Source organism: Ovis aries, chromosome 16 (assembly GCF_016772045.2).
Source record: "Ovis aries strain OAR_USU_Benz2616 breed Rambouillet chromosome 16, ARS-UI_Ramb_v3.0, whole genome shotgun sequence".
NCBI lineage: Eukaryota > Metazoa > Chordata > Mammalia > Artiodactyla > Bovidae > Ovis > Ovis aries.
In genome coordinates, this window is record NC_056069.1 from 22162176 (window position 1) to 22306354 (window position 144179).

General features: G+C 39.2%; 1 protein-coding gene across 13 annotated transcripts; it reads right to left on the reverse strand.

Annotated features, from left to right (window-relative positions):
• Positions 1-50749: 50749 nt before the first annotated feature.
• GPBP1 (GC-rich promoter binding protein 1) lies at positions 50750-121009 on the reverse strand. 13 transcript variants are annotated; one of them, XM_060400249.1, is made up of 15 exons: positions 120883-121009; positions 120244-120276; positions 118757-119705; positions 96419-96494; positions 86733-86852; positions 69494-69617; positions 69140-69363; positions 68526-68592; positions 67421-67480; positions 59888-60072; positions 59145-59285; positions 57198-57365; positions 56555-56742; positions 53398-53500; positions 50750-51719 (listed from the first exon to the last, which is right to left on the reverse strand). In XM_060400249.1, exons 5-15 carry the CDS (start codon positions 86793-86795, stop codon positions 51561-51563), a joined length of 1482 nt encoding a protein of 493 aa, XP_060256232.1. In that variant the 5' UTR covers positions 86796-86852; positions 96419-96494; positions 118757-119705; positions 120244-120276; positions 120883-121009; the 3' UTR covers positions 50750-51560. The 13 variants fall into 13 exon arrangements, with proteins under 13 accessions (XP_060256232.1, XP_060256231.1, XP_060256229.1 ...); XM_060400248.1 differs by lacking the exon at positions 120244-120276; XM_060400246.1 differs by lacking the exon at positions 96419-96494.
• Between the last annotated feature and the right edge of the window lie 23170 nt (positions 121010-144179).

Below are 144179 nucleotides of genomic sequence, written 5' to 3' on the forward strand. Positions count from 1 at the left end.
CTGGACTGCAAGTCATTTGGGGGCCCACAGGGTCTCAGATCCTAAAATTAAATCCACAGGACCCTGGTATGCACCACAGGCATCCAGCAGAGGCAAAAGAAAATCCCCTCTGGAGACAGATAACATTCTAGGCCTCAAACTATGTTTACAAATAATGTTTTCAAATACAATGTCCAGCGCACAATCAAATATAACCAGGTCTCAAGAATGCAAGACACTATGAACAACAGCCAGCACAAACGACAGTAGAAATGAACACAGTGTGTCCAGACGATGAAATTACCAGACACGGATGCTAAAACTACTGTGATTCATGTGCTCAAAGAGAGAAAAACAAAACCAAACCGTTTCAGCAAGGAAGTGGAAAAAGAATAACACTGACACTGCACATTTAAAAAGGACACAGGGTGAAATTCAGGAGCATAAAAATGCAATGACAAAAATTAAAAACAATATACTGGTTTACCAGCAGATTAGAGAAACCTGAATAAAGAATGCATGGACTGGGAGATATGTCAGAAAAAGCAGAATAGTATAATGATGATAACACTATAAACAAATAGAAACAGTAAAATGAATGAAATACAGAAGGCATGGAGAAGAGACAAAAAAAAAATCACAGTGAGACGATCAAGAGTGTGTTTAACTAGAGACCAGAAGGGGCCAGAAGAAGGCATGCTGCTGTGACATCCTAATCAGGTGACACGAATCTCTCTCACGGGCTCTTGGAACTGACCCTACAGTCAACCACTAAGTGACAGATGCTGGATCTGGGAAGGGGGTGGGGTGGGGTATAGAGGAACCACTCACATTTATCCATTTCCAATAAAAACTTTTTCAACCAATATAATTTAAATGTTTAAATTATTTAAATACTGGCTTTAAATAACAAATTTAACACCAGTGGTTGATTATCACATTATCCAAAAAGAAAACACTCCAGTTTGGAAGAAAGATTCTGAAGCGGTTGGTTGGAAGCGGGTTAGCCACCGAATGAGTGCATCGAAGGCGGTGTCTGAGGGAAAAGATAGAGGAGGAGCCATCAGCACAGTCTGATACCGAGACTTAAGCCGGTGTCAGACTGGCTGAGTCCGAGAGGGCCTTTGCGCGGATGCTGAAGGAACTGCTTTCAGGAAGGACACAGCAGACTGCTCTGTATATACGGGTGACAGGGAGCTCGGAGTTGGAGGTGGGCAGTCCCCAGTTCATCAAGGAACAGGGCTTGGCATTGCCTCAGGCAGGACTTCAAGGAATGGGGCCTTCAGTTGGCAACTTGGGAACAGCAAACAGAGAGCTGTTTGCACAGCCTTCCAGGGGCAGCCTGCAGCAGGGGCAGTGGCCATGGGGAAACACGTGCCCTCCTGCATTTGCAGGGAACACACAACCCTGGGAAGTGTGAATAAGTACCCTTATAACTTGAGAGCAGGTGAGGCGAGCAATGCCCCAGTGAGGTGCTGAGGGATCACCATGGAAAAAGGAGATCCCCTAGAATTCACTGTTGTGATCTATTTACTCTGGTGCATTTACTCTGTTTGGTGTACAGAGAGCCAGAGATCAACTGTTCATCTGACCAACTTTCCTCCCAAGGACTGAATGGGCCATTTTAATACAGAAATACTGCACAGCCTTTATTTTGTGCTCACGTCAAAACACTTCCCGAGAAAAGGCAACTGGGAAGCAAAACAGAAGCCAGTAGAGAAAGCGGATCCACAATGTAAACAGAAATTTCTCGCCCATTTTTTGTTGTTGTTGTTATATTTTAGGGAAAATCCAATGCAAACACGAGGCCAAGTTCTGATGGAGTATGGTAAACTGGGTGTGTTTAGAGGGCTTGTGCTATAGATTTCAGCTTTAGGCTGATGACTTGATAAGAATGACTCCATTATTTAAAATATCTCATTAATATGTTCCTCCTTTAAAACATATCAAAACCTCAAATGTCACCGGAAGACCATCTATACTAAAAGAAACAGTGCTCTTAGTCTAAGAGAAAATTTGGGATCACTACAGAAAAGGTACACAGATTAAATGAGTTCTTGCTGTTTTTCAGTTTTGACGAAACAGTTTATTTTAGATCTAAACATCCCCCTGCTGTACTGTGAGCCTAAAAATTGTTGTATATTTTAACTGGAGAGAGAAACTAGCCAAAAATAAAGGAGATAAACACATTGGCTTAATAGATTCTCATTTTCAAGCAAAACTACAGGCAAACTGTAAATGACGCAGAAAAAGCAAAGGCCTTAAATGTTGCAGTTCCAACTTACCGAAATGAGTATGTGTGAGAAAAGGAAAGTCTTGCTGTCCAGAGAGGACATCACGAGGCAGGTGGGTCTGCCCTTACTCCCAGCTTGGCTCTTTCCCAGGGACTCTAATGGCCTCCAGCGTAAGGAGCTAGCTGCCAGTTGGGACTGATCATATTGGGCTCACGCTTCAGGAGTCATAGCAATGGTCCTGCCTAAGCCCCCTTCATCTTCACAGCAACTCCATGAGGTATCACCATCATTACCCCTGACTATCTACAGGTGAGGACACCAAGGCACAGGGTGGGCGCCCAGCCACAGTCACGTGGTCGGCCCGGGGCTGCAGGCTGCCAGCCAAGACCTTCAACAGTGCTTCCCGGAACATGGGCCACACACCTGTCCCAGGTGGAGGACTCTGTTTCTGATATCAACTGCAAGTAAGTCCTCTGAAACTACTATAGAAACGTGCTCCAGAGTAATCTTATCTTTCTTAAAATCAAATCATTTTTAAGTGGGGCTTGTACTGGATTTTTAATGTAATGTTTCACAAAGGTAAAATTTTCTTGTTAAACAAGTATCAATCTGTGATGGATTGGGAAAGACAAACATCATATGATATCACATATATGTGGAATCTAAAAGATTACAAACGAACTTATCTACAAAACAGAAACAGAGTTACAGGTGGAGAAAATAAACATAATTATCAGGGAGAAGAAGGAGAAGGGATAAATTGCAAGATTGGGATTGACATATACACACTATGCACATAAAATGGATAACTAATAAGAATCTACTATACAGCACAGGAAACTCTACTCAGTACTGTATGATGGCCTCCGCGGGAAAAGAATCTAAAAAAGAGTATTTATAACATGTTAAATGGCAATCCACTCCAGTATTCTTGCCTGGAAGATCCCATGGATGGGATAACATGTGTATTCACCATTTGAATCAGCTCTAATGAGGTGGATGAAACTGGAGCCTATTATACAGAGTGAAATAAGCCAGAAAGAAAAACACCAATACAGTATACTAACGCATATATATGGAATTTAGAAAGATGGTAACGATAACCCTGTATACGAGACAGCAAAAGACACAGATGTATAGAACAGTCTTTTGGACTCTGTGGGAGAGGGAGAGGGTAGGATGATTTGGGAGAATGGCATTGAAACATGTATAATATTATATGTGAAATGAATCTCCAGTCCAGTTTCGATGCATGATACTGGATGCTTGGGACTGGTGCACTGGGATGACCCAGAGGGATGGTATGGGGAGGGAGGAGGGAGGGGGTTCAGGATGGGGAACACGTGTACACCCATGGCGGATTCATGCTGATGTACGGCAAAACCAATACAGTATTGTAAAGTAATTAGCCTCCAATTAAAATAAATAAATTTATATTTTAAAAAATGTGTATTCACTTTTCTGTACACCTGACACTAAGGTGTTTGTTTTACAACATTGTAAACCAAATACACCCCAATAAAATTTTTTATAAATAAAGATAAATATCTATTTGCTTTAAAATATAAAAGCAGGTCCTTCATCACACAGACGGAGAAGGCAATGGCAATCCACTCCAGTACTCTTGCCTGGAAAATCCCATGGACGAGGAACCTGGTAGGCTGCAGTCCATGAGGCTGCACAGAGTCGGACACGACTGAATCAACTTAGCAGCAGCATCACACAGTGGGAGGAAGACTGGTCCCAGAGCTCAGAGAGCCCTCGGGTTCAGGGCTAATGAGCAGGACCCTGGCTTCCCTCTGTCTCCAGCAGGAACTGCTCTTAGTGGCAGAGCTCATGTCCTGTGAAAGAGCCACCTGCCCACTGAGAATGGCCACTGAGAAGACATGGGGGCTGGGGAGGTTGGGAGTACAGGGGTTCGAGGTTGGTCATCTCAAATTCTCTTTGATGATCCCCGAACTCTCCCACTACAGTAGGTATGTCATTTTAGGAAGAAATTGTGTTTCAGAGTCCTGCAGGGATCCATAAGAATGTCACACTACAAGTGACCCTGAATAAGGTCATCTAATGCCTCTCCTTTCCCCTGAGGAATGAGACTACAAGGGGACAGGGCACCGTGTCCCTCAGGAACAGCAGCAGTCGCTGTGGCACCTGCAAGCCCATTTTGTTGGTCTATCTGATCCCAAAGCGCCTCTCCCAATAAACATGGTGTTTGTGTTCCCTTCTCCTTGTAAAACAGGACACAAATGCATCAACCCCTCTCCTTAGTCTAGAAAGGAGCATAGAAAAGGACCCTGAATATCTGAAGCAAGTAAAGGATTAACTGGAAGCCCCGGATGGATAGTCCCTTGGACTGCAAGGAGAGCAAACCAGTCAATCCTAAAGGAAATCAATCCTGAATATTCACTGGAGGGACTGATCCTGAGGCTGAAGCTCCAATCCTTTGGCTACCCAAGGCGAACAGCAGACTCATTGGAAAAGACCCTGATACTAGGAAAGATCGAAGGCAGGAGGAGAAGGGAATGACAAAGGACGGGATGGTTGGATGGCATCACCGACTCAATGGACATGAGTTTGAGCAAGTTCTGGGAGATGGTGAAGACAGGGAAGCTTGGCGTGCTGCAGTCCATGGAGTCACAAAGAATCGGACACAGTTGAGCAACTGAACAACAACAACCAGATGGATAAATGAAAGCCTTCCTGGCCCACAGTGGGAGGGATAAAAAGGTCTGCACAGGACACACTAAGGTCAGTCTTCCTCAGACTCACAGGCTTTGTCTTCTTGGAAAGCCTATCCCAAATAAACCAAGATGGAGCTTTTGTATCTCCAAAGCCACAGTTCACCATAAAACCTAACATTTACAGAGAAAGTAAACAACTGTAATGGGGAAAGCTTCAGCTGAGGCACTCTGGACCACAAGGAACATTTTTTGGTAGATGAGATGCATGCGTGTGAAAGGAGCTTTGGAGAAGAGTCAGCCGAGGCCAAGCTTATGAAGACGTGGGCTGTTATGGTTCATGGAAAGTGAAAGAGAAAACCCAGAGAGGTCACTCACCATGGACAAACTAAAGCCCAACCTAGTCTGTTGCTACCTTTAAGACATTTGGCCTGAGAGGCAAAATTCCAACACTTCCACTCAATAGAATTCGTGATAGTAATAATGGCAATATTATTATTAAGGTTTTATGGCTTTTTATAATTTACAAAGTCACATTATCTCATTTGATCCTAATCTTCATCCTGAGCAATAACCAGTAGAGATTTATAATCCCCTTTGGAAAGTAATCATGAGTAAAGAAGAAGAAACTCAAGACATTTTGCCAAGATTGCAGGGAGAGTCGGTGGCAGGGAAGTTTCTGGCACTAGAACATCAGCTTCTCTCTCCAGAGCTCTTCATGCATCAGCTACTTGATTCTATGTCACTCATTTCTCGGTTCATGAGTCCTAAGAGGGGTTCATTTTGTCAGCTACTATCAGGTCAGGAGACTTGGAAAATAAATAAGTAATGATACTAATGTAACTTAACCAAGTGCCTGTTACTATACAAATTTTAACTCTGTGTGTGTGTGTGTGTGTGTGTGTGTGTGCGTGTTTGGAATAGTTAATATAGTCTTCCTTCATTTTTTTTTTACTGGATCTGAATTCCAAATGGACTCATGTAGACCTTTACATAAGCACATTTTTTTTCACTAAATTTCTGGTGAATTAACAAATGAGTGAATGAATGAAAGAAGGTTAGAATGCTTGCTATGATGCTCATATCCTGGTGACCTGACCAGAACCACCTGGAATCGGCTGAGTTCCCCTTTTCCTCACCCCCACCACCCAAATACACACTCCAGGGGCCCAGCCGTGATTCTGTGGGAGAGGATCTACCGGTTTCAAATCAGACTCAGGGGTGTGCTTCTAATTAAGAGTTACTACCTAGGCCAACAGTAGATAGTTTTTAAAAGGAGGAAATAAAGGTCATTTCATTTAAGAAATGAGGAAATGAAGGTCCCATGATCTGCCCAACCTCACACAGCCCGTGGGCGCACACCACCATAGCCCACCACTCCAGGTCATGCTGGAACCGCTAGAAGAACTAACCAGAAAACATCACATGGTACCAAATCCTCTATGAGTCTAGATGAAGACCTCCTCTCTCTTGCCAAAAACAACTATATTTGACCGCTTGAACGATCCAAATGCAGCGCATCTTTTTTTACTTCTGTTTGGATGAACTATGCAAAGTTCTCATTAAGAAGACATGTTGGGTAAATATGAATAATTCCTAGACTTGGCAGAGGAAGCAGACCTCTGTGATTCAGAGCAAAATTTATAGCCACAAGTATCAAGCCAAGTTAGCCTTTGACTATACAGAAGTTCCCTCAGGACAGTGCAGCGTCTCCTGGTCACCCCAGTGAACGCACAGTGGACTTGTCTCCTAGAGGCCTATCACCTGTGAGGAGGTTCTAGGAGATAATGTGCTACCTGAGAGACCCACAGCTGGAGACCAGCTCTTCATCTCTCAGGATGCAGGAAGTGCGCTTGTCAAGCTGACTGTTTCCAGAAGAGGTGGTGTGTCCTTGAGGATCAACTCTAGGAGTCTGTGAGAGACGAACTAGGAGGGCGCCCTGTAAGAAAACACTGAGCGAAGTCTATGAATGTGCCTCATGAGAAGGTAAGGAGTTACTGGGCTAGCGTTAGTTGCTCAGTTGTGTCTGACTCTTTGCAACCTCATGAACTGTAGCCAGCCAAGCTCCTCTGTCCATGGGATTCTCCAGGCAAGAATACTGGGCTGGGTAGCTTTTTCCTTCTCCAGAGGATCTTCCCAACCCAGGGATAGAACCTGGGTCTCTTACACTGCAGGTTGAGTCTTTACCGTCTGAGCCACCAGGGAAGCATAAAGCATAAAGAAACACTATGAGCATAGTATGTGACTGCGCTCCATGAGAAGATAAGTGGATACTGGGATAACATGGAGGGAAATATTGAAAAGGTTGAAACTGCCACTCAGGTTAGAGCAGCTCTGACCTTTGGGGCTGCCCTTTATAGAAGACAGTTATCACACACGTCATATTTTTCAAGGAAACCATCTTTTTTTTGCCCTACTGAATTTCGTGCAGCCTGTCCTGTGAACGGTGATTTGCTGCCCCCTAGTGTCCATTTTCTTTTACTAAAATTCACAAATCATTAGTCTATGTTCCTTTCCCTCCCAGTCTCTTCAAAAAAAAATCATCCAAAGCAAAATAAAGTAAAAATAAAAATTTTAAAAAAATATAAATAAATAAATAATCATCCCTTGACTGTCACTACAGTAGCCAAATTGAATGATGACGAAGTTGACTTACAGACAAGGGCCTTCATATCACATCACAGATGCTCTGCCTCTCCTCCCGTCACCACTCACAAGCCCGAGCCATCACTGGTGGGAAGGAACCCAAGGACCCGCACCGCAAAGCCAGAACTACAGACTCACCCTGTGTTACTCCAACTGCGTCTATTTAAGGAGAGTGTAATTCTCTCCCTGAGGAAAGCCACCAGCGACCTCAGTGGTTCTCATATCAGGCAGGGCATCTAGGGGTCAGTGTTTAAAAGACCTAGTCCTGGGACTTCCCTGCTGGTCCAGTGGTTAAGAATCTGCCTTCCTGTGCAGGGGACAGCTACTGAGCCCAAGCTCTAGAGCCGGTACGCAGCAACAAAAGATTCTGCATGCCACAAGGAAGATCCCACGTGCCACAGCTGAGAGCCAACACAGCCAAATAATTAACTATTTCAAAGAAAAGAAAATCCCGAGTGCTGCAAGGCAGGGGTCCCGACCCCCAGGCCACATACCAGTGCAGTCTGTGGCCTGTTATGAATGCAGCAGGAAGAGAACAGTGGTAAAAACCAAAACCATCTCCCCCTACCCCCGTCCATGGAAAAATTGTCTTCCACGAAACCAGTTCCTGGTGCCAAAACGGTTGGACACCACTGCTGTAAGGGATTAATCTCCAAAATATACAAACAGCTCACACAGCTCTATGTCAAAAAAGACAAACAACCCAATCAAAAAATGAGCAGGAGATCTAAGTAGACATTGCTCCAAAGAAGACGTACAGATGGCTAAAAAAAAATCACATGGAAAGAAGCTAAACATCACTAATTATTCAGTTCAGTTCAGTCGCTCAGTCCTGTCCAACTCCTTGCGACCCCATGAATCGCAGCACACCAGGCCTCCATCCATCACCATCTCCCAGAGTTCACTTAGACTCACGTCCATCGAGTCCGTGATGCCATCCAGCCATCTCATCCTCTGTCGTCCCCTTCTCCTCCTTCCCCCAATCCCTCCCAGCATCAGAGTATTTTCCAATGAGTCAACTCTTCGCATGAGGTGGCCAAAGTACTGGAGCTTCAGCTTTAGCATCATTCCTTCCAAAGAACTCCCAGGGTTGATCTCCTTAAGAATGGACTGGTTGGATCTCCTTGCAGTCCAAGGGACTCTCAAGAGTCTTCTCCAACCACACAGTTCAAAAGCATCAGTTCTTCAGGGCTCAGCCTTCTTCACAGTCCAACTCTCACATCCATACATGACCACGGGAAAAACCATAGCCTTGACTAGACAGACCTTCGTCGGCAAAGTAATGTCTCTGCTTTTGAATATGCTATCTAGGTTGGTCATAACTTTTCTTCCAAGGAGTAAGTGTCGTTTAATTTCATGGCTGCAGTCACCATCTGCAGTGATTTTGCAGCCCAAAAAAATAAAGTCTGACACTGTTTCTACTGTTTCCCCATCTATTTCCCATGAAGTGATGGGACCAGATGCCATGATCTTCGTTTTCTGAATGTTGAGCTTTAAGCCAACTTTTTCGCTTTCCTCTTTCACTTTCATCAAGAGGCTTTTAGCTCCTCTTCACTTTCTGCCATAAGGGTGGTGTCATGTGCATATCTGAGGTTATTGATATTTCTCCTGGCAATCTGGATTCCAGCTTGTGTTTCTTCCAGTCCAGCATTTCTCATGATGTACTCTGCATATAAGTTAAATAAGCAGGGTGACAATATACAGCCTTGACATACTCCTTTTCCTATTTGGAACCAGTCTGTTGTTCCCTGTCCAGTTCTAACTGTTGCTTCCTGACCTACATACAGATTTCTCAAGAGGCAGGTTAGGTGGTCTGGTACTCCCATCTCTTTCAGAATTTTCCACAGTTTATTGTGATCCACACAGTCAAAGGCTTTGGCATAGTCAATAAAGCAGATTTAGATGTTTTTCTGGAGCTCTCTTGCTTTTTCCATGATCCAGCGGATGTTGGCAATTTGATCTCTGGTTCCTCTAATTATTAGAGAAATGCAAGTAAAACTACCATTAGGAATCACCTCACTCTGGTCTAAATGGCCATCATCAAAATATCTAGAAATAATAAATGCTGGAGAGGGTGTGGAGAAAAGGGAACCCATCTACATTGTTGGTGGGAATGTATATTAGTACAGCTACTATGGAGAACTTACAGTGGAATACTGCTGCTGCTGCTGCTGCTAAGTCACTTCAGTCGTGTCCGACTCTGTGCAACCCCAGAGACAGCAGCCCACCAGGCTCCCCCGTCCCTGGGATTCTCCAGGCAAGAACACTGGAGTGGGTTGCCATTTCCTTCTCGATTGCATGAAAGTGAAAAGTGAAAGTGAAGTTGCTCCGTCGTGCAGCCCCATGGACTGCAGCCCACCAGGCTCCTATACTACTCAGCCATAAAAAAGAATGAAATAATGCCATTTTCAGTAACATGGATGCACCTAGATCATACTAAGTGAAGTAAGTCCGACAGAGAAAAACAATGATATCATATGATACCATTCATTGATCTCTCTGAAATGAGACCCTTCCATGTCTACAGTTGCCACTTTAATCCTGGTATCTAGGCAGGAACCAAGGTCAAAAGAGACAGGGCCTATTCTAAAATATTTTCTTTATAAAACCTTCTACTTGAAGATATTCTGCTGGTTCCATTTTGCATGTTTTAAAGGATAACTTCCACAGATTCACACTAGACTCCTCTTTTAATAAACCTTCAAAAAGTGATGGCATAAAGGCACCTCGTTTCTGTGGCCAACCAAACATGCATATTATCTCTTCATTTCTTTTGCAAATTGGCAAAAAAACAGGAAAGGCATATGAGAGGTATAAATCGGCAGGGACAATGTTCCAGGGGAGGACATGATAGCAGACGTCCTGTTGGAGAGAAGAAAAGAAAACACACACAAGAAAATTTCCAAGAACTGTAAAGAATTCCTCGTTGCCTAACAGAATAAACAAAAGAGACTCATTCAAAGTAATATTTTCACAAAATTTCACGGGCCTAGATAAACAACCCTTTTGGAAAGAATTAAAGTGAAAGTGTTAGTTGCTCAGTCTTGTCTGACTCTTTGAGACCCTGCCAGGCTTCTCTGTCCATAGAATTCTCCAGGCAAGAACACTGGAGTGGGTAGCCTTTCCCTTCTCCAGGGGACCTTCCTGACCCAGGGATTGAATTCCAGTCTCCTCATTGCAGACAGATTCTTTACCATCTGAGCCACCAGGGAAGCAAAAAGAATTAAAGCAAGGCACTGCTGAAGATCAGAAATCAGAATACCATAAACTTCTAGTAAGAGAGACTGAATGGCAATGGAGAAATTCTGCAGGAAAAAGATTACCAACCTGGAAATACATAGCCCACCAAAGTGCATATCAAGAATTAGGACATGTTCAGACTCACAAGGAACTCAAAATAGTAACTATGAGCCTCTCTTGAGAAGTTCCTAGAAGACGCGCTCTAGCAAAGAAGGAATAAACCAAGAAAAGGGAAACAAGTGGTAGAAGAGATACTGAGGCCTATTAACAATTTTAAGTGTTGATTGCAGCTACAACCTATTCAAATTGGGCAGAGCCAAACAGGACCCGAAGTGATTAGGTGCACTTTGCCTATAGGAGCCAGGAAAAAAAGACATACAGAGAAGGTACAGAAGCAAAGCAAGATTATTGATTGCTGAAGGAGGAAATGGCTACCCTCTCTCCAGTATTCTTGCCTGGGAAATCCCATGCACAGAGAGGCCTGGTGGGCCACAGTCCATGGGGTCGCAAAGAGTAGGACACAACTGCACGCATGTACATACGTACACACACACAAAAAGGGTGAAATAAAGCCGTTTGAGGCAACATGCGTAGACCTAGAGATTGTCATCCTGAGAAAAGAGAGTCGGACAGAGAAGGAAGAATATCATATGATATCACTTACATGTGGAATCTTATCATGCAAATGAGCTTATTCTCAGAAACAGACTCACAGACACGGAGAACAGACTTGTGCTTGGTTATCAAGGAGGAGGTGGGGCGGCAGAGGGATGGATTGGGAGTTTGGGGATTAACAGATGCAAGCAACTATATATAAAATGGATAAACAAGGCCCTACTGTATAGCACAGGGGATTGTACTCAATATCTTGTGATAAACCATAATGAAAAAGAATATGAAAAACAATGTATATATATGTATAACTGAGTCACTTTGCTGTACAGTAGAAATTACAATATTGTCAATCAACTATCCTTCAATAAAATAAATTTTTAAAAAGATTATTGATTGGCTATAGCTGAAAGCCTGGTCAGCTATTTGTGATGGGTTGTCCTTGGTTTTGATTTCTTAACCTTGAGGCATTTATAGCCTTAGATGTTGGTTTGCTCATCTTTGTAGGTACCAAAGCATTAGAGGCCCCTCCATCTGGTGGCCTCCTTGAAACTTAACACATGGGACCCAGATGTGAGACTATTTCACAGGGTAGGTGTCAAAGGTAAGTGGGAGGGTCAGAGCTCTGCAGGCTACAAGCACAAGCAGTTATGTTTAGAGCAAGAAGACAGAAAATGGATTAAGATATGCGATATATTTTGTAATTTGGGAAATATCATTGGTGTTTGACAAATCTGATGGTGTGCATGGAAAAATCAGTGATAAGCGCATGAAAAAAAGCTAATTCAATGAAGCAATGACTCCAAGAAGACCAAATGTTTAATTTTTTTTAAAAAAGGGTGGGGGAAAATTACTGCAGTATTTCGCTCAGCAGTGAAAAATATTGTCTACCAAAATAACATGATTATTGGGACTTCCCTGGCAGTCCAGTCAATTAAGACTCCACACTTCCAAGCAGGTGTCATGGGTTTGATCCCTGCTCAGGGAACCAAGATTCTACAGCCAAATAATAATAATAATGTGTTTATTATATTTATATCAGGTAGTAGGGCAGGGGATGGCATGGGGAGTACAAGACCAGACCTTCATCTAACATGTTATAAAGTCAGTAGCTAAATTCTCAGGTTAAGTGGAGAAATAGGACTTAATATGTAAACTCTGAGAGACATAGATGGGAAGGAGACTTTTCTCTGAATTCCTATCGGAAGCTTTTGAATCATGTGACAGTATTGCTTCTCTAGAATTATTACATTTTTTAAAAGACTCATCACATAGAATCTCTCTGGCAGGATATTCAATGAGCTAATTATAGTGGTTGCCACTAGTGAAGGGAGCTGTACTTTCTAAATCTGTACTTTGTTAGTGTATTACTAAAAAGATACAAATTTTTCCCCAAAGCAACAGAAACAAGAGTTGAAAATGATGGCCTCTTGGGAGTAGGGCTGGAGAGAGTGAAGGGGTGGAAACAGTAAGGACCTTTTATATCATTTTGTGCTTTTATATACCAAAAGCTTCCTGTATTAATTTCTGGTATTACACTTTAAACAGTGTAAACTTTTTTTTAATTTTTAAATGGAAGCTATGGAATTGCTTCCTGAACACAAAGATTAAACACTGTATATTCTGTACCTTTAGGCAGGCAAAGGTGATTCTGAGCTGCTTCCTGTAGTCAGGAAGTTTCTAAACAGTGGAAAGCTCGCTGGCTCCCTCTGCTGGTAAGAGATACTCTTGTAAAAGTGTATTAAAGTCTTCGTTAAGAACCTCGGGTAGGCTAACAAATTCATTAGTTGAACAGTTTCATTTCTGTTAAAAAACCCCATTAAGCTGTCTGAGTACGTTCCACATTCACTGGTGATGTCATAGAAGAAACAATTTCATACTTTTCTTTGAATTCCAAAACCTTTCTTACCCTCAATCAATATTTTCACATACTTAAATAAAACCTTGTCTTCTCGTACTGAGAGAGGCTTTCCTCTTGTGCTAGAACAGTACAGAGAACATCAACTTGTAAAGTTACGAAATATTCACCCTTGTCAGGTAAGTTCCAGGTGCCAAGTGGACAGAAACAAGCTCTCTGAAGGCTTGTTAGTCTTTACTATTTGACGAAACTTTGTGCATCTCCTGCCTCAGGTAGGAGGGCTCCATGGAGAGAGTCCAGACAGGCGGAAATCTACCTAGTCTCACCCACAGTATCTGGAGGACGTACAGAGTTGCAGAACACCTTTACAGATTTTCTTTATTTTTGAATGCCTAAGTAATATATGCTTGCCTTAAAAGTTAGACAATTTTTTTAATTTAAAAAAAAATTTCTAAATGGCACAACTAACTCTTTTAAAGAAAACTCCACAGGATCTATTTTAAAACTTTTTTTAAATTTCATACTCTATGATTGATCCATTTCACTATTTGGTGACTCTCCTATAGAAACAGGAACACATGTACAAGGCCACAAGAATGGCCAATGGGGCAGCGTGTAATAGCTAAAAAATGGGAACAATTTAGTTGTCCACTGGCAGGAGAATAGCTAAACAGATCATCTACTATCCATGCTATGGCATCCTACTTTGCAATTTAGAAGAATAAGGTAGTTTACATGTACTAACATGGATACATTTCTTTAAAATACTATGGAATTTAAAAGTGTATTGTAGAAACATCCACACAACATGGTATCATGTATTTTTAATACTATAAATTCTCTCCATGTAAGTATATAACCCTGTAAATACACAGAAAATATCAGGAAGGCAACATCAGTTCAGTTCAATGCCATGGCTCAGTCACATCCGACTCTTTGCAGCCCCATGACTGCAGCACACCAGGCTTCCCTGTCCATCACCAACTCCCGGAGCTTGCTCAGACTTATGTCCATCGAGTCGGTGATGCCATCCAACCACCTCATCCTCTGTCATCCGCTTCTCCTCCTGCCTTCAATTTTGCCCGGCATCAAGGTCTTCTCCAAGGAGTCAGTTCTTCCTATCAGGTGGCCAAGGTATTGGAGTTTCAGCTTCAGCATCAGTCCTTCTAATGAATATTCAGGACAGATTTCCTTCAGGATGGACTGGTTGGACCTCCTTGCAGTCCAAAGGACTCTCAGGAGTCTTTTCCAACATCACAGTTTAAAAGCATCAATTCTTCGGTGCTCAGCTTTCTTTATAGTCCAACTCTCACATCCATACATGACTACTGGAAAAACCACAGCTTTGACTAGAAGGACCTCTGTCGGCAAGTAACGTCTCTGCTTTTTAATGTGCTGTCTAGGTGTGTCATAGCTTTCCTTCCAAGGAGCAACTGTTTTTTAATTTCATGGCTATAGTCACCATCTGCAGTGATTTGGGAGCCCAAGAAAATATAGTCTCTCACTGTTTTCATTGTTCCCCCATCTATTTGCCATGAAGTGATGGGACTGTGTGCAGGTCAGTAAGCAACAGTTAGAACTGGACATGGAACAACAGACTGGTTCCAAACAGGAAAAGGAGTACATCAAGGCTGTATACTGATCAAGGCTGTATACTGTCACCCTGCTTATTTAACTTCTATGCAGGATACATCATGAGAAACGTTGGGTGGGAGGAAGTATAAGCTGGAATCAAGATTGCCGGGAAAAATATCAATAACCTCAGTAATGTAGATGACACCACCCTTACGGCAGAAAGTGAAGAACTAAAGACACTCTTGATGAAAGTGAAAGAGGAGAGTGAAACAGTTGGCTTAAAGCTCAACATTCAGAAAACTAAGATCATGGCATCTGGTCCCATCACTTCATGGGGAATAGATGGGGAAACAGGGGAAACAGTGGAAACAGTGGCTGACTTTATTTTGGGGGGCTCCAAAATCACTATAGATGTTGATTGCAGTTATGAAATTAAAAGACGCTTACTCCTTGGAAGGAAAGTTCTGACCAACCTAGACAGCATATTAAAAAGCAGAGACATTACTTTGTCGACAAAGGTCCATCTAGTCAAAATCATAGCTAGTCATCTAGCTATTTTTCCAGTAGTCATGTATGGATGCGAGAGTTGGACTATAAAGAAAGCTGAGCACCGAAGAATTGATGCTTTTGAACTGTGGTGTTAGAGAAGACTCTTGACAGTCCCTTGGACTGCAAGGAAATCCAACCAGTCTATTCTAAAGGAGACCAGTCCTGGGTGTTCATTGGAAGGACTGATATTGAAGCTGAAACTCCAATACTTTGGCCACCTGATGCGAAGAGCTGACACACTGGAAAAGACACTGATGCTCGGAAAGATTGAGGGCAGGAGGAGAAGGGGACGACCGAGGATGAGATGGTTGGATGGCATCATCGACTCAATGGACATAGGTTTGAGTAGACTCCGGCAGTTGGTGATGGACAGGGAGGCCTTGCATGCTGCAGTCCATGGGGTCGCAAAGAGTCGGACACGACTGAGCCACTGAACTGAACTGAACTGATGGGACTGGAGGCCATGATCTTAAGTTTTTTGAATATTGAGATTTAAGCCAACTTTTTCACTCTCCTCTTTCACTTTCATCAAGAGGCTCTTTAGTTCCTCTTCACTTTCTGCCATAAGGGTGGTGTCATCTGCATATCTGAGGTTAGTGATATTTCTCCCAGCAATCTTGATTCCAGCTTGTGTTTCACCCAGCCCAGCATTTCGCATGATGTACTCTGTATATAAGTGAAATAAGCAGGGTGACAATATACAGCCTTGACGTACTCCTTTCCTGATTTGGAATTAGTCTGTTGTTCCATGTCCAGTTCTAACTGTTGCTTCCCGACCTGTATACAGATTTCTCAGTAGGCAAGTAAGGTGGTCTGGTATTCCATCTCTTGAAGAATTTTCCATAGTTTGTTATGATCCACACAGTCAAAGGCTTTGGTGTAGTCAATAAAGCAGAAATAGATGTTTCTCTAGAACTCTCTTGCTGTTTTGATGATCCAGCCAATGTTGGAAATTTGATCTCTGGTTCCTCTGCCTTTTCTAAAACCAGCTTGAACATCAGGGAGTTTGTGGTTCACGTATTGTTGAAGCCTGGCTTGGAGAATTTTGAGCATTACTTTACTAGCGTGTGAGATGAGTGCAATTGTGCAGTAATTTGAACATTCTTTGGCATTGCCTTTCTTTGGGATTGGAATGAAAACTGACCTTTTCCAGTGCTGTGGCCACTGCTGAGTTTTTCACATTTCCTGGCATATTGAGTGCAGCACTTTCACAGCATCATCTTTCAGGATTTGAAATAGCTCAAGTGGAATTCCTTCACCTCCACTAGCTTTGTTTGTAGTGACACTTCCTAAGGCCCACTTGACTTTTCATTCCAGGATGTCTGGCTCTAGGTGAGTGATCATACCATTGTGGTTATCTGGATCATGAAGGTTTATCTTTTTGTATAGTTCTGTGTATTCTTGCCACCTCTTCTTAATATCTTCTGCTTCTGTTAGTTCCATACCATTTCTGTCTTTTATTGTGCCCGTCTTTGCATGAAATGTTCCCTTGGTATCTCTAATTTTCTTGAAGAGATCTCTAGTCTTTCCCATTCTATTGTTTTCCTCTATTTCTTTGCATTGATCACTGAGGAAGGCTTTCTTATCTCTCCTTGCTATTTTTTGGAACTTTGCATTCAAATGGGTATATTTTTCCTTTTCTTCTTTGCCTTTAGCTTCTCTTATTTTCTCAGCTATTTGTAAGTCCTCCTCAGACAACCATTTTGCCTTTTTGCATTTCTTTTTCTTGGGGATAGTCTTGATCACTTTCTCCTGTACAATGTGACGAACATCCATCCATTGTTCTTCAGGCACTCTATCAGATCTAATCCCTTGAATCTGTTTGTCACAATTATACACTATTTCCACTGTATAATTGTAAGGGGTTTGATTTAGGTCATACCTGAATGGTCTAGTGGTTTTCTCTTCTTTCTTCAATTTAAGTCTGAATTTGGCAATAAGGAGTTCATGATCTAGGCACAATCAGCACCTGGTCTTGTTTTTGCTGACTGTATAGAGCTTCACCATCTTTGGCTGCAAAAAATATGTAATCAATCTGATTTTTATATTGACCATCTAGTGATATCCATGGGTAGAGTCTTCTCTTGTGTTGTTGGAAGAGGATGTTTGCTATGACCAGTGTATTGTCTTGGCTAAACTCTGTTAGCCTTTGCCCTGTTTTATTTTGTACTCCAGGACCAAATTTGCCTGTTACTCCAGGTATTTCTTGACTTCCTATTTTTGCATTCCAGTCCCCTATTATGAAAAGGACATCTTTTTGGAGTGTTAACTTTAGAAGGTCTTGTAAGTCTTCATAGAACCATTCAACTTCAGCTTCTTGCATTAATGGCTGGGGCATGGACTTGGACTACTGTGACATTGAATGGTTTGCCTTGGAAACAAACAGAGATCATTCTGTCGTGTTTGAGACTGCACCCAAGTACAGAATTCCGGACTCTTTTGTTGACTGTGAGGGCTACTCCATTACTTCTAAGGGATTCTTGCCCACAGTAGTAGATATGATGGTCATCTGAGTTCAATTCTCCCATTCCCGTCCATTTTAGTTCACTGATTCCTAAAATGTCGATATTCACTCTTGCCATCTCCTGTTTGACCACTTCCAATTTACCTTGATTCATGGACCTAATGGAGAAGGCAATGGCACCCCACTCCAGTACTCTTGCCTAGAAAATCCCATGGACAAAGGAGCCTGGTAGGCTGCAGTCCATGCGGTCGCCAAGAGTCGGACAACTGAGCAACTTCACTTTCACTTTTCACTTTCATACATTGGAGAAGGAAATGGCAGCCCACTCCAGTGTCCTTGCTTGGAGAATCCCAGGGACGGGGGAGCCTGGTGGGCTGCCGTCTATGGGGTCACACAGAGTCAGACACGACTGAAGTGACTTAGCAGCATGAACCTAACATTCCAGGTTCCTATGCAATACTAAATACATAAGAAGGGAGGAGAGCCAGGAGTGGTATTCAAAAGGGCCAACTTACAAAATATGGGTTTATTAATTACTTGAGTAATCAAAAATTAATGTAAAGATAATCATCTCTCCATTCTCATCCAATCCCACATCCCTCAAAGTAATCAATCTTAAAAGTCCTCCCATAACTTGCTCTACTTCCATATAAAGACATACAAATATACATGCACACACATTGTTTTCTAATTTTCTAAAATAGGATCAGACTATACATAACACTCTGCAGTTTTCTTTTTTCACTTGGTAATATTTCAAAGATACTTTTCCAGGTAATATATAGATATATCTCATGCTTAATAGTTTCACTGTAATCCATAGTGTGAATATATCATTGTTTATTCAAACTTCCCTTTACTTTGAACATTTCAGTTGTTTGGTGACATTTTTGCTACCATATCACATAAGTATATGATATATATACATGTATCAATTAAAAGGTTTCCCAGGTGGTTCAGTGGTAAAGAATCTACCTGCCAATGCAGAAGACGCAAGAGAAAATGACTTGATCCCTGGGTTGGGAAGATCCCCTGGAGTAGGAAATGGCAACCCACTCCAGTATTCTTGCCTGGAGAATTTCATGAACAGGGAAATGGGACGGGCTATAGTCCATGCGAGTCACAAAGAGCTGAACATGACTGAGCAACTGAGCATGTAAGAACTAAGCAAGTTCATCTACTACAACCTCTTGCTTTACAAGTACAGAAGCTAAGACCCAAAGACATGAACTTATTTGCCCAAATCTCACAACACCTAAATAAATGGACTGGAAACTAGAACCCAAGTCACTTGCCTAGTGTCCATTCCCCCCTTTACCTAGTAACAGCTCCCTGACTGAGGGCAAGGTAGTGGGAAAAATATTGGGCCCCCCCCCAAAAATATCTGTGACCTAATCCCCAGAACTGTGAACATGTTACCTAACATGGCAAAAGGGCTTTTATGGTGTGATTAAGTTAAGGATTTTGAGATGGGGAGATTAACTTGGATTTATCTGGGCCAGAGTGAGAAGATTTCCTGCTTTGAAGGTAGAAGAGGGCCATGAGCCAAGGAACGCAGGCAGCCTCTAGAGGCTGCAAAAGGCAAGAAACAGATTCTCCCCTAGAGCTTCCTGAAGGAATGTAGCCCCGCTGACACCTTGACTTTAGCTCAGTGAGATTCATTTCAGAATCCTGACTCCCAGAACTGTAAGATAATGAACTGGTGTTGTTTTAAATCACACTGTGCTAATTTGCTACAGCAGCAAAAGAAACAAATATGGGGAAAGGACCAGCGTCCTCCTACTCTGTAGTTATTTTAATTTCACTAATAAACTCAGCATTCAGAAAGCTAAGATTATGGCATCCAGTCCCATCACTCCATGGAAAATAGATGGGGAAACAATGAAAACAGTGAGAGACTTTATTTTGTTGGGCTCCAAAATCACTGCAGATGGTTACTGCCGCCATGAAATTAAAAGACTCTAGCTCCTTGGAAGCAAAGCTATGACCAAACTAGACAGCCTATTAAAAAGGAGAGACATTACTTTGCCAACAAACGTCCATCTAGTCAAAGCCATGGTTTTTCCAGTAGTCATGTATGGATGTGAGAGTTGGACTACAAAGAAAGCTGAGCATAGAATTGATGCTTTTGAAGCGTGGTGTTGGAGAAGACTCTTGAGAGTCCCTTGGCGTGCAAGGAGATCAAACCAGTCAGTCCTCAAGGAAATCAGTCCTGAATATTCATTGGAAGGACTGATGCTGAAGCTGAAACTCCAGTAATACTTTGGCCACCTGATATGAAGAACTGACTCCTTGGAAGAGACCCTGATACTGGGCAAGATTGAAGGCAGGAGGAGAAGGGGACAACAGAGGATGAGATGGCTGGATGGCATCACCGACTTGACGGACATGAGTTTGTGCAAGCTCCAGGAGTTGTTGATGGACAGAGAAGGCTGGCGTGCTGCAGTCCATGGGGTCGCAAAGAGTCGGACTTGACTGACTGAACTGAACTGAACTGAATATACATAAGTCCACAACAAAAAAGAGACACAGAAAATCGCAGTATATACAGAATTTGACTACTTACAATACATTACAATAAATAGGGCATTTTATAAATAATTCAGTACTGGATTAGAATCTTTCCAGGGATGGCTAATTCTAGTTAGCAGAAATATTACAAATCCATTGCTATTAGGATGACAAAAGGCTTTCATTGTTGCTATTGAGTACTTTTAGCTTAATGTTATTAAATCTGAGTTTTCTGTGATTTTACATTGTAATCAATGTTTTTTAAGGAAAGCAATTTAAATCTAACAGTGTTTACTCTGATCTTAGTTGAATTTTTATAACAAAGGTGAAACTTTTCTCCATACCTCATTTTTCTTTTTGCAAAAGTAAGAATCATTTAGAAGCTTGGTGCTATATTCCTCTTCACCAACTCTTCAGTTTATTTGGGGAATATGGAAAAGTCAGCTAAGGGCATATTATCGAGGCTTGGGTAACCAGCATATGCCATGCCTCAGGCCAAGGTGACTTGGATCAGCAGGTCAACAATACTGGCCTATGAGAGCCGGACCCAAAGTTTGTACTGAAACTGTTCGTTAAACAGAATTTCTATTTTCCACTGGATTTTACCTGAAAGCATATAAGCTTGGAACTTCCCAGGGCTCCTATGAGGGGGAAGCCTGCCTGAGAACAGAACAGCACAGAGATGGACAATGGACAGAACCAAGAGATGGACGTAACAGCTCCCTCCCCAGTGTTGTCTACACACTTGATCAATCTGAGTATGAAGACAATTTCAGTCTGCTTTTCATTGTTTGTAGCCTAAAACAGTTCTGCCTAGTTCACCAAATTCTCAGTCTTCTGTCATTATGGTTCTTTCCGAAGAGAATTTTAAGCTATTTTTTAAGGCAACTGACATACTAGAAAATGATACAAAGCCATAGAACTATCTTAAAAGCTTAATAATTATTTAATAAAGCATTAACCAAGATGCCAGGGTAGTAAGCTCCTTTCCTTAAGTGTAATAAGGAGCATCACGTTGCAGTTAAAGCAGAATGAATTTAAGTTTGACACAGAAAAAAAAGAACTTATGGACTTCATGGTTGTAAGATATGAACATGCTCTAAAATTAAAATGTTTTCCAGAAATCATTAAGAGTATTCAAGCCACTTGGGGACAAATACCAGGGGGAACAGTAAGTACCTCTGGCTCTTTTCTCCGACCCTTGGAAAGAAAGTTCATGTTCTAAACCAGCCTGTTGCTTACAGATATAAACCTGATAGAGCAGGGGTAGCCAGTTAGTTTTGTAAATAAAGTTTTATTGGAAAATATCCACACCCACTTGTTTTCATATTGTTGATGGCTGCTTTCCCAGTACAAAAGTAGAGTTGAGTAGCTGCCCACAAAGCCAAAAATATTTACTATGTGGACCTTTAGAGAACATTTGCCAACCTTTGAATGAGAGTTGCCTTATTCTGGATCAGGCTGGGAAATAATGGCTTCATCAGAAGTATGGTTAAAGGTAGGGAAGCAAACTTACTGTCCATCAACAGATGAATGAATGAAGAAGCTATGATATGTATATACAATGGAATACTATAAAAAAGAATGAAATTTTGCCATTTGTCAAACATGAATGAACCTGGAGGGTATTATGCCTAGTAAAGTAAGTCAGACAAAGAAAGACAAACATATATTATCACTTATATGCTGAACCTAAAAACATGAAACAAATTAATCAATATAACCAAATAGAAAAGAAGAAGAAGAATTAGACCAGTCTACCAGAAGGGTTAGACCTCACATCAAACCAAACACTCCCCGATGCTGGAGTGCCTGTTATGTACAGGTACTGTGCTAGGTGCTGGGAGTGTAAAGATGAAGAGCATTCAGGCCCTGATGTCTAGGAGCTGAGGAGTCTTCTGCCTCCAAGAAAACACAGATACATAAACAAACGTAGCACAGCATGATATGGGATTTGAGAAATGCATTTAAACAAAGCAACATGCAGAGAATGTTTGGCCAGTGCCTAATACTTCAGTTCAGTTCAGTTGCTCAGTTGTGTCCGACTCTTTGTGACCCCATGAACTGCAGTACGCCAGGCCTCCCTGTCCATCACCAACTCTCAGAGTTCACTCAAACTCACATCCATCGAGTCAATGATGCCATCCAGCCAACTCATCCTCTGTCGTCCCCTTCTCCTCCTGCCCTCAATCCCTCCCAGCATCAGAGACTTTTCCAGTGAGTCAACTCTTCGCATGAGGTGGCCAAAGTATTGGAGTTTCAGCTTTAGCATCAGTCCTTCCAAAGAACTCCCAGGACTGATCTGCTTTAGGATGGACTGGTTGGATCTCCTTGCAGTCCAAGGAACTCTCAAGAATCTTCTCCAACACCACAGTTCAAAAGCATCAATTCTTCGGCACTCAGCCTTCTTCACAGTCCAACTCTCACATCCATACATGACTACCTGAAAAACCATAGCTTTGACTAGACAGACCTTTGTTGGCAAAGTAATGTCTCTGCTTTTGAATATGCTGTCTAGGTTGGTCATAACTTTCCTTCCAAGGAGCAAGCGTCTTTTAATTTCATGGCTGCAATCACCATCTGCAGTGATTTTGGAGCCCAAAAAAAATAAAGTCTGACACTGTTTCCCCATCTATTTCCCATCAAATGATGGGACCAGATGCCATGATCTTCGTTTTCTGAATGTTGAGCTTTAAGTCAACTTTTTCACTCTCCTCTTTCACTTTCATCAAGAGGTTTTTTAGCTCCTCTTCACATTCTACCATAAGGGTGGTGTCATCTGCATATCTGAGGTTATTGATATTTCTCCTGGCAATCTGGATTCCAGCTTGTGCTTCATCCAGCCCAGCGTTTCTCATGATGTACTCTGCATATAAGTTAAATAAGCAGGGTGACAATATACAGCCTTGACGTACTCCTTTTCCTATTTGGAACCAGTCTGTTGTTCCATGTCCAGTTCTAACTGTTGCTTCCTGACCTGCATACAGGTTTCTCAAGAGGCAGGTCAGGTGCTCTGGCATTCCCATCTCTTTCAGAATTTTCCACAGTTTATTGTGATCCACACAGTCAAAGGCTTTGGCATAGTCAAGAAAGCAGAAATAGATGTTTTTCTGGAACTCTCTTCCTTTTCCATGATCCAGCGGACGTTGGCAATTTGATTTCTGGTTCCTCTGCCTTTTCTAAAACCAGCTTGAACATTTGGAAGTTCACGGTTCACATATTGCTAAAGCCTGGCTTGGAGAATTTTGAGTATTACTTTACTATGTGAGATGAGTGCAATTGTGCGGTAGTTTGTAAGCAATTAATAGATGGTAGCTCTTTTTGTTGTTCAGTTGCTAAGCCATGTCTGACTCTTTGTGAACCCATGGACTATAGCATATCAGGCTTTCCTGTCCTTCACTATCTCCTGGAGTTTGCTCAGACTCATGTCCATTGAGTCAGTGATGCCAATGGACTCTGCCAGCTCTATGGTAAGGGCTAGTGGCAACCTCCTCCAGGAGGACTTGTGCCAACATACCACACCTCCCAGGACTGCTGCTGCCAGTGCCCCCTGTTGCCACAGCAGGTCGCTGCTGACCCACGCCTCTGCAGGAGACCCTCAAACACTCCCAGACAGAAGCTGAGCACACATTCTCCTACTCTGCCATCAGCGGAAAACTGAATGAAAGATTTACCTCGCATGGCCCTGCCCACGAGAGCAAGACCCAGCTTTCCTCACAGCAAGTTGTTCCCATCACCAGTAGCTCTTAACTTTTAACAGTTTTTACTGTAACTCCCCAAATGCTCTGAGAGCTACCTAACCCTAACAAAGGTCAGAGAGGTTTCTCCAGTTTAGTCTCTGAAGCAACAGAGCAAGCAGGAACAGCATGACTCCAGGCGTGGATAATTCGCCTGTGAGTATGAAAAATACCTATTTTGTCAGCGTGTAGTGAGTAATCTGAAAGTCTTAGGCTTAGCAATTGCAGAAGGGAAGACTCTGTTAAAGCATCTGAGACTCAACCATGAAGGATTCCTTGTGTTTCTAACATACAAAGAGCAAAAGGATGAAGAGAGAGACAGGCTCAAGAAAGAGTTTGTTTTAGGATAAAGAAACACTCAAAGGCTTGTAGGCACAGAGAAGGGAAGGAAAAGGAGACAAAAGCACAGGCCTTGAGAAGTAGGTGTCTTCCTGTGCTGTGCTAAGTCGCTTCAGTCACGTCTGGCTCTTGGCAACCCCATGGACGGCAGCCCATCAGGCTCCTTTGTCCAGGGGATTCTCCAGGCAAGAATACTGGAGTGGATTGCCATTCCCTTCTCCAGGGGATCTTCTGGACCCAGGGATTGAACCCGCTTCCCCTATGTCTCCTGCATTGGCAGGCACGTCCTTTACCACTAGTGCCAGCTGGGAAGCCCAGGTGTCTTGCTGCTGCTGCTAAGTCGCTTCAGTCATGTCCAACTCTGTGCGACCCCATAGACGGCAGCCCACCAGGCTCCCCCATCCGTGGGATTCTCCAGGCAAGAACACTGGAGTGGGTTTCCATTTCCTTCTCCAATGCATGAGAGTGAAAAGTGAAAGTGAAGTCGCTCAGTCGTGTCCGACTCTTTGCGACCCCGTGGACTGCAGCCAACCAGGCTCCTCCGTCCATGGGATTCTCCAGGCACGAGTACTAAAGTGGGGTGCCATTGCTTTCTCCAATGTGTCTTCCTAGGAGAAAGAAAAGAAGGTGTTGCTTCAAAATCTGACCCCATACGCTGCAGGTATGGAGAGACCAAAGGAAGAGACTGGTGACTCACTCCAGATGGGTAGGTGGCAGGTTTAATAAGCATGGAACTTATGTACAAGGCTGGTCCTGGGAGCTGTAAGATGAGCAGACCTACACACTGGTCAGCAGGATCTTAAAATGTATATAACGGCTTTAATGGGGTTCAGTCCTGTATTCAAAAAACTAAGATCATGGCATCTGGTCCCATCACTTCATGGCAAATAGATGGGGAAACAGTGGAAACAGGGGCTGACTTTATTTTTCTGGGCTCCAAAATCAGTGCAGATGGTGATTGCAGCCATGAAATTAAGACGCTTACTTCTTGGAAGGAAAGTTATGACCAACCTAGACAGCATATTAAAAAGCAGAGACATTACTTTGCCAACAAGGTCCGTCTAGTCAAGGCTATGGTTTTCCAGTAGTCATGTATGGATGTGAGAGTTGGACTGTGAAGAAAGCTGAGTGCCAAAGAATTGATGCTTTTGAACTGTGGTGTTGGAGAAGACTCTTGAGAGTCCCTTGGACTGCAAGGAGATCCAACTAGTCCATCCTAAAGCAGATCAGTCCTGGGTGTTCATTGGAAGGACTGATGTTGAAGCTGAAACTCCAATATTTTGGCCATCTGATGTGAAGAGCTGACTCATTTGAAAAGACCCTGATACTGGGAAAGATTGAGGGCAGGAGGAGAAGGGGACGACAGAGGATGAGATGGTTGGATGGCATCACTGACTCGATGGACATGGGTTTGGGTGGACTCCGGGTCTTGGTGATGAATAGGGAGGCCTGGCGTGCTGCAGTTCATGGGGTCTCAAAGAGTCGGACACGACTGAGCGACTAAACTGAATTGAACTGAGTCCTGTATAAGGACTGTCCTGATGGTCTCAGCCATGCATCGCCATCTCAAGGCCCTGTCCTTGGGGCAGCTCTTAGTGGAAGAAAGGCAATCAGACACCTGTGCCAAGGACAGGGGATGGGGGAGGGGCTCCGGCTGCCCGGGTCCAGCACGAAGGTCAACCAGCAGTCATGTCCTCTCTGTGACTTCCTCCAACACTCCACCTCTCAGACAGGCTCTCATAACCTTACACAGATCCTTCAGCGTTAGCATTAGAGGCCCCTCCTCCAGTGGACCTCTGACTATCCTGGAGGTAGGCCTTAGAGCAGCAATAGAGGCACACGCAAGAGAAAACGCAGATCAAGATAATGATTTCCAAATAAGTAATTTTTTCTACCAAGAGCTCCATGATCTGAACCACTGATCACTTAGTTCACTGGCCTGGGGGTCAGATCAGCTAGGTAGGATGTTCACTTGTGTCTGCGTGTGATTTTACAAAAATGATATATTAGCAGACTCATCAGCTATGGACACACAGCACTTCATCTGGATGATGGCACAGGTGAGGCAGTCATAGTGTCCAAGGTCATCCTATTTATTTTTAATAGTTAGTTTTTATTTGGCCGCACCAGGTCTCAGTTGCAGCATGCAGAATCTTCAGTTCTCGTTGCAGCACGCTGGATCTTTTTAGTTGCAGCATGCATGATCTAGTTCCCTGACCAGGGATCGAACCCAAACCCCATGCATTGGGAGCATGGAGTCTTAGCCACTGGACCACTAGGGAAGTCCCAAGGCCATCCTATTTTAAAGGACAGCTTTTCTCGTTAGAGGCATTTCAGTGTTGCCTAAGAACAGACTTTGACAGCCATCACTAAAGACTTGGTGAATTTCGCAAGAGCTTCTATGTGTGCCCTCATGTCCTCCAGGCCAGTGGAGCAGCCAAATGATGGAACCAATGGAACACAGACCATCTGGCCTTGAGGAGAGGGGGGCTGGAGGCATTAGGAATTTGATCGGATTGTACAGATCACACATGTTGGCCAGGGGAAGCAGCGCTGTCTGACATGATATGAACAGGGTGTGGGGGGGAGGGGCAGAGTTAGGGTTCAAACCAAAGCTTTCCCAACTCTAGTGTTAATGACCATTTCCCATAGTGGTTAGCAATCATCTCAGGCTTCTGACAGTTTAACTGAAAACATGGCCTTCTCTCTTCAGCCACTTGCCAGCGTTTGACACTATCCTCCACCTTCCTCCCTGGCTCCAGCACTCTTTCCTAGTCTCCTTGCAGCCACTGCCCCACCTGGCCACTCACTTCACATGCCCTGCACCTGATCTTCCTTTGCTTGGCCACACCTCTGTGCATGCTCCTCTTCCAGCCCAGTCCTGTCAACACAAATCCTTGTGAATTTCTTGCTGAGTTCAAATGAAATACTAACCTAAAGAAAATTTACAATATAGCATCATGACAAGAAAAGAGACAACATTCTGGTTTATAAGTGTTACCATTTTAAAGATTATTTAAGATTAGCCACTGAATAAGAAAAATTGTAGTGCCTAAAACCTAACAGTTCTCTCATTGGTGAAGCACATTTGATAGAAGCTTTCTCAATTTAGCAATTCTAAAAATTTACAAGTTGTGAAACTAAAGGAAACTTTTCTTAAATATCAATTCAGTTCAGTTTAGTCACTCAGTCCTGTCCAACTCTCTGCGATCCCATGAACCGCAGCATGCCAGGCTTCCCTGTCCATCACCAACTCCCAGAGCCCACCCAAACCCATGTCCATTGAGTCAGTGATGCCATCCAACTATCTCATCCTCTGTCATCCCCTTCTCCTCCTGCCCTCAATCTTTCCCAGCATCAGGGTCTTATCCAATGAGTCAGCTCTTCACATCAGATGGCCAAAATATTGGAGTTTCAGCTTCAACATCAGTCCTTCCAATGAACACCCAGGACTGATCTTTAGGATGGACTAGTTGGATCTCCTTGCAGTCCAAGGGACTCTCAAGAGTCTTCTCCAACACCACAGTTCAAAAACATCAATTCTTTGGCGCTCAGCTTTCTTCACAGTCCAACTCACACATCCATACATGACTACTGGAAAAATCATAGCCTTGACTAGACGGACCTTTGATGGCAAAGTAATGTCTCTGCTTTTTAATATGCTGTCTAGGTTGGTCATAACTTTCCTTCCAAGGAGTAAGAGTCCTTTTAATTTCATGGCTGCGGTCACCATCTGCAGTAATTTTGGAGCCCCAAAAAATAAAGTCTAACACTGTTTCCACTGTTTTCCTACCTATTTCCCATCAAATGATGGGGCCAGATGCCATGATCTTCGTTTTCTGAATGTTGAGCTTTAAGTCAACTTTTTCACTCTCCTCTTTCACTTTCATCAAGAGGCTTTTGAGTTCCTCTTCACTTTCTGCCATAAGGGTGGTGTCATCTGCATATCTGAGGTTAGCGATACTTCTCCCAGCAATCTTGATTCCAGCTTGTGCTTCTTCTAGCCCAGCGTTTCTCATGATGTACTCTGCATATAAGTTAAATAAGCAGGGTGACAATATACAGCCTTGACATACTCCTTTTCCTATTTGGAACCAGTCTGTTGTTCCATGTCCAGTTCTAACTGTTGCTTCCTGACCTGCATACAAGTTTCTTAATAGTCAAAGATAAATTCCAGTTAATGACATTAGAGGGCAGAGGGGATTACCTTTCTATTCCACTAAAAACATAAGAAAATGGCGTCATATGAAAAAGAGATCAGAGAAAAAGCAGCCAAAAACTGTACCGGGAGAAGTGTTATATAGAGGTATGCCTGGGAACTATTAATGATTTTAAAATATTATCTTTCTGGACACTTTCAGTTTGTAGCATTTGTCATCTTTTTAAAATTTTTGTTGTGATTTGTTCTCATTCTAAATAGTCTCTTCTGTAATTTTGAATTTTTCTTAAAGTTTTGCATAAGTTTTAGACCACAAAAGCTGAATCACCCCAGCTAAGCTGAGATGGTATATTAGTTTTGTACAGGCAAATTACCACACACTTAGAGGCTTAAATGACACAGATTTCCCTTACCGTTGTGTAGATCAGCAGTCTCACATGGGTCTCACTGGCTAAAATCAGTAGCAGGGCTGTATTCTTTCTGGAGGCTCCAGGGGACAATATGCTTCCTTGCTATTTCTATGTTCTGAGGGCTGTGAGCCCTTCCTCCATATTCAAAGCCAGTGATGACAGTCAGGTCCTCTCACATAGCACCACTCCGACCTTCAGTAGTCACAGCATCCTGTTACCCTCCCGCCTCACTCTTCCACATTTAAGGAACTTTGTGACTCCATTGGGCCAACCTGGATAATCCAGGATGTCTCTCTATTTTAAGGTCAGTTAATTAACAACTGTAATTCCATCTGCCGTCTTAATTCCCTGTTGCTATTATGTAAGTAACACATTTACAGGTTCCTGGACTCAGGACATGGACATCTTTGGGACTTATTCTTCTGCCTTCCACAGAGGGTTGTTAGTCTGGACTACTGTGCACCAGACTTCTCCACACCCAACCCCAAAGGCCAAAGCTATCAACAGAAAAGAAAATAAGAATAAACCCCAGGAGGTGGGCAAGGTGTGTAATGAAGAGAGGAAGAAGGAGAGAGGGAGAGAAGGAGGAAGCATTCACAAGCCCTGGTCACACCGAGTCCCTGACTCCACCCACTATTCTTCCTTGTCCTTCCGCTTGAGCAAGTTTGAGTTCAGTTTCTGTCACTTGCCACCAGCAGAACCCTGATTAATAGTGCAGTCATTTATTGAGTCTACACTATGGAAAGCACTGTGAAAAACTTCCCACACACTTGCATTTTTTTAATCCTCATAACCATTCTGCAAAAAATATTAGTTTTTGCATTTTAAAAATGAATATGCTAAGGCTCTATGAAGGGAAATACCTTGCCCCAGGTCACCCACCAAGGCTCAAACCTAAGTCTGTCGAAAGATTTAAACAGACTTTATAGATGGGATTTGGGGCTTCTCTTTTGTGGGTCTTTTCCTTCTGGAATTTCCCCCCTAACTTTCTGTCCTGTGGTTCTTCAGCCAGAAAGAATACAGGTTTTCTGTTGGGAGTTCTAGCTGTTCGTAACTAGGGCCTGACTCAGGCTAGATGCCAGAAAACAGAAATCTCAGACAGTGCTATTCATTTTTTCAGAGCCAACTTCCATCCAGGTTTTTCTGAATGGTCTCTTGCCAGTGCCCCTCTGTGTATCAGTCACTCAGTTGTGTCCAATTCTTTGTGATCCTATGGACCATAACCCATCAAATTCTTCTGTCCATGGGATTCTCCAGGCAAGAACACTGGAGTGGGTGGCCATTCCCTTCTCCAGGGGACCTTCCCCACCCAGGGACTGGACCCACGTCTCCTGCACCGCAGACATTCTTCACCACTCAAGCCACCAGGGAAGCCCTAGTCTGCCGCCTTCCGATCTGTATGACTACCTGCCTTCGACACATTGCTATTTGAATGTCTCAAATCCAGTCATTCTTATTCCCAGAATACACTGTTCCTTCCGAATTTATTGTAGTGGACAACCATCTAAACCAAACACAGGGCAGGCATCCTGGACTTCTTCACTCCCTTACCTACCAAATCCTATTGATTCTCTCTCCTTAACATTTCAGTTTCATTCCTATTGAATTACCTGAGTTCAATTCCTTTCCATTTTTTGCCAAAATGCAACATTTCAAACTCACTCCCTACTCCTTAGTCTACCCCCTTCTCATCTTCTTTTTACACTGTGGCCAAAGTGAATGTTCTGAAATATGTATACCTGCTCATTTGACTCCCCAGTTTAAAACTTTTCGGCAGTTTGTTGCCTCCAAGAAAATCTGCCAGATGTTTATTTGAATAGTCAAGATCTCTGCCTGCCTCTTTAGCTATTCCTCCACACAGTCCTCCAATACCATCCACACACTAGCCCTGTTGTTGAAACATCCCTTCCTCCACCATCCAACTAACACCTAATTATTCTGCAAGAAAGGATCAGAATTTTACCTCTGCAGAGAATTTTCAGACATGCCTTTATGCTTGCCACAGCACTTACGACGCTGCCTTGTTTTTAACTTTGCTGTTCCCTCTCTAGGAGAAGAGCTTCGTGAAGGATGAGACTCCCTTTTCAATATCCATGTTCCCAGAGCCCAGGATAATGGCTGATACGTATTAGACTCTCCATAAATATTTGAACAAATAAATGAAATAAAATGTTTTAAAAATGGAAGGGTGGTCATATTGTAAATATACTCTGTGGATGGGGGTATCCTAGAATTTTCCCTATCTAGATAAAAATTTTAGTTCTTCCAAACTTTTAACACTTTGGTGACCTCCATCAAAAAACAAACAAAAAAATCTCTTCAGTGTCCTCACATGGCATTCAACCTTGCAAGTATAAAATTCTTGGTTCTTTCCACTACACTGACCATCAGTGTGACTGAGTGATCTGAAAGTCTTTTTAATAATTTGGGTATTATAAGGAACTCAATACACCTAAGGCACATTATCATCACTGCCGAATTTGTTAATAATAACTGGGGAGAGCACCCACATTTTCCATTTATGTAAGAGTTCCCTGAAAATAAATGTGGTCACCTTTGCTCTTTTGGTTACAATATGTGCACCTACAAAACCACAGAGTAAAAAAACTCATTTATTTTGGAACAGGTATAACAAGATAAAATAATTAAACTCAATTAAAGGAAAATTTTAAATACAGTGGAGATTCGTAATATGAAATAATGTCTGCTCTCAAAAGAAATATAGACCCTTTGCAGGGTGAAATAACAAAGATTTGAATCAAAGGCAAGAGGTAATTTGAGAATATCAAGTACAAAACTCACCTCTCTCATCAGAGAAAACTAGCTGCAATGATCAACTTTTCTTGGCAACAGGAAAGTAAAAAACCCTGGAGTATAGCAAATTGGTCAGCATCTTAATGCTAGTAAGAAACTATTCAGTAAAGAATATTATCATTTCAACCTGTATCAACATGAAATGGGACATAAAAGTGGAATACAAGAATTTGTTTGACACTTGTAAGATAATTTAGAGTGGAAGAAAACTCTTATCAATCCAGAGAAGCAGCAACCTAGACCCAAATTAGGCTCAAAAGTAAAAAATAAGGCATGCAGTGTTTTCCATAAGCTGCTTTGCAGTACTATGCCTCTTGAGGGCACCAAAGATTTTTAAATACTTTCACCATGTTTTCTGATGAAATAAAAAATTCTCAGATTTTTTCAATGAACATTTACTGAACACTGTTAATATGTTTTATGGACAAGGAGCCATAATAAAGATGCAAAAATAAAACATGATCACTTCCTTGGTGAGTAAGCTCAAGGTCTGGTGGGAGTGGCCTTAGCACTTTTATTAAGATAATGGAGAATGTAATTTGTTGAACTAACTACCGGCATTAGGTATAAGCGTATCTAATCTAGCCTTGACAGGGGTTCTCTAAGTAGGGGCCAGACTCCTGCGGCTATGAGTCCATTTTCAGGTCGGGAAAAGTCAGAACTACTTTCACTGTAATACTAACATGTTTTCACTTCTGTAACTTTCATTTTTCCATGCATGTACAGGGGAGTTTTCCAGAGGCTAAGTGACATATGATAGTGTTATTGCTCTGCTAACTAATGGAATGTGTATTTGTATAATGTAAATTTTTTTTTAGAAATTTCTAAGGCATAACTGGTTTAGGGTAGGAATTCCTGCATTTTCAAAGATGAATTTTGTCCTCTGTTCTCCTACAGGGCTGTTGCTAGCTATCTTCAGTTATACTTGCTATGTTTTCTGCTAATTGATTATCCAATAAATCATGATTCTGAAGCCCACAAGATGTTCTTGTAACTCTGTGGAAACAACACTACTGAGCATAATTTGATATTTTGATATTCTTTAATATTGAATATAAAATTCACTATTTTAAAATTCTTGAAATTATTTTAGCGTTTTACATAAAATATTAGGGTAGCTTAATATTTTATATGAAAATTAACTATATATTTTTCTTATGTTTTAGAATAGATGCCTTAAAATAGGGAGATTGAAAGACTTTTTTTCAGTGCACACTTGTGCCATCTACATTTAAAGATGTTGAAAGAGATGAAATCAACACCCATGGAAGGGTCCTATCTCATGGAAGGGAGAAGCATCTACATCTACTCCAAAGAAACTGGGCAAAACTATAAGCAAACTAAAGTACGATTAAAACTATCTTCCCCTTGGCTTTACAGATGTTTATAACTTGCCTTATTGTGCCTTCTCCTGTATAGGAGAATATTTTCATATAGTTTTTCAAATAGTTTTATAGTGCAACTTAAGTTGCAACATCATTTTGAAACCAGAGTTTAAAGAAAGTATATACAGAGTTTAAAGAAAAAGGGATTGAGGACCACTGAGTTGTGTGCCGCCCCTCAAGTTCATGTCTACCATGAAAGTGAGAATGTCATTTTATGGAGACAGGGTCCTTCAGATGTAATCAACTAAGATGAATCATAATAGCTTAAGCCCTGTCAGAAAACACCGGAAGCTAGAGACAAGGAGGAACCCTCCCCTAGAAACTTCGGGAAGGGGATGGCCCTCCCAACACCTTAATTTCAGGCTTCTAGTCTCCAGAACTGAGAGACAATAAATTCCTGTTGTTAAAAGCCACCTAATTCGTGATACTTTGTTATAGCAGCCCTATTATTTTTAACATGGACATGATGAGCTCTTTAAAAGCCAAAATAGTTTTAGGCATTTCCAAACTGGAAATGAAAAGGTCATCAAAGCATCTTACAGGCTTTTGTATTCCACTAACTAGAGAAACCCACACATTAGCTGAGAGGCATTCAATTTCAAGCCCTGATAGAACAGATCACTATGGAATGCCTGAAAATTCAGTAAAGAAATCACAAGAGTGCCATTTTCCAATGATATGGTAATTTGTTGAATTAAAATTTTAGCTGCAAACCCGGAGACTGCACTAATAGCTTATCTTTAAAATTGTACTTGCCATGTAAATGACTGAATTTGGGATTTTTTTTATTGTTTTGCTTATATTCACCTGGTATCAATATCAATTAATTACCAAAGAATATCTTCTCCTTTTATGTAAATGCTTGCCAACAAACAAGTTATTCAGTGCTTAAACAGTCAAAGCACTGAATAATTTCTTTAAAATATATAGTTCATACTGGAACAATTATGTTGAATGTGTACCCCAATGGTACTTAGCATGAATCGAGGTGGAGGCATCAAACATTAGTAATCATTGTATCTCTTCACTCCCAGGTACTAACAGTAAAGGAAAACAAAACAAAATAAAACACCAGCTTCTTTTTAAAATGTTCTGCATAAAACAAAAAGTTATGTTTACCGGATTTCAATTCTTGAATATATGTCTTTTTAATATTCTGTGTGATGCAAAGGGACACACACCTAAGGCTAAATATTCCAGGTCATGTTAGTTATATAGTACTATTAGAAAGCATGAGGCAAATGAATTACACAGAACATCCAAGGGAAAAGCAGCTGAAATTATTTATGACCTTGTGATGAGACACCATAAAAAATGACAATTTAAAAAGCATGAGTTAACAAATTTCCCCTACATGAGACCATACAATCTAAGTCAAAAGGGCTGTTTCAGTTATCTAGGTCAAGATTTTCCCAAATATTAAAAGCCCTTAATATCATCTATCAAAATTGGTCACCCAGCTCCTGCTTGACTACTGTCACTGCTCATACCCTCTCAAGGAAACCACTTGGTAAGAACTCTAGTAGGAAGATTTTTCATTCAGTGAGTTAAAGCCTCCATCCCTCATCCAACATTCTCGGACTGGCCCTAAAGGTAGCTTGACCTAGTAGAAAGCACACTGAGTTAGGAAATTAGACGGCCTCATTCATAATTTCCAGTGTACCCACGTGCTAGGAGGGTGACTTAAGGCAAATTAGTAATCTCCTTGGATTTCAGTTTGTAAAAATAAGAGTACTTAGTCTTTTCAACTACACTCCAGCAACTGGTGTAAGGACCAGTAAAGAATATGTTTAAAACAACTTGCTAAACATAAAAATAATGTTTACTCATATGACACATTTATTTAGAAAAATATTTGCTAGATTTCTCTTCAATAAGCTACATAGAAGAAAAATAATAGCAAAAGCTAATATTGCTGGTTGTTGACTACCTGCCAAGCTCTTAAAAGCGCTTTACATGTTTGAGAGGTTTTGTTCGTCTTCCCCCAAATTTTATAAGACAGCTCCAAATAGCATCCAATTTTTTACCTAAGGAAACTGAGGTATACACAAGTTAGGTAACTGAACCAACATCACACAAAAACTATCTAATTAATCCCTCTTTTTCTAAGAGTGCTGCAAACTCTTCAAACCAGTCTTCTTACTTGCTCTCTACTTGCCTCATCTTTGGGGGACCCGTGCACACACATTTATCTTTTGCTCAAAATAGCCCAGAGTCTAAGCAATTGATAGATGGACCTTCTGAGACCCAAGGATGCCTGTGCTAATTAGATTCAAAAGATGAATGAATGCCTGTGAAGAGCCACCCAGCCTGCACTGAGAGATATGATAGGAAAATCTAACCTCTCTTCATAATTATCTCCAAGTCAAAAATAACAGATTGGAAATTTGCCAAAGTTAGCAACTGCAATTTCAGCAATACTCCTGTCTACCAAATCAGTAGCTAAAATTCAAGGCAAACAACAAGTAATACTCTAGGAATTTTTTATTAACATTATATCTTATAAAATATGTGATTTTTATTTTTTTTAACAAGCACACTGGAACTGGACCATCCAAATGACTATTATTTCAGAGTAATCACACTGGCAGGCTGTACACTTCCGAAGACTCAGGAGAAGAGCTGGGCACACCGAAGTTGCTTAGATGTGCAAATAATTTTGGTGATATTGCCATTACTTAGACCATTTTTGGAATTCTTTTGGTTCTGTCCTCCAAAGTCAAGACGTATTTATTTAAAATAATCTTTGATAGGAGCACTTCTTGGTCTTAGAGGATACTGCTTAGCACGTTGTGAATTTCTTCCTCAATTGTGAAATAAACCACAGAAAATTATATACAACATATGAAGAATTTGAACAAGCTTTAAGTGTAAATTCAATTTATTTTTGGAAATAACAAAAATACCTATTCAAAGAGATTTTTTTTAAACAAACTTTCAGATACTAAGAATGTATCTAGGTAAGATGTACAAAGAATCAGACTTATCTTCCCTGGTCTTAAAAATACAGATATTTAGGTAAAAAGAGCATGTCTCTCGAGGAAGGATCACATCTTTATATGTTGAGTCTCCTCATTCACTAATCCTACATTTTGTTTATGGTAATTGTCAAATAATTTTTAACTATTTGCTTTTTAGTATGAGTTACTTTGGACTACCAGGAGCTGACTGTGGCTCAGATCATGAACTCCTTATTGCCAAATTCAGACTTAAACTGAAGAAAGTAGGGGGAAAACCACTAGACCATTCAGGTATGACCTAAATCAAATCCCTAACGATTATACAGTGAAAGTGAGAAACAGATTTAAGGGACTAGATCTGAAGGACAGCATGCCTGATGAACTACGGACGGAAGTTCCTGACATTGTACAGGAGACAGGATCAAGACCAAGAAATGCCAAAAAAGAAATGCAAAAAATCAAAATGGCTGTCTGAGGAGGCCTTACAAATAGCTGTGAAAAGAAGAGAAGCAAAAAGCAAAGGAGAAAAGGAAAGATACACCCATTTGAATGCAGAGTTCCAAAGAATAGCAAGGAGAGATAAGAAAGCCTTCCTCAGCGATCAAAGCAAAGAAACAGAGGAAAACAATAGAATAGGAAAGATTAGAGATCTCTTCAAGAAAATTAAAGATACCAAGGGAACATTTCATGCAAAGATGAGGTCGATAAAGGACAGAAATGGTATGGACCTAATAGAAGCAGAAGATATTAAGAAGTGGTGGCAAGAATACACAGAAGAACTGTATGAAAAACATCTTCACAACCCAGATAATCATGATGCTGTGATCACTCACCTAAAGCCAGACATCCTGGAATGTGAAGTCAAGTGGATCTTAGGAAGCATCACTACAAAGATAGTGGAGGTGATGGAATTCCAGTCGAACTATCTCAAATCCTAAAAGATGATTCTGTGAAAGTGCTGTACTCAATATGCCAGCAAATGTGGAAAACTCAGCAGTGGCCTCAGGACTGGAAAATGTCAGTTCTCATTTCAATCCCAAAGAAAAGCAGTGCCAAAGAATGCTCAAACTACCACACAATTGCACTCATCTCACACACTAGTAAGTGAAGTGAAGTCGCTCAGTTGTGTCCGACTCTTTGCAACCCCGTGGACTGTAACCCACCAAGCTCCTCTGTCCATGGGATTCTCCAGGCATGAGTACTGGAGTGGGTTGCCATTTCCTTCTCCAAGGGATCGTCCTGACCCAGGGATCGAACCCAGGTCTCCCACATTACGGGCAAACACTTTAACCTCTGAGCCGCCAGGGAAGCCCACACGCTAGTAAAGTAGTGCTCAAAATTCTCCAAGCCAGGCTTTAACAATATGTGAACTGTGAACTTCCAGATGTTTAAGCTGGTTTTAGAAAAAGCAGAGGAGCCAGAGATCAAATTGCCAACATTGGTTGAATCATCAAAAAAGCAAGAGAGTTCCAGAAAAAACATCTATTTCTGTTTTATTGACTATACCAAAGCCCTTGACTGTGTGGATCACAATAAACTGTGGAAAATTCTGAAAGAGATGGGAATACCAGACTACCTGACCTGCCTCTTGAGAAATGTGATGCAGGTTAAGAAGCTACAGTTAGAACTGGACATGGAACAACAGACTGGTTCCAAATAGGAAAAGGAGTATGTCAAGGCTGTATATTGTTACCCTGCTTATTTAACTTATATGCAGAGTACATCATGAGAAACACTGGGCTGGAAGAAGCACAAGCTGGAATCAAGATTGCCAGGAGAAATATCAGTAACCTCAGATATGCAGATGACACCACCCTTATGGCAGAAAGAGAAGAAGAACTAAAGAGCCTCTTGATGAAAAAGGAGAGTGAAAAAGTTGACTTAAAGCTCAACATTCAGAAAACGAAGATCATGGCATCTGGTCCCATCACTTCATGGGAAATAGATGGGAAAACAGTGGAAATAATGACAGACTTTATTTTGGGGGGGGCTCCAGAATCACTGCAGATGATGACTGCAGCCATGAAATTAAAAGACGCTTACTCCTTGGAAGGAAAAGTTATGACCAACCTAGACAGTATATTAAAAAGCAGAGACATTACTTTGCCAACAAAGGTCTGTCTAGTCAAGGCTATGGTTTTTCCAGTGGTCACATATGGATGTGACAGTTGGACTATAAAGAAAGCTGAGTGCCAAAGAATTGATGCTTTTGAACTGTGGTGTTGGAGAAGACTCTTGAGAGTCCCTGGGACAGCAAGGAGATCCAACCAGTCCATTCTCAAGGAAATCAGTCCTGAATATTCATTGGAAGGACTGATGTTGAAGCTGAAGCTCCAATACTTTGGCCACCGGATGCGAAGAACTGACTCATTTGCAAAGACCCTGATGCTGGGAGGGATTGGGAGCAGGAGGAGAAGAGGACGACAGAGGATCAGATGGTTGGGTGGCATCACCGAGTAAACTCCAGGAGTTGGTAATGGACAGGGAAGCCTGGTGTGCTGCAGTCCATGGGGTTGCAAAGTCAGACACGACTCAGTGACTGAACTGAACTGACAAAGGAGAGTTTACTTATTGAAAGAGAAAAATCATTCATTAGAACCTCATTTTTGTGGGGTCATTACCTAACATGGTATTACTGATGGGCTGCCTGGGGGAACTTCTCTTGTACAGATCAGACCCTTGTTCAACCTTTCCCCCAACATGCCACTTTTAGTTTGCCTCTTCTATTGCTAACATGTACCCCTCAACCTAGACGACTTTATGTACTCAAACCTGCATGACACATTGGCAAGTTTTCCCTCCTACCTGTCCCTGAGTTTTAAGAAAGCATACATATGAACCTTGACGTAAAAAGACTTAAAAGTTCAAACTTAAACTGAACCCCGTAAGGTTTCCTGAACTCAGTATGGGCCAATTCCCATAATTCACCTAAAATTCCCTTCTGTCTTCTGTGTGCCTTATAAATTATTATTCGTTAATACCAAGCTAAGACATCTTCTGGAAAGCCTCCCCTGAGACCTCTTACACTACCCCTAACTCTACACACCGCACATATTTTGAAAACTCATTTACATTAATTTACCCTACAAAGCCATGATCAATTTCAACACAGGGGTTATCTTTACTCTTTGTACTTTCAGCACAGGGCCTAGCCTGGTAGGCCCTCCTTTTACTGACTTTTCTATTTGTCTTAACTTGGGAAGTTCCAGATATAAGGAGTATTTACTGCTAAATAAGTCACTGATCAAATTTAAATGTAAGCTAACAAGAGTTATTATCTCCACATTTTTTCATTCTCCATTTTAGATCAAATCCCTTCTTATCTAGGTTGGATGACAGAGTATTTAAACCTGGAGCCAGTTAGAGACTGTTTAGTCCTGTCCCTTGTGAGTTAGGGCTGGGTTCAGTCATTGCTGCAGGAACTTTCTCCTTACTCTTTCCTATGGATTTAGATCCCATGCAGTATCTGTGCGGTGGCCTAACTGCACTGTTTCGCAGCTTTACTAGCTGAGGACACTGTTTCCTATCATGAGTTTCCAGGTTCAGATTCAATACACTAGTTTTACCTTTTTCCCTGTTAAGAGACCTGAGATCCTTCCTTCACTCCAACTTGAGGAATAATTTTGTACTGTCCTCTGTGCCAAACTGCTGGTCTGAACATGCACTACTGAGAGATTATCCAAGGTATTATCTAGGCAGTCATCTAAGCAGCCACCATACTTCAAATGAAGGGACCAAAAATCTAATGGGAACCTGATGTGTTGGAATAGTAACTTCCAGTACCAAACAGAGTTGCTTCTCTCATGTTTAACAGATAAACTGTTCTTCACCATAAACGGTGCCGCTTCAGAGAAAAATTCTAATTTCTACCAAAGGCTTTGCCTAAAGGCTTTTCCTTTAAAATAAATGGTTCATATTACTGTTAACAAAATAAAAAATGCAAAAAAAAATTCCTTTTTATGTTTATAAACACATGAAGTCCAGAATGCTGGCAGAGTAACAGAAGTCAGGAAAGAAATTACTGCGCTTTTAGGGGAGAAAAAAAGTTTATATTTCTAAAACTCTCCATGTGTTACTAAAGTTTCTCCATTTTCTCAGTAGTCCCTACTTACATGGTGTTGATAAATCTCCATTTCTTTTGATGTGACTCAGGATGCAATGTATTTTATCCTGCATAGATATATTACCACAATCATCTTTACAAAAACAGGAAAAATATTTTAAAGGTTTTTTTAACAAGACAAAAAAGCATCCAGGTAATGGTGCAAAGATCAAATACCACAATCCAAATTTTACTCATTTCCAAAGGTCTGGTCCTTAAGACTGAGGATTTGTTGTGCAGCCACTAAGTTACATCCGACTCTGTGACCTCAGGGACTGCAGCACGCCAGATGGATTCCTTGTCCTTCACTATCTCCTGGAGTTTGCTCAAACTTGTATCCATTGAGTCAGTGATGCCATCCAACCATCCCATCCTGTTACCCCCTTCTCCTCCTGCCTTCAATCTAGCAAACTACTGCCCTTAGATAGCTAGTTTTACTAGAACACAGGACACAACCATTCATTCAGGTATTTTCTGACTGCTTTCATGCTATAATGGCAAATTTAAGTAGTTGCAACAGACCATATGGGGCTTCCCTGGTGGCTCTGATGGTAAAGAATCCACTTACAATGTAGGAGACACAGAATCAATCTCTGGGTCAAGAAGATCCCCTGGAGAAGCGAATGGCTACCCACTCCGATATTCTTCCCTGGAGAATTTCATGGACAGAGGAGGCTGGCAGGCTACAGTCCATGGGATCAGAGTCGGACCTGACTGAGCGACTTAACACTTTTTCAACAGATTATATGGCCTAAAATATTTACCATCTGCTGTTTTATAGAAAGTCTTAAAAAAAAAAATCCCCAAGAAGGAAAGTATAGACATCTTAATGGGTGGCATGAAGCCTTTACATCTCTATTTGGGCATAAAGATGGGTCCTATCTATATGCCTTACTTCTCAGTACACAGGTTTTATCTATTCTGCCAAATGACTCTCTGCTCTACAACTCACTTCACGAAAAATATCAGTGCCATTGTCACGACATTTAAGCTCAATTTTGAGGAGAAAGTACTAATTCCAAATAAAATACTTTTTCACCTCACCAAATCAGCTTCTTATAAAGCAACTACTACTATTTCAGCACCCAGACTAACTGAAGGAGGCGTTTAAAGTGTGTTTAGTCTGTCAGTTGTGTTGGATTTTTTGCAACCCTGTGGACTATAGCCCACCAGACTCCTCTGTCCATGGGATTCTCCAGGAAAGAATACTGGAGTGGGCTGCTATTTCCTTCTTCAGGGGATCGTCCCAACCCAGGAATCAAACCTGGATCTTCTGCATTGCAGGTGGACTGACTCTTCTTCACCATTTGAACCACCAGGGAAAACACCAGTTAACTGCTAGTCTGCAAATTTCTCCTCTTTAAAGAAAACCACGTTCAGTTCAGTTCACTCACTCAGTCGTGCCCGACTCTTTGAGACCCCATGAATCGCAGCACACCAGGCCTCCCTGTCCATCACCAACTCCTGGAGTTTAACCAAACTCATGTCCATCGAGTCGGTGATGCCATCCAGCCATCTCATCCTCTGTCGTCCCCTTCTCCTCCTGCCCCCAATCCCTCCTAGCATCAGTCTTTTCCAGTGAGTCAACTCTTCAAATGAGGTGGCCAAAGTACTGGAGTTTCAGCTTCAGCCATCAGTCCTTCCAATGAACACCCAGGACTGATCTGCTTTAGGATGGACTGGTTGGATCTCCTTGCAGTCCAAGGGACTCTCAAGAGTCTTCTCCAACACCACAGTTCAAAAGCATCAATTCTTTGGTGCTCAGCTTTCTTCACAGTCCAACTCTCACATCCATACATAACCACTGGAAAAACCATAGCCTTACCTAGATAAACCTTTCTTGGCAAAGTAATGGTTCTGCTTTTTAATATGCTGTCTAGGTTGGTCATAACTTTCCTTCCAAGGAGTAAGCATCTTTTAATTTCATTGCTGCAATCACCATCTGCAGTGATTTTGGAGACCCAAAAAATAGTCTTGCCATTGTTTCCACTGTTTCCCCATCTATTTCCCATCAAATGATGGGACCAGATGCCATGATCTTCATTTTCTGAATGTTGAGCTTTAAGCCAACTTGTTCACTCTCCTCTTTTAAGAGGCTTTTTAGTTCCTCTTCACTTTCTGCCATAAGGGTGGTGTCATCTGCGTATCTGAGGTTATTGATATTTCTCCCAGCAATCTTGATTCCACCTTGTACTTCATCCAGCCCAGCGTTTCCCATGATGTACTCTGCATAGAAGTTAAATAAGCAGGGTGACAATATACAGCCTTGACATACTCCTTTTCCTATTCAGAACCAGTTCCAACTGTTGCTTCCTGACCTGCATATAGGTTTCTCAAGAGGCAGGTCGGGTGGTCTGATATTCCCATTTCTATCAGAATTTCCCACAGTTTATTGTGATCCACACAATCAAAGGTTTTGGCATGGTCAATAAAGCAGAAATAGATGTTTTCTGGAACTCTCTTGCTTTTCCATGATCCAGCGGATGTTGGCAATTTGATCTCTGGTTCCTCTGCCTTTTCTAAAACCAGCTTGAACATCTGAAGTTCACGGTTCACGTATTGCTGAAGCCTGACTTGGAGAATTTTGAGCATTACAAAACCATGTTAAAGCTGCATTAAAGTTGTAACAACAAAAGTAAATTCCCTACTGAAAAAAATACTCTAACTCCTAAAATGTCATTACAAGGGAAACTTACTACACTGTTGGTGGGAATGCCAATCAGTACAGCCACTAGGGAGAAAGTATGGAGGTCCCTTAAGAAACTAAAAACAAGAGCTACCATATGATCCAGCAATTCCACTCGTGGGCATATATTTGGAGAATACCATAACTCAGAAAGATACATGTACCCCAATGTTCACTGCAGCACTATTTACAATAGCCAGGAAGCAAACTAAATGTCCACTGGCAAAAGAATGGATTTTAAAACCTATAAAATCCATTTATAGGTTCTCTACTCAAGGCTCTGTAATGACTTATATGGGAATATAAAAAAAAGTGGATATGTGTGTAACTGATTCACTTTTCTATTCAGCAGAAACACACTGTAAACGTATATGGTAAGTACATATACATAGGTCTTCCCTGTAGCTCAGACAATAAAGAATCTGCCTGTAGGAGAACCAGATTCAGGAAGATACTGAGACTGGAACCAGAGTGCGTGTGCATGTCTGTGTGTGTGTGTGTGTGTCCACTCCACTTTGTGTGTGTTGCTGCTTAGTTGCTATGTCATGTCCAACTCTTTGCAACCCCATGGACTGCAGCACACCAGGCTTCCCTATCCTTCATGAACTCCCATAGTTTGCTCTGATTCATGTTCATTGTGTCAATGAGGCCATCTAATTATCTCATCCTGTTGGTCCCTTCTCTTCCTGCCCTCAATCTAGATAGGTATCTATATATTTAGATATAGATTTAGATCTAAATATATAGATTTTTATCTAGATACATACATATACACACAATGGAGTATTAGTCATAAAAAAGAGAAATAATGGCATCTGCAGTGACATGATGGACCTAGAGACTGTCATACTGAGTGCAGTCAAAGAAAAGAAATATATCGCTTATATGTGGAATCTAAGAAAATGGTACAAATGAACCTATTTACAAAACAGAAAGTCACAGATGTAGAAAACAAATTTATGGTTACCAAGGGGGGAGGCAGGAGAGTTGGAAAGGTAAAATTGGAAGGTTGAGATCGATATATACACAACACTATAATAAAATAGATAATTAGAACCTACTGTGTAGCACAGGGTTCTCTACTCAAGGCTCTGTAATGACTTATATGGGAATAGAATCTAAAAAAAAGTGGATATGTGTCTAACTGACTCACTTTCCTATTCAGCAGAAACACTGTAAATCAACTACACTCCAATAAAAACTTTTTAAATATTACAAAATCATAAACTTCTTAAAAGTTGATACCTATAATCTAATTTTCCTGTGACCGAGACCTAGTAAGCTTGTCCCATGATCTAGGGTCCATTTAAGGATAAACAGCTTTTAAGAAGTCATATTCCTCTCATCAAAATTCTCCAGATTATCTCTGATCACCTTTAGTGAAAGCCACTCAGTCGTGTCCGACTCTTGCAACCCCATGGACTGTAGCCTGCAAGGTTCCTCTGTCCATGGGATTCTCCAGGCAAGAACACTGGAGTGGGTTGCCATTTCCTTCTCCAGGGCATCCTAGAAAAAGGATAAAACCTTCAGAGAAATAAACTCCAGCTTAGAATTATTTCTACAAAAAATGTCACTATTAAATGCAATTCTATTTTTAAAAACTTGAAAGCACTGAAGCCCTTTGTAATTAGTTGACAAGAATATGATTTACCACTAAAGTTTAATGACTGCATTTCAGAAAACTAGTAAACTTCTCCTTAGAGTGAGAAAAAACATCAAGTTTAGTTCATAACTGAGCATAAAATGAAGTGGAAAAGAAACAAGTCAGTTTAGTAAGAGCTCAACCAGTTGTTTTACACTACATATAACCACTTAGAATAGTTTGTTTAATCTAACATGTAACTTTAAAAAATATGTACTACATGCTTCAAAATCACTGCAGATGGTGACTGCAACCATGAAATTAAAAGATGCTTGCTCCTTGGAAGAAAAGCTATGACCAATCTAGACAGCATATTAAAAAGCAGACACATTACGTTGCCAACAAAAGTCCATCTAGTCAAAGCTATGGTTTTTCCAGTAGTCATGTATGGATGTGAGAGTTGGACTATAAAGAAAGCTGAGTCCTGAAGAATTGATGCTTTTGAACTGTAGTGTTGGAGAAGACTCTTGAGAGTACCTTGGGCTGCAAGGGGATCCAACCAATCCTAAAGGAAATCAGTTCTGAATATTCATTGAAAAGACTCATGCTGAACTTGAAACTCCCAATACTTTGGCTACCTGATGTGAAGAACTTACTCATGTAAAAAGACCGATGCTGGGAAAGATTGAAGGTAGGAGAAGGGGACGACAGAGGGTCAGATGGTTGGATGGCATCACCGACTCGATGGACAAGAGTTTGACCAGGTTCTGGGGGTTTGGTGATGGACAAGGAAGCCCTGCATGCTGCAGCCCATGGGGTTGCAGAGTTGGACACCAACTGAGCAACTGAACTACATGCTACTGGGAGTTCCTGTTCAATTACATGGTATTAACAGTAGTGATTAACAGCTAAAATTCAAGAACACCTACCGTGTGCCCAGGATTTACACTAGGTGTGATTCTCTTCATCCTTACAGTAATTCTACAGAAGAGATATTAACATCTCAAGAAATTAACTATCTGGATTAAGATCAAAGCTCACATAAAGGGTAAAGCCAGGTTTCAAATCCAAGTGTGACTACTCTACCATACTGCATGTCAATACATTAGAATCTTTTTTTAAGTTCTCTAGTAACACTAATGTGTAGACAAATTTGAGAACTACCACTACAGCGAGTCTTATGTATACCCAAGGATAGGGACACTGCTGCCATTCAACATGCTACAGTAATGTCCTTCTAAGATGATTTAACATTATAAATTTCAATCAGTTTCAGATTAGGTTTCTACAAAACAAAGATTATAAATGGATAGGTACAGTGAAATCTACAGGATAAATTAAATGTCAGCAAGTGATGAACTGCACAAATAGTGATTAACTGCACGTTGTATCTCATAAGGAGAGAATTTCAATTAGAAAACTTTTTAAAGTAGGTAAGTGGATTACACATATTCTCAAGCCCTTAAGTAATAACACTTTGGGTCCATGTGTCAGCAAACAAAATTATCTACTAAAGTAATCAAAGTTCTCTCGGGAGACCCATCATTTTTCTACATTCTAGCATTCAGCCCTAAGGCAAATTTACATTAAGTAGCAAAATAGAATAATGGAAACTTCTCTACAGCCCTCGGAGATTTTTATGGATTTTGCTAATTCTTGAAATGTCCTGCTCACTCACTCCTGAAGAGCCAAGTAATGATCGCAACCTTCAGAAATGTAGTTTTCAAAAGAAAATGTCATAATATCCACCTCTCACAATTAGTGATATTCTTATTTAAAAGCCTAGCAATATATTCCTAGGCCTTCCCAGGTGGCGCGAGTGGTAAAGAACCCGCCTGCCAATACAGGAGACATAAGAGACGTGGATTCAATCCGGTCATGAAGATCCCCTGGAGGAGGGCATGGCAACCAGTATTCTTGTCTGGAGAATCCCATGGGCAGGTGGTGCAAGTGGTCATAACCTGCCTGCCAATGCAGAAGACAGAGAGAGACACAGGTTCAATCCAATCAGGAAGACGCCCTGGAGGAGGGCATGGCAACACACTCCAGTATTCTTGCCTGGAGAATCCCACGTACAAAGGAGCCTGGCAGGCTATAGTCCACAGGGCTGCAAAGAGTTGGACATGACTGAGGCAACTTAGCAGCAGAAGCAATATATTCCTAAATGTATATGGCAAAATAAAAACCTCACTTTAAAGAAAAATTTCACAAGTACCTTTTCTAATCCAGGTAGCTGAATTCTAATAAAGCACATTTTAAAAAACATCTTTTACAAAGTTTTAGAGTAAGGGATAATGAACCATTCAGGCAGAATACGAAGTCAGGTCAAGGTTAGTTGTTTTTTTGGGGGGAGTCAGTAATATACACTTCCACTGTATAATCATAAGGGATAAATCAAATTCCTTATGATTACACAGTGGAAGTGAGAAATAGATTTAAGGGACTAGGCCTGATAGAGTGCCTGAAGAACTATGGACAGCGGTTTGTGACACTGTACAGGAGACAGGATCAAGACCATCCCCAAGAAAAAGAAATGCAAAAAACCAAAATGGCTGTCTGAGGAGGCCTTACAAAAGCTGTGAAAAGAAGGGAAGCGAAAAGCAAAGGAGAAAAGGAAAGATATACCCATTTGAATGCAGAGTTCCAAAGAACAGCAAGGAGAGCTAAGAAAGCCTTCCTCAGTGATCAATGCAAAGAAATAGAGAAAACAACAGACTAGCAAAGACTAGAGATCTCTTCAAGAAAATTACAGATACCAAGGGAATACTTCATGCAAAGATGGGCTCAGTAAATGACAGAAATGGTATGGACCTAATAGAAGCAAATATATTAAGAAGCAGTGGCAAGAATACACAGAACTATCCAAAAAAGACCTTCACGACCCAGATAATCACAATGGTGTGCTCACTCACTTAGAGCCAGAAATCCTGGAATGTGAAGTCAAGTAGGGCTTAGGAAGTATCACTTCAAACAAAGCTAGTGGAGGTGATGGAATTCCAGTTGAGCTATTTCAAATCCTAAATTACGCTGTGAAACTGCTGCACTCAATGTCAGCAAATTTGGAAAACTCAGCAGTGGCCACAGGACTGAAGAGGTCAGTTTTCATTCCAGTCCCAAAGAAAGGCAATGCCAAAGAATGCGCAAACTACCACACAATTGTACTCATCTCACACGCTAGTGAAGTAATGCTCAAAATTCTCCAAGCCAGGCTTCAGCAATACATGAACCATGAATTTCCAGATGTTCAAGCTGGTTTTAGAAAAGGCAGAGGAACCGGGATTCAAATTGTCAACATTCGCTGGATCATGGAAAAAGCAAGAGAGTTCCAGAAAAACATCTATTTCTGCTTTATTGACTATGCCAAAGCCTTTGACTCTGTGGATCACAATAAACTGTGGAAAATGCTGAGACACGGGAATACCAGACCACCTGACCTGCCTCTTGAGAAACCTATATGCAGGTCAGGAAGCAACAGTGAGAAATGGACATGGAACAACAGACTGGTTCCAAAAGGAGTACGTCAAGGCTGTATATTGTCACCCTGCTTATTTAACTTCTATGCAGAGTACATCATGAGAAACACTGGGCTGGAAGAAACACAAGCTGGAATCGAGATTGCCGGGAGAAATATCAATAACCTCAGATACGCAGATGACACCACCCTTATGGCAGAAATGAAGAGGAACTAAAGAGCTTCTTGATGAAAGTGAAAGAGGAGAGTGAAAAAGTTGGCTTAAAGCTCAACATTCAGAAAATGAAGATCATGGCATCTGGTCCCATCACTTCATGGCAAATAGATGGGGAAATAGTGGAAACAGTGGCTGACTTTATTTTTGGGGGCTCCAAAATCACTGCAGATGGTGACTACAGCCATGAAATTAAAAGATGCTTATTTCTTGGAAGGAAAAGTTATGACCAACCTAGACAGCATATTAAAAAGCAGAACCATTACTTTGTCAACAAAGGTCCGTCTAGTCAAGGCTATGGTTTTTCCAGTAGTCATGTATGGATGTGGACTGTGAAGAAAGCTAAGCACCAAAGAATTGATGCTTCTGAACTGTGGTTTTGGAGAAGACTCTTGGGAGTCCCTTGGACTGCAAGGAGAGTCAACCAGTCCATCCTAAAGGAAATCAGGCCTGGGTGTTCATTAGGAGTGATGTTGAAGCTGAAACTCTAGTATTTGGCCTCCTGATGCAAAGAGCTGACTCATTTGGAAAGACCCTGATGTTGGGAAAGATTGAAGGCAGGAGGAGAAGGGGACGACAGAGGATTAGACGGTATCACTGACTCTATGGACATGGGTTTGGTTAAACTCCATGAGTTGGTGATGGACAGGGAGGCCTGGAGTGTTGCGGTTCATGGGGTTGCAGAGTTGGACACGACTGAGCAACTGAAGTTATTTAGGACATTTGTATTTAAACTTATCCCTAAGTAAGTTTAAAATGCTTATGTAATCTAACAACAGTACAAACACAAGCGAGGAAATTTAAAATGTTTATAGATACCAAGCCCTTCAACACACTGAATTTTAATAAGGTATACCTGATGCTTTCAAATCTGATTTTTTTAGATTAACATTTCTATATTTATTTCAACTTTAATAAAAATATATTTATGGAAATAAGTTACCCTAATCCTGAATATAATACAAGATATAATTTTGGAAATGCTATTTAAAACCCATTATCATAAGAATTTTGCTCATTAAAAAAAGGCTGGGAAGAGGGGGTAGTAGTAGTAGTAGTTAAAAGGGGAAGATTACAAAGAAGGAAACATTAAACTTCTCAGTGTGACATATATTTTCACTACCCTGACTCCAGCAATGGTTTCCACAAGGCAAAGATAAAATATATGCTTCAAATATGTAGTTTATGCCAATTTATACCACAATAAAGTGGTTGCAAAAAAGAACTTGCTGCAGAGAAACAGTTTGAAGCAATTAAAAGCAGTAACTTTTCCCCCCAGGCCTCCATGTCCTGGGTTTGACAATTTCACACTAGATGTACAATTTAACTAGTTTCCATAATACTTATGGGCTCTCTTTCAAACAATACAGTCCAAACTCTTACCAGCTGCCCATATTTCAAGAGCAAGTTAAAATCATACTACGCTTTAAACATTCTATCAAAATAAAACACATCCATATGGCTCCATCTACTCAGTAGCCGAACTGGTTAATGCTATCATTAAATACATAGAATAACCATACCATTGTATCTTACCACAATGGCAACATTCAATATCACAATATGTGAACGCACAATAAACAGTAACTGCTGAAAAATGAGACTTAAGGCAAAATTATCTGAAAGCAGAAAACAACAAAAAATTGAAAATTATAAGAATCTTTTCTAAAAGCTATTTAGAAAACACAATAAATTAATTTCAAACGTAAACCACATTTTTCAGATCCCTTTGAGCTTGTGCTAGCAAATACAATTTGCATCTGATAACTTTATTAAGCCATAAACCAAACAGTGCAATCTAAGAGTTCCAAAAACATTCAATATGATACTGACAGAGCTTTGTTTCAGTTTCCCTGCGGCTAATGCTACCTTTCACTGTAAGTGATTAGACTGGTTTTTGGCATATTATATAATAAAAGCCTATTATAAAAGATAAATTTTAAGATATATTTAATACTAATATCCACTTTAATTCATCCTCAGAAGTTTTGTGGGGGTGAAATTTGTGTTTTGTTTAAATTTCCCCATCACCAGCAGTCTCAATGTGAACCGAAAAATCTGGCTTCTGGTGAAAGCTGGGGATCCTGTATAGGATTTCTAAAATGGAAAACAGCAAAAACATTCCAGCTTTCTGAGAAAACATCTTGAGGATGTTAACTTAAACATTTTTGCTTTAAGATTATGCTCTTTATAATCAGAATATATTTAAACATGAAGTGGGATGGAAGAAGCTAAAAGAAATGTGGGTAAACAAAATCAGAACAATCAAAAATACTAAAAAAAGAAAGCAAAATTACTCTTACAGTGAGCAGTAAAGAGAAAATTCTATAATTAATGTGCAAATGAAAAATAAAGTGGTTTTTTACCATTCATTCAATAAACTTGTTAAGCAGTTGATAATAAAAGGGCTATTTTAAGTAGTTTTTTCTCTAAACTCAAAAGTAATCACCATAAAGGAATAAAGTATAACTTTGTTTTAAAAAGTGAATAAACCACAATGTGTTTAGAGACCAATATCTTGAACACTACAGAGAACGACAATATTCTGAAAATCCAGTTTATTTTCCACGTGGACAGATCCAGTCAGTGTGATCAGTTTTTCTGCATGTGTAATAATTTATCAAAATAAGTTTTCCCACAAGACTCTTTTCCATCAACTCTGAAAATCCTGGTCTTACAATATACCCAAATAAAGCTCTTGAAAATCACCTCCTTAAATTTGGAAGAAAGTGTGGCAAGTCTTTCCTGTTATATTTACTGAACTACAAATGGCTAAAGAGCAATTTATGTTTTAAAACGTGACTAGCACAACAGTTGAGTTCAGGAAATTAACGTTTTAGTGCACTTTGCTCCAGTTTTAGCCAACATGCTACATTGTCCTTTTTTGGAGGGGGAAGGCTGGGGACAGTGCCACACTAAGTGGACTTGAGGATTTCCATTGTACGAAAAGGTATGACTCTGCAAGCAGAACAGTGTAAGCTGCCTTTTTTCTTAAGACCTGGACATTTTAAGACAGAAGCTTTGCAAAACATTACACAATTTTTTTATTATTAAATGAGAAACTCTCATTTGTTACATCGTCACATTGCTAGTCAGAGAAATGCTGCAGTGATGAAGAAAGTCAATGTTGGATCAACCAAAGTCCTCATTTCTACAACATTCATTTACAAGGAAATAATGTTCAACACAGCCCAACACAACATTCTTGGTTTTCTTCATATTGAAGTCCCCCAAAAAATCATCTTCTAATGGGGTATTTTACTACATAAATTATAGTTCTTCATTTTTACAATTCACCCCAAACTGTATGAGAGATGTATCACACTAAAATTTCTAAAGCTGTTAGGAAATCCTTCACACATCGTCATCATCTGATGTGTCACTGCTACTTGTCTCTGTGTCGTCATTCTCAATAGTGGGTTTGAAAGTGCTGTTTTTCCAGGGTCCAAACTTGAAGTCACAGATCAGGCCATTTTTCAAAATACCATTTTTCCTCAGACCATTCTTCTGTAACTAAAATATCAACAGAAGTAAACTGAATAAATAAATTATCCTCCAAGAGTTACTACAAACTAAGAATGCTCTAGAAACTAAATGTAACCAAGAACACATTAAAGGTAAAAAAACTCCACAGATTACAGTATCATTTCCGAAAAACTAGCTATATAGGTAACTATAGATCAAACCAATATAACAAAATATTTCCTAGGAATAAATCACTACTCTTGGGAGAGCTGCATTTACAGCATACCAAACCATTTACATATATACACATATATATTCTAATGTTTTGGGGTGTGTGTGTATATATATAGACAGACAGACAGAGAAAGAGATACTACTTATCAATCTATACCCATGCAGATAGATAGGTATCTATACACCCATATTCACACAGCATTATCTACAACAGCCAAAGGTGGAAGCACCCCAAGTGTCCATCAATGGACGAATGGATAAACAAAATGTGGCACATACACATACAATGGGTTATTGTGTCTCTGAAAAAAGATACTCTGACTGACCCATGCTACAACATAGGTGAACCTCGAAGACATTCTGCTAAGTGAAATAAGCCAGTCACAAAAGGACAAACACTGCATGATTTCACTTACATAAGGGGCTAAGGCAGTGAAATTCAGAGACAGAAACCAGAGTGCTGGTTTCCAAGGGTTGGGAGGAACAAGGAATAGAGTTATGGTTTAATAGGTACAGAGGTTCAATTTTACAAAACGAAAAGACCTCTGGAGGTGAGTGGTGGTAATGTCTGCATAACAACGTGAATGTACCTAAATGCCACAGAACTGTATGCTTAAAAATGATCTAAACGGTAAATTTTATGCTATTTGCATTTTGGCACAAATTTTTTTTTTAGGATGACAAATCTATTAAGTAAATATAACTAATTTCCTCAAAAATTTCATTCAAACCATGTGAAAAGTGTTTTGAAGATTATTAACATTGATAATACTTCTATATAATAGAAAATTACTTCTATATGACCAGAACTATTTCCAAAAAGTATAATGGATTTTTTAAAAAAAATTGAAAAACTCCCTGAGATTTCCCTCAACTCCACCATGCATCTTCTAAGAAATACTCCCTGGTGGCTCAGTGGTATAGAATTCACCTGCCAACATAGTAGATCAGGTTTGATCCCTGGGTTGGGAAAATGACCTGGAGAAGGAAATAGCAACCCACTCCTATATTACTGCCTGGGAAATCACATGGACAGAGGAGCCAGAACAGCTATAGTTCACTGGGTCAAGAGTCGGACAGGACTTAGTGACTAAACAACTCTTTCAAAAGAGCAACTATGAAGACATTAAAAATATATATTTAAGATGTTACAGGATATCAAAATTCCTGTGCCAAGAAAAGGATATAAGATGAAATTACATTTAAGAAAGCTACTGTTTTTCTACTTATCACCAAGTCATTTTTTAAATGCCTAGAAAATGATAAATCAGACACATTCTTTACACTAATTTCTAAGCACTGCAGATCCGTGGATTTAAAGAAATTGGCCTTGAAGACCTATTTAAAACAAAGGCAAATCTGACCTATAAGGTGATGCTCAACAAATCCCTAAATAAAACTTCTATCTCACCCCTTAAAAATGCTTAGTTATATGTTGTTCTGATTAAGGAAGGGCTATTTTTAAAGTGAGCTTACATCACTCAGTTCTTACCTGTTCACTAATAACTTGGAATTCTCTCATTTCATCCTCAGTTAAGGGTGCACATGTTTCATCATTTTCACTGTCTTCTTGCCAACCCATCTCCTTTAACAATCTGGAAAGGGATGGAAATGAATACATTTAATTTAGAATTTCACCCAAATTAAGTCCTTTTATATTATGTGCAAGAAAACATGATCCATTATACAAAGTCTGCACAAAAGATGTTAGGGTTTATGCTTTAAATATCTTTCTGAAAATGAGTAGGTAAGATTATGCCCAATAAACTGTTTTAAATAATAAGATCAGAATGAAATGCCTAATTACTTTATCTTTGATGTAAGAGGTTCTTTAGGCTAAAAACTGAAGAAAATTTGCTAAATTCTTATACTAAAAGCAGAAGCAATACACCTCCCCATCTTCTTTAGGGCCACTATAGTTCATCATGTTCTTAGCTATTCACTAGGTTTTCTACTTGTTTTTCTTTTTTTTTTTTTTAAATAATTACATCCCTTAAGCACTTGTTACTCCTTTTTATACCTAACTCATTTTTCAAACTGAACCTGTCACAAATTGACTACTCTGTAGATCTTTAATACTGTAAAACAATCTCATAAAAAACAAGTGCTCAGAGACTTGAAATATACCCATAATTTCACCTAAAGCCTTTGACTGTGTGGAGCATCACAAACTGTAGAAAACTTTTTAAGAGATGGGAATACCAGACCATCTTACCTGTTTCTTGAGAAACCTGTATGCAGGTCAAGAAGCAACAGTTAGAACCTTTTTATGGAACAACTGACTGGTTCAGGATTAAGAAAGGAGTACAACAAGGTGTTTATCGTCATCCTGCTTATTTAACTTATACACAGAGAACATCATGCAAAATGGCAGGCTGGACGAGTTACAAGCTAGAATCAAGACTGCCAGGAGAAACAGAAACCACCTCAGATATGCGAATGATACCAGCCTAATGGCAGAAAGCGAAGAACTAAAGAACCTCTTGATGAGGGTAAAGGAGAGTGAAAAAGCCAGCTTAAAACTCAGTATTACAAGAATTAAGATCATGGCATCTGGTCCCATCACTTTATGGTAAACGGAAGGGTAAAAGGTGGAAGCAATACCAGATTTCCTCTTCTTGGGCTGTAAGATCACTGTGGATGGTGACTGCAGCCATGAAATTAAAAGATGACTGCTTCTTGGCAGGAAAGCTATGACAAACTAGATAGTACAGTAAAAAGCAAAGACATGACTTTGCTGATAAGGTCCATATAGTCAAGATATGGTCTTTCCGGTAGTCATGCATGGATGTGAGAGCTGGACCATAAAGGCAGAGTGGCGAAGAACTGATGCCTTCTAATTGTGGTGCTAGATAATTAATGTTCTTGAGAATCCCTTTGACAGCAAGGAGATCAAGCCAGTCAATTTTAAAGGAAATCAACCCTGAATACTCATTGGAAGAACTACTGCTAAGCTCCAATACTTTGGCTACCTGATGGGAACAGCCAACTCGTTAGAAAAGACCCTGCCTGATGCTGGGAGAGAGTGAAAGCAGGAGAAGGGGGCACCAGACGATGACATGGTTGGATGGCATCACTGACTCAATGCACGTGAGTTTGAGCAAACTCCAGGAGACAGTGAAGGACAGGGAAGCCTAGAGTGCTGCAGTCCATGGGGTTGCGAACTCGGACATAACCTGGCAACTGAACAACAAAACACTATACCCACATTTTACAGATGAAGAACCATGATCATGTAAGTAAAAAATTTTGCCTACTTGATAGCAAAGCAGCAGAATTCTGGTTTTCTGCCTCCCCAGTTAATATACACTGCACCAAACTCTGTGGCCTCTGGACTAAACCCACAATTAGGAACAGATCATAACAGTGATCTGTACTTTGCCTTTTCATTAGCATTTCTTCTCATTCTCTTTCAAACTATTATCAAATCACTCTAATATCACTTTCACAATTACCACCCTCTGCCAAATATTTTCAACAGCTTCCCAATTCCTAAAAGAGCAAACTCCATAACACACAATGACCACAACTTCAAATTCCTTACATTAGAAAAAGCACAACACTAGAAGTGGAAGACCTGAGTCACAAATCCTACTCAAAAACCAGGTATAAGACAGAGCTCCTTCTTCATCTAAAGCATTCAGATAGTTTGACTAGATCTCTAAGACCCTGCCTTTGCAATGTATCTCTAACTCCATTTAGGACTCCACACTATTGTCAAGTTATGCTATACATCAGCCCTAAAACAAACATGCGTGTATTCTATTCTAAACAGCTTTTCATACCCCCATTTCAAAATGACTACCCAGTACCCTTGCTTGTATTGTCTCACCCTTTAAGATTTAATTTAGGTCCCAATTAAAACTTTCTAACTGGTACTCAAGCCATAATGCTATCTAACCCCAAATTCCTCTGAATTTCTCTGGAACTCATTTCTATTAATTCATTTGGTGCTTAGACAAGGTAACAATTACCTCTCTGATGTTGAAACTATCCTCAATATTGTGATGGTATACTGAAACTTGATAACTAGTAATATATATGCCAAATTATTTCATTTTAAATTTTAATTAACACATCTGAACAAAAAAAGTCATCCTTGAGAACTGTATCACTGATACCTAACTTTTTAAATCAAGCTACATGAGTACTTATGTATGTATGTTAACTTAAGAAAGTTTACAGGGAGGTCCCTAGTGGTCTAGTGGTTAGGATTAATGCTTTCACTATTGTGGGCTGGGTTCGCTCCCAGGTCGGGAAACAGATCCCACAGCCCTCCCCCCGCTCCCCGCCGAAGAGATTTACAGAAAATCTGAAGCCATGGAAAATAAATAGCACTCAATTTTCAGAGAAACACATGCTACAATATGGATGTACCTTGAAAGTATTACTGAAAGTAGACTGGTGGTTACCCAGGAAAGAGAGTAACAATGAGTAACTGTAAATGACCATGGGGTTTCTTTATGGAGTGAAAGAAATGTTCTGACTGTGGTGACAGCTACACAACTTCAAATACACCCAAAATTAACGAACCGAGTAAAAAAATTAAGAGTGTATATAAATTATATCTCGATGAAGTTGTTAAAAAAGAAATCAATTTTCCATGTAAAATCAAAATTTTGGGTAGAGAAAAAAGTAAAAACACCGACCTGTGTTCTGCTTCAAGTGAACTAGAAAGAACATCAGTCTGTGGGAAGGTTGAAGACCGAATGATCTGTTGGGAAATTACTGAGGCATTGCCATTCTCTTGTGGAATTTCATTTTCATCGAAGTTTCGGTTTATATCCCTTTCTTGGTGAGTACTGTTGCTGTTATGCAAATTAAATGAGTCGTCATCCTGATTTTTGAAGAGTTAAAAAAAAAATTAGAGAATAGTTATTAAAAAAGGAAACTTTAATAGATCCTGGTTAGATCTTCATGGATAAAACATAACTGTGATGTTTATATAATCATGTAGAAAACAGTTTCATAAGATGTAAAACTAAGTTGTGAAGGGAACTTACTAACTTCAAGTATTCACATCTATTCAACCAAAAATTAAAAGGACAAAGGCAGGCAAGATGGGGAAAACCAAAAGTACAAATATGAACAGGAATCTTTTAAATTTCATTTTTGAACAGCAACTAGAGTAAGAAAACTCTATTCAGAAAGGAATTCATTATTTATGCAAATAGCTAACTAGCCTTGCTTTCAGAAATATGAAAATATTCGAAGATTCTAAATAATATCTGTCCAACTATTCCAATGACATGCTAATGTCAAGCCCAAGAATTACACTACACGTTCAATTACCTTTTCTGAGCCCACATGGCTTTCATCTTCATGTTCCTCTTCCACTCTGTCCCTTTTCAATGCTTTCAAAAACTCACTCTTTTTATCTGTGCGCATTCGTGTCAGTTTGGTTAGACGAGGCTGCTGATTAAGTTTGTCAACAGGTGAAGAAGAATTTGAGCGATTACACTAGGAAAAAAATTTAGAATGTTGATAAATACATAGAGAACTAATATCAACATAAAGTTCACAACTATAATGACTTTCTATTTCACTTTCTTCACAATATACAACAAAATTGATTTTAAATTCTATTTTCTACTATCATTATTTTTAATCTATCTCACTGAATGATCTTTCTTATCCGAGAAACAAAGTCTGATAATACTAAGATCTATGATTCTAAATTAGGAGTTTTAAATATTATTTTATAAAATGGATCCTGAAATTGTTTAAATATTTATATATAGATATTTTTTAAAGCAGTTTTTAAAACTGTGTTCCACAGAGTTCGAAGGTTCTATGAACTAGTATAATTATTTATGCACAGGTACACTAAGGGTTTATCATATAGAATTTCACAAGGGAAGTTTTGTGGAAGAGCAGAGGAGCGTGGTAAAGGGACATGTACTGGAGTCTTTTTATTTTTCATATATTGAGAGTGGACTACAGAAGGAAAAAGAATGTTGGAATTCTGTGTCACAGGAATTTTAAGCCTTGGGAATAAATCAAAATGCTTAACTTAGCAATAACATCTGCAGACTATAATGAATTGAAGCCACAATTAACCAGCTGGGAATGCTGGTCCTTCTAGCACAGCTCTAAAATCCTATGACTGAGAACTAGTCAATGAGGGGGTTATAATATTCCAATATAGTACCCAGAACAATCTCAGTTATTATAATATAGTCACAAGTGTCTTTTGTCCCTGAACTGGTCAGGGAAGTCCCTCATCTAGAAGTTTCACAAAGCTGGCCAAATGAGAAAGAAATGTGTAAGCTATTAAGTATTCAAAGTCAGTAACCATGCATCTTTCTCTCTTCTTCCTCCTCTCCGTCCTGAGTGTTAATACTAAGAAAATGTCCATCATCCCCAAAAGAAGAGTATGTAAATCCTGATTTTTTAGTCAAGGTTTAATCCTATATCATAGCATAACTTTATGACAAAAGTAAAAACATCTGTTTTCATAATTCTTTTCTTAAAAATTACTCTTTCTGGGGCTTCCCTGGTGGCTCAGTGGTAAAGAACCTGCCTGCCAAACAGGAGACATGGGTTCAATCTCTGGGTCAGTAAGATCCCCTGGAAGAGGAAATGGCAAACCACTCCAATATCTTTGCCAGGGAAATCCCATGGACAGAGGAGTCTGGTGGGCTACATCTATGGGGTCACAAAGAGTTGGACACAGACTTAGCAGGAGACACAGGTTCCACCCCTGATCCAGAAGATTCCACATGCTGAGGAGCAACTCAACTTGTGCACCACAACTACTGAACCTGCGATCAAGAGCCCAGGAGTTCCAACTACTGAGCCCATATGCTGCAACCACTGATGCCTAAGCACCCTAGAGCCTGTGCTCCACAAGGGAAACCCAGGCACTGCAACTAGACAGTAGGCCCCGCTTGCCAAAACTTAAGGAAAGCCTGTACAGCAATGAAGACCCAGCAGAACCAAAAACAAATAATTTTTTTTTAAACTACTCCTTCTGGTTAATGGGTTACACATGTTTATTTTACCATAGAATTTTCTATACTTTAGGTTATTTGGACATTGTGTTAGTAATTTTTAAAATTAGCCCTCCTTAAATTGCAAAATTAGTTAGCAAACAGAGAGAAGTATCTGAATTCTGGAAGAACTAAAGTCTCTCATTAAATTTGTTCAATGAATCTATGCCTTTTGTTCACTGTTAATTAAATTATCATGATTCAGATACATTTGGCTCCTCAGGAGTACTTTTATTAAATGCCATACCTCTTTCACTGAAGTTGTTGATGGACTAAAATTCTTAGCAGTTGATTTAAAAGCATTAAAGTTGCCAACACCATATGTAGACTCATGAGGGAAAGAAGTCCCAACTTTGTTTTCTTTAGTTTGGCTTTTCCATTGTGTAGGCTAAAGAAAAAACACACAAACATTAATTAATGTGCATCTAAACAGATTACATAGAGGAAAGAGAGAACAAAGTGAATACTATAAAATAACTAAATATGACTTAAAAAATTATTTTGTATTGTATATTAATCATTTCTACATGGTTCTCTCTTTTTTTTTTTTTAAACAAATAAAATCAAAATCTGGTATTCAGATAAAACATTTAACTACCTTGCTTTTTTTCCAAGTTTTATCTTAAGTTAGGTTTCTTTTGCCTAATACCAAGAAAACACAAGTGAGAGTTTCAAAAGCCTAAAACTAAAGATTAAGTACAGCATTTTATACCATTATTAAGCAAATATATCACAGACGCATCTGGCAAACAAGTATTTACAGATTTCATTTACTACTGACTATTGTAACAAGAAAACATACACAGACAAACACACAAACCACTTAAAAGATAATTTAAGGATACACACTGGCCCAACACTTTCCACTTAGAAATCAGCAGCCCACCAATACCCTCCCTACTTCGATGTGAATTTTTCAACATTTTTTTGGCCAAAGTAATTCAGTTGATATCAACTTGTAACTTGCATGTTAAACAATTTAGAACTTACTTTTGTAGGTGGAGCAGCAGGCTTAGGAACTAAGCCTTTATAAACACTTGGACCAGTCCCATTCTTAACTGGCTGTGACTGAAGATTTCCTACTACTGGGAATCCAGATAGTTGTAAGTCTTTTGTATTACCTTTCTTAATGACCAGCATCCTCTGAGTTCTAGATTTAGGATTCGGGGGATATTCTGTATAAATAAAGCACGAGCAACAGTTATACAGTTTAGATTTTAGCATAAAATTAAGTCACCAAGAAAAGCATATTCCAAACTTTACTATATTTAAAAATAACAGCTGCTTCTTGGATAAAATGGCTAAGCTATGTAAGTATGAATTGTATTCTTGCTTGAGAAATAAAGCTTCAACAATCATCAGACCATAGCAAGGAACTGAGCAGTGTCAAGTAACATTCTGAGATGAATTCAGTTAGACAGTGGCCTAGAATGCTAACTATGACCAAGCCAAAATTAATTACATTCGAGTATATTTTTCAATTATAAATTTCATCCTAACAGCTCTTAAGACTTGAAATACAAGATACATTTTCCTCTTTTCCATTTTGAAAAGAGTTTTACTAATTCTTTTTATTTCATTCATAAAATTATTACCAATAAGAAAGGATCTACAGTCCCTCTATTTCTAAATTCCTGCTTAATTTATGACTAATGAAAAGGGGAACTGCTTTCACAATACCAGTTCATTCAAATATTTACTGGCCATCGAAAGTAAACTGAAGGCATTGTGCAAGCTGTAGGGGATCCAACTCAATCTTTGCTTTTGAAGATTATACCAGAAAGTTTTTCTCAAAACAACTGAATTTGCTAAAATATGAAATATAATTTCTAGAGTTTAATCAGTTAATCTGTAACCAAACAGTTAATGTGTAATTAAACAGGTGTTACAATGAGCATGTTCCCAACAATGGCAGTGACATGTTTTTCTTCCTATAGAAAAAACTCTGAAAGCCATCAGTTTCACCACTGAAGAGTTTCAAAGAAAAGAATTAACTGGAAACAAAACTGCAGAAAATGTAAATTAAATTAGTTTAAGATATGATCCTATAAGACAGTGAGTAGTACATATGTATATAATGATGGCCTGCATCAAACAAACCAACCTTTCTATTGATTTATCTCAGAAACTAAACGACTACTAGGGATACAGAGGCATTCTCAAAGTCCCTCTGAAACTTAAACTCTTCAAACTATAGAGCTGATAAAGTAGTTCATTTATTGTAATGCTAAAAAAAAATAAAATAAAAGAACAAGAACCTGAGCCCTGGTGGTCCAGTGGTTAGGACTCAGTGCTTTCACTGCACAAGCCCTGTGGTGTAGCAAAAACAAGCAAACAAATGACAATACAGACCACTCAAGAACCTAAAGCAAACTGAGAAAACATTCATCTTTCTGAAAGTTAAACATTGAAAGTGTACCTACTAGGGCAAACATTCCAACTTTTCAGCTACCCACAAAGGCCCAGGATATGAAGGCTAAGAAAAATATTTTCAGGCACACAAGGACACTAATTACATCACCACTATATAGTTTTTCTGAAGAACTAACACACTGAAGTCAAAACGAAAATGAAGAATAATGACCTTACACAGAGATCCAATGAAGAACATTAGAAATAGTGCTAAACAATTTTAAGTTTTACAATTACTTCTGGTAAGCAGAAGGTGACAGCATAAATAAAATTAATAAAAAGACTCCTGAAATTACCAATTCTTTAAATTAGAATATAAGAGATAACAGTCTGGTACTCAAAATCTAAGTTAATGAACCTCAGGAATCTGAGGGATGACTGACTGATGCTGGGAAATGCAAAAAGTCTTAGAGTCTCTACGGTCTGATCTCAGAAAAATCCAAGTGCTGAAGTAGGAGGCGGTTTTATCTGTGCACCACAATAAGTTCATACATAACTGGCAAAGACTTCTATCCCAATATCGTCTATTAAGCACACAAGTTTACCTTCCTTCCCTTTTAGATCCTTATGTTAAAATTACCATAATAAGGGTTAGTCGCTCAGTCACCTCTGACTCTTTGCAATCCCAAGGACTGTAGCCCGGCTCGTCTGTCCACGGGATTCTCCAGGCAAGAATACTGGAGTGAGTTGCCACTCCCTTCTCCAGGAGATTTTCCTGACCCAGAGATCTAACCCAGGTCTCCTACATTGCTTGCAGGCAGGTTCTTTACCATCTGAGCTACCAGGAAGCCCCTCAAACTATAATGAAGGAGTAAACAAATACAGCAATAAAGAATAGGAGGAAGTTCCTCAACAATGAATGATATCAACCCATATTTCTAGAGAGTAAATAAAGTAAAGAAACAAACTTCAGCTTAGTGTGTGCACAAAGAAACCCAACAGCTGAGGAGGGGACTACACAGAATCCTGGATTGTAGAGTGGGACTTGGAAATGCCATATAAAGCACAAGACAGAAATGAAATCTTTTCAGACAAAAATTAATCACCAAGGAAAGTAAATCTACTGAAGTAAAATCTTTACTAAAGCAAATCCTAAACAATGTACTTTAGGCAGAAGTAAATGATTTCACATTGAAGGCTGAGGATACAAGATGAAAAAGAAATATTTTTGTACATAAGTCATCACTGATCAAAACTAGAAGACAGAAGAGGAGAACAGATAAACACGCAGGGATGATTAAGTCTCAATGTAATTTCTGACTACAAAGTTCATCTTTCCTAAAACTGGATTTCCAGAAGAGGTCTCTGGTGCAAAGAATGAAAGAAAATCCTACAAAGAAAAATGAAGCCCAAGAAATCAGTCACAGACAAGAGGTAATAAAGTAAAAGATAATAAAGGTACCTAAAAGATGATGAAAGGGACTGGGAGGAAAAAGAAAGCAGACACAGTGCTGACAGACTGACTTACATAAGCATTCATATTCAAATAGTACAGAAATTAAGACCATGTGCTTTCGTACCAGATTTACAGAATTTTGATACTTGCTCCAACATCACTAGTTAATCTCATCTATAAAATGAAAACAGTTATTGTCTCGGAATTACAGTGAAATGTTCTTTCCACTGTAATAGGTAACTGTATTTCAAATTAAAGGTGTCTTTTTGAAGAATTTTAAACCTAAAATTTAAATTGAACAACCACAAGAGTATAGAAGATGAGAAAAATTACAACAGAAATAAACAAAATAAAGACTAACCTATATCATTTATTATCTATGCTGAACACACTATACAAACCTGCCTGTTTAACAAGAAACGTGTTCCTAGTCTGATGAGCCAGGATGGCATGGCGGCCAAAAATAGTGGTGTTCACCTGGTGACGTGCTCCCAACTGTGTGTGCCACCGGTGTCTGTGTCCTCAGGGTGAGCTGCAGGCAATTCCTACCAGCCTTCCCTGCTGCTCTGGGAGACTCTCCAAGAGCAGCAGATACAGGTTATTGAACTGCTGGTATCATGAGACTGGCTGACCAAAATTGAGAACTTGGACTTCAGAATCCCTACTTTTTCATAGAGACATTCTAGCTAAGTGCTCAAATTAATGTGTTAAATATCAATAAAAGAACACAGGAACCAAAAAGATGAGAGAGGAAGGGGGAGAGGGAAGGGAGAAGGGAAAGAGGCAGGGTGGGAAAGCTGGTTCTTGATGGTAATAATCACATCTAAGCAATGGCAAAGGTGATGGCAGCACTAGTAACTTAAATCTGCATCATTTCTATTACTTAACTGGTTTATCTATTCATAGATTATCTCTGCAAATTCTCCTGACATGAACCTTCTGAGCTAGGTGTTGAATCTGTTGGATTCAAACAGTATCCAATGACTCTTTCTATACTTTCTTCACTTTATCAACTGGTAAACTTCCTGAAAAAGATTCAAACTGCTCTTTTTTTTTTTAAGAGAAAATTTATGCATTGATGAAAGACATGAACACTTATAAAGAAGAACTAGTGATTTCGGTGACTTCCTTCTATAAATCATATATGCTTATTATTTCATATAAAGCAGATATTCAAATTGCCTTCAAAATACCTAAAGGCAAAATGAGTTGTAGATTTTCATATCATTATTTTCTTCTATCCTCACAAACAACTGTAATCCGATGATACCTGGCTTTAAATATTGTTTTATCATCTTGTTATTTCATGATCTCCCAGTATCTTTGAATGTTGCAGTAAGTTTTGTTCCTTAAATACAAAGCCAATAGTGGAGGGGAGAGGCTCAATCTTTTGAAGAAAAATTAGAATTAAAACACACTGCCACGTATAATACAAAGTAAGTTGGCCACATGCATAAGTCAGAGCTGACATCTCAATTCCATATTCTCTTTTCTGTTTTCATGCTCTCCATACAGCTGGCTTATATTGAGTCAATCAGTTTTCCCTTTTATTTTTTAATCTATCACTTTTTGTCTTTTTGTAAATCTATCAGAATCTTCCTCACTTACTGGTTTTGAACTTAATTAGCTAACTCATATTAAACAGCTGTAACATGATCAAGGATACCAATTTAACAGACAACTTACTATTAACAATGCTTTTCTCATTAGTATTAGCATAGTGCTCCATCTTCATCTCAGAGACAAGAAAATTCACTGAGATTAAGTAAGCTTCCCAAAGTCTAAATAACTAAAGAGTAGAAGACCTAATGTCAGCACCCCAAACTATCTGATAATGCACTTAACCACTATATTATAATACTGGAGAAAATGGATTAGAGTATTGGCTAGGTCAGACAGTTCAAAATGTATACCATTCTCAACTAAAATACTACTATAAGCCTATACTGAATGGTCAAAATAGGAGGCTTGAAAGTGTACACTACCAAGTCAGGGTCCGCCCTTCCCCTCATCACAGTGATGACAATTATTAGTTTAGTTTCCTCATCATGATATAAGAGGCAACTTTACTGTGTGAATAATAGTCAAGTGAAGGATAAATAGTATTTTGTTTTCACACTAATTTGAAGAGGAAACTCAATCACATAAGACAACAACATACAAATATCAGAAGCAAAGAATCGGTACCATAGCAATAAAGCCAACTGAACACTAATTTTAAAGGACAGAAATATTTTCAAGATTATTTTTCTATGATTGATATTATTTGAATATTGCTATTTTTGATATTTTAGATAATGTAAAAATATTTTGTTTTACAGTAGTATGAGACTTTTAGTCACATGAGTTTCACTGACATAATGTCAAAGAAGGGGCATGATATTCTTTCCTTTAACAAGGTACCCACATTACTCATACAAAAAAGAGCAGGCTTTCTAAAACAAAAACAATTTAATTGATGAACACTATTTCTAACTCTCTTACTTATGTCAGGTCATCTAATCAAACTCTTAATTTTCCCTTCTCAACTTTGAACATGTGCTGTATTACCTTTTTCTTACTGTTATGTTAGCAACTGTTTTCACTTGAGACACTGAAGGAACATAGACTCATACCAATATATAAATAATCTAACTACAGAATACTTTTATATAAAGCCATCTGATAAAGATTATTCCCTTCTCTTAATCCCTTTACAAAGTCACCTTAAACACTTCACTTGTTTTCATGACCTAAAACCTCATTTAGTGTTATCATGTCACTCAACCTGTATGCTAGTGACTAGTATCATTAGAATTCTCTAGATAACAATCCATCTTTAAGAACTGGTCACCAATTTGCTTTAATTTAGAAGGCTAAACAAATAAAGTTCATAGTACTATATCAAATACAAGCAAAAATTAGGAAGTTCATCAAATTATCAAGGGATAAACACAAATGTAAATGCTGAGTTGAAACAAAACTAATTAACAGTGACTAAAGGTTTTCATCGGAGAAGGCGATGGCATCCCACTCCAGTACTCTTGCCTGGAAAATCCCATGGACGGAAAAGCCTGGTAGGCTACAGTCCATGGGGTCTCAAAGAGTCGGACATGACTCAGCGACCTCACTTTCACTTTTCATTTTCATGCATTGGAGAAGGAAATGGCAACCCACTCCAGTGTTCTTGCCTGGAGAATCCCAGGAACGGCGGAGCCTGGTGGGCTGTCGTCTATGGGGTCGCACAGAGTCGGACACGACTGAAGCGACTTAGCAGCAGCAGCAGCAGAGTTTTTCATTATTTAGTATCTTAAGCACAAAATGTTAGGCTCTGTTAATACTATGTTGCTGACATATCATGTCAACACAGAATAGCCAGTAGGACTTCTAAAAACACAAGTCAATTTGATAGTTACTAATGTCTCAAACCGGAGAAGGCAATGGCACCCCACTCCAGTACTCTTGCCTGGAAAATCCCATGGATGGAGGAGCCTGGTAGGCTGCAGTCCATGGGGTTGCTAAGAGTCCGGACATAACTGAGCGACTTCACTTTCACGCATTAAAGAAGGAAACGGCAACCCACTCCAGTGTTCTTGCCTGGAGAATCCCAGGGATGGGGAAGCGTGGTAGGCTGCCGTCTCTGGGGTCGCACAGAGTCGGACACGACTGAAGCGACAGCAGCAATGTCTCAAACTGCATACAAATGCATATCATTTTCTCTCTTTCTCATTACTCAAATCAATCACCCAGCTAAATTATTTAAAAATTCTCACAGAAACACTGAAGTGCCTTGATTTTTTTGTTTTAGATTTAAATTGCTAGATATAGGAGATAAATTTAGTATGAATCAAGCAACAGTAATCCTGGTTAGGATAAAAACACTACAAAAGTCAGTTGCAAACTACAAGGAGTTTCCAATAAAACTAAGTTCTAGGTAGAATTAAACATATTTAACAACAGGTTTAAACAGCTTAACTATTAATTCTTCATTCAAACTATTTTTTTAATTGGGATATTATGTTTAGACTCTTGCAATTTTTGATTTACAAAAGGACAGTTTCAGGGACAAACTGGTGGTATTTGTTTTTTAATATATATTACATTTCCATTATTAAATTTTGACTTACCTGGAAGGAAGTAGCACTAGAAAAGTTCTACTGAAAATTCTCTGTCTTCCTCAGGAACATAGCTATTTTAAATGTTGCAATGGGGATAACAATATTTGGGAACCCAGGGCATAAATTAAGAAAGGAATAGTGAAGTGTAACACAGTGAAAGTCTCATTGTATTCCTATGGGAAGTACTGGGAATTTAACAATTAATCAAGTCACAGTTTTTTTTTTCTAATGCAGACACACTTTTTAGTTTACCTAAGACACAGTAAAGAGTACATCGTCCTTTTAAACATCTTTTCAACTAATGCTCAAAATCCTTAGACCAACCCTGAAACAGTAGAACCAAAATCTTTATATTAATACATTTTATGCTCAATATTTTCAAAAATGTATTTCTAAATCATTTCTAAAATTATTAACCAAGGATCAGTACCAGTAGTATCTACAGGTAGTTTTATATGACAAATGCTCACTAACATTCTTGATTTTATTTACTTTCATTTTAATCAAATCCAAATTATTCCTAATTTCTTAAGAGATTTTATTTAACACCTTGCAGGTGGTTCTACATTCTTATGCAATCAGCTGTTCCCAGAAAAACTGAATAATAAGGAAACATACCTAAGAGAGGAGCTTGGGAGATTTTTTTGGTTGGGTATGTGTGTGTCTGGGCGTGTAGGCCTGGGGAGAGTGGTAGAAATACTAATTTGCAATACAGAAAAAACAATGCCATTCACATGGTTCTAACAAAAGTGTCTGACCACCCCCACCCCCACCCTCAAGAAGCCCTTAAATAAATTGGGAGATCAAAAGAAACAAAATAATTCCCCCAGCGTATCACCCCCAAATACAATAAAGAACAGCACAGGAAGTGGCAAAGTTTAAAATAATGCCTTTATCATTAGGACTATTATGCTGTCATAAGCCACGATCCTTTTGTTTTGGTAAATTTCTTATTTTCAATAGAAAAACACAAGAACGTGTGTACAAGTTCCAAAGCGGATGCATCGCCTCTGAATTTGGTATCAAATAATTAAATTTACTTTTCAGATATCAAATCTTCATATTTTAAATTATTCCATTATTTTAAACTTCACTTGAATCTTTAAAAAGCTAATTAAGTTACTCTAAGTGCAGTTTAATCTGTAGATGCTATCAAATTAAACTTTCAGCAGTTTTAAAGAAAAGGGAGTCATTACCAGAAACACTGTCAAGATTTGACAACCAAAAAGGCAAATAATTTCAAACATAGACTAGTTCTAGGCAAAATTTATACAATTACTTTTAAAACTGTCTATGTAGAACCATTTGCATTAAGTAAAAAAATTATTTTTATAGCATACTATGATTAAAAGTACTTATCTTTCCAGTTAAGTTTTCAACTTTGAAAAACTATAAATTGAGTTAAACTAAATTTTTTGTTTCAACAGATTATCAAGCTGCTCTCCAAATGATATCAATTCATTACATTTAACTTACTTTAAAAACTCATATCTGAATATATTTAATGGTACTAATATGTGTAAATAATTATCCAAATCAAGCTTTTCTTCTGTCCCCAATATCTTGTTTTTTTAAAGTGCTACCTTTTTTTAATAGCTTAGCACATCAAAAACAGGTATTTAAAAGATAAAGTTTAATTCTAGCCTACTATTTTAAAAAACACAAATCTGAAACCTAAAAATAACATTTTATACCCCTCAACGATAGATCAAAAATTACTTACCCCATACACCTGCAGCTAAAGATTTATTCTGATTTGGTTCTCTCTCATATTCAGGATTTAGAGATGGCTGGAAAAAAAAAAGGTGGAATAAAAAGAACAAATGTTTAAACTAATCATATTTAAGAAAAAAATTCCTTTTAAAAGTAATCTCAAGAATATACTGACAAATCTGACATAATGAACTCTTAACAACTAAACACAAATTATTCATAAATCTTACTTTCTACTTATTGTAACAATTAAAATGGTTAATATCTATACTCACACTAAGTTAAAGAAAACAAGGTGTCTTTAAATATTCTCCTCATCCTCAACTATGTGAAGAAAAAGTGTTAAAAAAAAAAAAAAGAAAGCAAATGCAGGAGAATGCAGTCTTTGCATCAATATGAGAAATCATCCTTTCTTAGGAAAGAGTTATCTACAGAAAGTCTCACGAAATGTAAAGACTAAAGATAACTGAACCAAAATAAATAAACAAACATTAAAAAATAATTGAACCTGTCAAGTGTGATCTCTGGAGAAAATGATATGTAATGATAAAATCTCCTGAGAGATTTGATGCTTAAATAGCACTTGTAGAAACCTCATTCATATTAAAATTACAAGCAACTTACAAAATCCTCAGCCTCAAACTGCTTGCGTTCTCTCTTGTCTTCTTTCCTCCCTGTTTCACTGTCAGGTATGTTGTTTTCATGTAGTCCTTGGCTTTTTCCAGAATGGAAAATACTGCTACGAGAACGGGAACTTCCACCATGGTATCCCCCTCGATGATTTATGTTTTCAGTACCATTTCTTCCATGTGTACGCCATCCATTTTTTTCTTTCCTTCCAAAGTTACCTTTTAAAAATAACGGCAAAGTATTACAAATTCAAAGATGGTTATGCTTAAAGACTCAATCACAATCAAAACAATTCTTGCAAGAATGTGAAGAAAACTCTTCTTAAATTCTATTTCTCAGCAACTTTACCTCCATTAGGACGTCCAATACCAGAATCAAAGCCATCTGAAGAGTTGTGTCGTCGGCGGTTCACATCATAACGATTTTCTGTCCATGAAAAGTTTTCAGAATGCTTTTCAAAATTCAATGACGACTGAAACAAATTATAAGCATACAGATAAACATACATATAAAATTTGACTAACTTTAGAAACTAGTAATACACTGGCTTCATTTATTCCCAAGAGTTTTAAATGATTAAGAAGAATATTTTATAATTATTTCAATGTGTTTGGTAACTGAAAACTTATGAGGGATTCCACTGTTCATCTATTTTTTCTACCTAAGATAAATGAGAGTACCATTCTTAAAGAGTTTAACAACTATATTCACCCAAAAACTTTAAAGGTAAAGCCACTGTAAAGGCGTCAAGACAAATATAGTACACTTCTTTTAAAATAAAACATAGTTATCGTGTATTTCACATTCTTTGATTTAAATAGCTCAAGGTTTTCTTCAAGATTAGAAAATTATGGCAAATGAAGCTATAGTTCTATTTTAAGTTCTCTATAGATTTATTTCCAAACTCTTCCCCAAAACAAGTGTTTTTAAAAAAACCTGTCAAAGGAAGAATGTTGTAAAAACCATTATTACAATTCTCTCCAGGACAAATAGAAAAGCTCCTCAGTTTTAATACAAACACACTGCACACACTCTTTTCATTTAACTAGGCTCCTCCACATTGGCCACTGTGGGACTTAATAGTGCAAGTTCCTCTACTGCTCCTGGCTTCATCCTCATGCTGCTTCTATGCATGAAGGACAAAGCCCTTCATCTGTCTTCCACCAGCATCTACGAAACAACAGTGACAACCCGGCTTGCTAAGCTTTTAATTTTAAGTAGGGTAAAAACCCAAACACTTCACAACCCTACCAATTATGGTGATGAAGATACCATGCTCTCAAAGCTAAAACTTTCTAGAAAAACAAGGGTAGGGTCTCTTAGGCCAGACGGGGGCACATGATAAGATTCTTCAGGATCTGGCAACAATTGTTCTCATCCAAATGATGGGTGGAAGTAAAGGTTCCTCACTGTTTAGCAACTAAGTAAGTGGCAAGGGGCAGGACTGAGGCAAGATGTCCAAATACTGCTTTAATGCTGAAATTCTCCTCTGAGTAGAAGGAAGAGATGTATTATCATGAGATGGGGTCCCATCTGAAAGGCAATATGGCTGCAGCCACTAAAGTCAAGAGGTCACCAAAGCTGAACAGCAGTGAGAATAGAGAGTTTGGGAAAGACTGAAAACATTAGAAGTAAATTTGTTAAGGCCAAACTGCTACTGACACTGGAAACAAAAATGCAAAGCCTAGCTTTCTGGAGTGGATGTATTCTGTGCTCTTTGTACTTTCTGACTCCTTTCTTCCCCACATCAAACTCAGCTGCTTTAACAAGAAAGTCAGTGTGCACCAGAACTTAAGGCAAGAAAGAAACAAACTCTTATAGTTCTGCTTCACACAGGTACCCAAGTTAGCATCCTACCCACTCCCATGGAGGGGAGACAGCATTAAGCACAAGAGTAACTCAAACTTTTCCGTACAGGGCAAAGCCATGGCACTGTGGTACACGGGGGCATGAAAGGTACCAGCCTGGGGTGTTTCCTGGGGCCAGGAGGTACATAAAAGAGAACTCAACACCAATCCTGGCTTGAGAAGCCACAAGAGAAAAAGCCTCCAGGCCACCCATGCAACCCCCAAAGGAATAGTCTCCCCCTCCACCCTGAACTTTCCCACATTCCATGCTAAAGAAATCATGAGCTGTCCTGAAAGCTTAGACTGTAACTCTGATAGGCACATACATACTAAACTCCTTAGTCTAGGCAAGAATATACAACAGAGAAAAGACAATCTCTTTAACAGGTGGTGCTGGGAAAACTGGTCAACCACTTGTAAAAGAATGAAACTAGAACACTTTCTAACACCATACACAAAAATAAACTCAAAATGGAATAAAGATCTAAATGTAAGACCAGAACTATAAAACTCCTAGAGGAAAACATAAGCAAAACACTCTGTGACATAAATCACAGCAAAATCCTCTATGACCCACCTCCCAGAGCAATGGAAATAAATGCAAAAATAAACAAATCGGACCTAATTAAACTTAAAAGCTTTTGCACAACGAAGGAAACCATAAGCAAGGTGAAAAGACAGCCTTCAGAATGGGAGAAAATAATAGCAAACAAAGCAACTGACAAAGAATTAACCTCAAAAATATACAGGCAGCTCATGTAGCTCAATTCCAGAAAAATAAACCACCCAATCAAAAAATGGGCCAAAGAACTAAACAGACACTTCTCCAAAGACCTACAGATGGCTAACAAACACATGAAAAGATGCTCAACATCACTCATTATCAGAGAAATGCAAATCAAAACCACAATGAGGTACCGTCTCACACCAGTCAGAATGGCTGTTATCAAAAAGTCTATAAACAATAAATGCTGGAGAAGGTGTGGAGAAAAGGGAACCCTCTTACACTGATGGTGGGAATGCAAACTAGTACAGCCACTACGGAGAACAGTGTGGAGAGTCCCTTAAAACACTGGAAATAGAACTGCCATACTGCGCATACACACTGAGGAAACCAGAATTGAAAGAGACACGTGTACCCCAATGTTCATAGCAGCATTGTTTATAATAGCCAGGACATGGAAGCAACCTAGATATCCATTGGCAGACGAGTGGATAAGAAAGCTGTGGTACACATACACAATGGAATATTACTCAGCTATTAAAAAGAATACATTTGATTCAGTTCTGATGAGGTGGATGAAACTGGAGCCTATTATACAGAGTGAAGTAAGTCAGAAAGAAAAACATCAAGTATATTAACACATATATATATAATTTAGAAAGATGATAACGATGACCCTATATGCGAGACAGCAAAAGAGGCACAGATGTAAGGAACAGACTCTTGGACTCTGTGGGAGAAGGCGAGGGTGAGATGATTTGAGAGAATAGCATTGAAACATATATATGACTATATGTGAAACAGATCGCCTGTCAAGGTCCAGCCCCTGCAGGATCCAGGGGAACCCGAAGGAGAAACAGCGTTGGCAAATGAATGAATGAGAGAGGAATAGAGGAGAGAAAAAGGCTGATATTCCTTGGTTTACACAGAAAGCCAATAAAGCCCCGAGACAAGGGGCTCGCCCTGTTCATGGAGGCCACAGGTGCCCTCCCGGTCTCCCAAGGGAGTGAAGACGCAGAACTTCTTCCCGTTCAGGTCTTAGAAACCCGGGCAGATAAGTGAACGCAGGGAGCCTCTACACTCCAAGGGATCAGCCTGAAAAAGAGAGTAAGAGAGAGAAAGAAAAAAAAAAAAAAGACACGGGGTAACCAAGCTTCTTCAAGTAAGGCCCGTTACTTTATTTTCAAAAGAGACTTTTATACCTTAACCTGTACATAGAGGGAAATGAAAGATGTAAGGTCATACAGTCAGCCCAAACATTCCAGGAATTTTGCCCTTATCGAAACCAGGATTTTTTTCTGCAAACCTTTCCCACAAATGATGCTGTGTACATTATCTTCTGGCCTTGGAGGCCTGTAAACATTTTATGACCCTCTTTTGATAAAGGCTGCTCAACCAGAAAACTTATTTTCCCTCAAAGTGTTTTTTCTTTATATTTCTAATCTATGTCAGCCTCAGCAAATGCTAAACAGAGTTACACTTCTCACAGAGCAAAGGTGCAGTGAGTTACAAGAACGAACCAATTAGCTCAAAGGTCTGATGTGGTTAAATTCAAGGCTACACTTGTTTTTCTTACATGCCAACTATGTTAACTAATGCACTCCCAGGTGCACAGTGGGTAAGAGATATGGGAACTTAGCAACAAGCATTGGCCCAGTAATGAAATCCTATACCAGCACTACTCTAATAACTTTTAACTCTTTGAAAAGCTCTATGTTTTAGGCTTCCCGTGCCTCTCACAGTTGGGAGGCTGCAAATAATCACATGCGTAGCTCCAAGAATCTGGATAAACCTGCCAAGCAAGCTAGAATGCTAACAGAGGGGGGTTTGGTTTGAAATATTCCTCTCATGTCCAGGAGACTTATTAGCTAGAGCCCTAAGTTGATTTTCTCCAGAGAAAGGTGGTCGGGGATAGCCCCCTGTATGTCAGGAGAGTTGGTGAAAGGCGCAAAACAGTAAGACAGACAGATTCTGGTTTGGGGGTAGATGCTCGAGCTGGTCTAGGGAGCCCCTTGAGTCCTGAAGCCTTGCTTAACAGTTCTCTTCCACACGACCTTGTCATGGGTGGGATGGCCCATGCTGGCTCCCGGCAATCGCCAGTCCAGGTTTGATGCATGAGACAGGATGCTCAGGGCCGGAGCACTGGGATGACCCTGAGGGATGGGATGGGGAGGGGTTGGGAGGGGGGTTCAGTTTGGGGAACACATGTACACCCATGGCTGATTCATGTCAATGTATGGCCAAAACCACTAAATATTGTAAAGTAATTCACCTCTAATTAAATAAATTTTAGAAAAATAAAATAAACAAACTCCTTAGTCTGTGTGCCCACGGTGGGAATGGACCCTAGTATCCCAACATGGCTGATAAAAATCTGGAAAAATCTCAGCAGTAAGAGTGGGAAATTAAAGTGATCCTGCAATTGGAGCCACTAGGCCAATTCAGTACCAGTGTGTTTCATAGTTGATGCTAACGTTACATGCTTGTACTAAAAATGCTCTAGATTCTCCCATTCAGGAAATGTCACAGAGTGACAGATGATTCCCATCCCCTTCAAAATGGTCTAATAAAAAGTACAGCTTCCAGAAGGAAAGAAAATAAATCATATGCGGCTGAAGACTTGGCTCTGCAGTATTCAGAAAGACTATTTTCCAGTACAGCAATGTTACCTGCCTGACACACACACCAAGTACACACTCCTTTTAAAAATTGAGTCCCCCTGGTAGCCTAGTGGTTAGGATTCCAGGCTTTCACTGCCATGGCCAAGGTTCAGTGTTCAATCCCTAGTCAGCCAAAAAAACAATGTGGCTCCTGCCATAATGCTGAGCTCTTACTGAAAGCAAACTTAAACTAAGGACTAACCAATAAAAGAACCCAAGAGGGCTCTTGATCAAATGGAAATCATGTGTTCAACAACAAAGCTGGCCTCGCCCTTCAAGTACCAGCCATAAATTCGCAGTATACTTTATTCCCCTTCCTGCCACCATGACAAGCCAGTGTTTCAATAAGGCTCTCAAATCAGAAAAGTTCCCCTAAATGACTGAGCCTGGTTCACTGATAGTTCAGCTAAGTTAAAAGATGATGGTACACACAGTAGCCACCCAGCCCCAACAACTCTGGAAAACCAAATGAGTAAGTGCCAATCACCTCAATGGAATAAAAACTATGATCCTTGCCTTAGATATTCTTAAGGACAAGACATTTTATTTTTTTCTAACTCTTGTATCGTTGCTAATGGCCTCCTCATCTATCACTGAAAAACTATAGACTAGCCAATTAAAAACCTATCTTGGGGTCACACATGATGGGAAATTGCAGCTGCTGCTGAGACAATCTGAGTCATTCATGTTGATTCAGTAAGGCTTGCTATCTGATGAAAGCGAATGGCATTGAGAGTGACTGAAATCAGAATGCTGATCAAATCTTTAGGATACCACCTAGACCCATTATCACACCAGACATGGAACACACCCACTATCACAGACTGGTTACAAAAGAAAGGACTTTATCTTTCTGATGCAGAGACCTCTACTGCATGCCAGCTTGTGACTCCTGCCAAAAGCTGGTCCATCTGTCTCACTGTAAAGAACACCACATCACACGGAACTACATCAAAGATTTGACTTCTTCATGGAGTCCTCAACGGAGCTGGATCACTACTTAACTTTTTCAGGTTACATTATTACTGCTGCAGTCTGATGGGCTAACTCTGGTCACAGTATTGTGTCTCCTGAAATTAATTCATGTAATGGGTATATTCTAGACCAGGAACAGTCCATTAAACAGTACATCTTTTGTCAAAAAGGTCATCCTCCAATGAATCAATATTCAAAGTACTCAATGGACGTTTCATACTCTCTATTATTCACAAGTACAGACAAGCATTTTAACAGTCTCCTCAAAATTCAACTCAGAACCATTTACACTACACCTCTATACCCCTCATCTCGTCCCACATCTTAGTAAGATGAATGAATGCAGCATAACCAAAAGGGGATCATCTTCTCTTGGCCACTTCTTGTGTAGTAATCAGGATGACAGAAGTGGAAGAGTTATGACAGTACAGACTTACACTAAAAATTCTGCTCTGATTATCCCTAGATATGTTTCTTTCTTTTCCCCAAGAACAACTACAGGCCAGGCCACCCCACAGGGTAATGGCTAACCAAAAAGGAATTCAAACAATTTGGCCATCTGGATTCTCCTGTTGAACTGGCATGGTCCTAGACATGTAGACAACAGCCATTTGCTTGTGTACACTTCTCACGGAATCGCCGCCTACAGTATCCAAAGTAGATCAAGATGAGGGTGAGGTATCTTTAAAATGGGGCCTCTGAAAATTATTTATAAATGCCCCTGTCCCACTCACACCCAGTTCCTCTAGATTAAAATATCTAGGTACAAGAAGAGTTTTAAAGTGAAGTTAGAGCGATGGGAATGGGACACTGCATACAGATTACATGGCTAAAGAGGGAGAGCAAAAACCCTAGCAATTGGGAGAAGAAATATCTTTAACACCAGAAAGCACAGGTACAAAGGAGAACAATTAATGATCTCCTTATCCCCTGGAACAAGGGTCCCCAAGATGCCAGGCCATGGACCTCTACAGGTCCGTAGCTTGTCAGGAACCAAGCCACAAGCAGGTGAGCAGTGGGTGAGTGAGAGAAGCTTCAACTGTATTTACAGCTGCTCCCCATCATTCACATTACTGCCTGAGTTCCACCTCCTGTCAGATCAGTGAAAATATTAAATTCTCATAGGATTGCAAACCCTACCATGAACCATGCACAGAACGAACCTAAGTTTCACACTCCTTATGAGAATCTAATGCCTGATGATCTGAGGTGGCGCTGAGATGGTGATGCTAGCACTGGGGAGCAGCTGCAAATACAGATTACCATTAGCAGAGAGGTCTGACTGCACAGTGAAAGTCACTCAGTCCTGTCCAACTCTTTGTGACCCCACACGGACTATACAGTCCATGCAATTCTCCAGGCCAGAATACTGGAGTGAGTAGCCTTTCCCTTCTCCAGGGGATTTTCCCAACCCAGGGATTGAACCCAGGTCCCCACATTGCAGGTGGATTCTTTGCCAGCTGAGCCACAAGGTATGGACTTCTGACTGCACAGAGACCGTAATAAATCAACTGCTTGCAGGTTATCATCAAAACCCTATCAGTGAATGTCAAGTCACAACAGGGCCGCATCTGGTGGCATGCTTTATAGTGGCAAATGAGTTGATGTCCTTCAACTGTACAGCTGCATCTGGTGAAAACCTTTAAGTTAGAATCCAACACTTATTTTAGTCTGTGTGTAGGCTGCCCATTATTTTATTTACCACTTCCATCCGTCCTTCCTTCCCACCCCGCACATTTGTCTGGGTCACAGGTATTTTGGTAGGCCCTCAAAAGCTGTGCTGTGTTTAGTCACTCAATCGTGTCCGACTCTTTGTGACCCCATGGACTACAGACAGCCAGACTTCTCTGTCCTTGGATTCTCCACACAAGAATACTGCAGTGGGTGGCCTTGCCCTCCTCCAGGCGATCTTCCCAACCCAGGGATCGAACCAGGGTCCTGCGCTGCAGGCAGATTCTTTACCAGCTGAGTTACCAGGGAAGCACCACAAAAGATAACCCTAGCCAAAATGAGTAAAAAAACAAACACTGCTGGAGCACTTCTTTGAAAAGTGGGCAAAGACCCAGGTGAAACAGCAGAAGACTCTTAAGACTGCCAACAAAAAAGAAAGCTGCACTTAAGAATCCTACTTAAATTACAAGTACGCTGCAACAGGTGATTCACATTCGCCAAGTCTACCTTGTATATTATGTGCTGACCCAATAAAGCCATGAAACCTTCAAAACTGCTTCACCAGATGGAGACCAAGCACCCTGCATTAAAAGACAAGCCTCTGGAGTTTTTCAAAAGAAAAAGACATGAACATGAAGAACAGAAGCAATTATTGAAGGCCTCCACTTCATCAAACATGGCTGCACTGAGAGCATCATTTTTAGTAGCTAACTAAAAACTGCTAAAGCTAAGAAGGCCTTTATTGTTAATGAAGAGCTGATTCTGCCTGCTGCTAACGACAACTGTCTTGGACTTTCAGGAAGGCTGCAGCCCAAAAGGTAGCATGTGTTCCTCTTTCAGCTAGCACCACTGATGAAACAGCAGAAGATACTGAGACCCAGTTGTTAGAGAGGATTAGAGAGTCACCAGAGTAAGCAATGCAGGGTGACGTGAGTCTACCGACATGAACAAGGCAACAATGCTTGTTTTTGAGTGATCTGTTTTTCACCAGGATATGCATGAGGATATGTTATGTACACTGATGTTGCCAACCAACACCACAGGGGCAGAACTATTCAAATCTCTGAATGGTTACATATCAGGAAAATTCAATCAATCACTTTGTATGGGGGAGAGGGAATAAGCCACAGAATGTTTTCTATTGAGGGTAAGGGTTGCTTTTTGACCCACTGTATTGCCTCTATAATTGTAGATAATAATAATACCAAATTTTTTTTTGGTGGGGGCGAGGGGAGACTTAGTTCCCTGACCAGGGATCGAACCCATGCCCCCTGTGGTGCAAGTATGCAGTTTAAACCACTGGACCACCAGGGAAGTCCCTCCCTTGAGTGGATTTTAAAGGATAACAGAGTGGCCTTAGACCATATATTGGTTGGCTGAAAAAAATCATTTACTAGTGCCCCTTAAGCTATTCACAACTGCCTAAATCCTGGTCTCACTCACTGCTGCTTGGGACACTGGTAGTAGCCTTAATTGCTGTGTAAGACAATTAAATGGATTTGGTTCTGGTCTCTGTCAGATTAATCAGAGTAGCTGAGAGTGCTACAATCATGCGAAATTCAAGTTTGGCTGCAACATGTATGGACTGTTGGGACAGGCAATCATCATGGACCCTGAGCATCCCTCAGTTTAGTCGCTCAGTTATGACCAACTCTTTGCAACCCTATGGACTGCAGCACACCAGGCTTCCTTGCCCATCACCAACTCCTGGAGCTTGCTCAAACTCATGTCCATCGAGTCAGTGATGCCATCCAACCATCTCATCCTGTGTCATCCCCTTCTCCTCCTGCATTCAATCTTTCCCAGCATCAGGGTCTTTTCCAGTGAGTCAGTTTTTCACATCCAGTGGCCAAAATATTAGAGTATCAGCTTCAGCATCAGTCCTTCCAATGAACATTCAGGACTGATTTCCTTGAGGATTGACTGGTTTGATCTCCTTGCAGTCCAAGGGACTCTCCAGAGTCTTCTCCAACACCACACTTCCTTTGTCAGCAAAGTTAATGTCTCTGCTTTTTAATATGCTACCTAAGTTGGTCATAGCTTTCCTTCAAGGAGCAAGCATCTTTTAATTTCATGGCTGTAGTCACCATCTGCAGTGATCTTGGCGCTACAAAAGAAAGTTTGTCACTGTTTCCATTGTTTCCCCATCTATTTGCCATGAAGTAATGGGACCGGATGCCATGATCTATCTACATTTTTTAAATGTTGAGTTTTAAGACAACTTTTTCATTCTCTTCTTTCACTTTCATCAAGAGGCTCTTTTGTTCTTCTTTGCTTTCTGCCATAAAGGTGTTGTCATCTGCACATCTAAGGTTATTGATGTTTCACCTGGCAATCTTGATTCCAGCTTGTGCTTCATCCAGCCTGGCATTTCACATGATGTACTCCGCATATAAGTTAAACAAGCAAGGTGACAATATACAGCTTTGACGTACCGCTTTCCCAATTTGGAACCAGTCTGTTGTTCCCTATCCAGTTCTAACTGTTGCTTCTTGACCTGCATACAGATTCCTTAGGAGGCAGGTAAGGTGGTCTGGTATTCCCATCTCTTGAAGAATTTCCACACTTTGTTATGATCCACACAGTCAAAGGCTTTGGCATAGTCAATAAAGCAGAAATAGATGTTCCTCTGGAACCTCTTGCTTTTTCTATTATCCAATGGATGTTGGGAGCTTGATTTCTGGTTCTGCCTTTTCTAAATCCAGCTTGAACATATGGAAGTTCTCAATTCATATACTGTTGTAGCCTTGCTTGGAGAATTTTGAGCATTACTTTGCTAGTGTGTGAGATGAGTGCAATTGTGCAGCAGTTTGAACCTTCTTTGGCATTGCTTTTCTTTAGGACTGGAATGGAAACTGACCTTTTCCAGTCCTTTGGCCACTGCTGAGTTTTCCACATTTGCTGCCATATTGAATGTGGCACTTTAACAGCATCATCTTTTAGGATTTGAAACACAGCCCCACTCATCAACAGAAAATTGGATTAAAGGTTTACTGAGCATGGCCCCGCCCATCACAACAAGACCCAGTTTCCCCCAGTCAGTCAGCAAGCTTCTTATCCTTATCAGAAGGCAGAGAGAATAAAAACCACAACCACAGAAAACTAATCAAACTGATCATATGAACCACAGCCTTGACTAACTCAATGAAACTATGGGCCATGCCATGTAGGGCCACCCAAGACGGACAGGTCATGGTGGAGAATTCTGACAAAATGTTGTCTACTGGAAAAGGGAATGGCAACCACGTCTGTATTCTTCCCTTAAGAACGCCATGAACAGTATGAAAAGGTAAAAAGATATAATACTGAGCATCCCTCCATGTTCTTATTTGCATGCCAAGAACGCAAGGCCTTGACAGCTCTTTCTATGGCCCTTTTCTCAGGGTTATGTTTGTAAGGAATATTGAGGGTCAGGTAATGTCCTACTCCGGGACAAAGAACAGGATTCTTATAAATGTGGCAGATATACAAGGGAGGCATATACCTGAGCTGCTCCATGTCAACTCCCAGAGGTTTTAAGGGACAGGAAGAACCAGTGCCAAAATCATGCTTATGCTGCCTGCTGTGCTAATAATAATAATGCACTTTGTCTCATGAGACCTGGAAGTCTCATCTCTGCCAGCATCCATGAAACAGTAACAAGCTAGCTTATTACAGTTATCTTGAATGCAGGGTAAAATTTCAGACCTTTCAGACTCTGACATATAGCCAGCATAGTAAAATATTGAATAAGAAACACAAGTAACAGGATTGAAAATATAGAAAGAAAACTGATATTATTTGTGAATGATTGATTTTCCACATTAAAAATTCCAAAAGACATTAAAGGAAAAATTAATCAATGTTGCTAGAAACAACATTACTACTTCAAGATACACACACACACACACACACACACACACACTCTTTTTCTCTCCCCCGCCAAACCAGTACTCCCCCAAGAAAGGCAGCCCAGAAGAAATAATAAACAAAGGATGTGAATAGGCAATTCACAGAAATATAACCCAATGTCCAAGAAACAGTAAAAATACATTTCATAACAAAGACTGGCAAAAATGTTAACTCTGATAATCTGACAAAGTCTTGGCAAGAGAGCAAGAGTACAAAGTAAAAAGAATAGTTATGTACAGCATACAGGAGTATAAATCAGTATACCAGATGGAAAAGAAATTTGGCAGTATGGAACTGAATTCCAGCAATTTTTCTTCTAACTATAGGTCAGAGCCTTGCCGGAGAAGGCAATGGCAACCCACTCCAGTACTCTTGCCTGGAAAATCCCATGGACGGAGGAGCCTGGTAGGCTGCATGCAGTCCATGGGATCGCTAGGAGTCAGACAGGACTAAGAGACTTCATTTTCACTTTTCACTTTCATGCAGTGGAGAAGGAAATGGCAACCAACTCCAGTGTTCTTGCCTGGAGAATCCCAGGGACGGGGGAGCCTGGTGGGCTGCCACCTATGGGGTCGCACAGAGTCGGACATGACTGAAGTGACTTAGCAGCAGCAGCAGAGCCTTGCCATTCACAATGTGGTCCAGAGACAAGCACAATCAGCAATACTTTGAAGACTGTCAGGACTAGGACCCCATTAGAAATTTACTTCAATTAGAATATGCATTTTAACACAATTCCCAGGTTACTTTCATAGCCATTAAAGTCTGAGAAGCAGGAGTCTAAAGAATTCTTATCCATGCATGCAAGGAGACAGTAAAAGAATAGTCAATGCAGTATTCATTATAGAGTTCAGTCGCTCAGTCGTGTCCGACTCTTTGCGACCCCATGAACTGCAGCACGCCAGGCCTCCCTGTCCATCAACAACTCCCGGAGTCCATCCAAACCCATGTCCGTTGAGTCAGTGATGTCATCCAACCATCTTTTCCTGTCATCCCCTTCTCCTCCTGTCCTCAATCTTTCCTAGTGATATAAACAATCTCAACTTAATGAGACAAACACAGTGTGATACAGAGGCAAAACATAGAATACAGAGTTTTGAGGATCCCCTGGTGGTTCAGACTGAAGAATCCACCTGAAATGCAAGAGACTCGGGAACAGTTTTTAAGATAATTACAGCAAATCTGCAGATATCAACATGGGGGGAAATCTAAAAGATATAAATAACAAATATAAAAACAGGTTCAGAATATGAATGGTAATCATTTATATTAATGTTCTATATGTACAGAAAACTCTTTTGATATCCAGCAGAGTACATCATGAGAAACGCTGGACTGGAAGAAACACAAGCTGGAATCAAGATTGCTGGGAGAAATATCAATAACCTCAGATATGCACATGACACCACCCTTATGGCAGAAAGTGAAGAGGAACTAAAAGCCTCTTCATGAAAGTGAAAGAGAGCGAAAAAGTTGGCCTAAAGCTCAACATTCAGAAAACGAAGATCATGGCATCTGGTCCCATCACTTCATGGGAAATAGATGGGGAAACAGTGGAAACAGTGTCAGACTTTATTTTGGGGGGCTCCAGAATGACCGCAGATGGTGATTGCAGCCATGATATTAAAAGATGCTTACTCCTTGGAAGAAAAGTTATGACAAACCTAGATAGCATATTCAAAAGCAGAGACATTACTTTGCCGACTAAGGTCCATCTAGTCAAGGCTATGGTTTTTCCTGTGGTCATGCATGGATATGAGAGTTGGACTGTGAAGAAGGCTGAGCGCCGAAGAATTGATGCTTTTGAACTGTGGTGTTGGAGAAGACTCTTGAGAGTCCCTTGGACTGCAAGGAGATCCAACCAGTCCATTCTGAAGGAGATCAACCCTGGGATTTCTTTGGAAGGAATGATGCTAAAGCTGAAACTCCAGTACTTTGGCCACCTCATGGGAAGAGTTGACTCATTGGAAAAAACTCTGATGCTAGGAGGGATTGGGGGCAGGAGGAAAAGGGGACGACAGAGGATGAGATGGCTGGATGGCATCACCGACTCGACTGAGTCTGAGTGAACTCCGGGAGATGGTGATGAACAGGAAGGCCTGGCGGGCTGCAATTCATGGGGTCACAAAGAGTCGGACACGACTGAGCGACTGAACTGAACTGAGTAACAATATAAAAACATATACTGAGAATATCTCTGGGGAAAAAACGAAAACAGAAAAAGGACTGTGAAGAAGTCAACAGCAGACTTCAATTGTTTATTTCCATAAGAGACACACAGATAAAACTGCAAAATGTAATGATGTGACTTATTCTCCATGCTTCTCTGTACGTTTAAATATTTCTTTAGAACTATCCACATGGTTCTTTTAGAATTATTAAGACAAATATACTGTAGGAAAATATATGCAGAATATGCAACCCCTCAATATGAAAAGAGCTATTACAAATAAACCACTAAGAAATACATTATATGAATAACATTTCCTAAGACAAAAATGTTCTCAGTCATAATTAAATAATGCAAATCAAAACAATGAAGTGTCATTTTTCATTGAATTTCACAAATATGAAAAAATGGGACAACAGCCAGCATTGCCAATAGTGAAAAATCTGCCCCTCTCCATAAAATTTTTATAGGATTACAAACTGGTACAACCTTTCCAGACAGCAATTAGGCACTATCTACCAAAAGGTATAAACTTCCTAATTCAGATTCTACTGCTAGGGAATTTCCCCTACAAATACATTCAAGAGATGCCCAAGCATTCCTGCAACTTAGTCCATTTTGAGGTCCAATTAATCTATGTAGATTCACTCAATAAAAGATTAAGGTTGACAGTTGAAAAATGCAGGGAGTTAGGGGTGCCGACTCTTATGTATGATCAAAATCAGTATCCACAGATCACGCAGTTCTACAGTACATTACTTATTAGGGAGGAAAAATCCACATAAGTGGACATAAATAGCCCAAACCCATATTGTTCAAGGGTCAACTGTACACAGCCACTGCAGAGTAAAGACACCCATGTACTAACTACAGAAATAGATTATTGGAGATGCTATCCTTGAAGGAAAAAAAAAGCAATTTCATTTGCTTATCCAAACCAAGATAAAATTATATTCTGATATATATATTAAAACATCCCAGTATTTCACTTCAGAAAATTAGTCTACTTCTTAATCAAACAAAGAAAGTTATTAAACATAAATATTTAAAGTCAAGCACACATATGTTCCTATGCTAACTCAAGTACTTTGGGTCAAGTTACTTGTTTCTCTCAACCTCAGTTCCCCATCTGTTTACATGGGTTGGGGCGAGTGGTGCTGGAAGAGCAGAACCGTATTTTACCTTTTATGCTTTTGTTTGCCTTCTTATAAAGCGCTTTACACAGTGACTGGTATGTAGTAATGACTCGAGAAATATTAGTTACCACATTTTAAATCTTTTTCTGAATTTTTAAAAATAATATCATAATTTTCTGATTCCTAGAATATGTGAGTCAACAGTTAACAACTACTTAGTAAACAAGAAGTTTCAATGAATTCAGCTACCAGTCTAAATTTTCTCATCCTTTCTTAGCCTAAAGTTTAAAAAGCACAGTTTCAATGCAAACTGATACTACTTATACTATTGAAGGAAAGTAATTATAATTCTATTTTTCAAACTGCACGTGCGGTCTCATTATAAAAGACACATAATTAGAACAATTTGTATTTTTTTAAGCATTTTTTTTTGACTGGAATAAAAAGACTCCAAGAGAAAGAAGAACACAGGTAAATGACTTTTTAGCTACAGCTATGTGCATATGAAAACATGATGTAAAATTTCTTATCGGGTCCTAATGAACAGTTCAAATGCCAGTATAGAAACAAAAACATGCAGTTTAAAACTTCACCACATGATGGGGCTAAAATTCTGCACACCTTAGAAAACTCAGGTGCAGTGTTGAAAACACTGTTAACCCTTAATTCAAGTACTCTTTTCATCTCTTCAAAGAATAAAAGAAAAGACAACACAAAGCTGAAAAAGAGAACCCAACAGTTATTTATGACTATCCCATTTATTCAGGATAAGATTAAAAGGGCTCTGTCCGAAAACAAGAATTATAACTGAAAACCCAGGAATAGTGATTTTGAGCGATACAGACAGTGTAAGTCATTACTAAATGATGTGTGTATTTATTTGTTTGTTAAAACCACTTTGAGAAAGGTCTAAGAAGATAATTTCAAATATTGCTAGTTAAGAGTTCAAAGTGACATTATTTACTGTAAGTAATCTAAAATAAATTAGAATTAATTGAAAATTTAGAATTGGCAAAATCAAGACTTCATTTCATGAGGGCCTATATCCAGATCAAATGTCTGGTTCTAGAAAGCATTAAGAATTCCACCACACATAACAAAGTCAATCTTACTCAACCTTAATCAACACTTCAATGAAGACAAGAATTATCCTCAATAATGTTTGTAACTAATTTTCCAGGTGCTGATAATTTTTATTGATATGTTTAAAAATGAAAACAAATCTTAACTCATTTCAAAGAGAAAAGGGAAACAAACAGAGGAGCAAGAAATTCATGTACTTCCAGGCTCTGAAGTAGGTCTGGGAAAAACTGAATCCAGGAAAAGCATAGCTGACAGCAACCAGGGGGGTAGGGTAGACATAAACAACGAGAGCAAAGCAAATTTCAGAGACCTAAATAGAAGAGAAAAGGCGGGCAAACAGAGTCTGTAACTAAGAAATGGTTTTCCCATTTCCTAACAACTGTGATCCCATCTTATAATCTATGAAATAAAATGTTTTCATCATTTTTAAAAATGCACAAATGAAAATACTACAAAATAGAAAATGCATCCTAGATTCTAGTCTAGGCTCACACTAATTATATGAAAACAGGCAAGTCAATGAGCCTTCCAGAGAAGCCATCTGCATAAAATAAAGTCAGTTCATATGCTGTGTCTCCAGTGGAACTTTTCCAATATATTATGATCGGACAAGTCCTTACTGGGGAACAACTCTGCAAATTATAAAATTGTTCCCATAAAAGCTGTTTCGGCAAACTGTTCTATAAGAACTGCTTGGACCCCCAAAAGGTCCTAGATGAATGCCTTAGCATGGTAGAAACTGATTAACAGGTAAGCAGATGATTAAGACCTCCCTCTTGATTCCTTTGCACTATGGAAAAACAAAGTGGAAGATAGTATGAAGCCAGATAGATTGAGTCTAATCAATTTCAACATCCCTCTCAGCAATGCTTATAAGCAGATGACAATTTCAATGTCAAGCATGTCTTATACACTAAATTCTGTTTCGGTTATATAAAATGAACATTTTAAAATCAGCGAGTCATCTGATATGTAGCAACACTACAAAGTTCTCATAACTCCTAAAACTGAGTAATATGCCAAAGTCTCATTTATTTGAAAAAGAAGTCTTCCAGTTGTAAGGAAAGACTTAAAAAACTTCTGATTATTTTTAACGTTATCTATAGCAAAGTAAGCAAAGTTAGTTATCAGAAGAATAGTACAGAGTGAGGTAAGCCGCAAAAGTAATGTGCAATGTATTTAACTGGCTTGAATTTTAAAATGTAAAGCTTTAGCACAAAAGATAACTTTTGAAGTAAATGGTTTAGAATGTTGATGGTATACTGAAAATTGACATATATAGATAAACCAACACATTAAATATGAAATAACTTAGAAAGTTTAGGTGTTTCTCTGCAAAACATTAAGCTTTAGTTTAACTACATCTGTGTAGAACATGAACTAAATAAAAGCAGATAGACAAAAAGAAAAGAGATGCAAGAAAAGAATACCTTTGTTGATGATGGTGGGGTAGGAAAATTAAGCCAGGCTGGAGCAAAGTCATGCTGCGCCATTTAGGTCCAGTCTCTCCAACTCAGCGAAACAAGGTTTCAACACCTCATGGCAAGTCCCTGTCATACAAAAGTGGAAAGCATTAGATCTATATAGTTCCTGGCGAAAGTTATCTTATACCTCCTTTAAATTACAATGATCTGACTACTATAAGATTTCAATTATAATTCTAGAAAAGGCAAAAATATAGTGACAAACCAGATCAGCACAGTGGAGGGTAAAGGGCCTGGAGAGAAAGGAAATGACTACAAAGGGAAGAAAGAAATTTTCAAGGGTAACTGGGTATTTATCTTAATTGCGGTGAAGGTTATCATACAAACGTAGACACTTGTTAAAACTCACCAAATTATGCACTTAAAACTGGATAATTTTATTATAAACTACCTCAATGAAGCTTAGTTTTGAAATTACAATAGTCTTAACACGGACTAGTTATAAAGTGTCTCCTGATGTGACACCATATGATGCACACAGCACGTATTCTTCCCCCTGCCCCACACAGAATCTGAATTCTGATCTCACTACCTATTTGCAGGAAATTCAATACAGATAATAAATTAAAGGACAACTGAGGGAAGTAATCCCATCAAATGGAGATCACAAGATATTCTACAGGTCAAATGTCCTGGCTTCTTCAACAAATACATGGATTTCACAGACAGATCAATCAAATACATGTGGACCTTACATAGATCCTTATTCCAACTAAATTCAAAAAGTAAAAATTATGAAACAGTCCAAAATTTGAACATGAGCTGAATATTAAATGACTTTTAAGAAATTATTAGTCACTGTAGATGTAACTGTTAGTGCAATGATGGTACAGTGGACCCTTCAACAATAAGGTCTCAAACTGTCACAGTTTGAGATACTTATATACAGATTTTTTTTTTTTTTTTCACTAAATATGTAATACAGCACTACATGACCTGAGGTTGGTTGGATCCAAAGACGTGGAGCAGCAAGTGGAGAGAGCCAACTGTAAAGATTTTTTGACTTCTCAAGTCAGACTTTTGAACTGCGTGGATGGACAGCACCCCAACCTCTATGCTATTCAAGGGTCAACTGTATATAAAAGGACATGTACTGAAGTCTTTGCAATTAAATCCATGTATCTGGAACTTGCTTTGGGGCAAAAAACAAGGAATATGGAAGTCACTGAAAAAGGTTATCCATGTGTTTATAAATGTTAGTACAGGGAGGTGCCTAAGTAGTCCCTCTACTTAATGTATGTTTGAAAATTTCCACAATTAATGATTTTTTTAATTACAATCATCACAATGGGCATCCACTACTCTTCTACATTCTAAATTTAACGTTTTGGAAGGCTCTCTCAATTGCATCAAAAATTTCAAGTCACCAGTGCAATCTAAACACAGTAAATTCACAGATTTTTTTAAAATGGGGAAGAAGCCAACTGGGCAACTGTACTCATTTCAATATAGAGCTCAGAAATTAGTCAATGAAGAAATCAAATTTCCTGAACATTAATGTCTAAATTTACTAATGTCTTATATTTACAACTGCAGAATAATCTCAAAAGGGAAATTTTTAAAAGCAAAATTATTAATACCACTGCTAATCATCCTTTTTCAAAATTCTTTCAAATATAAGTGCCATGGCAGAATTTAAGTCATACCAAAGTATTTCCTAAAATAAAAATTCTCAAGATACTACACAAAAACTCCACTTCTACTATCCAATGTACTGGAAAGGGGAAAGGGCAGAGGGAAGGTCAACAAACGTCAGGTATAATAAACAGAAACTGGTTAACTCACTAAGGTAATGACAATGTTTACATAATTAAATGAGCAGGGCTTCGTTGTTGGTCCAGTAGTTAAGAATTCGCCTGTCAATGCAGGGGACACTGGTTTGATCCCTGGTCCTCGAAAATCCCATATGCCACAAGGGAACTAAGCCTGTATGCTGCAACTACTGAGCCTGCGCACCCTAGAGCCTGCGTAAAGCAACAGAGAAGCCACCACAATACCAAGCCTGCGCACAGCAACTAGAGAGTAGCCCCAGGAACCATAGATTAAATGGTAAGTTAAACACTCAAACTTATTCCTAAGAGACAAACCACCACTATTAACTCTGTGTATCTTTATGAATTATAATTTAAATCAATTCTTAAAGAATAAAGCATAGATAGCTAATGGCATAAGTTTTCCTGTTCTGAAAAAAGGTAAAGAGCAATACTAATTAACATCACATTTACAGAAGTGTGTGACGAGATCAGGATGTGCCATCCCCAAAACAAGCCATTTTGATATAAGAAAAATTGAGCTGAAGGCATTCGAGTTCCTAAAATTCCTTATCAACCTAAATGCAGAGCCTGCCAAAAGAATTTCTTAATCTCCTCTCCTGGAGCAACTCATCTCTTTTTGGGAGAACAAAAAAAAAAAAAAAAAAATTCAGCACCACACTCAGACACTGCCACAAATGCCTACGGACCCCGTTATCCATTTTGTCTCAAAAATTATTTGCTTTTTTCTACTAAGTATTCTTTCCCCCTGTGAAGTTAGGTATACAGATTCCAAATTCTACTCATCCTCTTTCGAGTTACTCACAGTGAGAGGTACTGCCAGGTGACTGCGTGCTAATAAACTTGTTTGTTTTCTCTTGTTAATATGTCTTTCTTCAGTTTAATTTACAGATCCCCAGCCAGAGAACACAGGAAAGGAGAAAAGAAATTTTTCCCTGGTGGCTGAGGGGTAAAAGAATCCGCCTGCAATGCAGAAGATGCAAGAGACACGGGTTTGATCCCTGGGTCAGGAAGATCCCTTGGTGGCAAGCTCAGCAACCCACTCCAGTATTCTTGCCCAGAAAATCCCATGGAGAGAGGAGCCTGGCAGGCTACAGTCTATAGGGTCGCAAAGAGTCAGACACAACTTAGCAGCTGAACAACAGAGGAACTAAGATGCCACATGCTGCAGGGCAACTAAGCCTGCAGTCACAACTACTGAGTCCACATACCACAAATAAGAGCCCAGGCACCACAAAGAAAGATCCCGCCTGGCACAACTAAGACCCAATGCGGCCAAAAATAAATATTTAAAGGAAAGACAGAATACCCTAACACAGATCCAACAAAACAAAGACTAGAAGAGTTCTTATTTCTTTTGTTTTTATTCCCTTTAGGCTCCAGACACATATCTGCAACAAAACACAAGTTGGACAAGGTAACGATGGCTCTTGTTTGAAGAGCTCTGAAACAGCCATATCTACGGACAACTGAAATAAAACTATTATATTGCCTTGAAAAACCTTTAGTAAAGTCTTATTAAAGGCTGCAACTTGTCTCAGCTGTGCTATGAGCACTAAGTTGATTTCTTGCTTGCCTATGTGTGAAGGATTTACAACCTTTAGACAATATACTGAGCCTGATAACTTATTCACCATGGACTTTTTGCATTAAACTTTATTAAAATATTATTTCTCTCAAACAACAAAACACTAGGTGATTACAATCTGAGGGACAGAGACTTCAGAAACTACCCAAAACAAAGAATACAGACTTTCAGAAATAGTTTAGAAAAGTCACTTAATGAACACACAACCACAACCCAATAGTAAGCAACTCCAAAGATGGGAAGAAAAAAATATTTGACTCCTAGAGTCTCCAACTTATTGATTCAGTATTCAAAATGCTTGATTTTCTAACAAACATTACAAAGCATGCAAAGAAACAATACAGTACAGCCCACGGGGGGTGGGGGGGAGCTGTGACATTAGCAGAAACTGCCACTGATGAGAAACAGACATCAATTGTCTTAAATACAAAGGGCTAAAGGAAACCAGAACAATGTCTCAACAAACAGAGTATCATAAAGAGATAAGAAATTCAGAAAAGAACCAAACAAATTCTGGAACTAAAAAGTACGCTAACTGAAATGAAAATTTCACTACACAGTTTAATAGCAGATTTGAGCCAGCAGAAAGAAGAATCAGAAAGAGTGAAGAGGTTAATTAAAATTACCAGATTAAGGAGCTCGAAGAAAAAAAACTTGAACAAAGACCTGTGGGACATCATCGAGCATACCAACATACACATAACAAAAGTTTCAGGAGAGAAAAGAAGGGGGGCAGAAAAAGAAATCAAGAAATAATGGCTAAATACTTAGCAAATTAGCTAAAGACACAAAATATACATGTCCAAGAAGCTAACTGAACTCCAAGAAAGATAAACACAAAAACGATTTACACCAAGACACATAACCATCTAGTCAAAGCTATGGTTTTTCCAGTAGTCACGTATGGATGCGAGAGTTGGACTGTGAAAAGGCTGAGCGCCAAAGAATTAATGCTTTTGAACTGTGGTGCTGGAGAAGACTCTTGAGAGTCCCTTGGACTGCAGGGAGATCAAACCAGTCAATCCTAAAGGAAATCAACCCTGATTTCTGTATCTGTGGGGAAAACTATTAGAGCTAATAAACTCAGCAATACTGTAGGATACAAGATCAACAAAGAAAATTCAGTAGCATTTCTATATATTAGCAATAACAATCCAAAAGGAAATGAATAAACAAGTCTATTCAAAAATTATCCAGAAATAAATTTAACCAAGAAAGTTTAAGATTTGTTCACTAAAAACTACTAACCATTGCTACAGGAAAATTTTAAAGATCTAAATTAATATAAAGACATGCTTTGTTCAAGGACTGAGAAACTTAAATATTAAGATAGTAATCACAGATTCAACATAACCTCTATTAAAATTCCAACAACCCTTTTTTCAGGAACAGAAAAGCCATTCTCAATTCATTTGGAACTGCAAGGAACCCCAAATAGCCAAAACACTACTGTAAAAGGAGAACACAGTTACAGGACTCACATATCCCTATTTTGAAACTTACTACAAAGCTATAACGATCAGAACAATTTCTTACTGATACAGTGTAAGGGTTAGATATATAAACCAATGGAACAGAACTGAGAATCCAGAAAAAGTTATACATGTATGGCCAATTGACTTTTTTTTAACCAAACTGCTAAGACCACAACAAATGGACTTCAACAAGTGGATACCCAAAACACTCCTATTGATATCTATAACTCAAAATGGATCAAAGACCTACAAAAGCTAAAATTATAAACTAGAAGAAGAAAACAGAAGTAAAGTTTCACTAATTTGGATTTGGCAATGGAATTTTAGATACAGTACCTTTGGATTTTACTAAAATTTAAAACTTCTATACAAAGGATATCATCTAGAAAGTGGAAAGACAACAGAATGGAAGAAAATATTTGCAAATTTAACCTAACAGGTGTCCAGTGTTCAGAATATATATATAAAGAATTCTTGAAGACAATGTAAAAACGGGCAAAGGACTTGAACAGACATTTCTCAGTCTCCCTCCAAGAAAGGGGAAAGAAAACAGAGTTAAACAGTAAATGTCAGACAACCCTGGTGGTCCAGTGGTTAAGAATCCTCTTGCCAATGCAGGCAACATGGGTTTGATCCCTGGTCCAGGAAGATTTCACACGCCACAGGACAACTAAGCTCATGTGCCACAACTATTGAAACCTGCATGCCTAGAGCCTGTGCTCCACAACGCAAGAGAAGTCACTGCAATGAGAAGCCTGCCCACTGCAGCAAGAGTAGCCCCACCTTGCAGCAACTACAGAAAGCCCAAGTGCAGAAAAGACCCAGCACAGCCAAAAATTAATTAAATTAAAAAAAAAAATAAGTGTCTGTACACCCATGGCTGATTCATGTCAATGTATGGCAAAAACCACTACAATATTGTAATTAGCCTCCAATTTAAATAAATTTAAATATATATAAATAATATTTAAATAAAATTTGAAAGTATATTTAAAAATAACAAGTGTTGTCAAATGCATTAAGAATCTGGTACCCTGGTACATTGTTAACGGGAAGGTAAACTGATCCAAGTGCTGGGGAATAGAGTTCGATAATTCCTCAGAAAGCTAAAAACATATAGCATATGACTCAGCAATACCACTGCATTCAAAATAATTGAAAATGGATACTTAAATACTTGAATGCTGATGTACACAACAAATCTATTCACAACAGCCAAGAGGTGGAAACATCTCAATGTCCACCTATAGATAAATGAATAAAAAACCAACCGTGTATGTATTCAATAGAAGACATACTCTATTACGATTAACCATGAAAATATGCTAAGCCGCCAAACACATCCAGAAGCCAGATCACATGCTGTACAATCCCAATTTTTATGAGATATCCAGAACAGACAAATCCACAGAGATGAAAAGCTGAGACCTAACCAGGGACTGCTGGGAAGGAGGAATGGGACTGGCTGCTAAATGGATTTAGATTTTTCTTAGAGGGTAATGAAAATGTTCTGGAACTTGGTTTCACATCATTGTGAATGTATTAAATGACACTGAATTATACATTTTTAAATGGTTAATTTCATGTAACGTGGCTTTCACCCCATAAAAATAAATGTACTATATTATAACCCCTTGAATAAAACACTATGAATCCAGATAAATATATATACAACTGAAAAATTTTAGAAGAAAAAGGTTATTTATACAATTTCTAAGACCCTCAAAAAAAAAAAAAAAAAAGGTTACTACAGTTTTGCAATGAAATGGCCTGGCACATAGCCTGGGAAATCCTTAATCAACAGATCAAAGTGAATATCATCAGCAAAAGAACAAACTGAAATTGTGTGCCAATGAGCAAGTCAGGGCACCATTTCACTTCTGTAATATCCTAACCAAAGCACAGCCTGTCTTCAACAGGAGAGGAGCTAACTTGAGACACATTGAGACACAGTTCAGTTTATTTGCTAAGTCATGTCTGACTCTCTGAGACCCCACGAACTGCAGCATGCCAGGCTTCCCTGTCCATCAACAACTCTGGAGCTGGTGACATTATATGAGACACATTGTATGTACTCTAAGAACTAGCTCAAAATCTTCAAGAATCAAGTTTTTCTTTTTTTATCATTTTTTAAAAATGAGGAGGCTGTGATATGTTTATTCTATATATTTGAGTCATGTTTTTAACAATTTTTAAAGCTTTTTTTTGGATGTGGACCATTCTTAAAATCTTTATTGAATGTCACAATATTGTTTCTGTTTTGTTTTGGCTTTTTGGCCCTAACGCATGTGGGATCTTAGCTCCTGACCCAGGGATGGAACCTGAACCCTCCCTTCTTTGGAAGGTGAAGTCTTAACCACTGGACCACCAGGGAAGTTTCATGTTTTTAACTTTTGAAAAGTATACTCTGACATTTTATTCCACTGTTGTGTCTGCTTTACTACTGCAATATCACTAATGAAGTCTGATTAACATTTAGTAAGCTCTAGGTGATTTCCAGTTTCCCTAATAAAAAGTAAAAGGTCCTTCCGCTATAGATTCTGACTCAACGGGTCTTAAGGCTGAGAATTCTATTCTTAAATGAGTACTTAAAGTAATAACAATCAGGAAAAAATGGTAAATACTGTAATATTTACTAAGAAAAAAACTCTTGCCTAAGGAACATGGCCTCTAAACATAGGAAAACAATCTACTGCTCTGTTTTTTGCAGTTTCAGTTATGAAACAAAGTGTCTAGTATCTTTTCTTAGTTATCAAATTCTCAATTACAGATTAGACTCTCAAATATAAAACATCAGCAAATTTCACAAGAGATCTAGAGTATTAGAAATTTCCATCCTTTAAAAAGTTTCATATTATTGGCTTACTTAACCTTGAATTTTGTTAGGTCCCCTACCCTCCTCAGCTTATCTCTTATTAAGCTGTTCAGAACCTTTCTGTTTTAGTTACATATAAAAATAAAAAATGGAGGAATTTTATGAGAATTGTTACTTGTTAAATTGCTACATGTGAAAATTGCTACTTTCACCCCTACAAAAAGTCTATTTAAGGAGAAAAAAAATTTACTGGAAACAGCATGCTTTCAATTCTTGAGATTTTAGATTACTAAAGGCTTAATACACAAAATATAACTTAAGTACTCCAAAACTTATAATGAGCTAACAATTTTCATACAAAATGTACCACTATAAAAAAATAACCCTTACTCTATAAACAAATTTTTACTCACTGAGCTTCTCTTTCAAGCTCACAATACTAAACAGTTTAAGTCATCCTTGAATGAGGTCTTTTTTTAAGGGCTGGTAAAGATACATTTTAATTTAGAATTACACTACAAATAATTTGGTCTACATAGGACAAAATTTAATTCAAATCAGCTCATTTACTAAACAGCCAATGTAAGCAAAAACAAACAGCACTAAACACTGCTGAAGGTACTAGATTTAAAAGGTCAGTCTTCCCTCTTTAACAGCTAACAAGCTAACAAATGGAAAAAAAAGTTGCTGCCTCATATCCTTCATAAGTTAAGGTATAAACAAATTACCCATCTGAAGTATTTAACCAAAAAAAAGCACAACCCGCGAGCGTGCACTCCGTCACTCAGCCCCATCCAACTCTTTGCAACCCCACGGACTGTAGCACGGAATTTTCCAGGCAAGAATACTGGAGTGGGTTACCTCTTTCTATTCCAGGGGAATCTTCCCAACCCAGGTTACCCCTTGACTGTGGACTAGTCTTACTAGCTTGCTTCTAATGAAAAGAATGTGGCAGAAGTGACTTCTGAGACTAGGTCATAAAAGGTACTGCACACTTCTACCTACTTTTCTTCTCAGATCACTTCCTCTGGAAATGCAGCTGCCATGCAAACAGCTGAAAATCTACATATGCAAAGGAAATTGAGTCCTCTAGGCAACAGCCAGAAGCAACCTGCTAGCCCAAATAGGAACATCTTCTTAGAAGGAGATCCTCTAGGCACCAGTCAAGCCTTCAAATGACAGCAACCTTTGAGATTTTTATGAAAAACATAGAAAAAGCCAGAACCACTCAGCTAAACTGCTACCAAAATTTCTGGCCCACAGAAAATCCATGTGCAAAAGTATTTTAACTCCCTTGTTAAAAGAATATACAGTTTAAGAAAAAAAAAAAATGATGTTTTGCCATTAAGAAAATGCCAATATTGTCACAGTTCAAATAAAGTAAACAGATACATTTTAAAAAATAAATGTGACATCAGCTTATATACATTCTCTGAAAGGGGTGGGGTGGGGCACAGAATAGGAAGAGATAATTTACCCCTAGACTAGGCCCTTCCCAGGTGGTTCAGTGGTAAACGATTGCCAATGCAGGAGAAAGCAGGTTTGATCCCTGGGGGTCAGAAGAACCACTGGAGAAGAAAATGGCAACCCACTCCAGTATTCTTGCCTGGGAAATCCCACGGACAGAGGAGTCCGGCAGGCTATACAGTCCATGGGGTCACAGAGTCAGACACAATGTAGCAACTAAATAACAATAAAACTACAGAGCCTGTTATGATATGAACTCAAATCTTCCTGCCTCAAAACGATGCTCATTGTTCATTATCAGTATATTTCTCAAACTTTTTCCCACAGAAGTTACTTACAAAGTTAACAAACCTACCCCCTCCAAAATGTATTTTCATAAAGTAACCAAAACAACTCGTCCTCAAGTCCTATTGTACAAATTCATGAAATTTCTGCACTGTACTTTATATGTTTCAATATAAAAAATTTTAAATTATTCAAGTAAAATAACCTTGAATCAGAGGTGACTGGTTTACCTTAAGGTTTCTTAAACCGTGTGTTTGAGAAAACACTGCTGTAACAAGGTAAAATTCCAGAGATGACTTAGTTCAACTGGAATATAAACATGAGGGAAAAAACAGAAAGATGTATGACTATGGTTAAATATATATATCTTAAATACAACTGATAATGTTTCATATAATATAGAATTTTTTAAAAACATGGTATTATAAATTAGAATAATTACCAAGAAGCTTCTAAATTACCATCCCTTAAGACTTGAAGATCTTGTTATTTAAAATGTTCAAACTTATTTAGCCCAAAACACAAAACCATAATGTTTAATGTCTTGTTTCAATTAAGCAGAAAGCAGAAAACAAAATTACACTCTCTGGCACTGACACAGAAAGGAAATGGAATTTATCACTATTTCTCCTTGTCTGTCCCCACACCTTGGCCAGTAACATAATCCTAAAAAATAAAAAGCCTGAAGGAGGGAATCCCCTGGTGGTCCAGTGGTTAAGACCGTGCTTCCGCTGCAGGGGCTGTGAGTTCAATCCCTGGTTGCGGAACTAAGATCCCACATGCCATGTAGTGCAGCCAAAAAAAAAAAAAAAAAAACCTGAAGGAATCATTTTGTGTGAATAATTTAGAGTAAGCACAGAATATTTCTATATAGGTCTCAAAACCACTGGGGGACTTCCCTGGTGGTAGAGTGGATAGGAATCTACCTGCCACTGCAGGTGACATGAGTTTGATCCCTGGTCCAGGAAGATTCCACATGATGCAGGCACATCATGGTTGTGGGACACAACCACTGAGACCGAGTGCTGAAACTACTGAAGGCCACATGCCAGAGCCTGTGCTCCTCAACAAGAGAATCTACCACAATGAGAAGCCTGAGCAGTGCAACAAAGAGTTGCCCCCGGCTCGCCACAACTATCAAAAGCTCACGAGCAGCAACGAAGATTCAGCATAACCAAAAATAAGTATTTAAAAAACAACTACTACTACTGGGGGTTTCCTTTCTCAATGGTACAAAGTCATTCTGTTACAAACTTCTTTAAACTAATAAATCTAGCCAACAGACTCTCAACGCATCAACCCAGTAATGAACATGTCAACCAACATCACGCAACATGCCAGTATATCTAAAACCAAGTAGAGAAAGTACTCTGGGGACACTACGTACTGCCTTGAACAGCACACAGGAATGAGAAATCGGAACTAAATTCAGCAGGCAAGGGAAGCACCCAGAAGTTTTAAAGTTACAACTGTATGTCTGGAAATGTGCTTAGAAAAAATAAATCTGGTATAGTTTGTTGTAAAATAAAGGGAGCAGGAAGGATTCAGAAAATCACCTTGAGAGGAAAGGTATTGGTTCCCATTACCACTCACTCGTAACAGTTTTCAAAAGTTGTGTTACTTGAAAAACTCCAATTTCAGTGGAAAAGAGCAAGCTTCCTTCAATTTTCTAAAAACTGTAATATAAAGCCAAACTGAAAGCTCTCTTATAAAGAATGGAAGTAAAGAGCAAGAATAAGGAGATAGTACACGCAAATAAATGAAGTCAGAACACTCTCATACCACACACAATAACAAACTCAAAATAGCTTATAGACAAATATAATACATGACACCGTAAAACTCCTAGAAAAGATCATAAACAAAACATTCTGACATAAATTGTACCAGTGTTTTCTTAGGCCAGTCTCCCAAGACAATAGAAATAAAAGCAAAAATAAACAAAAGGGACCTGATAAAACTTATAAGCTTCTGTACAACAAAGGAAACCATACAAACTGGGAGAAAATATTTGCAAACAATGTGACCAACAAGAGCTTAATTTCCAAAATACACCAACATCTTATACAACTCAATAACATAAAACAAACCCAAACAAAAAATGGGCAGACGACCTAAATAGATATTTGTCCTCCATATCTGGAGATATTCTTCTCAAAAGAAGATACACAAATGGCCAAAAAGCACATCAACAAATGCCCAATATCAATATTTCTTAGAGAAATGCAAACCAAAACAATGAGTTATCAACCTCACTTGGTCAGAATGGCCATCATTAGAGAGTCTAGAAATAACAAATGCTGTGAGAAGTTGTGGAGAAAAGTAAACCTTCCTACACTGTTGCTGGGAATACAAATTGGTGCAGCCACTGTGGAAAACAGTATGGATGCTCCTTTAAAAACTGAGAGAGAGTTAACTGTATGACCAGCAAATCCCTCTCCTGGGCATCCATCTGAAAAACACAAAAACTGTAATTCCAAAAGACACATGCACTCTAATGTTCGCAGAAGGATTATTTACAATAGCCAAGACGTGGAAATAACCATGGACATTTATCCATACAGATGAAAGGAGAAAGAACATGTACATACATACACACATACACAGACACACACACACAGGAATATTACTCAACCATAAGAAAGAATGAAATACCATTGGCAGCAATATGGATGGACCCAGACATTATCAAACTAAGTGACATAAGCGAGAGAAAGACAAGTATTATATATCATTTATATGTAGAATCTAAAAAACAGTAGTAAAAATGAATTTACAAAACAGACTCATAAAACTTACAGTGATCAAAGGTGAATGGGAGGCATAAACTGGGATTATGGTATTAAAAGATGCACACCACCATATATAAAATAAACAACAAGGGTATAAACCAACTATACTTCAAGTAAAGAAAAAAACAACAAAAAAAAGAAAATAATAAGGGGGTAGTAACGATGAAAATGATGTGGAGGAGGGGAGACAGGGAGACTGCAGAAACACAACCTACAGGTGGGTGACTGCAAAGGATTGGATGTGAAGAGACAGAAACAGAAGATGAAAAACATTTCAAAGTCAGAAAATGAGAAGGACACAAACATTTGGGGGTGCTAGTAAACAGTGTTAATATGCGGTGTTCACTTTGTGAACACACTGCACACTTAAAATTTGTGTGCAGTGTCCATTAGTGCATGTGTGTCACAAATGAAAACTTTTTACTGACAGAAAACCAGAAACAGAATTTTCAAGAACTACTGGGCAACTTGCAGCAAATCACTAAAGGCCAGTGATTTAATCACTCACTCCTAGGTACTAGAACCTCTGTAAAAACCCTAAAAGAATGGATTTGCAGAGCTTCCAGGTTGCTGAATGTGCCTACTTGCTGAGGGAGTGGTATACCCCAAACTCCAAAGGGACTATTCCAGATAGCACCCTATGTACTGCTTCATTTGGCTGTTCAGTTGTGTCTTCTAGAATATCCTTTACAATAAACCAGTAACAGCAGTGTTTTGTTGCATTCCGTGAACCACTACAGAAAAATATGGAACCTGGGGGGTGACAGGGGGGAACTGGTGGTGGTGGTGGAAGGGGTGTCCATGGGCATCTCTAATTTAAAGCCAAATCAGAAAGAAGTGTGGGTAACCTGAAAATCTACTACTTGAGATTCATATCGGAAGTGGGACCAGAAAGGCAGTCCTATGGGACTGAGCCCTTAGCCTGTACAGTCTAAACTAACTCCAGGTAATAAGTGTCAGAAAATCCGCACTGAATTCAACTGTAGAAAACCCAGTTGAGTATCCACAAAAAGAACTGGAGAACTGCTTGCTGCTTGGTATATGAATGTACACAGAGTATCTAGCAGTACTCAAAAAGAAAAGAACGGAGTTGGGGTAGATTCTCCAAATAAAGAGCTAAAATGGGCACTACCACCACAGATATTTGGCTTTTCAGAGTCCTTCAACATAACAGCCATTCAAAAAGCACTGCTCACATACATAAAGTCCCAAAGAGCTTTTTAATCATTTTTAAATGTGAAGTAATAACCTAACATTTTAAGGAAAGTGGCAACAGCAAAGAGACCACTAAAAACCATGAACACAAAGGAAACATAATTCAAGAAATAACTAGCAAAATGGAATTTTCAAAACCCCCAAAATACAGAACAACTTCTTGAGAGATAAAAACAAAACATCTCCACATGAAGGGGGAGAAAAATCATACTGCATCAAACTTCTTAAACATCTCATGCTATAAGACAACAAAATAGCAGTGAAGGTGCTGAGGAAAAAAGTATTTTGAATCATGAAAGCCATACTCAAAGTATCAAAAGTGAAGCAGATAAATGCATTCTTAGACAAGCAATTCCTAACAACCAGGAGGAAAGATAAAGAAGCGTGGGACTTCCCTGGCTATCCAGTGGTTAAGACTCCAGGGTTCCAACTGCACAGGGTGCAGGTTTGATCCATGATAGAGGAACTAAGACCCCACATGCAGTGTGGCACAGCCAGAAGAAAAACAGACTAAGATCAGTGACCAACATTTTCTAGTCACTTTATGGACAGTTCATAAAAAAAAATTAACCATTAGGGGCTTCTCTGGTGGTAGAATGGTTAAGAAATTTGTCTGGAAATGCAGGGGATGCACGTTCAATCCCTGGTCAGGAAACTAAGATCCCACATGCTGTGGAGCAACTAAGCTCCCAGACACCACAACTATGGAGCTGGTCCACTATGGAGCCCGTGTGCCACAACTAGAGCAGCCAAGTGCCACAACTTCTAAAGACTGAGAGTGGCTCAAGACTCCTGGAAGCCTTGAGCCACATACAACTAGAAAACCCAGGCAACACCACCACAACAATCACATACAATGCAACAAAGATCCTGCATGTTGCAATTAAAAACCCGAGGCAAATTAAAAAAAGAAAAAAGTATTAAACGGCAAAAATGTCCAGCTATTTTCATAACAAATTAAAATACTGGAACTACTCAGCTACCAAACTTAACAAAACTCTTTGTTACGGTGAGTCCAAAAAAGTGTGTAGTCTAGAGTTAATTTTGCCCCACTAATTGGAGCTAATCCTTTTGAAGATTTTGCCTATATTCTACTTACTGCCTACGCTCCAAATCTTAGGTGGGTTTTCCACTGAAGCTAATGTAAACAAAAACCTCTCCTGGCCCTACGTAAATCTTTGGAATTGGTTCACCTACTCCTTTCTGGTGGTTCTATTCCCTGGCTTCAGTCACTTCCAAACATGCACATGCAGGTCCAGTTTTAAGTCACAAGCCTTGAGTAGATTCTTCTGAGTTCTCTCTCCACTCAACAGTTTCCTATTACTTTGCCCCACAAATTCTATCTACTTTAATCTTTCCAAATTTCCAGCTGTCTCCTCAACTTTTGGTAAGACTACCAAACTGTTTGAATTCACCCCATCACTCCCCTGCCCTGTGCTATAACCTATTACTTTTCTTCAAACAACAAGGGCTTTTATTAAGACTGACCACCTCCTGTTATCCAATGTCTAAAAGCCTGTAACACACGTTTTGTCTGGCTTTTTAAATTTCTAAGATGAGTGGGTAAACCTGGTTATCTGGTTGTCTGTTATTCTGTCATAGCCAGAATTTTAAAACTGCATGCCAATTCAATTTTACTATTACAGGATTTTCACGAAATTTAAAGTTTTACTTGTATAAATTTCCTCATATAATTTTTCTTGAAAGGATCCAATTCCAGCTTGTTTTGCAAAGCAAAGTCCAATGACAAAACCTAACACTTAACAATGTGAAATTCATAATCTTTAGCATTCAATCAAAAATTATCACCCAAGACTTCCCTGGTGGTCCAGCAGTAAAGAATCTACCTGCCAATGCAGGGGACACAGGTTTGCTCCCTGGTCCAAAACGATTCCATATGCCGTGGGGCAACTGAACCTGTGCATCACAACTACTGAGACTGCACTCTGGAGCCCACATGCTGCAGTTACTGAAACCTGCACACCTACAGCCTGTGTTCCGCAACAAGAGAAGCTACCGTGATGAAAAGCCACCGCACGGCAACTAGACTAGCTCCAGCTCTCCACAACCAGAGGCCTGCTTGCAGCAACGAAGACCCAGAGAAGCCAAATAAACAAAACAAAATTAATTAAAAGTATCTGTCACGCAAAAAGGCAGGGGGGAGTGGGGGGCGCTCCCATACAGGAAAATACTACCAATACAGGAAAATACTACCAATAACAAGAGGAAGAATCTACTTAAAGACAGTGAGATATGATGGATATGACAGCATTAGCAGACAAAAACATTAAACCATTATAAAAATATTTAAGGACAAGGAAAATAGGAACATAAAGGAAAAATAGAGAACATAAAATAATACTTCTAGAAATAAAAAGTGAAAAACACTGGACAGGATTAACAGCAGATTAGATAATGCATAAGAAAATGATCAGTAAGTGTACTAACAGGGTAGCATTCAAACTATAAAGCATTAAAGTAGACAAAGACAGACTTTATAACCGAAATGTACAATAACAAGGTAATTCTAATATTTATGATCCCAGTAACAGTGATACACTTTCATAAAACATAAAATACAGGTGATACAAGAAAAATACAGAAGACTTGAACACATCTTGCTCACTCCAATACAAACCTAGTGGATAAAAAATTAGTAAGCACATAGAAGATTTAAACCATACTCATTTAAATTTTAACAGATTTTATGTATCAAATGCTAAACCCCTAAACACAGAAAGTATATCTTCTTTTCTAGCACCCATCTCAGGCCACCAAGAAATCTTTTATAAATGTCAAACATACCTACAAATGACATTACCCGACCACAATTCAATTAAACTAAAAATAACAAAATCAAGCCTCTTCCACATGCAATTTTTAAACAAAATAAATGAAAAGAAGCAAAGTCACAAAACCAATAGTTAATAAATTGGAAAAGCTGAAGAACTATAAATCCAAAACTGCTGTGGGGTGGGGGAAGGGACAGATCAATAGAGAAGCTACTAGCACAAATATATAAAATAAAAAATGACAACATTTAAAATCATAAACCATCTGAACTCTGTGTAATTAAAGCTGAAAATATAGAAATGGACAATTTTTAGCAAAAGACAATTTACTAAGAATATCCCCAGTAAAGAGGAAATCTAAACAAATTACCATGAAAGCATCCCATTACCAAAAAAAAACAAAAATCCAGACTAAAGTGTTCTTGAGTACCAAGATTCTAAACGTTGAAAAAAGGAAAATACACATGTAAGACAGACGGCAATAAACAAAAACCCAGTAGTCCTAAACTTGAACTGGAAGTTATCAATATGAACTCTACAGTACTGCAAAGTAAATAAATATACATTAAGACTGGTTTATAATTTAAATTGTGCTTTAAATATCAAATATTCAAAATTTAACTCAATGTGATAAACTACTATTATCTCCAAGAAACTTCCATCCACAGATGAATGGATAAAGCAGCTGTGGTACCAAAAAAAAGGAAATCTTGCCATTTGTGACAAAAAGAGTAGACCTTGAGGGCATTACGCTAAGTGAAATAAGTCAAGGAAAGACATACACTATATGATCTTACTTTTATGAGGAATCTGTTTAAAAAAAACAAACAAACTAGAACGAGATCAGATTTGTGGTTACAGAGCTGGAGTGAGGAACCCAATGGAGAAGCATAATCAAAAGGTACAAACTCCCAGTTACAAGATAAGTACTCAGGATGTTATGTACAGCATGAGAAAATGGATGCTAACTAAACTTACTGTGGTAATCATTTCACAACATATTTTAAGTGAAAACATCCTGCTGTACACTTTGAACTTACACAAATTATATGTCACTTTATATCTCAACAAAACTTAAAAAAGATTAAAGGCATAAAAATTTTTCATAAGAAAAACTTGAATCATTTCACAAGTTATTTATCAAAAGATTCAGCATAAATATATGCTATTCTATTAAACAACTAAGGTTCCCATAAAGAAATATCTGACGTATTTGTTTTCTGTATAACAAAAATGAAATCTAGGGAGTCAAAACTCCAAACCAACACTCTAAAAGAACATCCTTCAAAAGAACACATACTCGTACAGAATGAATGAAGAACTGGATGGAGAACACCACAGAGGGAGGGAAGAATTCATGTCCTGTTCAGAGAATAATGGGCCTGATAATTTGCATTTCAAAGGCAAATCAATTTTCTAAAATTAGGAAATAATAAATTAAACGTTAAATATGTAGTTCCTCAATTACAGAATAAATGGCTTTTTAACTCCTTTTTTATTTAACATAACCCAACTTTAAAAGTCACAGTGACTTTAAGGCACCATAACATTAATATGTGAACAGAAAGAAACCTCAGTGAAAGAAAGAAAAGTCCACATAGACAACACATACAGAAATTTAGTATAAGAGGAAGTCTGGACAACTCTCCTACTTCAAAGTTTACTCAAAATAATCAAACAGATTAACGATTTAAAGGAGAAAATAGTCAAAGTCATTACAGAAAAAGTAAATTTTTATTTATCTCAGAAAAGGGAAGGAAGGCCTTTCTAAGTATGACACAAAAGAAGAGAATAAAACATATTTACATATAAACTCAAAAAGCATTCTATTTGATGAAAATCACAATGTCAAACATCATTATACTGGGGGAGGGCAGGGAATACTTGTCACACAAAGCATATATAAAGGTCTTTTACCTTCATACACAAACGTTCCTATAAATCAACAGAAAAAGAACTCATAGAAAAGAGAGAAAAATGAGAAAAGGATATAAAGAGTTCACAGAAAAAGATCTTATATATAAAATTTTCATTCTCAGGAGTTTCCTCATGGTCTACTGGTATTAATATGGAATAATCTTCCAAGATAATTCCTTAAGTAAAAAAGGTTAGATAGCAAGATGGAGGGATTTTCCCTAGTGGTCCAATGGTTAAGAATCCATCTTGCAATGCAGGAGACACAGGTGCAACCCCTGGTCTAGGAACTAGGATCCCACATGCCGCAGCACAACTAAACGCGCACACCACAATGAAACCCAACTCAGACCAAAAAAAAAAAAAGAGCAAAGTGGACATCATATTACTACTTGTATTAAAAAGAAAAATATCATGTGCTTATATATCCATAAGATCTCTAGAAAAATTCATAGAAAACAGTTTCTTCAGACAAGAACTATAGCTGGACAAAAGGAGGTGACTTTTCTATTAAAAAAAAAAAAAAAAAAAACCCGTGTACTATTTGTAATTTGCACTAGGTGCATGTATTCAAAATAATTTTAAATACTCTTAAGTCTGACTCAGCTTTACCAATTCTTGACTCCTCAAACACTTTAACATAATCCATCTTTAATTTAAAGATCTGGGGAATTCCCTGGCGGTCTAGTGGTTAGGACTCTGCTTCCACTGAGGGCAATCTCAGGGAACCAAGACCCCTCAGGCCACACAACATGGCTAAAAGTAAAAAAATTAAAGTAAGTTTTTAGAAAACAATTCAGGGAACTTTTTAAAGGAACTAAATGGTTATGAAGACAAAATATACTATATTCACACGCACACACTATTTTGTTAGGCAATCTGCTTAGGATTTTACAAGTATTATCTCATTTAGTTCTCACTATCCCCAGGAGACTGATACTATCTTTTCTTCAAACAACAACAGGTTTTTAGATGTGAAATACATTTTGAAATTCCCAGGGTCACAGTACTAATCAGTGGTAGCTCAAATCCTTAATCTCTATACACACCCTCAGTTCAGTTCAGTCGCTCAGTCGTGTCCGACTCTTTGCGACCCCGTGAATCACAGCACACCAGACCTCCCTGTCCATCACCAACTCCTGAAGTTCACTCAAACTCACGTCCATCGACTCGGTGAAGCCATCCAGCCATCTCATCCTGTCATCCCCTTCTCCTCCTGCCCCCAATCCCTCCCAGCATCAGGGTCTTTTCCAATGAGTCAACTCTTTGCATGAGGTGGCCAAAGTACTGGAACTTCAGCTCCAGCATCATTCCTTCCAAAGAACATCCAGGACTGTTCTCCTTCAGAATGGACTGGTTGGATGTCCTTGCAGTCCAAGGGACTCTCAGGAGTCTTCGCCAACACGACAGTTCAAAAGCATCAGTTCAGCGCTCAGCCTTCTTCACAAACCAACTCTAGCATCCATACATGACTACTGGAAAAACCATAGCCTTGACTAGATGGACCTTTGTTGGCAAAGTAATGTCTCTACTTTTCAATATGCTATCTAGGTTGGTCATAACTTTCCTTCCAAGGAGTAAGCGTTTTAATTTCATGGCTGCAATCACCAACTGCAGTGATTTTGGAGCCCCAAAAAATAAAGTCTGACACTGTTTCCACTGTTTCCCATCTATTTCCCATCAAGTGATGGGACCAGATGCCATGATCTTCATTTTCTGAATGTTGAGCTTTAAGCCAACTTTTTCACTCTGCTCTGTCACTTTCATCAAGAGACTTTTGAGTTCCTCTTCACTTTCTGCCATAAGGGTGGTGTCATCTGCATATCTGAGGTTATTGATATTTTTCCTGGCAATCTTGATTCCAGCTTGTGCTTCTTCCAGCCCAGCGTTTCTCATGATGTACTCTGCATATAAAGTTAAATAAGCAGGGTGACAATATACAGCCTTGACATACTCCTTTTCCTATTTGGAACCACTACACATACTGTAAATAACCCAGGGTACATTAGGTAGAGACCATGTGTTATATAAAATATTAGCTTTAACTTTAACAAGTAGGTAAGTCAGCCTCTATTTTTTGAGTTTTAAGTTTCTGCCTTACCTGTCAGGCTCCATCTTGAGTTTATAGCTTTATATCCACAAGAGTCACAACTTGCTTTCCACTAACCCAGCCAACTTTATCTTCAAATAAGACTCGTTCTCTCATCAAATTCAATCCTTGGAAGGCCCTAATTTAAAGTACTAAGGTGAAAACATTTTTACTCACTTTTCCCCATTTCCACAAAGTGCCTATAAAAGGAACTCATTTTAGATGTAGATCAAAGAGTACATAATGTGAAAATCTAAACTATGAGTTAAAAAAAAACCTAAGGCAACTAAGCTTGCATAGGAAAAGTCCTTAAGACATCTTGATAATCAAGTAGTTTTCAACCTAGCTAGTGTTCATGAAGCAATGCTTTCATTACTCACCTAATGATACCTGCTACAGCAGCCTTAAGTTTACCATCCTACCAGAGTTTTATTAAATAAGCCCCCTTGGAAGGGATCTAAAAGATTCAAAGCCAAAACTAAACTGAGAAAATCTGCAATACCATAAATAATTAAAGCTCTATGGACATAAATCTGCATTTGCCATCTCTGAGAAGGAAACGTAAAAGGATTATGTTTCCTCCTTAAAGACATCAGTTAATATAAATGAATTGTCATGGCCTTCCTGATTTCTGAAAATGAGCCTAAAATCAACTACCCACATATTTCAAGGTCACTCCTTGAAATGTAAAGTGTTGTATCTTTTTAAGCCTGAGAGGCCAATTCCACTGAATTTCAATCCCTCTGACTGAACATTTCAAAACTATGGAAATTTTTTAAAAGGCCAGGGTTATAATAAAAAGAAGTCTTTATCAAGCAGTCCCTTCAGAAAGGTTACAGCAAACCCAAAGTTAGCCTTGAATCTAGCAAACAGACTAGAAGTTCATGAAACAGTTATTTAAGTCTAGGCACATAAAGAACTTTGCTGGTGGCTCAGACCATAAAGAATCTGCCTGCAATGCAGGAGACCTGAGTTTGATTCATCGGTCCAGAAGATCCCCTGGAGAAGGAAATGGCAACCCACTCTGGTATTCTTGCCTGGAGAATTCCAGGGACAGAGTAGCCTGGTGGGCTATATATAGTCCATAGGGTTGCAGAGTCAGACACCACTAAGCAACTAACACTTACTCTCAAGCAGATAAAACCGCTTCTAAATGGTCAGACAACAAAGAAATTCACCTGCAAATAATCCCCTAACAAATTTTACCTAGCCCCCAGGCAGTTAAACAGAAGTTCTACAATAAAATACCGAGGGTGGTGGTGCAGGTGGGGGATGGATTACATTATCTAAGATGTCTTTGCGCTACATTAACACACAGAGCATATAACAATAAACAAATGAGACAAGGTACCTGTCCTCAAAAGTTTATGCAATAAAGATAGGTGAGAGGAGATAATTAAGACTGATCTGAATGTAATACAGTAATGAAATCAAAGGTTATATGAAGGGGGTTGTCCACTTCACACAGAATTAGAAAGGCATTCAGAATGTAACATATGAGCCAAAACTGAGCTAAAAAAGGAAAAAGAGACGGAGCATAAAGGCCCAAAGACAGGAAGGAAAATGCCTGGTGTATTTGAGGAAAAAAACGGCGGAAAGTCAATGGTCTAGGATGACAGTAACCAATGTTGCAGAGAAAAAGAAGGGACAAAGAAGTTGCTTGTAGGCTACAGAGTCTGCATGTTATTCTTAGGTCCAATGACAAGACCATGCTCTGGGAATAATGAACTATAAGAATGGAAGAATGACACAATTATAAAGTTACAAGGCTACAACAAGTAGTTCAAGTAAGAGAAAATCAGGGCGTAACAGTGGAGCAGAAATGGATATATCTGGGAGAAAAAAGAGACTTACTAATTGACTAGATGGGAGGAAAAGAAATCAAAATGAGACTTGACTAGTCTGAATAGGCGGATACGGTATCCATTTATTGAGCAATAGAAGCAGAGACAAAGAGGCTGGGAAAGACTCAAAGACAAGTTCAGTTTTGGATATGTTAAATTTGTAAATGAAATAAAGAAGTCAAGGTCGGTTAAATTACAAGCCTAGAATATGGGGAGGCGGCCTGGACTGGAGATTTAAATTTGAGATCTTTTGCATTAAGATGCCATTTAAAAATATGGTACCATATTGCAAATTAAGCAATTACCTCAGAAGAGTGTAACCACTATGGTTCAACAATTTTAAACAGGTCATAAATGCAATCTAAATATACCTGGTTTCTGCTCAGTTCCCTACTTTCCCTTATCGAAAATCTCCCTCCTGGCTGATCACATGATCCTCAAATGCTACTAGCTATATGGCCCAGCCATAACACTACTACTACTACTGCTGCCATCATTTTACAATTTCAAAGCATTTAACATTCATTATTTCACTTGATTGTAATGATAACTTTGCGAAGCAGGGAAAAAAACTAGTTTTACCTGAGCAGAAAATAAAGTCTTAAAAAGGCTGGCCTGGCCAACATTAAATAGCTATTATTCACTAGATGATATGAAATCAGCATTCAAATTTAAGGACTGTGTTTACTCTATATTCACAGAACTTCAGAGAAGACAAACTACATGAGTTTAGAAATCTTATATTATTACCTGGTTTGCTACTAAATGCCCAGCACCAATCAAAGTACAGGCTACTAAATGCCCAGCACCAATCAAAGTACAGGCACATAACAGACAAACATCTACCAGGCAATAAATATCTCTAGCACACACTAATACTCAAGAAATAAAAATCCCAGATCCACTGTTGAGCCAATATTTTACCATAAATAAGATGATATGCCTGTATCTTACTTTCTCATTTGCAACATAAAAATGCTGTCATTTATTTTTCAAGTACGCTTATGTATAAATTAGATAATATCTAACATTGCAAGCCATTCAAAAAACAATTGCTCCATGAATTCAAGATGGTATTATTGTCCAAGAGGTCATATTTCATATCCCCACAAAAACAATTTCCCCTTTTAATCCAAATTTCCTATAAAAGATGTCAATCAGGTTTTAAAATAAAGCAGAAAGAAAAAGTCAAAAGCTACCATTTGTATTTATCAACTACTGCTTTGTGGAACTGACATATATCAAAGAAACCACAGATAGTTCCACACATAAGGTCAACTGACATTCAACAGAGGTATTTCCATCAACATCATTCAGTGGGAAACAAAATCTTTTTAACAAACAATTAGGAGAGTAGGACATCTATATTTATAAAAGAAAGAAATGAACCTCAACCCTTTCACATGCAAAAAAAAAAAACTCACTCCAAATGGTTCACAGATATAAAAATATAAACTACAAAACTTTCAGAAGAAAGCTAAAAATCAGGAGAAAATCCTATGAATTCGGGTTAAAATTTATTATGACACAAAAAAGCACAAATCATGAAAGAAAAATAACCAATTTTACTACAAGTTTTAAAATGTCTGATCTCCAAAACACAGTTAAGAAAATGAAGACAAACCAGAGATGGGAGAAATTTGCAAAATACATGATCTAATACACTTATAGCCAAAATAAAGAACTCTAACAATAAAACAGGCTAATCTTTTAATGGATCAAAGACTTGAATAGACACTTCACCAAAGCACATTAAAAGATGCTTATCATGTCACTACACTATATGATAGCTTTAATGTTGACTAACTGCCCACTCAACTACCCTAGCAGTAAATACTGTTAAAGGAAAAATTAATCAACTTGAGGAACTTTTCCTCCTTAAAGGACAAGAGTATTTTTATTAGATCATCTGCTTCTTTTTAAGAAGGGCAAATAACCTGTAGAGTATGGTCTGGAAATTAGGGGGCAGAGAAGAGGGTATCTGATCATACTTATGCTATTATATATTCAAACACATTATCATAAATGTCTATTTTCTTATTACAGATGTATAACACTGTGATCTTACTATATTCATAGGCTATTTTATTGCAGGATAGTATGGAGCACTTTAAAAAGTATCTGTCACAAACAGTTAGGAATCTGACAGAATTCTATACCACTACTCTAGAGCAGTGCTGTCCAATATGGCAGCTAGTGGCCATAGGCTGTAATTTAAACAAAAATTAAACAAATCTTAAAATTCAAATCCACATCTCCATAATGACATATTAAGTCTTGAAGTGTTAGTCGCTCAGTCGTGCCCAACTCTTTGCAACCCCATGGACTGCAGCCCACCAGGCTTCTCTGTCCATTCGATTTTCCAGACAAGGATTACTGGAGTGGGTTGCCATTTCCTTCTCCAATGACATATAGCTAGTGATTATTATACTGAAAGAATAGACACAGAGTCTTACACCTTTTCACAAAGTTTTGTTGGACAGCACTGCTTAAGACCTACTACTTAGAACCTTGGAATGCTAAGGAAGCTAAACGTAACAGAAGAATGTAAATAATCCAAATTATGGTTCCCTCACTTACTGAGAAGCTTGCATAAATTATTTAATTTCAGACTGACTTTCTTAAACCACTGAACGGAAATACCATTTATTTTACATGATAACTGGGGAAAACACTTTCTAAATTAAATTGCTATGTAAACATTAGTAATGAGGTGATTCTAAAGGAAAATATTCCTGAAAAACAACTTATGTGAGCATTTCATTAACAAGTCACAACTGTATCACATTAAGGAAAATAAAATTTAGTTGCTGGTTAAGAATAATGTTTCTAAATTCCTGAAATAGAACAGAATTTGACTTTCTTCCTACTGTCATCCTAAAACTAACTATAAGCCATAATGGTTGGGAGTTCTGGGTTCTGGATGCAGAATGTATGGATTCAGAAATCCCACTTACTGGCTGTGTAACCTCAATAAGCAATTTAAAACCTCTGACTCTCATTTCTATAAAATGAGAATAGAACCTTCCCACAAGCTGTACCTATGAGGATCAAATTAGTTAACACAGTTAAAAAGCTTTGAATACTGCTTGAAACACGGTAAGCATTAACATGGATTAACCCACTCATTATGGTAGATGTTGATATCAAAAATAAAGAACTCCTGTAACTCAACAACAAAAACAATCTGGTTTAAAAATGGGCCAAAGGCTTGAATAGGTGTTTCTCCAAAGCATACAAATGACCAATAAGCACACCAGACATCACTTATCACATTGCTAATCATTAAGGAAATCCAAGCCAAAACCATAACAATACCACTTCACAACCATTGGCACACAATACACAGAAAACAACAAATGCTAAGAAAAATTTGAGGAAATTGGGACCCCTGTGCATTGCTGGTAGAAATAAGAAACGGTGCAGCCACTATGGAAAACAATATGGTGGTTCCTCAATTAAAAACAGAATTACCGTATGATCAGCAGTTCCACTTCTGGGTATCTATCCAGAAGAATTGAAAGCAAAGATGCAGACAAATATTTGTACTTCCATGTTCACACAGCATTATTTACAACAGTCAAAAGGTGGAAACAACCCAAATGTCCATTAACAGACAAATGGAGAAACAAAATGTGGTACATATACATATAAAGGATTATTTATTGTGTCTTAAAAAAAAGGGTATTCTGATTGACCCAAAGTACAACATGGATGAACCTCAAAGATGTTCAAAGGAAATAAGCCTTTGGATAAATCTGCATGATTCCACTTATATGAGGTACCTGACTTCCCTGGTGGCTCATACAGTTAAGCGTCTGTCTACAATGCGGGAGACCCGGGTTCAATCTCGGGGTCGGGAAGATCTCCTGGAGAAGGAAATGGCAATCCACTCCAGTACTACTGCCTGGAAAATCCCATGGACAGAGGAGCCTGGTAGGCTACATGTAGTCCAGGGGGTTGCAAAAAGTCAGACACGACTGAGCGACTTCACTTCACTTCAAAGTAGTTAAGTTCATAGAAACATAAGGAGAGTGGTGATTTCCAAGGGTTGGGAGGAGCAAGGAATAGTTATGGCTTAATGGCTACAGAGGTTCAGTTTTACAAAATGAAAAGCTCTGGACGTGAGTGCTGGTAATGACTGCATAACAACATCAATGTACCAAAATGCCACACAACTATACACCTAAAAATAACTGAAATGCTGAATTTCATGTTATGCGTATTTTGCCACAAATCATTCATTAGAACCAAAAAGTCTACTGTATTATAAACATATCTAATTTCCTTGAAGATATCCTTCAAAATATTTAAGAAGTGTTTCAAGGAGTACAATATCAATAGGTAAGAGGTACCCAGAGTAGTCAAATTCATAGAAAATACAACAGTGCTTGCCAGGGGCTTGGGAGAAGGGAAAATGGAGAGTTAATGGGTAGCATTTCAATTTGAGAAGATAAAACCACGTTCTGGAGATGGATGGTGGTGATAACTGCACAATGTGAAGGTACTCAAGGTCACTGAACTGTACACTCAAAAATGGCTAAAATGGTAGATTTTATGTTTATTTTACCATAATAGAAAAGTTCCTCATTACACGGATTGGGAGATGAGTGCAAAGGGGGCCGAAGATTTTACTTCTCTATGTCATACAGTGGCTAAAAAGGCAGAAAAGACTTTATATCTGCTAAACTGATACAAATTTAGAGTCTATTTTCTTCTCTAAACTTAAAACAACCTATTTGTGGGGGTGAAGACTTTATTTAACTAATTATATTGAAAACGTGTGGGTGTCCTCAGTCACTCAGTAATGTCCAACTCTTTGCAGGCCTTGGACTGCAGAATTCTTGGTTCATGGAATTTTCCAGGCAAGAATGCTGGAGTGGACCGCCATTTCCTACTCCAGGGGAATCTTCCCAACCCAGGGATCAACCAAGCCACCTCTGCCTCTTGCATTGGCAGGCAGATTTCTTTACCACTGAGCCTCCTGGAAGCCCCCATATTGACAACAACAGGTTATAAAGAATTACCCCCTGGTTTTTTTAACTATGTCCACAAAATCTTTTGACAAAAGGTGGAGCCCAACTTCTCACTCCTTGACTATGGGCTAGACTTAACAGCTTGCTTCTAATGAAAAGAATGTGGCAAAAGTGACTTCTGAGACTAGGTCATAAAAGGCACTACACACTTCTACTACCTTTCTTCTCAGATCACTTCCTCTGGAAATGCAGCTGCCATGCAAACAGCTGAAGATCTACATATGCTAAGGAAATTGAGCCCTCTAGACAACAGCCAGCAGCAACCTGCTAGCCCAAAGAAAACACCTTCTTAGAAGGAGATCCTGTAGGCACAAGTCAAGCCTTCAAATGACAGCAACCTTTGAGATTTTTATGAAAGACAAAAGAAGCCAGAACCACTCAGCTAAACTGCTACCAAATTTCTGACCCACAGAAAATCCATGTGCAATAGTATTCTTGTAACTCCCCTGTTTAAAGAATACACAGTTTTAAGCAAAAAAAAAAAAAAAAAAGTTCTGCCACTAGAAAAAAAAAAAAAAAAGAACATACAGTTGACCCTTAAACAACATAGTCATTGGAACTGTGCAGGCCCACTTACATGTGGATTTTTATCAATATTAAATACTAGACTACTACACTATCCAAAACTGGTTGAATCTGTGCATGCAAAACTGCAGATACTAAGAAACCTCAGATATAGACATTTGGCCTACTATATGCAAATCTTCCAATTCAAAGGTAGGTGCCTATAAGACCCGTGTCATTCAAGAGTCAACTGTGTTATTTATGTTCACTGAAAGCTAACTTGTTTTTACTAGTATACATACATACGTAAAGATAAAAAATGACAATTTTTCAGTTGAGTAATTTTCTAAAGGTATCTGCGAGGTGCAACCAAAACAATCCGTTTAACTAGAATTTTTAACTTCTAAATACGGTTTTAAAAATACATAACCTGGAAACTGCCAATTAACGGGTAGGAAATGAAGATGAAAACAATGCACTGCCCAAGTTGTGAACAGAAAGAGGACTAAAGAAACTGGGGCTTCCCTGGTGGTCCAGTGGTCCACCTGCCAATGCACGGGACATGGGTTTGGGTTTGATCCCTGGCCTGGGAGGATCCCACATGCCTCACAGCAGGAGCGCAGCTACTGAACCAGTGCTCTGGAGTCCAAGCAACACAACCAGAAAAAATCTGCACACAGCAACTAAGACCAGCACAGCCAAAAATAAATAAATAAAAATTTTTAAAAGAAACTGAGTATCATCTCTTATATAAAAAGATGCAGAAAACAGCAATTACTTTAAGATACAGCACAAAAGCTTGTAAATATTCTGCTGGGTGGGGCAGCTAACAAAAGGGGGAAAGCAGGCAGGTAAAACTGAAAAGGAGATCCAATCATAAAAGGTCTTATCAGTAATTATAACATTTTGTGTCTCATGATCCTGCTGTTGAAACTGCTCTCCAAAAAAATACATGGAAGCACCTTCAAATACATCTATTTCAGAGACTTCTCAAATCAGTCTCCCATCCACATAGCCAAAAAGAATTCAAGTTAGGAGTCCCTCACACATGAAACATTAAAAGAGGGGAGGACATAAGATAACCTCTCTCTGCAACTTGCTCTTTCCGAAATATTCCAAAGATATGAGCTGAAAGGCTGCTAAAGTAACAAAACCAAGAACTGTAATTTAGGGAGATTTCTCTGGCCACAAGAAAAGACTTGGTAGAGACGTACACTCAACTAAGGACCTCCCTGGTGGCTCAGACTGTAAAAAATCTGCCTGCAATGGGGGGAACCTGGATTCGACCCCTAGGTTGGGAAGATTCTCTGGAAGAGGGCATGGCAACCCATTCCAGTATTCTTGCCTGGATAATCCCCAAGGACAAAGGAGCCTTGTGGGCTACAGTCCATGGGTTTGAAAACAGTCAGACACAACTGAGCAACTAAGCACACACACACAAACTCAACTAAAGTAGGGTATTTCCTTAGCCAAAGATCAAGCTAGGACGATAGATTAAACTGGAAATGAGGAGGAAAGCGTGACTAGGATGCAGGTAATGCCATTAACAGAAACAAGAGACAGAAATAATTTCAGAGACCATAATATTAGTTTAACATGTAAAATATATTAAACAGAATTTTAAAATGTAACACATACAATAAAACTTTACCTATATATTACATCTCACAATTAACAAAAAAGCCTTCACAAACATTATTTCCATCATTTTTATGAAAAAAGTAAAGCCAAAAGAGGTTAAGTAAATATGTGCGTGCATGCTAAGTCACTTCAGTCATGTCTGACTCTTTACAACTCAAAGGATTATAGCCTGCCAGGCTCCTCTGTCCATGGGATTCTCCAGGCAAGAACACTGGAGTGGACTGTCATGCCCTCCTCTAGGGAATCTTTCCTGTCTAGGAATCGAACCCCCATCTCTTAGGTCTCCTGCACTGACAGGAAGGTTCTTTACCACTAGCATCACCTGGGAAGCCCTCAAGTAAATATGCAAGTCACAAAGACCCTTTTCTAATATTCCAAATCCTAGACCAAAAATCTCCTAACTCCCCAAAACTACCCTTTTCCTACATCACTACCCCTAACTGGATCTAAATTATCTAAACGGTTTTATTAAAAAGTGGTTGCGTCAAAGACAATTAGATAATCTGGCCTGTTTAGGTTCTATCCTCAGTTGTAATTTTACTTTCAGATTAAAGGTTCCCATCCTTATTCCCTTCCCTTGTTGAATTTTATTTTCTTCTCTCTTCTGTTCATTTCATAATCTGAAACCATACTTTAATTTTTAGCTAACCAAAGTTAGCACTCAAATAGCTACTAACAAATAGTAAAACAGTGGTTTTTCTTCTTTTAGCTGGTCTCCAAGCTCCACTAGTAATCATTATTAACCAAAGAAAAGCAGTAAATGAGAAGAAAAAAATATCAGTGATAATGTTCAAACTGAACTAATAAACGTAAAATCCACATGAAGACAGTATTAAACATAGCTAGTGATTAAGTTTGGGTCTCTCTAGTTCGACTTGGAGACTTGGTCAAGATTCCTACATCAGTCTCAGTCTCCCTAAAGTTTTTAATTTCTCACCTGTACAACTAATAGTTTTCTCTACGATATACTACTATGTACCACACAATCATTATCTATAAATGATAATCATTTTAATTGTTATTTTAGACCTATATATTGTTCAGGCACAGAAGTGGGGAAAAAAGAGAGAGGTATTTTGGGGGGGTGGGGAGAACCCAGCCATTATTTCAATTACTCTGGTACTGTATATTTCAATGCCAGGAAAATAATGAAATATTTATGCAAACACTCAAGTTGAATAAAGCTGCCCTTGAACAACAACTGTAAGCAAATATTACTATTCAAGGATTAAAGTTAATTGTTAAAAACCCTGGTCACTAGAGTCATCTTTATCCTGATACTACTGCTTGGAGCAACAGGAGAAATTTAAAGAAAAATAATCACAAACAGTAAATCTTATGTGGTTCTTTTCTATAAAAAAAGGCCATTCAGTTCCAGTTCAAATTCCTAATCACATTCAAAATGCATGTTCTTAGATAAATACCTTGAAAACCCACTAAGTTTAAGGAATATATAAAATACAGGCTCTCTGAAGCAAAGAAAATGGCAGAAGGGGGGTTGTTCTCATCACAGGTTTATATAAATCAAGGTGGAAACTCAATTAGAAGTACTACACAAAGCTCTGAGAGAGAACACAAGAAATATCCTATCCTTTTCTGACAGATTTATTTAACTCTAATCTCAATTTTGTATCAGAAAATAAAATACCCCGTATGTTTAAATACCTACCATCTTTTGGACTCTCCTACCTCTCCTGCTTTAAGGGAGCTAACAGGATTCAACAGCATAACAACAACAAAACAATAAATGAGCCAGATGACCAGTTATTAGGCTATCCTGGCAAAGTGTGCAAATATTACGGTATTTTTTAATCTGAGATAATTAAGTGAAAAAAAAATAACACTCTTAACTTTAGCTACATTCGTCTGTTAATATAAACTGCTTCAAAAATAAATTTTAGTCAATTTTTTAAAAACAAACACTTCTACTGAATGCCTATGACTCACTAAAAAAAAATAAAATGCAGTAACAAATCATAATACCAGTCAATCCTCAAATAAACAATTAAAAGATAATACTCTTTTGTCAAAGGATTTTTATTACAGCAATTAATATTGACAACCTTTTTTTTTAACCAAGATTTCTTTATAACTTAAGGCAACATTACCTTCTGGAGGCAGAAAATGTATACTCTTTTTTTTTTTTTTTTTAAGTTAAAGGTTCTTAGTGTACCTTCTCTTCCTCTCAGTTTCTATTCCTAGTAATGACTTTTTGAAACTTTCTGGAACTTAACGAACAATCTGAAATACAAAGCCACTTCAAATTTTGTTTCAAAAAATTTCTATAATGGATAGGAATTGTTATCCCTTAAAACAATTTACTTCATGAAAGACCAGATTAAAAGTCAAGCCCTGTAATTTGTTTAAACAACTACCTAATTCTACACTGAACACTAAACTGCATTCAGAATGTAATCTAAACTCATATTTAGGCAGTAAAGTGGCTATTTGTTGAGTTTTTTCCTACCTTTCTATTAATCCATAAAGCCATACTGACCGTATGGATTTGTCTATTTCAGAAGCACAAAAACTTCAAATGTGAAGAGTTTCATCTGAAATATTCTTAACAATTCTTTCTGCAGTTCAATTTATCTAACAGTTCTTTTCAGACTGCCCAGGAAACTGAAGCCAAAGAATCTTACTGCAAGAAACTGAAAGGCTTCCAAAGAATAACATAGAATAAAGTTGACTCATTACAGTTTACAAATGAACATTTGATTTGCTCACCATGTAGTACTTACAAATTCCAACAGGACTGCACAGGAAGGTGTTGGCTTTGTCTCTGTAATCTTTATGTTTTCCAGTTTGTTTTTTTATTTTGTATCCTCTGAAATAATATCCAAGTTCTTTGAAGACACTTAACCTATGGCTATTTGACATAGAGTTACTTCAGTCAGCTACCCATACTTCTGTTTTAAAGTTTTCATATGGCTATCGCCAGAATTAGCCAAGTTCCTTGGATTTTAAGATTTTAAAGTCTTCTTTATTATTCCATGTACTTGTCACTGTTATCCACTCCAGATGAAATAATCCAATTTATGAGTCAAAAAGAAAAAACAAAAAGAAAATTTCACATCTGAAGAGCATTCCTAAACATCAGCATAAACAAGAGACACAGCTATCTCAATACTACCATGCTGCTGTGAAACTGCCACATCTTAAATTTCCACGTAAATAAAAGATAAAAGCAAAAAAACTCTGTATTCATTCAATATCTTCATTTAGAAAAGCTGTCCCATTGTGACATGAAAAGGACTGAGATCAAAAATTCCTAAAACTTTTAATAAAGGTAAAAATAAACTGCCATGAAACTTCAGCAATATTTAAACAGTAATTCGAAACTGCCGAAACTACTCAGTACACAAATCAAACATATCTTACAGTTTTGGCTGAAGAACAGAGGGGAGGGGTTGGGGGGAGGCAAAAATACCACCAGCTGAAACACTTTAAACCAGTTATATAATCCGTTTGAACCAAAATACTGAAGAAATGCCTGGATCTCTTTTTAAGTAGCTTGCAGAATTGTTCACTACTATCAATTCACTTCAGAGATGATTCTTGCCAATTTTAATAAACTTCTGGGATGAAATTATCCAAAAACATTGTAATTCCAAAATGGCCACTTGAAATATCCGGGGCCTTTTACACAAAACCTAGAAGATGATCTTCATATCTGAGTAATTCAATCACCTGTAAAAGTTATAAAAAAATTTAAATTACACACTGAATTTTAAATTTGAACTAAAAATTAATCCCCATCCTCAACAGTCAACCTCTGGAGAGAAATGCAGTTCCGCACCCAAAGAAGGTCTACTGTATGAAAAGGACTTCAAAATATGTTGAGGGGGAGAAAAATCGGTGGGAGATGGTATTATGGAAGACAAGTGCTGATTCCAACTGGGAAGGGTGTGCGGATGTAAGGTAGAGGGATTATATAAGCAAACCTTCTTATACTTTGAGTAAATGTTACAACGAGCAAACAATCTTCTAAGGGATCTTCCGTATTTTCTATTCAAATCTACCAAAAGAAAACGCAAAGACAGGTGTGCTGCCACCGAGCATTACTAAATGCAACTTAAGCGAATGAGGGATATAGAGAGAGAGACGCTCCCTCCAAATCAGAATGTCCAAAGGAAAGGGGCACATTTTCCCCATTCAGAGTAGGAAGGTAAGTGGCCGGGAAGTGGGACAAGAACATTCCTTAAATTCGCCCGAGGGTGAGACTTACCCGGCAGCCACGAGATGTGAGGGTTCCCATTTCCTTGAATTAAGAAAACAGGTTTCTTTCAACACTGAGGGGGTGGAAGGTACTGAGCCCTTCTCGTATACCACGTTAAGAGTGCTTTTCTCCCCAACCAGACCGAGTCCCCTCAGACCTACAGGACTCAGAGGGGCAAGGCTGCGCTCGCCTCGGTCCACGGACCTGGAGAGGCGGGCTGAGCGGGTGCGCGGAGAAACAACCAAAGGCCACAACTCGGCCTCGACTCTCTCAACCCTCCGACAGCGGCAGCGGTGCAAAAGGAGGCGGGCGCCTGCGAGAGGCCGGAGCGAGGAAGACCGAGCACGAAAGGCGTCGGACCCATTCCCAGCCTCCGCCAAACAACACCCCCCCTCAACCCGCCCGAGCCACCCACCCCCTCCCACAACCGCCACCTCCGCTCCACCCGGACCAAGTCAATACCTAGAGGGGCCTCGCCGCGCCGTCCTTCCCTCTCTGTCCTCGCTCTCCCGCCACCCTCCCCCCGTCCTCGGGCAGCTTCACACCTCACGCCGCCAACGCCGCTCCCGACCCCTCAAACCTCAACGCCGACACGGGTACCCCCTCCCATCCCTAGACCCTGGCGCCGAGCGCAGAGAACGCTATTACCTTCTGCCACACCAGAGGTGCCCCTGGCCTTGGGGTGCCGCTGCGCTCGATCCCGGGAGGAGGTTTTCGGTACTTTGAATAATCCCCTTTTGCCGCTTTTCCCTCCCCCACAACCAGTCTCAGTCCCAAAATGGCGCCGACCCGATCCGCAATGTTCTGGGCCAAGTCTCGCGAGATCGTGGAAGGTGGCGAGGCGGGGAAGAAACTAAAGGGGCTGAGGAGAAGGGAGGGGAAAGGCGGGGCGAGGAGGAGGAGGAGGGAGATAGGGTGTGGAAGAAGCGGTGCGAACGAACCTACTGGGCGGGGCAGCAGGAGGAGCGTCTCCGCCAGAGAACCTTCTGGCCTAAGCAACCGCTCACGCCCCGGCCAAAGAAGCCCCGCCCTCTACGTCGAGCGGCTGGGGGAGGGGAAGAGGGCGTGGTTATGCCGAGGGGAGGGACTTCGAGGAGGTCCCGGAGGCAGGGGCGCGCGGGGGGCGGTGGCTCCGCGCGGTGACGTCAGGAGCAGCTGGAGTCGGGGATTACCCCCTGCTGCTGACGTGAGGATGGTGAACAATCGGGAACGTTCGGTGGAAGGGGGAATTCCCCGCTGCTCCCTGAGGAGCCCCTCCTCCCGCCCTTCCCCCCATCCGCGGCCGCTCCGGAGCCTGGGATGGTGGGGCTGCGGGAGGGCGAGAGGGGAACGATGATTCGGAAGGCGGCTGCGCCGGCTCGAGTGGCTCGCGCCGCGGCGTCTACCCTGGCTGGATGTTCTGAGGAGCCGCGGCGGGCGCGATGCGCCAGATACCTCGCTCAGGCCTGGGAGTCTGAGAGATCACATGCTCGCCGGTACACAGCCTTGCGCGGGCGGAAGCTGGCGGAGTTGGCGCAGGACTAATCCGGCGCCGTGAAGCAGTGGATCCACTGTCGTTTGCAAATACGAGAGTGTCGGACATAAATAATATACGCGAGGCCAGTGACAGGAGACGAGACACGCTGGTTGGGAACGAAGCCCATATTCTCAGGGATAAAAGTGGCTACTGGATATAACCGTGCTAATTATCGTTTTTCTCTTTATTATATTAAATCTACAGCACGGTAGGATTATTTCAGCAGTGTCTCGGTCCCTCACAGCTCGTAAGATTCGTTATAAAGAATTTTGTAGGCGTTTTCCAATCTCGATACCTTTTTGCCTTGAAACTGAAACGTTGAAACCTGTGAAATCAGCCTTTCAAGGGGTATCACAAAGTAGGAAAAGTAACCGTATTTCTTTAGGAAATATGTGGGGGAAGGGTGTCTTAACGAGCGAAAAACCAGAGAAGAAAAAATTCTTGGCTCTTCGCCCTCCTCCAAGCCATGAAGATTTCATACACGGAAACTTTATGGTTCTTTTATGTGCATTATGGGGTTCATAGTTTAATGAACTGCTTCTAAAAGCTACCTGAAAGAATGTTTGAATATAAACTCACCAAAAATTACACCTCCCAATCTTTTCGTTTTCGTAGGAGAGATGGACACTTGGCAATTAATAATGCCTCGCTGAGTGCAAAGAAATGAGAATTAACACTTGCTGGATTCCTTGTCTGTGCCAAGTACTTAATTCTTATACTAGTCTCTGAAGTGGTGGTGTTTTCGTCCTTTTGCAGATAAGGAAACTGGTTCAGGTTACACAACATAGAATGTGGGTGCCACCACTTGGCTATACCAGACTTTAACGCAAATGTGTTTGGGTCTTAATTCACGTTCTTTACACCACACCACATTGCTTCTATAGAAATAACACGTATTGGGACAAGACCTGCTGCTGCTTCTATTTCTAAGAATGGTGTCAATTCAACAAACAAAAGAAAATATTGACGCTTTGAAAACACGAATTGTACCTTTCATATGGCAAAAGATATAAAGCTGAAAACCCAATAGTGAATGGAGAAAGAGTTGTAACATGGATGACGAGTGTTAATATTTATATACAGTTGGTTAGTATCCGAAGTATCTAATAATGTTTAATTTACATAATAAATACATTAGGAGCTCTTACAAATTATTAAGGAACAGGCAACCATACTCTTAAAAGGTCAAAGTACATGAAGAAGTACTTCATGTATGTGTCAGTAATTATATGAAAAGATGTTCTACCTCACTAAAAATCAGAAAAAATGAAAATAAAACAGTGACATACTGTACTACATTTCACCTAGCAGACTGGCAAAGATTTAAAAAGAATAAAAACTAGATGAAGGTATAAGGAATAGGCATTTATGTATCAACAGCTATTCTACATCTGAGAATTTTTATTAGTAAAATAATAGGAAAGGTGTCCAACAATTTATAAAGATATCCATTGATAAATTGCTTATCATTACAACAGCCATTTAAAATGATGATATACTTCTTTGTAAAAAATGATAACATGAAAAGATGTTCAGAGCAGACATTACTGAAAAGTCAGTTACAGGACTGTCCATTTTCTGTCACCTAGAAAAACTTTACATCAAAAGATTAAGTCTGACTGAATAGATATCAAAATGTTACCAATGTTTATTTCCAGGTAGAGAATCTTTATACTTGTTAAGGGGCTGTGTTACTTTTCTAATCATTAAAAAACAAGCTAACTGAAAAAAAATACAAGAATCTGTCTTCAACCAGTAATATGGTTTCCATTATTTTATTCATTTAGTGAAATGTAAACAAAGGACTTATCACATAATAATTATTTTAATTTATTAGTTAGCATAACATTATAATAGTTAGAAAAATGCTTTTTTAACCAAGCACTGTATAAGAAATAAGGGCTTCCCAGGTAACTCAGTGGTAAAGAATCTGCCTGCCTATGCAGGAGATGAAAGTGATCCTTGGGTAAGGAAGATTACCCTGGAGTAGGAAATTTTAACCCATTCTAATACTCTTCCCTGAAAAATTCAGTGGACAGAGAGCCTGCCAGGATACAGTCCATGGCATTGCAAAGAGTTGGACGCAACTGAGCATGCACATACACTTCACTTTATATAAGAAATAGTGATAAATTTGACAACTCTTTCAGTGATTTTATAAATATTAGTCATAAAGAGATTAAGTAACTTCCTTCAAAATAATGTTAGCTCGAGTATACATGATATGTAAATGAAGGTATTCATTTCCAACTTATATGTAACAGTGAAAACCAGAAAACCTAACTGTCTGCCAACCAAGTGTGTGTGAGTGGTCAACTCTATGCGACCCCAGTGCTCAGTGGTGTCCAACTCTTTGCGACCCCAGGGACTGTAGCCTACCAGGCTCCTTTGTTCATGGGATTTTCTAGGCAAGAATATTGGAGCTGGTTGCCATTTCCTACTTCAGGGTATCTTCCCAACTCGGGGATGAACCTGCCTGCAGGTTGCATCTCCTGCACTGGCAGAACGATTCTTTACTACTGTGCCACCTGGGAAGCCCCTACCAGCCAAGTACTGGTTAAAAAATTAATGTGCATCCATATAGTAGAATATAGCTGTTAAGAATAAGGTAGGCCAATATATGCAAAGATATTCAATATGTTAAGAGGTAAAAGTATGTGACAAAACAATATATACATATAGCATCAGAATCTTTTTTAAAGTATGTATATTTATATAGCAATAATGAAAGAATAACTTTACTATTCATTAGATCAAGATTTTTTTGTTTTATTCACTTCTGTGCTATTTGAATATACTATTTTATAATAATTTGATGTTTAAAACTTAATTGCCAAAAATCTAAAGCAGTTGGGAAGCAAAATATTTCTGTAGGAAACCTTGAATCTTTCCAAACTATATCCAGTGTTCCTTTTCTGTGTTCCCATTATGCAATCCTGTGTTCATATCTATGATTACCCATTTTTACCTCTACCTTGATCCTGGAAAGTGTCTAGGAAATTCCTTATCATCCCTCTACATGTAATTACAATTGCTGATTTCCTTACTTGTCTCTACCACGGAACTCAAAGGTCCCTGAAAGCAGCAATTATGTTTTTCATATTTATTCATAGCAACTAGTATAGTTTTGGCCACAGCATAAATATTTGTTAACTGCATGACTTCCCCGCCTTATTCTTTGTTTTTGCCACATACTATTATACTTGTGGGCTTCCCTTATAGCTAATTTGGTAAAGAATCTGCCTGCAATGCAGAAGACGCGGATTAAGTCCCTGCGTTGGGAAGATCCTCTGGAGAAGGAAATTATAACCCACTCCAGTATTCTTTCCTGGAGAATCCCATGGACAGAGGAGCCTTGCAGGCTACAGTCCACGGGGTCACTAGAGTTGGACACGACATAGCGTCTAAACCACAACAATAAGTTTTTAAGTACAAAAGTTGTACATGCAGAACGTTTGACAGATACAGAAGAGTATAAAGAAATAAAAATTACCTGTAGTCCACGACCCAGAAATAATGGCTCTTAAGCTTTATTAATGTATTCTTTTCAAGGACTTGTTCTTAGTATGTCTTTGTATCATCGTATATGTAAAGCTAACCTTTATATCCCTTTTTTATTCCATATGTTCAAAACTTCCCACACTTAAAAAATTCTTTTGTCTATGGTTCATTTTAAGGATTAGCATAACATTTGATATCTAGTCTTTATGATCTGTTTATTTTAACACAATAAGGATGGCCATTATTTTTGAGCCACTTTTCTAACCTACCTTTCCCTAGAAAAGGTTCCTGCTCCTGTTAAGTTTCACTCAATTCATGATTATAAATTTAAATTTACCATGTATTTTCTCCTTTTGATGAGTTTTTCAGTTGTGACAGTGTTAGTCACTCAGTCGTGTCCAACCTTTTGCTATCCCATGGACTATAGCCTGCCAGGCTCCTCTATCCATGGAACTCTCCAGGCAAGAATACTGGAGTGGGTAGCCATTTCCTCCTCCAGGGGATCTTCCTGACCCAGGGATCGAACCCAGGTCCGGCAGATTCTTTGTCTGCTGCTGCTGCTGCTGCTACTAAGTCGCTTCAGTTGTGTCCGACTCTGTGCGACCCCATAGACAACAGCCCACTAGGCTCCTCTGTCCCTGGGATTCTCCAGGCAAGAATACTGGAGTGGGTTGCCGTTTCTGAGCATAGAACTAATTGCTGGAGAACTGACCACTTACTCCTTACTCAAAGCATATATGTGAATTGACAAATATTCTCTGGGCTCCAGTTATGGGTTGGCCCAGTTTTGCTAATTGGCACTTCCACATCTGTATTCCTCTCTTTGTTCTAGGAGATATGAAGGAACACCATTAGCATGGGCACAATTGTCAACAAAATTTTTAAATGTTCTCTCCAATATGTGACTTTCAAAACACAGACTCTTCTTGCATGGTATCTATAATTTTAAAGCTATAGCATGTAAATGTATGTAAATCACTGATGATAAAGTGAAGAAAACACTTTGTAGAGTTTTTAAAAGTCTTGGAATCTATTTCAATATGTTCCTCTGTGATCTCTGAAAATGAAATATAAGGAGCCCTGGAGATACAATAGCCACCATCACCTGCACCTTGTTACTGACTGAGTGACTTGAGAGAAACTGAGTCAAGAGCTGGGCTATTCTGCTACCTCTTGACTCTAGGCACAATAAATATGTGGGAAACTGCTTAGGAACATTCTCCATGATGGAATTTCCCTGGTGTTTTTCCTCTTAGGTTTCCAAGTTCATCTTGGGGTAGCTCCATCCTCTTTTGGCTCTGAATATTCATTCAGTGAAAGGAAATCCATCACATACTTTAGAAGGTTTACTGAATCAATAGCTTCCCAGGAAAAATGAGTGGCAACACCACCCCCCTACCCCACCCCACCCCAGCAAATAATTCTACTTAAATGCATTAATGCCACTTGTAACACTAAGTCTAATTGCCTAATACACATACAGGGATACAGACTGGAGGCTAAATGGCCTGGTCAAAAGTCAGTAAAACAGATCTGGAAGTAAAACTAAAGATTTCTCATTTAAGTTTCAGAATTAAGTAATACTGCTAAGTCAATTCAGTCGTGTCCGACTCTGTGCGACCCCATGGACAGCAGCCTACCAGGCTCCTCTGTCTCTGGGATTCTCCAGGCAAGAACACTGGAGTGGGTTGCCATTTCCTTCTGCAATGCATGAAAGTGAAAAGTGAGAGGGAAGTCTCTCAGTCATGTCCGACTCTTTTCGACCCTACCAGGCTCCTCCGTCCATGGGAGTTTCCAGGCAAGAGTACTAGATCACTTCAACTTTGCTAAGACTAGAAGCTATGCTCAAACTAACCAGCTTTTAAAACAAAATCATAGGAATTAATATGGTAATAGTTTATGTTGTCAGAGCATCTTTTATATTTTCACCCTTATCTTCCTTTTTGATTATGAAAATGATACAAGTTTATTCTAAAATCAAACAATACAAAAGTATATAAATTGAACAACCATGTCCTCCTATATAACACAGAGAACTATGTTCAATATCTTGTGCTCAGTCAGTCAGGCGTGTCCGACTCTTTGTTGTAGCCCATCAGGCTCCTCTGTCCATGGGATTCTCCAGGCAAGAATATGGAGCCAGTTGCTATTTCCTCCTCCAGGGGATCTTCTCCACCCAGGGATCAAAGCTGAGTCTCCTGCATAATAAACTGTAATGGAAAAAAATCCAAAAATACATATACGTACCAACTGAATCACTTTGCTATGTACCAAAAACTTTAAAAAACTGAAAATAAACCATACTTCAAAAAAACATTAAAAAATTTTAAAAACCTAATGGAGATAAAAGACATTCATGGAGGACTTCCTAAGCATCCGTCTTCTGCATAGATGGCTCAATGTATCTTAGGTTAAGGATCGTTCTGAGAACCTAATGATGATAATGTACACTATCCCTGGGGGAAAAAGCACATTTCTACATACATGCAAAAGGTATCTGCTGTGTCAGAGGGTGCACAGTCAGTCCCCCATAGCCCAGCTGACAAAGCTCTAGGTGAGTCAGGGGGGTCTCTAACCAAGAATCTCAGTCCTACTTATAGACATAGAAAACAAACTTGTAATTACCAAAGGGGAAAAGACAGGGGAGGGATAAATTAGGAGTTTGAAATTAACATATGCACCCTACTATATATAAAGCATATAAGCAATAAGGACCTACTGCATGGTACAAGGAACTATATTCAATATCTTATAATAACCTATAATGGAAAAGAATCTGAAAAAGAACAGATATACACATGTGTATAACTGAATCACTTTGCTGCATACTTGAAACTAACACAACATTGTAAATCAGCTATACTTTAGTAAAAAGTTGTTTGTTTTGAAAAAATATATATAAATGAGAAGATCCTACTATACCTCCAGAATGAAGCTTTTGTGAACAGTTATGATCCTTGTAGATTTTTTTATTCATGTATGTATCCTATCCATATATATATTTTAATAAAATTGGTCTATACACATTATTCTGCAACTCGTTTTTTAAACTTAGTAATATATGGTCATCTTTCTTTGTCAGTTGCACTTAGTGCTAACTTAAGAATTGTATAATAATCCTTTGGAAGAATTTACCTTATTTAACCAGTATCTTATAGAAGAACATTTAGATTGTATCTAATTTTTTCTTCTATTAAACTGTATAGTGATAAATGTTTCTGAATTTAGAGTGTGTGTCTGGAGAGGAAGGAGAGAGAAGTGTTGGAAAATTAAGGTAATATGCCAGAGGGTGACTCATAGAGCCAAAGATGGTAGTTTAAAAGGACGATTTGGCAAAATAACATTATTTATTGAGCATTTAAAATGAACCAGGTCCTGGCTACTTATGATCCATGCTGCCATTTTTCTTTAATAGTGTTACTATTTTTACTTTAATAGACTCGGATTCATCTGGATTCCACATAGTAGTGGAAAGATCATGGACTTTGAAATTAGGCAGACCTGGACTTGAATACTAGCTCAATTCAATTCAGATTTAATTATATTTGGCACTGTTGGACATCTGTTGAGGATACAGAAATGATTAAGGCACAATCAGTGCTCCAGATTCTCATAACCTGAGGGGTAAAGCTGACCTAATATCTATTTTGTTCACTACAGTATCCTCCAGTGCCTGAAACAGTGCTAGCAATAGTAACCACTCAATATTTATCAAATGAATGGATCTCAAGACTTTGTGCCAAGTGTTATGTTAGAGGCATGCAGAGTGCTGTGAGGTGGCTTTCCAAGAAGAAACCTTTAAAAAACTGAGTCTGATGAGTTGAACATAATTCTAGGAGGGAAGGGCCTTCAAGTTAGAATCTGTTGCAGAGTCAGAGGTACACAGATGAAAATAAGCCAGAGCAATAGGGTTACAAAGAGTTAGATATGACTGAGGGACTAACACACATACACACAAACACACGCAAGTCATTTTCAAAGATGCAAATGAAGTGACTGCCACCACACAGACTGCTAGGAACCATGAGGGAGAACAGGAGCAAAACACGGGAGAACAAATCCCAAGGGCCTTGACTCTGTGCTAGGGAGATTAGGTGTTTATCCCGAAGGCTTTGGAGAGTCTTTAAGTAAGAAAGAAACATGTTGGATTCATGCTTTACAAAGAGCCTCCTTGTGATCCTCTGAAGAAGAGATTAGGAAAATGAAAGTCCACGAAGAGAAAAGCTAAAATGCTATGGCAGTCATCCAGGTGAAAGACAATGATGTCTCGAGATTGCTGCGGCCAGTTTCTCCTACACCCGGTAATTCTCCTCCGTGATCCTTCTGTACATCACAACTGTGTAAATGGTCGTCACACAAACTTCCTTTTGGCTGGAACACAGGTGATCTCCCACTTTCTGCCAGTTCTCACAAGGTTTCAAGTTTCAACTTGAATATCATTTCCTTAGGTAGTCATCCCTGAACTCCTTGTTCCCCTTGTACTCATCCTTATAGCACTGATCATAACTATAAAGTTATTTTTATGGTTATTCATTTGATATATACCTGGCCCAGTGGACTCGAGATTTCTTGAGGAATTGAGTGAGTGGAGTAGGTAAATGGAGAGGGAAAGATTCGAACAGATTCAAGGGTGGATGCAGAAAATGTTATGTTAAATGTTTGTGAAGATTGGCAAGTAAAAACTAGTTTCTAATTTGGTCATCTGCGTTGATGCTGGTGGCATTTTCTGAGTTATGAAATCAAGGCACAGAAACAAATTAGGTGGAAGATGGGAATCCCAATTCAGATTGGGACTTACTGTGAATTTGAATCTCAGATCACAAACTCCAGTGGACAGCAATAAGAACTCAGCTAGCTTTCCATAAAATTCCCTATATCCCAGTTAATTTCAGGATCTCCCGTGCTGATTCCAATGATAACTAAGGCTACCGATTTTCTCAGTAATAACTATGCTGCTGCACTCTTGGGAGTTATTTTGCATCTGTTTTATTTGTGTCTCTTCTTTTTTTTTTTTTTTTTCTAATTTTCTCTCTTTCCAAGCCATAAAGTCACTAAAACAAAGTTGTCATAGCTGTTTGACATCTCTATCAAGATTCCAACACAAAAGTAAATTAGAGCATGAGTAATCTTGATTGGAACTAGAGATGATTTCTGATTAAAAATTTACTAAATATTGGAATTAATAACAGGATTTTTTAAAGAAATTGCCATCTTTTAAGTGTCAAACTTGAAAGAAGTTTAAAGTGGAGACCCATAAAAAAATACTAATGGAAGAGTAGGGGCTGGGCAGTACTTCTTTCCTTTGAAAACTTCTAGAATGCCTGTTTCGAAAGGGGCCCACTCTGCGTAGTATGATTTGGGACCGACCCCACCCCTCAGTTACAGGTATAATGCTGGATCCTATCCCTGACTAATTGGAATACTGTCTCCATGGCTACAGTGCTGATTTGAGGCACCTCTCTCAAGCTAAGACTCATCAGAACCTTCTCTGAGACTTTTCTACAGGAACTATCAAGAAAACATTCTCTATTAGGGTTACTAAAAACGGAGGGAGGACAAATTTCCAGTGCAGAAACTCTGGAATTCTTACCCTGCCTACTATGTGGCTCTTAGAGGTAAACATAGTTAGAACCCTAATGTCCTCTCAGTCCTTAGATCTAGTCCTACCTGAAATAATGACCATCCCTGGACTTTATAGTAATGCAAACAAATTTTCTTTATTGCTTTACTAGTTTGTGTTACATTTCTGTCACTTTCAGTTTAGGAGTGTCTATGAATTTAGGGTCTTTGTCCTGTAGGCTGGCTGATACTATGCAATGCTTTCTTTCATCCGTGATATCCAAAGTCAGTTGTGAAAGACCTTCAGTTTCTGGTAAAGGAACTGGCCATCTGAAACAGCCAATGGGGTAAGTGTAACAATTCCGGTGTTTTTCTCCCTTTTGTGTCAACACTGTGGCTAGCCCAAAGAAGAATCAAATTCACTTATCCTATCTATAAATAAGTTTCTCTTTAAAGCAGGATTTCTTTTGTGGAAAATAAATTGAAAAGGAAACAATTTATCCTATCCAATTTCCCTCTATTACCCAGGGCAGACACTCTTTTCACTTCCACAGAATGAAAGGGGCATCTGAGAAAGACTCTGGGAAGTCTCCCTACAGTTAGCATTCTTTTCTACTGTAAAGAATGGATTCAGCCAGACTTCTGGCGTGTAAAATGAATAGGTGAAGGAAGGCAGTCACTTTAAGGGGAAAAAGTTGGTGACTCAAAGAGTGAGAGAAAAGCATAATTGGAATAAGAAAATAAACTGGATAAGAGAGAAAGAAAACTGAAACAGAAAAATAACCTTATTTAGAATTTTCTTTGTTGTTCTTTGCCTTAACTTACATGCAAAAAATTTATATATCAATTCCATAATCATTCATCCATTAAAAACAAACAACAAAGTCCTATAAAGCCTACTCTGACCTAGGCAGAGGCTAAATGCTGAGGACGCAACAAGGAATAAGATACCCATGACTCCCTCTATATTTATAAAAATCAAAGTTTGATTGTAGGCAGGATTGAGGAGAGGAAAGAAATAGATGAGGGAGATTAAGAGGTGCAAACTTCCACTTACAAAATAAGTCTCGGGTACGAAATTTACAGTGTGAGAAATACGGTTGATAATTATGTAATATCTGTGTATAGTAACAGATGTTAACCAAGTTTAATGTGGTGATATTTTCAGCATATTATATGTAATATATAACATTTCACACAACATATATTGTATAATAATATAATCTAGTATTTTAATGCATAATTATGTGATCTATTATATGTAATAGATTACTTGTGTAATCTATTTATATATAAACTTGTACAAATTTATATATAAATTTGTACTGAAAAAAGCAGTATTACACATTCTTTTCAAGCATATACTGAACATCACTAAAAATCATCAAGTGGTCTTCCCAGGTGTCTTAGTGGTAAAGAATTTACCTGCCAATGCAGGAGACACAACAGAAATGAGTTTGATCACTGGATCCCCTGGAGAAGGAAACAACAGCCCACTCCAGTATTCCTGCCTGGAGAATCCCATAGAGGAGCCTGGTGGGCTGCAGCTGAGCAACTGAATACACTCATCCTCAGCATTTAGCGTTAGATCACAGGCAAGTTTCAACAATTACAAAAAAACTGAAATCCCAGTAGTTTGTTTGGGTCATTATAACAAAATACCATAAACTGGAAGTAGTCAAAGTGAAAGTTGCTCAGTCATGTCTGACTCTTTGCAACCCCGTGGACTATATAGTCCACGGAATTCTTCAGGCCAGAATACTGGAATGGGTAGCCTGTCCCTTCTCCAGGGGATCTTCCCAACCCAGCAATCGAACCCAGGTCTCCTGCATTGCAGGCAGATTCTTTACCAGCTGAGCCACGAGGGAAGCCCACCCAGCTGGCCTTCCCAGAAGGCCACAGAAATGTATTACTCAAGTTCTAGAGGCTAAGTCCAAGATCAAGATACCAGAAGTTTCACTATCTGCTGAGAGTCTGTTTTCTGGTTCACTGTCTCCTCATATGGTAGAAAAGTCATGGTGATCATACTGAAATGTATAGAAATATAGAACCACTATGTTGTATACCAGGGACTAAATAGTGTTGTATGTCAACTGTACTTCAAAACAAATAAACAGACTCATAGAAGAAGAGATCAGATTTGTGGTTTTCAGCGGTAGGAGGTGGCGGGGAGGGGGAACTGGATGAAGGTGCTTAAAAGGAACAAACGCCCAGTTATAAGGTAAATAAGTCCTAGCGATGTAATGTGCAACATGATAAACATAATTAACGCTGCTGCATTGTCATCCATACCAGCCCCTGAGAGCTAAAGTATGCCTGTGTTAATTTATCCCCGTGTTTGTTTCTAAAGCACCTGGCATTTGACAGAGATGTTTTCCATCTGTGCTTTAAGAGAAATGCTGTGGTCAACTGCTCTGAACTGGCTGGCTCTGATTTGACCACAGAAACATACCTGAGCAGATGAGCCCTGGAGGTATCCGAAAGTTACCTTTGCTTCATTACCATGCTAAGATCTCTCCCCAAGGAGGGATTTGTTCTCTGCTAGGCACAATTTGTACCATATGCAAAGAATTGTGGAAGACTGTGTGAGCCCCAGCTGCCCTTGGCTGCTCAAGGAAATCTATCTCCACCACTTTATTAGAGCCCTGATGACAAGTCTCCCTCCTACTCCTTAAAATTTCCTGGGGAAGAAGGTGTTTTTAGAGCATGAACTCTCTCTTCTCCATTCCTTGGTCAATGAATAAAGTTTCTGCTCTGCTATGCCAAAGTCAGTTTCCTTTGATTGGCATTTACAACTCCAGGCAAAGGACCCAAATTAAAGGATCCTTGATCCATCGGGGATTGGTAACAGTATGTTATATATAAAAGCTGATAAGAGAGTAAATCTTGAGAATTCTCATCACAAGGGAAAAATATATCTATACATCTATCAATATATCTATTTCTTTAATTTTGTTTCTATTTGAGATGATGGATGCCCACTGAACTTACTGTGGTAATCTTTTCCTGACATTCGTTTTCATTTCAAATCATTATGCTGCACACCTGAAACATACAAAGCACCCTGTATCAATTATATATCAATAAAGCATAGAAGAAAAAAGTTTAAATAAAGACCAGACGAATTTTAAAAAATTGATTGTAGGAAGGATAGAGAAATGAATAGCAAGAGTCCACTGTATCATTGTGTTGATGTTCTCCTAATCCCAGGAGGGTGCTTAGGCCATTCTGAAACCAACCAAGAAGGAAGCTTGGAAGACAGGACACTTGACTCAGACCTGAAGGTCTCAATGTTGTGGTGAGCTGCTTTTCTGACAACAGAGTTAAGCAAGAGAACTCTGTTGGAAATGGCCTGAACCTGAAGTTTGGTGGGTTAGGGGGTGCATAAGTGACCCCAAAACCATACGTAGACGTAGGGAAGGGAGCTGGACTTGGCCCAAGATGATCACCTGAAAGGGTGGGGTGACTTCAGCAAAAAAGTGGGTCACCTGAATCCTAAAAACTATCAAAGAAAAACAAAGCCAGATGCTGGTTAAAGTGGTAAGGACGGATTTTAGTTAGCACTACACTGTTGCCATACGGAGAAGATTCCAGGGTAAACTGAGCCCAGCTTTTAGTGGGATTTGTGCAGAGGTGGCTGGGCAGTTAAAGGGGAGAAAATGGAATAGGGAGGGGGAGGGCCTTAGAGTCAGGGAAGTGAAAAATTATAAAAAGCTAGAAGGGTGGGGTGGTGCCTGTGAATCCCATCTGTGTTTGTTAGTTGGCCCTTATCAAAGTCTCTTTTCCCACAGAGAGGGAGGCAAGGCTCTATCTTCAGGTGTTGGCTGCAACAGTCAATTCTTTTGGCAGCATGGAGTTTTCTAGGGAGGCACTTTAAGGGAGTGAGACTCATCCTAGGGATGTGGCCTTGAGCTGTTAGAAACTATGTTCTAATCTTTACAGGCCAAGGTTGAGGCCTACTCGAGAGAGGGCTCAGAAGTGCCTGGCTGAAAGGTAGTCAAGAAGAGAATCTTTGTCAAAACTCATGTGAAAGTGACGGTGAAAATACTGCGGAGCATGCCCAAGATTTTGTGCTGAGACAGACAAGAGCCATTCTAGAGAGTTTAAGGGACTTCCCAGGTGGCGCTAGTAAAGAAACTGCCTGCCAGCGCAGGAGACTTCAGAGACGCGGATTAGATCCCTGGGTCGGGAACATCCTTTGGGGGAAGGCATGGCAACCCACTCTAATATTCTTGCCTGGGGAATCCTCATGGACAGAGGAGCCTGAAGGGCTATACTCCATAGGGTCGCAAAGAGTCAGACACAACTGAAGTGACCTAGCACGCAGCAGGAGGAGAGTTTAAACATAAGGCTGCAAAGGAATAAGGGTTGTTTTCTGTTTACACTGGTCCAATTTTAATAGTTCAGTAAACTATTCACACACATTTATCTAGTACCTCCTCTTCCAAATATCCCTTAAGAATGAATCTATTTGCATATACAAAGGGTAAGGTGCTTATGCAAGTGTTTATGCTTATATGTAAATGTATAAGAAGTCTCCTGGTTTTCATGATCCTCTTAAAGGTCTATTGATCCCAAAGTAAAAAAAAAAAAAATCTTACCCTAGGCCAGCGGGTCTAAGCTCTACATATCTACACCCTCCTCCCTTTTTTAATAATGTTCTGTGTCACCCCCTTTACTTTAAAAAACTGGAAGTAATTTGTAATAAAACACACAGTTGGATGTGTAAATGCTTAGTCACAGTTTTACTGGAATGCATAATGGAATCGTCATATGTCTGTAGTGTTAAAAAATAAGACAACAGGCCCAAAATGGAATCCGTTATGCCAAGGCCCATGTTGCCAAACCAAAACCTAATTACAGTTTCTGTTCTCCCAGAAATGGAATCTTAAACTAGCTAATCAAGAATCATCTGATCAGCACCAGTTGGGTAAACTACTTGACAGACTCCTGCCATCAACTGAAGGAAAGTAACCCTGCAATAACAAAATGCTTCTTTTTTTTTTTTTTTGCCTCCTCTAACTTCCTTGTTCCTCCACCCTTCTACAGATAAATCTTTCATGTTGTACAGCTCCTCAGAGCTCCTTTCTATCTGCTAGATTGGATGCTGCCCAATCCTAAGCATTTTTTGCCCAAACTTAAAATTTTTTATATAGCTCAGTAATTTCCTAACAGTTTCTGTATGTGGAGCTTTTGACCGCAAAAGCTATAAATGCAGACTAAAACAAGTGTATTATTTTGACTTAAATAACATTAGTTGACATGTTACTACTGGTAATTATTTCAAAAGTTCTGAATGTTTCTTGGTAAAGTGCTCCATAAAAGGAGGTACAATTTTCCTTCAGTATATTCAGTAGCTGCAATCCCAGAAAATTCAAAGTACATTAGAGTCAAGCAAGAAAAACTTGGTATTTATCTTTTAAAAGAAGTAACATTGATTACATTTAGCTTTAGTAAATGCTACCTTTGTAACACTCAAAAAACACTCTCACAAATTTCCAGCTCACCCTCAGGGGACTATCCTGCCTTTGGGTGCTGTTGCTCTGGGAGGGTCCTTGAAGGTCATCTACTCCCACTTCTCCCTCCAGCCTTTTCAGTTCCTGCCTACCCCTCCCTCCTACCTTTCCAGTTTAAGGGGAATTTCTGGATTAAAGAGAAACCACTTTGTAGTGTTTTTCCTTTAGAAAAATTGAGAAGATCTTGACATCTGATTATCCTATACAGAAAGCCAAATCTTGACTATGTTTTAGATGCTGTGTGTGTGCTTGGTCCCTCAGTCCTGTCTGACCCATGAACTGTAGCCCACCAGGCTCCTCTGTTCATGGGATTGCCAGGCAAGAATACTGGAGTGGGTAGCCATTCCCTTCTCCAAGGGATTGTCGCAACCCAGAGGTCAAACCTGGGTATCCTGCATTGCAGGCAAATACTTTACCATCTGAGTCATCAGGGGAAGCCTAAAACTCCCCAAGTCACTCAGGTTCTCAACCCTCCCTTTTTAGTGATTTTGCTTTTAGAAGATTCTCTGTCTCTATTTGGGGACTCTCCTGCAGAAAATCCCAGAACCATGCTGACTGACCTTATTACAGATTTACCTCTCTCCATTTCAGGTCCCTTGGAGCAGCGTATTTTCTCGGCTTCTCTCATTTTCCTCAGCCCTGATCCCCAAACCCTGTAACCAGTTCATCACTCCAGCTGAACGTCAGCTGAATGTTTCTTGGTAAAGTTCCTACCTCAGTGAGATAAAGTTGTATAATCCTTCCATTTCCTTGCTTTTCTCACCTGCCAGAGCAACAGCTTTCTACAGTAGCATGCACCCTGGCACCCTGTTATGGAGGACGAGGTGGAATGCTGAATGAAGATTTCTACTGCCAAGCAGGAGGATGCCAACCTAGCTGAGTCTGGTCTCCAGGGGATGAAACTGGAGAGAGAGAAAATGGAGTCCTATCTTAAAGCCAAAAGCCACAGTCTCTACCCTGTTTTAGGGCAGGGTTGCTGTGCCCAAGGACTGAGTGGGGCTGGAGGGCATTTGCCTCAGGAGCTGAACCTTCAGCAGCTTCTGCTTCCAGCTAGCTGGTCAAAGGCAGTTTGAAACTTCCTTCCCTGGTGGCTCAGAGGGTAAAGCGTCTGCCTGCAATGCGGGAGACCCGCGTCGGTCCTTCGGTCGGGAAGATATCATGGAGAAGGAAATGGCAACCCACTCCGGTACTCTTGCCTGGAAAATCCCATGGACGGAGAAGCCTGGTAGGCTACAGTCTGTGGGGTGGCAACGAGTCAGATGCGACTTCCCTTTCACTTTCCTTCTTCTTGGGCTTCCCTGGTGGCTCAGCTGGTAAAGAATCCACCTCCCATGCGGGAGACCTGGGTTCGATCCCTGGGTTGGGAAGATCCCCTGGAGAAGGGAAAGGCTACCCACTCCAGTATTCTGGCCTGGAGAATTCCATGAACTGTATGGTCCATGGGATAGCAAAGAGTCAGACCTAACAGCAACTTTCACTCATTCCTCTTTGTGACACCTCTAAGCCTCCATCTAGAAAGAACCAGAAACCCAAATAGAAAGTAAAGTGGCAGAAATTTCTTAGAGATAACTTTATCATTCATAAATTGGGTAAATAAATAAATTTGCAAAAATCATTTTGCTACTTACAGACCCAAAGGAAAAGGAAAATTGTTTTGAGTGTTTATGTGTGTGTGTGTGTATATATATACATATACACATTTTTATGTATTTTAATTTTTAGAGAGTGGATTTTTTTTTAATTGAAGTATAGTTGATTTACAATGTGGTGTTAGTTTCAGGTATACAGAACATATATACATATATGCTCTTTTTCAGATTCTTTTCCCTTATAGGTTATTACAAAATATTGAGAGTGTAGTTCTTTGTGCTACGAGTAGGTCCTTATTGCTTGTTAGAGATGGATTTTTTTTTTTTTTGAGGTAAATGGTTCTACTAACCAGAATGGCAGAGTTCTGAAATACAGTCATATGAAATTAAAAGTGTCACATAGATTACGACCAATGTGTTGTAATGTTCTGCTCATCTGAGATTTTACCCTTCTGCATCTGTGTGAAGTACACTTATGGTCCCTGACTTTTCTTTGAAGAATCTGATATCACTTGTTTTCAAGTGTAGTATTGATATTTGGCTTTCAGATGCCACCACTTTAACCTTCATAAAATGCTTAGATGGTTGGTCCATTTTCCCTTCACTAAGAAATGGGTACTGACATTTAAGAGTAACCTCCAGGTGGTTAAATTATGAGTAATTATTTTACTATTTTGTATCTTCCAGATTTCAAATAATAAACAGGTATTGTGTGTTTTCATTTTTAACTTTGAGATGGGAAAAGTACAGAAAAGTGCAGACAAAAACATAATACTCATGCTTCTATAATCTTAAGTTCATCTATAACATTTATATTAATAATTTACCAAGTAATATAAAATGAGGAACAGTTACAGAATGGAAGCATGAGATGATATGCTTATCTGACAGGCTCAAACCCGCCAGGTGGACTTTCAGCATGACCTCCACTCTTTGTGCTGCTGATTTTTTTTTTCTGGTTATAAATAAAATAAAACTTTATCTTGTAGAACATAAAAAGCCAGAATGACAGCAGAATCTGAAGAGAGAGGCCATTACTAACTAACTACTTCTCTGAGTACAGAGGTTCTTTTGGAATGATAGAAATGTCTTAGAACTAGATTGGCTGCACAGTTATTTAACTTCTTTAATTTTTTGTTATTGTCTTTTTAGTCTTTTGGCTATGCCCCTCAGCATGTGGGATCTTAGTTTCTGAGCCAAGGATTGAACCTGCACCCCATGCACTGGCAGCATGATGTCTTAACCACTGGACCACCACCAAGTCCCTTATTTAACTTCCTGATATGCATACAGCCTATCGACACATTCTACCTGCAGCTTTCTGATAAATAAGGAATGACTAAGAAGGAAAGGACAAGAAAACATGAGTTGTCTTATGTTCAATCCCTGCGTTCAATCCCTGGGTTGGGAAGATCCCCTGAAGAAGGAAATGGCAACCCACTCCAGTATTCTTGCCTGGGAAATCCCATGGACAGAAGAACCTGGCAGGCTACAGTCCATGGGGTTGCAAAGAATCAGACATGATTTAGTGACTAAACCACCACCACAATACAAGGATTACTGTTTCTTAGAACACCACCTTTTTTTTTTTTTTTTCCTGTTTTGGAAACTAGTTCCAGTTCAAGCAGATAACCTGGCCCCTGGGGGCTGTCAGGGTTTCATTCCTTACTCAGTCATAGATGCAGTATGCTATCTTGCCCTTGGTTTGAGTCTTATGGAACTCCCACACATTGTGAACTCACGGAAATTGTGTGACCGTGGGCCTCACAAATTGTATGTGCAAATAGAACAGCAACAAGTAGCAGACACATCTATTGTACATATCTCTTCTGTTGATGCACAGGCTTCATTGTCTCAACAAATTTCTCTTGCAAAACACAAGTTCAAAGATAAAATTTTTAAGAGTTTCAAGACTGTGACAGCAGAGCATTAAACTCTTTCTGCGCTCACTGTCCTGTGTCACTGTATAGGTTGTATGTCCAGGAAGCCCACTCTCATTCCAGAGCCCAGATTCAGCCTTCTCAGGATGTTGACTGGGTCCTGAGCAAAAGGAAGAGCCTGGGAAATTACTGTGATATTTGGGGACATCATTTGGAATCAAAATAAATTTTTAAAATCATTTTACTTCAACATGGGATAGAATATTTAATAGAATTATGGGTCAAAAATTTAGATATTGCTAACTGGCAACTCTCTCCCTTAACTCCTGTCACTGTTTAATTTTCTAATTTCTGTTTCTTTATGTATTCTATTTCTCTAGTTTAAATTGAAATATAATTGACATTTAGTACAAAACACAGATCTTAAGGGTACAGTTCACTGACTTTTTACCTATGTATCCAACTATGTATGTATAGGTGCAATATGGAAAGTTTCCATCACCCAAGCAAATTCTCTTGTACCCATTAACAGTCAGTAACCACCAATCACTCTCCAAAGTTTGTGTTCTTTGCCTATTTGGCTTTTCTAGAACTTCACAAAAACAAAAGAAACAAAAAGTAATTAAAAACAACAACAGCAAGAAAATAATTTTTAAAAAGGAAAAAGAAAACAAAGTCTGATAGTGTATATTCATTTGTGTCTGCTCTGCGTAATGTTTTCTGAGATTCATCCATGCTGTTGCAGGTAGAAATTGTTTACCCATTCCAGTGTTAATGGACGTTTGGTTTGTTTCTAGGTTAGAACTACTGTAAATTAAGCTGCTATGAACATCTGTGTAAAAATCTTTGTGAGGATATTTGTTTCCATTTCTCTGGGTAAATACATAAGAGGGAAATACTGTGTCATAGAGTGGCATATATTGTACTTGAGTAGAAATTGCCACAGAGTTTGCCTAAGTAGTTATATAATTTTACACTCTTGGACTTCCCTGGTGGTCCAGTGGTAAACAGCATGCCAGTGTAGGGGATATAGGTTTGATCCCTGGTACAGGAAGATTCCGGGGCTTCCCTGGTGGCTCAGAGGTTAAAGCATCTGCCTGGAACGCTGGAGACCCCGGTTCGATCCCTGGGTCAGGAAGATCCCCTGGAGAAGGAAATGGCACCCCACTCCAGTACTCTTGCCTGGAGAATCCCATGGAGGGAGGAGCCTGGTGGGCTACAGTCCATGGGGTTGCAAAGACTGAGCGACTTCACTCACTCACTCTCACTCACAGGAAGATTCCGCATGCCACAGAGCAGCTAAGCCCTTGGGCCACAACCACTGAGTCCAGGCTCTAGAGCCCATGCATTACGACTGCTGAAGTTCATGTGCCTAGAGTCCATGATCCACCACAAGCTGCTGCTGCTGCTAAGTCGCTCCAGTTGTGTCCGACTCTGTGCGACCCCAGAGACGGCAGCCCACCAGGCTCCCCCATCCCTGGGATTCTCCAGGCAAGAATGCTGGAGTGGGTTGCCATTTCCTTCTCCAATGCATGAAAGTGAAAAGTGAAAGTGAAGTCGCTCAGTTGTGTCCGACCCTTAGCGACCCCATGGACTGCAGCCCACCAGGCTCCTCCGTCCATGGGATTTTCCCGGCAAGAGTACTGGATTGGGGTGCCATTGCCTTCTCCTTTAAATACTCTAGCAATGTATAAAAATTCTTTTCATTTTTCCTTTTGTTTTGCCTCCTTGCTTCCCCAGCTTCATAATAATTTCCGTATAATTGAGAGGAAAGGTCTTAATTTAGGAACAAACTATGTACATGGCCAAGAAGAGAAGGATTTGAAAATCTGAGGGTCCTAAGCAATTTAATTCTTCTTTTAAAAAATTTATTTACCTTAATTGGAGACTAATTACTTTACAATATTGTGGTGGTTTTTGCCATACATTGACATGAATCAGCCAGGGGTACACATGTATACCCCCATCCCGAACCCCCCTCCCACCTCCCTATCCAATCCTTCTGGGTTGTCCCAGGCTTTGAGTGCCCTGTTTCATGCACAGAACTCGCACTGGTCATCTATTTCACATATGATAATATACATGTTTCAAAGCTATTCTCTCAAATCATTCCACCCTCACCTTCTCCCACAGAGTCCAAAAGTCTGTTCTTTACATCTGTATCTCTTTTGCTGTCTTGCATATAAGGTCATCGTTACCATCTTTCTAAATTCCATTTATATGCATTAATATACTGTATTGGTGTTTTTCTTTCTGCTTATTTCACTGTGTATAATGAGCTCCAGTTTCACTGACCTCATTAGAACTGACTCAAGTGCATTCTTTTTTATAGCTGAGTAATAATCCATTGTGTATATGTAGAAAAGGTGCACTTGTGTGTGTGAGTGAGTGTGTTTGTGTGTATGGAGGGAGCATGTGTATTTCATGTGTTATTATATAATTCATAGTGCCAACTAACTTTAGGAACAAATATTTCTAAAGTTCCCACTCAACTGAGAACTTTAAAAACATCGAGCATATTCCCCTACTCTTCATATTTCAATTTAATATTAAAATACTAGCCATTCTAGAATAATGCAAGAAATTATTTTATTTAAAACATTCAGATATTTATCAATGGTGATGATGTGCAACCAACAAGTGACATTTTTAGAAGAGATAACAGATAGTACTAGATAATGTTATCTGTTTTTATTGAATTCACTTAATATTTATTGAGATTCCCAGGTGACTCAGTGGTAAAGAATCTGCCTGCCAATGCAGGAGACTCAGGAGACACAGGTTTGATCACTGGGTTGGGAAGATTCCCTGGAGGAGGAAATACTACCCTCTCCTGTATCCTTGCCGAGAAAATCCCACGGACAGACGAGCCTAGCAGGTTACAGTCCATGGGATCGCAGAGAGCCAGACATGACTGAGCATGCTCTCACATACACACACACACACACACACACACACAATGATTTATTATTTTAGAGGACTCAGCATTTCTTTTTTTCTTCCACAAAATCTTCTTTGTTGGTAAAATAGCTACAACATTTAAGAGGTGAATATACAGGTAAGATAGCATTGTTAGATCTTATGGCAGCAGAACAGTCCAAATACATGGTTGTGATTATCCCACCTGTCCCAGGTCAGAGGGAAGTTGGGAGAAAGGGGCTTTCTGGCCCACAGCAGTGGCTGAGGGACCTGTCCCAGAAGAGGGCAGCCAAGAGCTGAGGAGAGACTTGGCTGAGACCGAGGGTGACTGTGAAAGAGACTCTCGTCCATTAGGGAAGTTCCCAGAGTCTGGGGCCTGATGAGCTCCAACTTGACTCGACCAGGAGTAACAGTTAATAGTGGAAGCTAGGGTGCCAGCTCACACAACCCAGAGTGAGATTGTGAGAAAGCAGAAGGTTGCTGGCCTAAATCGAAGTCAACTGAGAGATGGTACAAGAGATCCACAAGAAGAACAGATCAACTCACAACCTTTTTCTTTTTTCGGCTTTTTCTATTTTTTGATAAAGTAGTTTTCCTTTAAAAATATTCACAGTCATTATGATACACTGGAAATTACAACAAAGGTTTGTTCTAATGATGAGTTGGGGGATGCTTTTAGAAGATCGTTGTGATCTATCACAGCACCAGGCCTTCAAGCTCCCTTGGAGTATGTTTGGGAGTAAGTAAGGGCTAATGCTTAGTTAAAAGTGACCCAGATGTTAATTGAGGCCTCCTATATTTAATAGACAGGGTTGGCCTGCTTACTGTGGGAAGTCCAATCCCTCTCTGAGATTGCTGGCAATCTCTGGGAGAGAAGAGGCAAGTGCTGGGTATTACATTCTCATGGTCACCCTCATCTGTGAAAAGCAAAGCATTGGACAAATCTTGGCACATTTTACAAATGACCATTATTTCCCTCCTTCATCTTCCTTTCTCCTTCTGTTTTGCTTCTTCTCCCTTCCCCTTGTTACTGTGATGACCTCTGGTTCTGAGTTCCTGCTTCCACTGGACACCGGTCAGTTAATAGATTGTTTCACTATTTCTTACTCAAGTTGTCATGTTCTGCACCAGGCACATCTATCTGTGAAGCTCCCTTTCATAGTTGATACATACTAATAACACTAGCATTTCCCTCTCCCCCTCAATACACACAGATGTGTATATATCTGTTAACATGAGATATGTTTGTTTTTATCAGAATTCAGTGCAAATTGAGGGTGATAAATGGGGTATGAGCATTCACAGCTCAAAAATGAACTACTGTCCATCTGAAATTATTACAACATTGTTAATCAGCTATAGTCCAATATAAAATATAAAAAAATTTTAATGAACCCCTACCACTGAAAACTTGATTATTCTTAAAAGTTCTTTTCCCAGGAATTGTTCTATTGGCTTTTCATCC

Coding starts and splice junctions, on each gene's coding strand:
- GPBP1 (XM_004016966.5), bottom strand. CDS start 86,795: ATGGCGCAGCATGACTTTGCTCCAGCCTGGCTTAATTTTCCTACCCCA. Junction 68,593..69,139: donor AGTTTGAGGCTGAGGATTTT/GTAAGTTGCTTG, acceptor TTTTTTTTCCAG/CCATCTCTAAATCCTGAATA. Junction 56,743..57,197: donor GCCATGTGGGCTCAGAAAAG/GTAATTGAACGT, acceptor TTCAAAAATCAG/GATGACGACTCATTTAATTT.